Here is a 121,020-nt window from a genome sequence, read left to right on the forward strand (position 1 = left end):
CGGTTTAGGAGAAAACCATAAATAAAATAGATACAATTGTTATTTCATTCAAATTCAAGAGTTTATTTTCTGCAAAAATAAGACAATTTCTACTTCGATCTTAGGCAGCGATGCACTGCTAAGGAATTGGGATAAGAAAACATATTCAAATCTATTTTAAGTTGCAAATAAATTCACAAAAGATAAAACCAGAGGTGCAGAGCTCTTGCTACCTTGTAAAGTACTTACCTGTTCGTGTATCTGTAATTTTAGTGTAACTATTTGTACTTTAGCCACAAAAGAAAAACAGATAAAACAATCAACTGAAATGGTTATTTTATTGAGACGGGAAAAATTCAAGAATTATTTCTATTGCAAATTTATGTTAAATTCATTGATATGAATGTTTGAATTCATTAAAATACATTATTAATTGGTAGAATTTTTTTGGACAGTAGTATCGTTGCAACATCTGTTCTTCCTGCCTCGCCCTGGGTATATTTAGTAAATTCCGTTGTGAGCTTATGGTTTGTCTGAAGAAAAAACAGTAGTCGTTGATCCCTGGCCTAAGAGACCGTCCTTCTCTGCTGCCTCAACAGGGTCTCGCAAGCGGCTCTCCGTTTCGAGATCCCATGTCTTCGCCCATGATTGTCACTTGTATCTTGAGGTTCTTCTCGTTGTCCAGCGGTCAGCGAATCGCCTAAATGTCGAGGGAAATGAAGTCGTCCTTCGAGCAGCCCTCGAAGTCTTCCATGTGGCACTCTTAGTGGATAAGCACCTGTTAGAGCTCCGACTTGTGTTCCTCGAATCCCGTCACCAAGAGACCAGCGGCAAAGGGACGACGATAATAACGATTGTATCTTGTAGCGAAGATTGATCATCAGATATTTCGCCGATTTGCAAATAGCGATAGGAGAAAGTCTGGGTCAGCATATAGCAGCAGTGTTTTCGCATCTGGGGCCAGACCCGCAAGGATCGTATAAATTCCGAGAGGTCTCTGTTAATGTCATGCCCAATGAACCCGACCGATTGCAGATGAACAATTTCTACATCGAAACTATAACTTTGTGAAGCATCGGATGTAACATGTGAGGTATATGTCTTCGCTTGGACAGTGGGTCTTTTCCCACATAGTCCCGTAAGAGCTTCCGCGACAGCCGTTGGATTGCATCATATTGCCATCCGTCACTGTCTCGGCGAGTGACATATACTTATGTATCTTGTAGTTGCTCTAATAATAACCTTGTTGAAACGGTGAACTGTCTCAGAGTAGTGCCTAAATACATGAGGCCAATAAATCTGTTGCTCGTTAATCTTTCCAGTATACATTTGGTTCTAGTTATATTGCATCGCGCTGCAAACACTTTTCTCCATGCACTTTACTTTTGTTAAGATTTTCCCTTTAGATAAATATGTAGCATTGTTAAGGAACGTCCTTTAACCAAAGCATGATCTTCAATATTGTAGCACAGCCATTCCTTGCGCTTTTTCCAATCGATTTTACACTCCCTTATCGATCGTTCATCCTCATGAATCCCCCCATTCAAAAAACCAACTTAATCAGGGCATAATACCCATGTACGAGTATATAAATTGCCACAGCCAAATGGCCGAGTTATTAAAATAAAGCAAAAGAGTTGGCGTTAATGTTGCATGGCCCGAAAAAGTGCACTCTGCGAACGGAAACGGAAACGAGCGCGTGAAATTCCAATATGCTGCTTACACTACTGCATATGCATAGAGTTCTGTCGATCCCCCTGCCCATCTGCATGGAAAAAAACCAATTTCAATTTGTTAACCATTTTTTTATTCCCAATCAAATTTATTACACGGCATAACACAAACAATAAAAGAAAAAAGGGAGATGGTTGCGTACGGAGGAGATGGAAAACAAATTCGCAATCGGCTCTTATTTTCTTACAAAATATATGTATATCCATCCATCCATGTGTGTGTGTGTGTGTGTGTGGGGACTCCTCCACTGGCTCTCTCTCTCTCTTTCTCTCTCTCTATTTCATCATATGTATATGAAGTATATGTTTGCAGGACAATTAAAACGAGGCAAACACAAGGCTACTTCTACACGGGGATGGGAGGAGGGAGAAAGAGAGTGGGAGTGTGAGTGTGAGTGTGAGTGTGAGAGCATATGACGGAAGGTGGTATAGCCTGGAGGCCAGCCTGGCCCTAGTAAATGGTAATCAAGGCAAATCCTCCATAGAGCACGGCACACGGATAGGCAATCAGCATCTGTTGATGGTCCATGGAGAACGCTGTGGCGAACAGTTTCGAGGCCGATATGGCGCACCAGAATATGGAGATGCCGCTCACAATTAGGCCGAGTGTGCCCCTGCAAAGTGATATGGTAGAGAGAGCAGTTGAGATAGATGAATGTATGTACGGTTATGGGCAGAGGAGAGGCAGGAGCCTCTACGGCAGCAAGAGCCAGCCAGAGCCCCCATAGATATAGCGCCAAAATCAATAAACAATGCATATGCATGAAGCAGACGGTAGAAGCGGCGAAACAGCAGCAGCATAGGATAGGATAGAGTATACGAGTGACTGAGTGTTTCATAAAAAAATAGAGGAAGAAAAGTGAGTGTGAGTGCGGGTGCGGGTGCGGGTGCGGGTGTGAGTGTGCGCGTGAGTGTGTTCGAATGAATGGGCAGGGCAAACAAAGACAGCAGGCGGCTGTGCAAAGGATGTGCAAACACAGTCCCACTACAAAGCCCACAACGGCCACGAGAGTGCAGGGAATGAAAAATTGATATATAAGCGATGTGTTCGGCCTACCTACGGGAAACTACTACGAGTACAATGCAGGGCGGCCAGGATGATGAATATGCTTGTAGACATTTGTCGATTGTGACCTAATCAAATCCCAAGATAGTAGCTCAAGTTGCAGCAAAGTTACGTGCAGTGTTGCAATCAGACTAAAAGCAGTAATGGTTTCTTAAGCGACTGATTGTATTTTATAGCATATTCAGAGTTTGAGCTAAGAGAAAACATCTTTCAAGATTATTTTGTGTTCTAGCTACTGGTAAAACCCCCAACGTCTTATTTAGCGCTAGGCACGCTTTTTGAATTGTAGAGCAGTTCAACAAAGCAGTGCACATGTCAGATACGGCACATGTAATTTGTTCTTGCATTCTCGGGCATTCTCCTTTGCATTTTTCGCTTATGCTCGAGTCTCGAGTCGGTTGTATATTTGTGAAATTCCATTAAAGAGTGTTTTCTATTTCCCACACTTCTGATTCCATTCTTGTCAACAGTTATAGAATTTCCTAGTGAAAAGTATTAACAAACATTTACCCCACCCCAAATGTACACTAACTCTCTAAAAAACTACTTCAAATCCCCTCTTAGAAACACACATTATCGAAAAAGGCAAACACTTTCGTCAAGCTACTCCAAATGTGCCAACAAAACACTCAAACACCATAAAATCAAAGAAAGAAAAAAACAGCCTTAATATGTTGACATTTTTTGTCTGCAACAAAAACATTTCAGTAAAGTTCAGAAAAAAATGTTTGGGAAAACTTCCCACAACCTCTTGGAATATTTACTCAACGCTCAATAAACGTAAAAGTGTAAGTGCGTTATCCCTAGATTATCTGTGCCTAGTTTAAGGCGGAAAGGTTCTTTAGAAGACTATATTTAAAATCATAATCTTTGAGTAACCAGAAATCGATTTCTTAAACCAAAAAGCGTATGAATAATCCCCCAATATGTATCAAAGGTTCACATATATTCCGTGCCCCGATTCCACGCTGGCGTTTAATGGATTGCCTCTTTGTGGTCTCAGCGGCTCAGCTGTCACCTGGGCGGCGGCTCACCCTGTCAGCCTCCTCCTGCCGCTGCAATCTTTGTGCAACTTTATTTGCCTGTGACATGGTTCCATGTGGAGCCAAGTGATTTTTCGGCCCCGTCACAGAGCTTGTAGCGCGTAAATGGTACCCTGGCCTAAAAACCAATCAAAACAATACTAACCCATCTGGGGGTATAGCCCATGCAGGACCAGTCCCCCCCTATAAAGGATAACTCGACTGTCTGTGTAATTTTTGCGCACTTTTGCATCACCAAACAAACTCAATTAAAAAAGTCTGTCTAAAGGGAGAAAAAAACGAATGAGAAGGGAATCGCAAAAATATTTACTGTAAACTTGCCTGGAATTCCTATGGAGAGTATATGAACATCAACGCCAACTCCCACCCTCTACCCCTTTGTCCGTCTCTCTCTCTCTCTCTCTAGTGCACAGATACTCGGACATACATACACATGCATGCATACATATGCAGAAAAAGTGCAGGCGCTTAAAACCAACAAATAAAAAATGCAAGCAAACAGGCAACCAAAATGGCAATTGCACGGGGCAGTTGGCAGTTGGACAGTTTTTTGGGGATAGGAGAAAGAGGTGGGGAGCGGGGTTCCTCGGAGGGGTGAGGGCTACAGCGGGGACGGGACGGACAAAATGCTGTTGGTGTCGAGTAAACCCGAGCAATAGTTGCTTTTTTACACGCTTCCCAGCACCACTTCCACTGCGCCCCCCACACCACTCGGTTCTCCCTTTGGAGGACTGAAATTATGACGTGCCAAAGGGGTGGGAGAGCAGGATAGAGTCTGGAACGGGGGGAGTGAGAGCGTTCAGTGGCAGGCAGTGGCAGGCTCCCACGCGTTCCCTCGCCAGAGGAAGCGCTAAAAACTCACGCAGCATTTGCGTGTTGCTCCTCTCGCATCGTCATCATAAAAAGCGAAACGAGTGAGTGGATCGCCACAAAAAGAAAAAAACACTAGAGAGATGTGTATAATCGTGTATTCTGACTAAAGGATACCCACTTACTTTGACCTTAAGTACCTCTTGGACCCATGCGACTCCAAACCGAAGCCTGTTACTCGAAGTTGTGAGGCAGAAACGATCCTTCCGCCCAACCAACCGAGACGCGCTGCCCCATGACGCGCGACGTGTACATGCAGGATAGATAGATATCTACCTGTTACACCTTATCACACACGACTACAGCATACTCTCTTAATGGAGCGTTTACAGGGTAGCAGACAAAACAACGACTAAAAAGGAAGAAGAAGTGCAGGGAAATGGAGAGTGTAGGACAGAGAGAAAACGGATGAGGAAGAGGAAGGGGAAGTGGAAGTGGATGGAGAGTGAGATGCGAGCACGGCGAGCAAGTGCTGGACACATATTTGAAAAGGAAACTACGTGAACGAAACTCAACGGGTGGCAAAACTGGACACGGAACGTTAGACAGATGGACACGGGACAGCCACCCGACCAACGGGCCCCCTCAATCGTTATCCGCCTCATCCTGCTCCTCCGTGTGCCCGCCCCCTCAGGCAGTACCCTGTTCTCAGCGCGAAAATTAAACGGCGCACAGTTGGCGTTATTTTCCCTTTTCCCTTTTTTTTTGTTTTTGTTTTTGCCTGTCTTGCCTTTTGCCTTGGCTTCAATTGGGGTCCGGGGTCCCTGGACCATGGTTTCATGGGTTCGTAGTCTGTAGTTTTGTTAGTTGGTAGCCCCGGAGTCCACTAAAAGCGCAAATTAAGTTGGCCACTCTTTTTTTTATATGTACCATATATCTGTGAGGGGAGAAAATACTACTAGATATGTACTAAGTGTGGGTGGGTGTGCATCTCTGGCCCAAAACTGCAACAAAATTAAAAACCTAAATTGTGCGAAAAGAAGCAACGGAAATCAACCAGAAAAAAAAGGTTGAAAAGAAGAAGTGTTTCGACTCCGGGGAGTTTCGATAAAAAGGAACCCAAAATGTCGGGCAGGAAAACGCAATGAAGGGATAACGTTCTATTCATAATTTAAATGCGCAAATTAAGAGCAATAAAATAAGAGCTGAGGCCAGACATCGCAGAACAATAGAGATAGAGCTCTGAGTCCCCTTTCTGCATACAATAGAACTTGGTTCAATTCAGAAAGCAATTTCCTTTGAATTTCAGAAACTATACAGAAAATAAGCATGAATATCTTATGAAGACTAAACTTTATAGTTGGGTTCTGTTTATTTTGGCTGGCTGGAAGACTATTAACTAGTAATAAATAGCAGCACACGGCAGGTCCTTGCTCCTTTTGCTCCAAGATTTATTCTTCGACAACCGACAATTGACAAAAAATGCCAAAGAGAATGCCTGAGAGCGCAAAAACAAAATACATGTCGAGTGCCTGACGTGTGAACATTGCTACATCCATTGATTTCTTCTACATGTGTGCAAAATTTCCCACTCCATTGTCCCCAGGTCTTTCTTTGCATTTCAAAGCACCCAATCACCCCCATTTCGTTATTGATACATGCCCGCACTCACAATTAATAACCAACAGAAACTTGCAGCTAAAATTAAACTAAACAAAAACCAATAACAACGATAGAACTGAACGACGGAGGCTGCATCCACAGACGAGGCGGCATCAATTGAACAAATTTCAACGGAACGGAACGGATCGGATCGGAAACAGAAACGTGATGCAGTCGCAGCTGGACGGGCTTAGGCAAAAGTTTGTAATTACAGGCCACAAACAATGAGACGACTACGACTACGACGACGACTGCGATGCCGATGCCGATGCATTGGCAACTTTTCAATTAAAAACATAAATATAAACCATCAATGGGAGGTGGAGGTAGAGGGGGAGGAGGATGATGGTTGGACCGCAGCAAAGTTAGCATGCAATGGCAATGAATGAACGAGCTTGGGCTGTGCTGTGCTGTGCTGTGCTGCAATGCTGAATGGGAGAGGATGAAAAGCCAACGACTTGTGTCAACAATTACTTACTGAATGGTGATTAAAATGTTGATTCCCGAGAGCACGACCATGGGCAGCAGACAATAGCCGAGCACGGAGGCCACCGCCCCAAAGGTCACCTGCGACCGGGTGACCATCAGCGAAAGCAGACAATAGAAGAAGATGCAGCCCATCACGCCGATTCCATAGATGTACGAGAAGGTTACCTTGCCGCTCTGTAAAATGGGTAAATGAAGAGAAGTGGAAAGGTAATTGTTAGACAGCCCAATCCGAGAACAACAGAACAACAGAGTCCCCGGCTACAGTCGAAACCAATTGTAATAGTCGGGGGATATAGTGGGGATTTGTAGTCCAACTATTGTTACCAGGGAGAATGCAAGGCATTTCCATTCTATAACCTTATGTTTACTTTACCAATACCAAAAATAGTTGCAAAATTACATAACTCTCTATAAAATTTCGTGTCTAATAAATTAAATATTGAGTGATAATTTCCCCAAGTTAAAACCTTTACCGGGTTAATTACAGTTCAAATAATACAATATTCTGGTTGAACATATTTAATAATAATAATAAATTAACTGTTGCTGATTATAATAAACGACTTGAACAGAGTATACAGTATACGACTCGAAAGAATTGGCGCTGCACTCAATTCGTTTACCATATTCGAGAGCCTCAGACGATGACACTTTTTCATCGATCCCTTAACCTAATCCCTTAGCCTGGTGGACGGGCAATTATAATTGGTTTCGACTGTGATTTGGTGAGGGCGGTTTAAACTGTTTCGACTGAACTGAAAACAAATTGATATAACAAACCAGTAGCAGGAAGCCGCCAAGTGTGAGGCAGAAGACCAGTGGACCGGCCATGTCCGTGTCCTGGAGTATTTGCTGTTCGGTGCCCCGCAATGGATTAAGCACGGCCAGGGTCTGAAACGAGCCAGAGAGAAAGAGTGAGAGAGGAAAAGGGAGAGAGAGAGTAATACGATTAAAATTAGAGCAAGTGAAGGATTACACAGATGAATGGTGGATGGATTGGGGATACGGGAATACGGGAAAGAGCCATGGCAGGCAGCAGGCAGCCCAGTCCGGCCATCATCATTCACACAGCCTGCGGCAGGACACAGGACACAACACGCAATTCATTTGTTGTTCGCACAGCGGTCATAAAACGAAGCCCAAGACCCGTTTTCCAAACATTTGTTCTCTGTATGCGTTTTTGGTTTTCCTCGTTGTTTTCCCCCCTTTTGCCCTTTTGCTGTTTCTGTTGTTCCTTGTATTGTTTTTTGCCTGTGTGTGTGTGTGTGTGTGCAGTCGCAGAGAAATTTGAAAAATGGAAATTGATGATAAATGATATTGCTGACCAGCGAACAGAGCAACGAGAGAATAGAAATTGGGGGGCGTAGGGGGTTGGGGGTTGCCAAGAGCTGTCAACGCGATTTGACGCATGAGAATGTGGAGCCAGGACAGAACAGCCATGAAATTTGATATTACAGGCAGCCAGCCCAATGCCCCAGAAATAGTGGTCGATGAAATTTCTGTCGCTCTCTCGTCTCTCTCTGTCATTAGTTACGTGCGCCGGCGGTTTACCGACTACCGACTTTAATTGAGATTGAAAAGCGTTTAGAGCTAAAGCAATGTCAAAGGCTTTCTTTTCAGGTATTTCCGACTCCGATTTCGATCCATTACTATAAATTCCACTTCGTTGCTGGGACCCCAAAATCTAACCATAATTCCCTCTCATACCCTCAAAGCACCCGCTGATGTACAATTTAATTAGCATTTCATTTCGTTTTTATGATGGCACACGGACTCATTAACATTTTCATTTTTCAATTAACACAAACGTAATAAATTCCGTGCTGAAGCTGAAAGAAATGAGAATCAGGCGTACGCAAATTTTTACAAAATGGACAAAAATGCAGAAAGTTACACAGAAAAAGAAAGAGAGAGAGCGGAAGCGATGGATAGAGAGAGAGAGAGTAGCAGAAAAAAAGTGAGTGAGCAAAAGTTTAATTAAAAACACAAAAGTTGTTTTATTTATTTAAAAACAACTACGCGCGCAGGGCAATGAAAAAATATGTCTTCATTAACGACAAAACAGCAAGTGCAACGACAACAAAGCGCACAATGCGAAAAAATATGTAAAAAAAAAACAATAGAATTATTACCCGAAGCGCAGAGGGAAAAGGGAAAGCAAAGGGGAGCCGCGCTTGCAATAAATACAAAAGCGAAAATGCAAAAACATTTAAATTTCAATTAAAACGGAGCGCGGCGCGCCAATGTGAAGTTGGCTGCGGTAGAAAGCTCCGCTCCTCGGCCTAAAGTGGCCAGGGCTGCCATCCCACTCCACCCCAAGAGGCGCAATCACAGAAGCGGAGCGGAGCTCCCAACTGTGATGCACAAATTAGAAAACGGCAAAACAAAGGAGAGAAAATGCGTAAAGAAAGAAATAGAGAAAGAGGAATTATGCAGTTGGTGGGAAGTAATTGTCCAACAAACAACAAAGTGGGGCAACCTCAAAGCAAGCCGGGGGGAATTGCGCGCATAAAATATGCAATTTGTCTCAGCATTCAAGATTTCTAGTTAAAAATGCGTTCAACTGCACATGGCAGGCAAAGAGATTGGTTGAAAGTGACACGGTCGAACAAGGTGGCCACGAAAATTTTAAAGTGAGCTGTGGTGTGGGCTCTAGAGACTTACATACCTTTTGGAATATGTGATTCGGATTAATGCCCAATTCTGTAAAAAAAAACAAGAACACCTTAAGATGGGCAAAAGTACACTGGAAAATATGGATCTCACCCTCGAGTAATGGTGGTTCATCGTCAAATTCGTTGCCGGTGCCAGCACCGCCGGCTGCTTTGATAGACTGATCCTGTCCATAGCTGTTTTCCGTGTATGCTGTGGGATCGTAGAAGCCTCCCAGACCCTGGGCAGGGGGATTTGCATAGGCGGCATCGTAATTGGGCGGCACAGGGGCCTGTGTGTTGTCGAATGTTTGGAAATCGCTGCAAGCAAACGAAATAGAATCAACAACGCGGATGGTCGTGACGGGGCCGAAGCACACATCAACACTTACAGCTCCTGTCCGAATTCCGGCATATCAAAGTTGTAGCTGGCATCTGGAGCGCCATAGAAGTCATTTGGTCCACCAAACTGAGACATTGCACTTCAATTTAGGCACTACTTGAACTCAATATTTGTGAAATAACAAAAATAATAAAGTGCCACACGTCACGACTAATATTTGCTGTCCAAATAATTCGTCAGTATATTTACGGTATATTTCTGAGAGTCAGACCGTATATTTCACACGTACATCCGCAGTCACACTGGCTATCGTGGATAGTGTCAAAATTTAATTATTTGCAATACAAAATTGATTTAAAAGCTGTCATTGGGATTAGCTGAGCCACTATGTCGGAGAAGAAACGTACGCGTCGTCGCAAAGATGTAAGTGCTGCCCAAGACAAATCTGCGTCTTAGCCAACGTGTGTGTGTGCCACAGTTCAATTGGCGCGCGCAGAATTTTAGTTGAAATTAGAATAAAAATCAAAACCAAACTCGTTTCATATTTGTAACATTCATAATACATTTTTTAATTCATAGCTCCATTTGCAACACACACAAGTTATTGAAATAGTTCATCTTTGGTAGAGTAGAGGTACATGCATTTGGGCTACTTAGTTATTGCGTTCATTAAAGGTCTATAATAATATATGTAGGAATATATAATATTATTATAATTTCGTAATGTATTCAACTCTTTTCTTGTAAATGTTAGTTTTGTTTCGTAGATTTTTCACATAATGGGGACAACGAACACAAAAGTCGATAAAGTAATGAATTTTCTCTAACAATAAATAGCTGCGAACTATAATTATTTATCAACATAGATAGATTAGATTATACATATGTATCATTATATGTATGGCATTTTTAGTAATCGTATATCTGGGGCTGGCTTCCCTTTTTTTATTTTGTCTGTATTTGTTTTCTTTTTGCGCTACCGACTAATTATTGTTCGTCTTGCCTAAACTTGTCGTCGTCTTTGTGTTTGTTTTCTCATGTGATTCGATTCCAGAGGATAAACTGTTTAACTTATAAAATAAACTGGGGTCTCAAATATCTTATTATGCATTATGTATATATGACTAGATTGAATGGGGGGAAGGAATTCGAATAAAAACCTAACTTTTTGGTTACTTATTTCGTCCGGTTTTCTTTTTTGCCTTGCTCTATTGATTGTTAATCCTGTTTAATCCTCCAGGTTTCGGAAGGCCTGCTGTATATCCTCGTACAACTGGTCGTAGTCCGCTTTGATCTTTTGCTCGCCATCCTTCAAGGGATCCTAAAACACGCAGAAATACGTTTTAATGGCTTGCTATTATCAGAAATGTCTTAGCAAAGAGTTTACCTTGAATTTCATTGAAGACAACTGATACATAATGCTGCCCATCGATTCACGAATGGTGTTCCATGTGATTTTGTTGTCCGACTGAGCTGTCGACTCCACAGAATGACGGGCCGTCTCGTAGAAGGAGAGTATGTTTCGCAGCATGCCCACAGTCTTGTAGAAGGGACACACGCGATCGTATGGCGAGTATGAGTTCTGCTGCAGGAAATCGTCCTTCAGCAGCTTGGCCACCTCCAGCGTCACCTTGTCGGTCTCGGCCAGCGATGCCTTGCCCACCAGCTGCACAATCTCCGAAAGATCCTCCTCCTCTTGCAGGATCTCCTTGACCTTGGTACGCAGTGGCACAAACTCGGGGAAGTTCTTGTCGTAATAGTCATCGAGGGCCCGCATGTACTTCGAGTAGGAAATGAGCCAGTTGATGGAGGGGAAATGCTTGCGCTGGGCCAGCTTCTTGTCCAGACCCCAGAACACCTGCACTATGCCCAGAGTGGCAGAGGTCACGGGATCGGAGAAGTCACCACCAGGAGGCGACACAGCACCGACAATGGAGACGGAACCCTCGCGCTCGGGGTTACCCAAGCACTTGACGCGTCCAGCGCGCTCGTAGAAGGTGGCCAGACGGGCACCCAGATACGCTGGGTAGCCGGAATCGGCAGGCATCTCAGCCAGACGACCTGAAATCTCACGCAAGGCCTCGGCCCAACGGGAAGTGGAGTCAGCCATCATTGCCACATTGTAGCCCATGTCACGGAAGTACTCGGAGAGGGTGATACCGGTGTAGATGGAGGCCTCACGGGCAGCCACAGGCATGTTGGAGGTATTGGCCACCAGGGCGGTACGCTTCATGATTGATTCGGTCACGCCATCGACTTCGCAGGTCAGTTCGGGGAAGTCCCGCAGCACCTCGGCCATTTCATTGCCTCGCTCGCCGCAGCCGACGTAGATGATGACATCAGAGTTGGAGTACTTGGAGAGGGCCTATGAAGAATGGGGAAGGATATGGATTCAGACAAAGTCTTTCGAGGAATGAGAATCCTGAAGCTCTCACCTGCGAGATGACAGTCTTGCCGCAACCGAAGGCACCGGGGATAGCGGTTGTGCCACCCTGAACACATGGGAAAAGGGAGTCCAGGACACGTTGGCCTGTAAACAGCGGATGATTGGCTGGCAGCTTCTCGGTGCAGGGACGGGGCTGTCGCACCGGCCACACTTGCAGCATCGTGTGTTTCGTGATCTCCCCATCGAACTCCGTCTCGAGGACAATGTCTTTCAAATTGTAGTTGCCCGCGGGGGCAATATAACGCACTGTTCCCTTGGCCCGCGGATGCACGATCATGCGCTGCTTTACGAGGGTGTTCTCGTGCACCACACCGTACACGTCGCCGCCGGTGATGTGCGATCCGACACGTACGTTCAGTGGATTGAATTCCCACATTGTCGTGCGGGACAATGCCGTGGTGTTTACGCCCTTGGGGATGTATATGGAGTTGGTCATCACACCGATGTCCTTCAGCGGTCGCTGGATGCCATCGAAAATGTTGCCCATTATGCCAGGGCCCAGCTCCACGGACAGAGGCTTTCCTGTGCGCAGGACGGGATCGCCGACAGTCACGCCAGAGGTCTCCTCGTACACCTGAATGGTGGCCATGTCGCCCTCCAGACGGATGATCTCGCCCACCAGCTCGTAGTAACCGACGCGCACCAGCTCGTACATGGCAGAACCGGACATGGCCTCGGCGGTGACGACTGTGAAGAAGGAGACACAGCCGCAGCATCAGTAAGGGGTCAGTGGGTGAAGGACAAAGACAGTGACGTCTTACCAGGTCCCGAAACGGCGTAGACACGACCGTACTCGGACTCGCGGTCCTCGTCTTGGAATTTCCTCAGGTTGGACATTGTCGAGGTCTTTTGTGGCTCTTCAAATGTAACGGTCTAAACGCTCGATCGCTAAACAAAGGCAAATGGAAATTCGATTTTCTTTATAAACAATGCAAACACATTTTCCCGTGGCCGCACGAGAGAAAATCCCAGATGGCGCTGCTGTGCAGAGGCCCCCAGTGAAAATCTTCACACCCCCGCAGTAACCAACCATCGATTTTTCAATACAATTTTCACGCATGTCTCACAGTTGGCATTCATTTGGTCGAATTTAAACAGTTTATTTTGCCTTTACACGCATTGTCATTATTTTCAAACTGTTGCGCTATTATTATTTGTTGTTCCTCTGATAGTTTCACTATTTTTTACTGCTTAATTATTGTATATACTCACAATTTGTTTAAGCAGTTATCAATGAAAAATCTTTTCAGTGTGACCGCGGACTTATCGCTAAAATATACCGTCCGACCCTCAGAAATATACCGTCTCATTTTAAAAATACACCGTAAATATACTGACGAATTCAAGTTCTAGTTTACATTTTCCTCGTTTTTGATATTTCGTGGAATATTACTAGCTACATTGAATAGTTAGCCATGCACACATAATTTTATCCGATTAGTGAATCTATTATCTAATTGAGTGGTTTATTTTAAGCACTTGCTTTTATGGAATTTTGCGTAAAAAGAGGTTTTAGCGAAAATGGTCAAAGCATAAAACGTAAGTGTATATGGAATTATACGTCATTGTTGCTGGCGAACAAGTATCCGCTATGTGTATGGAAACGTTTATACCCCATTTCATTACCCTATAAATTAATATTCAAATTAAGTTTTCGAAGCTGATTTGAAACATTACTAATGACTAGTAACTAATTAGTTTCTGCATTGAATCCTGAGATGACAAACATTTCCTCAATTCTATAATATCCTTTTCCCCCATCCATTCCGGGCCCATGTTGCGGGACAATGTTGCTCATTTTTCGATAAGAGTTGTGTATGTAGTAAGTTCAAAACATGTAATGTAAAAAGTACATAAATTACATTTGCATCCATTTAAGGTATTTTCGGGCTAGCCACGGACGGTCACACTTTACGCGTATTTCTCGGCTGCGGCTGCAATTTGCCATACAAAATATCAATAAATTCCTAATTAGCAAAGTGGGACGACAGTTTTTCGTGTTGCAGTGGACCAATACGTGTGTAAACATGTGAAAGGATCGCAGACAGCTAGTGCAAAAGTCCTTGACGTGCCCCTGGGGGCAAATAAAAATATAACCTCAAAGTCGCGACACTTCGGGAGACAGCAGATGCACCTGCTCTGCTTCTCCTTTTTCCTTCCAAACCAATACCAAAGTGTGTTAGCTACTTAAACAGCACCGTGCCACAATGTCGACCTCTTCGGTGGTGCAGAATTTCGTGAACGGTCTAAAGTCCCGCAACCGCAATGTCCAGAACAAAGCCGCCCAAGACCTCTTCCTGTATGTCAAAACGGAGCTGCGGGAAATGTCCCAGGAGGAGCTGGCGCAGTTCTTCGATGAGTTTGATCATCATATATTCAACATGGTGAATGCGGCGGACATCAATGAGAAGAAAGGCGGGGCATTAGCCATGAGTAAGTGGACGAAAACATAATCTAAAAACCTCTCTTACTCTTACATTCCCCCTCTTCCTAGAGTGCCTTATCACCAGCGATGGTCTGACCACCAGAAAAGGCATCTCCCCGTATCTTAATCGTCTGCGCGATCTGTTGCTTATCAACGACGTGTCCGTCATGGAAATTGCTGCCCGTTCCCTAGTAAAATTGGCCAATATGCCGGGCTCCAAGGGCGCCGACTCTTTCGATTTTGACATCAAAAAGGCCTTTGAGATGCTCAGCGGCGACAGACAAGAGGTGCGTACAATGCTTACCTTTATTGTATATATATATTAAACCCTATGATTCTTTTCTTTCAGTATCGTCGCCATGCTGCGGTCTTTATCCTACGGGAGCTGGCTATAGCATTGCCCACGTATTTCTACCAGCAAATCCTCACCTTCTTCGAGCACATTTTCAATGCAATTTTCGATCCCAAGCCTGCCATACGCGAGTCCGCTGGCGAGGCCTTGAGGGCCGCCCTCATTGTGACCGCACAGCGGGAGAACACCAAGCAATCGAGTGAGCCGCAATGGTATAAGATCTGCTACGATGAGGCCAGTGCCAGTTTCAACCAGGATGTGGCCACGGGCAAGGAGCAGAAGGGCATGACTCGCGACGATCGCATACATGGCGGCCTTATAGTGTTCAATGAGCTCTTTCGCTGCGCCAATGCCAGCTGGGAGCGACGCTATACGGCGCTGAAAACGCTCTTCCCCAAGGCGCATCACAACAAATTTCTGGAGGCCAGCAGCCACTCGAGCATGAGTTCACAGCTGAACACGTTTGTGCCGCGCCTGAAGGTGCCATTCATTGACAAATTGGGCAGCACTCAGATGCACATGGAGGCCGAGCATCATCACAATGGAATGGCAAAGTTTGCCAGCGTAAGCAGTCAGAAAAAATCACAAACAATAAGCTATTTTAAGCCTATATATTTTTTTACAGCATAACGTTTTGGAATCGGCCTATGCTCATGAGATACTGCAGGCGCACTATACCACCATCTGCGAAAATGTGCTGGAGCAACGCTTCTCCAAATCCCCATATGTGCAGCAGGCCCTGCTTCAAATACTGCCCCGTTTGGCGGCCTTTAATCGAGAGGTTTTCGTGGAGAAATACCTGCAGATCTGCGTACCACATTTGATGCAAATACTGCGTGGCAAAGAGAAGGATCGCACTGTGGCCTATATTACCATTGGCTACCTGGCCGTGGCCGTGGAGAGTGCCATTGAAAAGTATCTGGAGACCATCATGGCCAGTGTAAAGATGGCTCTACCCGCCAAGGATTTGGCCAGTAGCAAGCGCAAGGCCCCCGTCGATCCGGCAGTGTTTGCCTGCATCACTTTGCTGGCGCATGCCGTGCGTTCGGAAATTGTTAAGGATGTGCGGGACATACTAGAGCAAATGTTCTCCACGGGCCTGTCGCCTGCGCTGACCGTCTGCCTACGTGAGCTGTCTGAGAATGTGCCGCAGCTAAAGTCGGGCATCACCGATGGTCTGATTGGGGTGCTCTCGCAGGTTTTAATGAACAAGCCGGCGGCCATTCCATACGCCGCCCTGCCACCCATTGCCATTGATGGCTCTCTGATAATGCAGATGGCTGATGGCGCCACCACAGTGCTGGCCCTCAAGACATTGGGAACGTTTAACTTTGAAGAGCAGAATATGTTGGACTTTGTGCAGCGGTAAGTCCTTAACAAATAATCATTAAATTACATGAATTGGACCCCTTCCCTTCCCTACCCAAAGCTGCGCTGACTACTTCATCGTTCACGAACAGCAGGAGATACGCCTGGAGGCAGTGCAGACGTGCACGCGTCTGCTAAAGCTGGCCGTTCAGTCCGCGGAGAGCATGGAGAACTCCAAGACCCTGAGCGACACCGTTTCCCATGTGATTGAGCGCCTGCTGATGGTGGCCATCACGGACATGGACTGTAATGTGAGGATACGGATTCTACGCTCTCTGGACGAGACCTTCGACGCCAAGCTGGCGCAGCCCGAGTCCCTCAACTCGCTGTTTATCACGCTGCACGATGAGATCTTTGAGATCCGAGAACTGGCAATGGTAACCATTGGACGACTGTCCTCTATGAATCCCGCCTATGTGATGCCCAAGCTGAGGACCACCATGATCGAGCTGCTGACGGATCTAAAGTATTCGGGGATGAACCGCAACAAGGAGCAAAGTGCGAGGATGTTGGACCATCTAGTGATTAGTACGCCCCGTTTGATATCCTCGTACATGAATCCGATACTCAAGGCTCTGGTGCCGAAGTTACACGAGCCGGAATCGAATCCTGGCGTCATCCTAAATGTACTTCGCACCATTGGGGATCTGGCGGAGGTGAACGGTGGCTCCAATGAAATGGAACTGTGGGCCGATGACCTGCTCTCCATTCTGCTGGAAATGCTGGGGGATGCCGGCTCTCCTGATAAGCGGGGCGTGGCCCTGTGGACGCTGGGACAGCTGATCAGTGCCACGGGACGAGTGGTCAGTCCCTACCACAAGTATCCGGTGCTCATCGACATCCTTATAAACTTCCTGAAGACGGAGCAGCGGCGCTCCATACGCCGCGAGACGATCCGCGTGCTGGGCCTCCTGGGGGCCATGGATCCGTACAAGCACAAGATGAACAAGGGTCTGATTGACAGCCAAAAGGACAACGTACTGATCGCCTACTCCGATGGGAAGGTGGACGAGAGCCAGGACATATCGACAGCCGAATTACTCGTGAATATGGGCAATGCCCTGGACGAATACTATCCCGCGGTGGCCATAGCCGCCCTGATGCGGATACTGCGTGATCCCACGCTGAGTACCCGCCACACGAGCGTCGTGCAGGCCGTGACGTTTATCTTCCAGAGCCTCGGGATCAAATGTGTCCCGTATTTGGCTCAAGTGCTGCCCAATCTGCTGGACAATGTACGAACGGCGGACAACAATCTGCGAGAGTTTCTGTTCCAGCAGCTGGCCATTTTGGTGGCCTTCGTGAAGCTGCACATCATCAGCTACATGAGCGACATCTTCAAGCTGATCAAAGAGTTCTGGACCATCAATACGCCCCTGCAGTCCACGCTGATCAATCTGATAGAACAGATTGCCGTGGCCTTGGGCTGCGAGTTTCGGGACTATCTGGCAGAGCTCATACCACAGATACTGCGAGTGCTGCAGCACGACAACTCCAAGGATCGAATGGTCACCAGGAGATTGCTGCAGGCTTTGCAGAAGTTTGGCAGCACTTTGGGCTACTATCTGCCGCTGATTATCCCGCCCATAGTGAAGCTCTTCGATTCGCCGTATGTGCCACAGCAAGTGTCGCTGGTGGCCCTTGAGACGATCAATAATCTGGCCTGCCAGCTGGACTTTACGGACTTCTCCTCGAGGATCATACACCCTTTGGTGCGAGTGTTGGACACAGAGCCAGAGCTGCGCGACCAGGCCATGACCACACTCCGTTCTCTGGTCAAGCAGCTGGGCAAAAAGTATCTCGTGTTCGTGCCCATGGTGCAGCGCATCCTCACGAAGCATCGCATTGTGGATAGCGAGTACGAAAAGCTGTTGAGTCGCCTGCAGAACAACAGCACTCTAGCGGATGCCTGCGGCTCAGGGGAGTTCGGTTTGCGGCAGGCCAAGATCAAGTACAACGAGCCCTTTGTCACGGACAGGAACAGCAACAATCGGAATCTGCAGGTCTCGACGAATGTCCTACGCACTGCCTGGCAGGTCACACGTCGTGTTTCGAAGGATGATTGGGTCGAGTGGCTGAAACGGCTGTCCATTGGCCTGCTCAAGGAATCCCCCTCTCATGCGCTGCGTGCCTGCTGCTCTCTGGCCCAGGAGTACGATACGCTGCTGAGGGACTTGTTCAATGCCGCCTTCATCTCCTGCTGGACGGAACTGTCGCCGGAGCACAAGCACGAGCTGACGCAGTCGCTGATCCAGGCCCTGCAGGTCACCGATATGCCAGAGATCACCCAAACAATCCTTAATCTGGCCGAGTTTATGGAGCACTGCGACCGGGATCCCATACCCATTGAGACGAATCTTTTGGGCACCCGAGCCATGGCCTGTCGCGCCTATGCCAAAGCCCTGCGCTACAAGGAGGAGGAGTTCCTGCTAAAAGAAGAGGCGTCGGTCTTTGAGTCGCTGATCCTCATCAACAACAAGCTGCAGCAAAGAGAGGCGGCCGAGGGTCTTCTGACGACATACCGGAATGCGGCCAACGAGCTGAATGTCCAGGGACGCTGGTACGAGAAGCTCCACAACTGGGATCAGGCCTTGGAGCACTACGAACGCAATTTACAGACGGATCCATCGGACCTGGAGGCGCGTCTGGGGCACATGCGCTGCTTGGAGGCCCTCGGCGACTGGTCGGAGCTGAGTCAGGTGACCAAACACGAGTGGGAGGGCTTCGGCACAGAGGCCAGGGCACGGGCCAGCCCTCTGGCTGCAGTGGCCGCATGGGGTCTGCAGGACTGGGAGGCCATGCGGGAGTATGTGCGCTGTATACCCGAGGATACGCAGGATGGGAGCTACTATCGGGCTGTCCTGGCCGTACACCACGATGACTTTGAGACGGCCCAAAGGTTGATTGACGAGACCAGGGATCTGCTGGACACAGAACTGACCTCCATGGCGGGAGAATCCTACGAGCGAGCTTACGGTGCCATGGTCTGCGTGCAAATGCTGGCGGAACTCGAAGAAGTCATCCAGTACAAGCTGATCCCCGAGCGAAGGGAACCCCTGAAGACCATGTGGTGGAAGCGACTTCAGGGAGGACAGCGGCTTGTGGAGGATTGGCGCCGCATCATTCAGGTGCATTCGCTGGTGGTGAAGCCCCACGACGACATCCACACGTGGCTGAAGTACGCCAGTCTCTGCCGGAAGAGCGGTTCCCTGCATCTCTCCCACAAGACGCTGGTGATGCTGCTCGGCACGGATCCCAAGCTAAATCCGGACGAAAAGCTTCCCTGCAACCAGCCGCAGGTCACCTTTGCATATACCAAATACATGGCCGCATCGAATCAACTGCAGGAGGCATACGACCAGCTTCGGTGTTTTGTCGATAAGTACAGCACGGAGCTGAGCTGCCTGCCGCCGGAGGCTGTGAAGCCCCAGGATCAGCGATTGATGGCCAGGTGCTACCTGCGGCTGGCCACCTGGCAGAACAAACTCCAGGAGCGTCTGTGTCCGGGGGCCATTCAGGGTGATCTGGAGTGCTTTGAGAAGGCCACCAGCTACGACCCGAACTGGTACAAGGCCTGGCACCGGTGGGCCTACATGAACTTCAAGGTGGTGCAAGCCCAGAAGACGGCGCTGGACAAGCAGCAGGCATCGCTGCCGCCGGGACTGAACATCGGCATTGGCCTGAGCATGGACAGCGACATGTTGATCATCCAGCAGTATGCAGTGCCCGCGGTGCAGGGCTTCTTCCGTTCGATCAGCCTGATCAAGGGGAACTCCCTACAGGACACGCTGCGACTGCTGACACTCTGGTTTGACTATGGCAACCATGCGGAGGTGTACGACGCCCTGATGTCGGGCATGAAGCTGATCGAGATCAACACCTGGCTGCAGGTGATACCCCAACTGATTGCACGCATCGATACGCATCGGCAGTTGGTAGGCCAATTGATCCACCAGCTGCTCATGGACATTGGCAAGAATCATCCGCAGGCCCTGGTCTATCCGCTGACGGTAGCCTCCAAATCCGCTTCGCTGGCACGCAGGAATGCCGCCTTTAAGATCTTGGACTCAATGCGGAAACACTCGCCCACGCTCGTGGAGCAGGCGGTGATGTGCAGCGAGGAGCTCATCCGCGTGGCCATCCTCTGGCACGAGCAGTGGCACGAGGGTCTGGAAGAGGCCTCCCGCCTGTACTTCGGGGATCGCAATGTAAAGGGGATGTTTGAGATCCTAGAGCCGCTGCACGCCATGCTGGAGCGTGGCCCGCAGACACTTAAGGAGACCTCCTTCTCGCAGGCCTACGGCCGGGAGCTGACGGAAGCGTATGAGTGGTCGCAGCGCTACAAGACCTCGGCGGTGGTGATGGATTTGGACCGTGCCTGGGACATTTACTATCATGTGTTCCAGAAGATCTCACGCCAACTGCCGCAGTTGACGTCGCTGGAGCTTCCGTATGTCTCGCCCAAGCTGATGACCTGCAAGGACCTAGAGCTGGCTGTCCCTGGATCCTACAACCCTGGCCAGGAGTTGATACGTATCAGCCACATCAAGACGAACCTGCAGGTGATCACGTCCAAGCAGCGGCCGCGCAAGCTCTGCATTCGCGGATCCAACGGCAAGGACTACATGTACCTGCTGAAGGGCCACGAGGATCTGCGGCAGGATGAGCGTGTAATGCAGCTATTCTCGCTGGTCAACACCCTCTTGCTGGACGACCCGGACACGTTCCGTAGGAATTTGGCCATTCAGCGATACGCTGTGATCCCGCTGAGCACCAATTCGGGTCTGATCGGCTGGGTGCCGCACTGTGATACGCTCCACACGCTGATACGCGACTATCGGGACAAGAAGAAGGTGCCGCTCAACCAGGAGCACCGCACCATGCTGAACTTTGCCCCGGACTACGACCACCTGACGCTCATGCAGAAGGTGGAGGTGTTTGAGTACGCCTTAGGGCAGACGCAGGGCGACGATCTGGCGAAGCTGCTGTGGCTCAAGTCCCCCTCCTCGGAGCTGTGGTTCGAGCGGCGCAACAACTATACCCGATCCCTGGCCGTCATGTCGATGGTGGGTTATATCCTGGGCCTGGGCGATCGCCATCCCTCCAACCTCATGCTGGATCGCATGAGCGGCAAGATTCTGCACATTGACTTTGGTGATTGCTTCGAGGTGGCCATGACGCGGGAGAAGTTCCCCGAGAAGATACCCTTCCGACTCACGCGGATGTTGATCAAGGCCATGGAGGTGACGGGCATCGAGGGCACGTACCGACGCACCTGCGAGAGCGTGATGCTGGTGCTGCGACGCAACAAGGACTCGCTGATGGCCGTGCTGGAGGCGTTTGTGTACGATCCGCTGCTCAATTGGCGACTCCTCGATGTCGACAAGAAGGGTAACGATGCGGCGGGCGCCAATGGCGGCGGTGCCGCCGGTCGTGGCGGCTCTGGCATGCAGGTGGGCAATAGCGGCGATAGTTTAAGCAACTCTGTGGAGGATTCCCTGCCCATGGCCAAGTCGAAGACGTACGAGGCGCAGCTGCTGCTGCAGCAAGGTGGTGGCCTGCACAACAACGTGGCCGACGAGACGAACAGCAAGGCCAGTCAGGTGATCAAGCGGGTCAAGTGCAAGCTAACGGGCACAGATTTCCAAACGCAGAAGAGCGTCAACGAGCAGCAGCAGGTGGAGCTGCTCATCCAGCAGGCGACCAACAACGAGAACCTCTGCCAGTGCTACATTGGCTGGTGTCCGTTCTGGTAATCCCAATCCCAATCCCAATATCCGACTGAGCGAGATTCTACTACAACTACTACTACTACTTATTAACTAAAAATCTTCTTCAGTTCACCGACGACTTACATCCATTTGGGGATCGCATGGATTTTTGTGGGTGTAGATAGCTTCTAAGTACGTATATAAATATTTGTATAATTTATGTTAGAGATACGCTTCATTATCTTTTTATTTGTGAATTCAATTGCAAATAAATTCCAATTTTGTAAAAATCATCACAAATAACAAAAAAATTGTGTAAACCCGCGAAACGATTTGAAAAAATTACAGTCGATGTTTTCACATCACCAATGTTTTGCGAAATATTGTTCTGAACTTTTCAAAAGCTAATTGTGAATCTGCTGTGAACCACAAATCGTAAATCTCCAGCACAATAATTAATTATATTATGTGTACAATTATAGAAGGTAGGCAATATAGACACTAAAACTGCACATTAATCTAAGTCCTAGGGATAGTGTGTTTGGGGGCGGGGCAGCTTATCTATTGTTCCTCTTGCCCCGCTGCTCCTTGCGCCAGGCCTCGATGCGGTGCTTCAGTTCTAAGTTGGCCACCAGCATATCCTCGGTGAGCGGCTGTCGATTGAACGGATCCGTGCAGCTATTTAATAGATGGCGTGTGATGATGGCCCGGTCCATGACAGTGCCCGACGGCAGCACCACGGGATCCGACATCAAGGTATCCATCAGCGGATCCTTGAACTCGTCGGGGGCATCAGCGCATTCATCTTCAGTCTGTTGGTTGGTTACTGCAAATACAAAAGGTAATTAATTACCTTATTGGTTTCCAATTCAATATATCTTCCAAGCCTACCGTAGATTTCGTGAGCTCGCTGTGTGAGCGCCTTGAAGCGCTCCACCTCAACGGCTGAGCGTAGCGCCAGGCGCTTGATTCGTGACGCCGCCTCATTGCATATGTGCACATCGAAGGAGCGCTCGTCGGCGGCCAGTGCCTCGGCGAATCTATCACAGTCCAGATGGAGATATATGTCGAAGATTTGGGCCAGCAAACTGCGCGGCTCCCAGCCGTACTTTGCCGGATTCTTTACCTTCAGATCGTTGCATTTGGGACCCGCTAACTGTTTCAGATTGAAATTCAACATTGAGCTGAGACGATCCACGAGCTCGGCGCGCATGAAAGGCTCCTTGATGTCGCTCTGAAATGAACAAAGTCATTTATTAGGGGGCGGATCTCCACTCCTTGCACTCCACTCACTGTCAGATAGTGAAACAGATCGACTGTCTCGCGTGCGAGCGTTAAATAGGAGCGACATTGCCGCTCATCGGTGGCCAGCTGGGTGAGGCGACTCTGTTGCTGATCGGCGGTCATTTTGGCGAGGCTCTGCTTGTCCGACAACAGCTGCTGGGTCTGGTGGATGCGCTTCAGATTCTCGAGACACTCGTCCAGCAGGAACGTTGTGTCGTTCATTAGCATATTGACGAATTTAACGAACTGATTGCCCACCCGCGATTCGCAGATGACGGCCTGGCGGTGGATGGGATTCTCCCACATTGATTTGAACAGATGGCTAATATGATATCTGCAAAATAAACACACAATGAAGAGTGGAAACGAAACGGTCTTGAGAGGGCATCTACAGAATGAGAATTCGGCTAATTGAATGCTCAAATTCCTTGCATTTCCGTTTTGGCTTTTCGCCTCTTTTCGATCGGTTCTTGCCGGCGGAGTCTTATCGCTTATCAGACGTACACACACATATATCGCTTAGGCGGACTACAAATCAAAGGAACTTACCTTATGGTAAACTTATCGTAAAACTCAGTGCTTTGACCCGTTGTCTCTACATCCACAAAGAATCTCATTAGAGCGCTGACCAGGGCGTTCTGTGCCAGCTGATGGTTCCACATCTGCAACAAGACATTTAATTGATCAGGATTGTCCATCAGGATTCAAGCAGTCTATCTTACCGCTGTATTCACAGAGTTAGCTGGCTTCAAAGAGAACACAAACATCACCTCGACCAGCTTGGCAGTCACGTACGGATTCTTGATGAGATGCGAGGCACAAACGCAGGTCAGCAGCCATGTGATGATCGAATGATCGATGCTCTGGCGTATGTCCACATTGGCATGCTGCATGGTAAACAAAATGAACTCGGCAATGTCATCGATGTACCACTCGGGCAGTGCGGAAAATGCGTCGGTTGCCTTCAGCGTTTGCACTGGCAGCTTGGATATGAACGGGCCCCCAATGGCGCGACCCTCGAACTGGTAGAGCATAAACTCGCACACCGTCGAATAGAATTCTGTGCAGCGCTGAAGCAGGGCTGGATCTAGTAGCGTAATTTCGCTGCAGTTCTTCGAGCTGCAAAGGATACCAAATTGAATAATGAACGATGGACGGGATGAAGATGGGATGGGATGCCTACCGATTTAGCTTGCGTAGCTGCTTCTCCCATCGCTCCTTGAACTGATTATTGCGCGAGGCATACCGAGAGTTGACCCAATGCTGCTTGGTGCGGTCCAGCTCGTCGATCAGCTTCTGCAGCTCCTTGATGGCTCGCATCTTCTGGCGGTAGCGCTGGATGGCGGGCATATAGCCCAAATGGTGGGCCTGGAGAGTGAGAAACCAGCACTGCGTCTGGAAATTTACCTCCTTGACGGGCTCGCTGAATTCGCGGCCGAGGAAACTCTTGTACTCCTCCTCGTTGTAGCGTATCTTTGTGTCGTGTTCGATGCTAACCTGCGAGTTCCTCATGTAGTGATAGTTGGGCTCAATCCGCTCCAGTTTGATCTTCACAGACAGATGCTGCAGGATGCTCATCAAATTAATGACAAAACCATCTCTAGCGAGGAGCTTCTCATCGCTGGCAAACTGCACACGACGATCGTTACGCCGCAGGATGTTGCCAATGTACTCGAGGGTCTTTGGACGGCTGCTGGCGTTCACGCACAGCGAATGGAAGATGCCATGCAAGTGGGTGCGCATCTCATGAAGGCCCTGAAATATCACGAAACGAATAAGCAAAGAAAAGAGAGTGTTTATGCGAGTGTGGCACATACCCAACGAAGTCGCGAGGCCAGCGCATCCTCCACCTTGTTCTTGGTGGTCTCCGCAAACTTGACATTCTCCTCGGCAAACAGCGAGACGGACAGAAAGGGCCCCAGGAAACTGCATTTGACAATCTCCCGGCCCGAGATCTTTGTGCAAATCGGTGGAATAAAGTTGGGCTGACGGGCCACGAGATCGGCCAGAGGTCGCACTGCCCCCACCTTGATGACCACCAGCTTGGCCAGCCATTCGATTTGCAATAGATTGATTTTGGCTGTGCAAATGTTGCGCTGCATGCCAGTGAAGAGGCCACGCAGCACCTGGCCAAAGATGGTGTCAAACGCGTCCAGATCCTCGTGTGTGTGGGCCACAATGTCGACCAGGAAGGACTCGCTCACCTTCTCCATATACATGAGCTCTAGAAGCGCCGACTGATCCAACCGCCAGTTGAGATTCTGATGGATGCGATCCGTCAGCACCAGCACCGTCATGCGCATAATGTTCTCAAAGGCCAAGTGGAGGGCCGGCTGGCTGGCCGCCGTCTTAATGGCACACTCTGACTGATAGTTCTCATAGCACTTCATCAGATAGAGGATCACACTGTGCTTGGTGGTGGTCGCAATGTTCAGCACCGAAGGGGCCAGACAGGAGCTGGCGTCGCTGCTGGCCGTGGCCTCGCTTTGGCTGGAGGTGGCCGCCTCCTCAATGGTCGATGTCGAGGCCACCGCATTGGCCATGATCTCTTGGACCTCTGTATCGTCCGATTTGATCTTTTTGGGCGTTGAGAATTCCATATCATCCACAAGGCAGGCACTGCCCTCGCCCAGCTCATCGTTGTAGATCTTGAGGGCCGTCTCCATGAGGACATTCGAGACAATGAAATCAAAGTCGAACCGTTTGCTGGGATGCTGCTCCACGAAGCTGGCCGTTTGGGCGCATATAATGGAGCCGCTGCCAAACTCATTCCATGTGCAATTTAGCAAGCGCGACAGCAGCTGCTCGTTCTGCTCATCCACGCTCTTTGGCGAGGAGCCACCGTCTGATGATGATACCGGCTGCTTGTTGGACGATTCCCGTTCGTGAGTCACTGTAGAGTGCTGCTTGGTGCTGCTTGGGGTATCGACTGTGGCCGATTGTGGTCTCACAGTGCGCTTAGTGGCCGCCTCGTTGGGCAGACTGAGAGCTGGCGCCATTTCCACATCCTGTATGGGCACTACGGACGTCATTTCCACATCCATGTCTGTTTTGCTGCTCAGATCCGGCCAGGTGGATGACTCACTGTCGCTGTGCGTGGCCTCGCGCACCAGGCGAGAATCGCCAGAGACGTTTGTCTGCTTCCGTGATGCCTTCTCTGGGCTGGGAGCTGTGGTGGCAGCGGCCAAAGGAGTTTGTATGATACTTCTGGCGGCCAAAGTGCGTAGACGACGTTCGCGCATCTGTTGATGAGATGAGTCATGCTACCTGTTTAGAGTCTGTTTTTGGTAAAGGGTTCAAACGGTACTTGCCTCCTCTGCTGATAGCGTTACAGGTATTGGGGGTGTTTGTGCCTGCTCTTCTGGCGGCTGATCTTCTGGATGCTGCTCTTGTTTGGGCAGCAAGGGCGGCTGTTCCTGCACCAGCGGCAGCGGCTGCGGTTCTTCATCGTCCTCCTCTTCCTCCATGGGCTTCTGGCGCGGTTCTTCTTCCGGCATCTCTCCTTCCTTCCAACACGATGCGCAGTTGTTGCTAGAGGAAATTTGTTTTTCCAATCTGTTTCTGTTTGTTTGTTGCGTAGTTTTTCCTCCGCCCTCCTGCCAAATGAGTTATCATGTGGGTTAATGAACCAAACAGCACAAGAAAGCGGGACGAACAAAAAGAGAACCGCAGCTGGCGGGAGAGTGGGCGATGCGTTGCTTTCCTCCCTCTCTCTCTCTCTCTCTATGACGGGGACAGTCGTTGCCTCGCCACGCGCATTTAACAAATAAATAAAGAGTCCAGAAGCAGCAGCAGCAGCAAGCAGGCAGCGGTCAACGTCAAGTTCAAGACGAGACAATGCCGCCGCCGCATACCGCAGATGGATTGGATTGTATAGATGGATTGCGATTGGGCCCAGGCATTGTTTCTTTGTCAGCTACTACGCACTTTGATGATGTGTGGGAGGATAGAAGGATGGATGCTCATGCGGATGGCAACGTGACATACAGAGGAATGTAGGGATAACCTGACCTGCCACAAACATATAGCCGTGGCAGTGACAGCCACTCAGGTGCGGAGTGCGCACAGATATGCGCTGAGCTGCTGTTGCTGTGGCAGCATCTATTTATAGACTGCAGCCAGGCAGGGGTCGGGGGGAGGTAGGGAGCGGGGAGGGGGCAGTGTGTGTGTGTGTGTGTGGATAGGGGATACAGCAAATTGCAGTAAACAATATCATAGCATATGCGAATCGGATAAATATACACCCTTATATAAGTGATAGTGCAAAGATAAGCATCGACTTCCAATGAACCAGCAAATAGGTCGGGGAGTATCCGAAAAGTTATCTGCGCATTTTACTATAGAATAGGCATGTACATACGCACATCCCATTGGGGATAGATAGGGATAGGGGTGGAGATGGAGATGGTGGTGCCACTTACCTGCTGCTGCCTGGCTGCCTGCCTGCCACGAATTCGAATTCGAAACAAATTGTTTATATCTGAATCTGTTTATATGTGCATTTTATTGCTGCTGTTCGGGTGCCTTGACTCTGCTGGGGCTGTGTCGCGCGCTGCTGCCTCTAATGCAGATTTTCGACAACGACGACAGACGACCAACAACGACAACGGCGACGATGACGGGTGACCACGCAAAAAAAAATTTCTCTTTTGTTCTGATTTGAGGCAAGGTTATCGGAGTGTCTTGCGCTTGCTATCTATAATGCCTTTGCGTTGCAATTATCAGATCCAATACGTATTCGACGAACAAATGTGAAAATTATATTTTCTTGATAAATAACAAGTTGAAAACAAATTGACTTATCGATAAAATATACCGTCGGACCCTCAGAAATATACCAAAATAGACCGTCCCATTTGAAAAATATTCCGTAAATATACTGACGAATTCAAGTTCTATTTTACATATTCCTCGTTTTTGATATTCCGTGGAATATTACTAGCTATATGGAACATTTAGCCATGCCCACATAAATTTATCCGATTAGTGAATATATTTTCTAATTGACGGGTTACATTAAACACTTGCTTTTATTGGATTTCTATAAACCGTTGAAAATGAAATTTAATAATGTGAGTAGACGTCTGCAGGCGTCAATCGCGGACTTATCGTTAAAAGATTAGAGCTGTCAATCGATACTATCGATAGTATCGGGTTCACATTACTAAGATTAGAAAAAAAAAGCCTTTTAAAGGCTATTTTTCAGGAAAAATTGAATACAAAATTTTCAAAATTAAACATTTTATTTATATTCTTCCTTTCCAAAACTCAAAGATGTGATTTTCGTCCCGTGCAGTGTGACCGCTCCCTCCGAAATCTTCCGAAATATACCGTCCCATTTTCAAAATATACCGTAAGTATATTGATAAAAAAACGAACTTAGCCCACTTAAGCCCACTCAATTTAAACAGTTCAACGACCTAAGGTAAATGGCGGAAAATATCAGTGATTGTAAATTCTTCTTGCAGATCCATGCCATTTTTCCTCTAGCCTTAAAATAAATAACGATATCTTTCACCTGAGCTGCGCTACAATAATAATAATTTAATTTTCATTATTTTCGGTGGAATATATTATAATATTGTCGGATCGATACTACATCCACGATCGCGTGCATCGTGCCAGCAGCTGGTACTTTCTTTATTTACCTGCAAATTTTACAACGTACGACGTACGTGCTTCTCAGGAGCGCACATTTCCGCATCGTCTTTCTTCCTTCACCATGTTTTACCTCATCGGCTTTGACCGGGTAAGTTTTCCCTATTCATCTTTTCAATCGACTATTTTTTCTTAGTTCTTCTTCTTTTATTTTTTATTCCCTCCAGCTCTATTGGCAGAGACCCTCTTTGGCCACAATCTTAGCAGTGCCGCAGGGGATCGGAGATCTGATCCCGCCAGGTAAATTTATGAAGTTATTATTTATTCATTTACTTTATTTAATTCTTCCTTTCATTTTAGCGGGTCACTACTTTCGGTAGCCAGGAATAACTCTTGCGTGCCCGCAGATAACGATATGCCCACCATTGATTACCAGGGGTTTAACCTTTCTGGTCTTCCGATTCATATGAGAGAGTGGTCCTTGATGCCATGGGCCCCTCGTGACATGATTCCTGTCGCGCGAGGCTGGGGCCTCTGGCCTGGGTGACCTTTGGGTGCGGCCACTGCCATGGCCTTCTCTCCGCCTTTCCGCCGTAGCTCCTCGTCCTCTCGGGAGTTCTAAGGGATGCGCTCCTGGCTGGATTGTGGCAGCCATGATGCCGCTGCTGTGTCGCTGTGTCGACAATGTGGCGTCCCGTCCGCTGCAGCAGGTACCAGAGATCGACGGGAACCACGGAAAATAATGTCGCCAACACTCCATACATGCGTCGCCGAATCCAGCGCTGGGCTTCAGCTTCGATACGTGTAAGTGAATCAGAATATAATATTTGATATATCTTAAAAATATCTTCATTCACAGAAACCGAGTCGTATCCGATTTCCCACCGCCAGACGGAGCCCTGTCCAGCATTACCGAGGCGTATTAGAGACGGACCGAGTCCCATCCCAGCCAGACAGAATCGTATCCAGCATGATAGAATCGCATAGAAGTCATCGTCATCCTTTTAAATGGCCACCAAGGACTTTGACTATGGCAACTAAGGGAGCGGCTACGCGGGCTACTAGGTTCTAGATAGATCTCATCATTGTTAGATTTAAGGATATACAAGTCTATAGTAGATGTATATGATGTATAGATATATGTATATATAGATATAAATGTTGTCCACTTGTTTATTTATTTATACTAAGTTAAGTTATGGTTAATAAAATTATTGAATAATCATCCTTGCAGTATCCTGTTTTGGAGAAATTATACCGATTACAAAAAGGCGTGAGACGCTCAGATCGGTTCACAAATAGCGGAGAAAACTAAATATTTTTGATTGGGGAAAATGTCCTTGATCCTTGATAAGGACTCTACCAAATCAGGGACATTTTTCCGATCATAGGAAGCCGTCTCATGTTCCGATCGGGTCCCAAATAGCCGAGAAAACTTAATATGTATGGTTGGGGTCGTTGGAGTCCTTACCGAAGGATCAAGGACATTTTTCTGATCTCGGGGGGTCACGGCACGCCCCGATCGGGTCACAAATAAGAGAGAAAACAAGATATATATGTCTGCAGAAAATATCCTTAGTCCTTGGTCCTTGATAAGGACTTCATCAAAACAGGGACATTTTTCCGAACACAGGAAGCCGTCGCACGTCCTGATCGGCCCATAAATAGCGGAGAAAATTAATACCTTTGATCCTTGATATCCTTTGTCCTTGAAAAGGACTCCATCAAAACAGGGACATTTTGTCGATCACAGAAAGCCGTCGCATGTCCCGATCGGGCCTCAAATAACGGAGAAAACATAACGGGTTTGTATTTGTTATTTTTGAAAATGTAGTTCAAGAAATCACCGATAGGGGCGCCACCGTACATAACAAAAAAAACTCGCGTCAAATGGCCAAAATCCGGATGGGATACCAGGCGAACAGAAATCAGCAGCAAGCAACTGTAGCAAATGCAAAAAAAAAATGTGGTGCATACTTTTGGGGGACAATAAATTTTTCAAAAAAATCAGTTACCTTCTGCTGATTTCTGTTTGCCTGGTATCCCATCCAGATTTTGGCCATTTGACGCGAGTTTTTTTGTTATGTACGGTGGCGCCCCTATCGGTGATTTCTTGAACTACATTTTCAAAAATAACAAATACAAACCCGTTATGTTTTCTCCGTTATTTGAGGCCCGATCGGGACATGCGACGGCTTCCTGTGATCGACAAAATGTCCCTGTTTTGATGGAGTCCTTTTCAAGGACAAAGGATATCAAGGATCAAAGGTATTAATTTTCTCCGCTATTTATGGGCCGATCAGGACGTGCGACGGCTTCCTGTGTTCGGAAAAATGTCCCTGTTTTGATGAAGTCCTTATCAAGGACCAAGGACTAAGGATATTTTCTGCAGACATATATATCTTGTTTTCTCTCTTATTTGTGACCCGATCGGGGCGTGCCGTGACCCCCCGAGATCAGAAAAATGTCCTTGATCCTTCGGTAAGGACTCCAACGACCCCAACCATACATATTAAGTTTTCTCGGCTATTTGGGACCCGATCGGAACATGAGACGGCTTCCTATGATCGGAAAAATGTCCCTGATTTGGTAGAGTCCTTATCAAGGATCAAGGACATTTTCCCCAATCAAAAATATTTAGTTTTCTCCGCTATTTGTGAACCGATCTGAGCGTCTCACGCCTTTTTGTAATCGGTATAATTTCTCCAAAACAGGATACTGCAAGGATGATTATTCAATAATTTTATTAACCATAACTTAACTTAGTATAAATAAATAAACAAGTGGACAACATTTATATCTATATATACATATATCTATACATCATATACATCTACTATAGACTTGTATATCCTTAAATCTAACAATGATGAGATCTATCTAGAACCTAGTAGCCCGCGTAGCCGCTCCCTTAGTTGCCATAGTCAAAGTCCTTGGTGGCCATTTAAAAGGATGACGATGACTTCTATGCGATTCTATCATGCTGGATACGATTCTGTCTGGCTGGGATGGGACTCGGTCCGTCTCTAATACGCCTCGGTAATGCTGGACAGGGCTCCGTCTGGCGGTGGGAAATCGGATACGACTCGGTTTCTGTGAATGAAGATATTTTTAAGATATATCAAATATTATATTCTGATTCACTTACACGTATCGAAGCTGAAGCCCAGCGCTGGATTCGGCGACGCATGTATGGAGTGTTGGCGACATTATTTTCCGTGGTTCCCGTCGATCTCTGGTACCTGCTGCAGCGGACGGGACGCCACATTGTCGACACAGCGACACAGCAGCGGCATCATGGCTGCCACAATCCAGCCAGGAGCGCATCCCTTGGAACTCCCGAGAGGACGACGAGCTACGGCGGAAAGGCGGAGAAAAGGCCATGGCAGTGGCCGCACCCAAAGGTCACCCAGGCCAGAGGCCCCAGCCTCGCGCGACAGGAATCATGTCCCGAGGGGCCCATGGCATCAAGGACCACTCTCTCATATGGTAATCAATTTTGGGCATATCGTTATCTGCGGGCACGCAAGAGTTATTCCTGGCTACCGAAAGTAGTGACCCGCTAAAATTAAAGGAAGAGTTAAATAAAGTAAATGAATAAATAATAACTTAATAAATTTAACTGGCGGGATCAGATCTCCGATCGCCTGCGGCACTGCTAAGATTGTGGTCAAAGAGGGTCTCTGCCAATAGAGCTGGGGGGGATCAAAAATAAAAGAAGAAGAACCAAGAAAAAATAGTCGATAGAAAAGATGAATTGGGGGGAAACAAGGAAAACTTACCCGGTCAAAGGCGATGAGGTAAAACATGGGAACACCTAAGAAGCACGTACGTCGTACGTTGTAAAATGTGCAGGTAAATAAATAAAGTACCAGCTGCTGGCGCGATGCACGCGATCGTGGATATAGTATCGATCCGGCACACCCAAAGGTTAAGGCGCCAAATGATTTAAAGTGGGAAAATCAGCAGAGCGGCGCGGGACCCGGAAATGTGAAGGTTAAAGCCTCGGGCCGCTTATCCGGGGAAATATATCATGAAACATGCTCTCAGAAGGAATAAACAATTGGTAATCGATCATCGCTTTTTAATTTACTTTTAACAGGGTTCCCAGTTCTGCGGCTCTGTCGTTCAGCCACCGCGGCTTCATCCATAGCATATAGCATTATATAGATAGATGTATCACTTCCTGGACTGAATCCCAGGGTCCTTGTCTCTGGCGTTCGGTACAGTCGAATTGATCGGTATTCGGTACTGTCGATACTATCGACTGGATAGAAGAACTGCTCGCCTAAGTTTGAAAGTGAATGAGGGACAAAGATATGAGCGCAATCCAGTGGAATAAATGACGCAGGGAAGCACAATTTGATAGAGCGAAAATTCAAAAAACCTGAGTATTGAAGTACAAATTATAGCATATCGTCACACTCGACTAACTGGCTAAAATCTACCCAACAGCCAATTATTTTTCGTTAAAATAATTTTCAAATTTAAAAGTAAAATACAATTTAGCCCTAAATTTGCAAATTTGTGGAGAAAAGACAGTCAGGCCTCACGATGGAAAGCGTTATTACTTTTTGGAAAGTAAGCTGAATGATATATAACTTCCAGCTAATTTCTATGAAATTTTATAGAGTTTAAAATCAGCCAGCCCTAATACCAGCCAGGATTAATAATTTTAAAACCAACAATTGTATAGTCTCCAAGCAGCCAGCATTAATAGTTTTATTTCAGCCAGCTTACAGGGATGGGAATTTTTGGTCTAGTCAAAATAATAAGAGCACTGGTGTTATTTACAAATTTAAAAGGACTTGATCAGGATTTAGTCAAGGGTATGCGGGTTTTGATTGAATCCTTTCTATAGTAGGTAACCTACTACTAGGTCAGAAAACTAAAATTTAATTGGATTTTGTTTATTTTAAGCGCGTACTTGTTATTTTGACCAGTACTGTACATACATACATATATGTATATATTCTACATCAGCATCAATAGTTTGTCTCTTAGTTCTCAGATATAATAAGAGCTAGAGGCCTGTTTCCAGACTTATGTATATGATGTTACACTGAATCACTCACGCGTACCGCAGTAAAAAAAGAAACTACGACCACTAGATGATTTAATATAATGATCTAATTCCTTAGATGCATTATTTGTTTTTGTTCAACAAAGGAAAATCAGTAACTGCATATTACAAAAATTTTACATTTAAGTGGAACTTACTTTAGAACTTAAAACCTAAGCAGCCACTACTAGAAATCCGTATAACGCTGTCGCATGGTCTGTCGCTTGGCAACGTGATGCATCTGCAATACAATATGGTATGCATTAAAATTAATAATAACACTTATTAAAAATGAAGACGAGACCAACCAGTCGCTGTTGACGCCTCTCGCGATTCTTCTCGTATTCCTTGAGGAGCGTGGGGCACATGCGTCGAATGAACTCTTCAGATTCCCAAAAGAGACCGCCCTGATTCTCATAGCGCAACAGATATTCCACCTGCAAATCAAGTGAAGATGTTAACCATATACAATAATGATGTGGAATAATCTTATTGACTTGCCTTTCCCGCCTTCGTTTCGCGTCCTAGCACACGCTCTATGCCGTTTTCTGGCTCAATTTTCCTATAGAAATCTACATCGTTGTCGTACGGCTCCTTCGGCACCACCGGCGGCATATCATCGACTGTATCGAAGCCATCGTTTCAGCGTATCCCCGTTTTGTTCGGCCCGACGAACAAACGTGAGTGGATGCTCCTTTAGGTAGTCCTCCGCCTCGGCAATTGTCTTGGCCATATCAAACTCTTCTTCCGCCTCCTCATCACCATCTTCACACTCGTCGTCTTCATCGAGGTCCATGCCTTCACAGTTTTCACTAGAGTCCGCGTCGGAGGACTGGAGTGAACGCTTTTTCTTTGCCCAAGTGCCACCGTCATTCTCTTTGACATCGGGATGGAAGCGAACTTTTTTTACACGCCGCTCGGACAAATCATCAGCTGAATTGTGAGACTCTGTGTCGGCTCCGGTATCACCCAGGCTGCTACTACTGTCGCCAGCTGCAGCACTGGCGGCGTCGCTTGTTGCCGCATCATTTGTGGGGGCATCGCTTGTGGCTGTGTCGATGGTGGCCGGGTCGCTTGCTGCCACTGGCTCGGCCAGTGTGGTCTCCTTGAGGTTCTGTGAGATTTGTTTGACTTTCGTCTCGAAGGCAGTGCACGATACTATTGAGGAGGGGGACGTGTTGCTGCTGCAGTTGCTGCTGGCCCCCGTCTGTGACGAGCTGTCGCCCTCACCCATACTGGACCCCGCATCAGTCTTTTGTTCAGCCTGCTGCTCTCGCTGCATCACTCCTGTTGGCGACGGCGACGTCGACCTGTCGCCCATATCCCGTGCAGCGGAATCCCGGCTGCAGTTGTCGGACTCCTCGCCAACTGTCGGCCCAGTCGCCATCGCATCGCTTGTCTCGACCATCACGCACTTAATTTGCATAGATTTGTCCAGCGAATCACTGCCAGCTGAATCATCGTTGGACTTGGTATCCATGTGTGTGGCAGGTGGGGATGTCTTCGAGTAGTTTCAATTATACCGGATAACTATTCGTGTGTGATGCTACAGTATAATTAGGTGAAAATGCATCGCAATTCACAATTGTAATCTTTCATCAAAATATTGCTGGATCGTTCCGAACGGACTAAAAGAACTACTATTCACTGAAGTGAACGAACTGAGTAGTTCACCTTAGCCCACTTAAGCCACCTCCTATTTACACAGATGAACAACTTGAGTAAAACTGCGGAAATTCATACTGTTAGTGAATTCCTCCTTATAGATCTTTCCTTCCTCTTTACTAACAAAAATTATGACTGGGATATCTTTCACCTAGAACTGCGCTAAAATGATTCAAATTTCATAATATCCGCTGGTCCAAAATGGGTTAATCGTTCGTTTTTGTTCATGATCGGATATTATATTTTCTCAATTTTGATATTCGGCCTAGTATTACTATCTAGCTAGGGCCTTCAATGCTGAAAAAATAATTTTATCCAATACAATAATATATTTTCTACGCGATTGTAAGCAGTTATATTTAGTTGATTATTTATAAAACATGGTTTAAGCAAAAAATGTTCACAAAAATTTAATTTTTTTTGCTACATGGCAACTACATGGGGATGATTTTTGGTACATCAAAACTACACGGAGATGAAATTTTCGCGGGCGGCACCTGTCTAAACGTAAGTGCACACGGATAGTAACGTAACGTGTTGCGTATGTTGCGTCATTTTACTGGTAATTTGAACACATGTTGCTTGTCAATCGGCTTAAACTTGGCGTACGGATGTTTGTCCTATACCCGGTAAATTTGTTTATATATAAAAAAATCAAATTAATTGTTTTATAAAGCTTTGATTATTTGCTTAGTTTTCAAAACATCTAATAATATTTCCTTGATAATTTTCAAAAATTATAACAACTTTCACAGGATTTAGATATAAAGATTTTAATTCATTTAATTTTTAAAACTAATTAATTTTGATTTACAGTATTGTTATTTGTAGGTTATATGGTTTGGTCCATTTCGAAACTAAACTTTTTAATTATATACATTTAATGCTCTAAAAGAAAAATGGTTTGTTTCTAAAATATTATGATTTTAAATATTTCAATTGCAATTAATTTAAAAGGGAAATCCCTATTCTAATTAATATTATGAGAGATAGAGAGCGATAAATTGTAAATGCAACTTGTGTATTTTTTTAATTTGATATCTTTATTAACAAATTGTTGTTTTTTGTACATTTTTTCTCTTTTTGAATTTGATGCCATAAATCTGTGTAGGTGTACGTGTATGTGTTTGTGTGTGTGTGTGTGTGCGCGTAGTAAACAAAACTAATTTAATTAAACTACCTTTTGTTTAAGTGTACTTTCATGTTAAGGACTATTTTATCATATTATCATATATTTATATATATTGTTGTGTATAGATATAGATATACCCTATATATAGATGTATACATATGTATATGCATATCAAAGGCGGTTGCAGTTTTATATCCAAGTGTAAGTTACTTCTGTATACTCTCTATTTTGTTTTTATTTTCTGTTTGTTTTTGATTTGCTTTTGTTTAAATGTTGTTTCTCGTTAAACTATTTAAATATGGCCCCGCTATTCCACAAGTGTTCTTTTTGTTTGCTTAAAGTTTATGATAACATTTTTTTGTTTGCTTGTTTCTTACATTGTTTCTGGTCAAATAATAGGAGTTCTAATTCAAAATTATTATGATAATAAAAACAAAAAACTATTTTTAAAGTCTAGCGAACTAAATTCCTAAATGTAATCATTTTTTGCTGCTTGCTTGTACAAAATAATATTGCAAATATTGCAACAATTGTTCCTATTTTCTTCAATTTGATTTTTGAATTACATTTGCGTTTTCATTTGCATTTGCATCGTATTGTAGCAGCAGCAGTGTGTAAATATATGAATATATATATGTATAGGTTTTTAGAATTATATAGTATGTATATAGTACCATATTCATTGCATGATATACGCTCTCTCTGCCTTCCTGCATTCTTGCATTCCTGCACTACTCTTTTTGTTTTCGTTTTTTACAATTATCAATAATCACAGTTCCCATTCAATAAAAAATTATATTAAACAAATGATGTTTTAGCAAGACTTAATTTTGAATATTTCTTTTCCAGTAATTCTATACAGATTTTTTGATTTCTTTGAAACGCTTTTGGATCTTGCTCTTTGTTGGGTTAGATATCTTATAAATATATCTCTAATCGTATTTGATTATAAACGTTAATAGGTGACTCCCTCTCTGTTCCTCTGATAATTTATATTACTCTTAAGTTATATTACACATTTTGCACCATTCTAGAACATAATCATAATCATAGTCATAATCATAGAAATAAAGAAAGACAGAAGTTCTTCCAGGCAGATTCATCCCCAAAGAAGTATTCGAAATTGTTGCTGTTGATAAATATGAATTTTTTGGTCTGCCCGAATCATACACGGAGAAGTTCTTATAGTGTACTCATGTTCTATTAACTAGGGTCTTATAGCTTATGATCTAAACCAAGTTTTAAGTGCAGGAACATGTTCCAACTTTTGTATCTGTGTGTGTGTGTGTGTGTGTGTGTGTAGGAGTGTGTGTTAGTGACAAAATATAACCATTAATCGGTGTGTGCCTAAAACAAATCCCAACCTCAACAGAAACCCGAAAAAAATAAACTAAACAAAAGCAACAACAAAACATTAACAATACCAAAATGAAATAATATTTTAAACATAATCAAAAGTGTTTCAAACGTAATCTAAGGGGGGTTGGTGGATTCCTTCCTACTTCCTGGAAATGACTTTGCCCGTCTTCGGGTTGACCAGAATCATTTTATCCGGAGTCGTTGGCCGCTGCTGCGGCTGCTGCTGCTGGTGGGACTCCTCTGGGGCACTGCCCCGTAGAATGCGCCGACGCAGCCGATCGCTGATATTCTCGCTACGCTGCGACTCTGGTGCGGGCTCCTCCGGCGATGGTTTCACACTCAGCGCTCCGTCGCTCTTGTACAGAATGATCTTTGTGCTGGGTTTCTTGGCTGGCGGCGGCTCGTCCAGTTCCCCATCTTGATGCTCTGGATCGTTGTGTTCTTGCTGCTGCTGCTGCATGTTGGCATTGACCACATTGTCCTGGTTGTTATTGTTCTCCGTGTGCTGCTTGGTGGAGGACTGCTCTTGGTCAGCCTCCGGATCCTGTTCCATGCTGATCTCGAGGTTGTCGTAGCACGTGTAGAACTCCACGGACTTGAGCTTCTCGCTGGCATTGAAATGCACCGCCGTGTGCTCCTCGATCTCCTCCTCCGTTTCGGTATGGTAATCGCAATGGGCACACAAATGTGCACCTTCTGGGGCTGCCTGGACGATGGCATGATGCGGCAGGTGCTGCTGCAGTTCCTCGTGCTTCTGCGTCTCGAACGGACAGTGGAGACAGCGCTCGGGGGCCGACGCTGACTGGGGCATGTCCATGGAGCCGGCATCACTGCTGCCATCTGCAGCTAGGTCACTAGTGGCCACCGAGGCACTCGTCGATGGCGTGGAGCTGCTGCGACGCTCTTCATCCTCCTCGCCTTCGGCTTCCGTCTCTTGTGGCTTAGGATGAGGCGTCGACTCGCGTTCGTTGGGCCTCTCCAGGCCACTGCCCGACTCCAGCTGTTTCTTGAGCAGCGAGTTCTGGCCATTGTAGCTGCCGCCAGCGCTGGTCGAAGAACTAACGCCACCCGCTGCCTGCTGCTGCAGCAGCTGGACACTCAGCTCGTTGTCCACCACCCAGATGGTCTCGGGTCCCGTGATCTGCATGAGCTTCGGGGCCGGAAACTCGACATCCTCCTTGCAGTTCTTGTACAGCTGCTGGCACTTCTCCTGGTAGTGCGACATGTGCACCGCGCGATGCAGCTGCAGCAGGGTCTCCTCTCCGGTGCGGTATCCACAGTAGGTGCACACGTAGAGATCCTCCGTCTCCGAGTCGCTGGCGTTGGCATGGGCGGTCAGGTGCTGCTCCAGCTCCTGTTTGCCGTTCCGCTCATCGTTATGCTTCTGGGCGAAGCGGGCGGGACAGCGCGGACAGTAGCTAATCAGCTTGTACTGGTACTCCGGCGGCAGCTGCTGGGGATTCAGTTCCGCATCGGAGGCCGCGTCCAGCTGCAGCTGACTCAAATCGATGGACAGCGGCGTGGAGGCGGGCAGCTGTTGGACCTGCTTGGCCGCCGCCGCCAGCTGGAGGGCCACACTGAAGTCCAGGCCCAGGGAGGAGGCTCCTCCTGCTGATCCTGCAGCGCCTGTTCCAGTTCCTGTGGCTGTCGCGCCCACTCCCAGCTGCTGCTGGTGCACGCTCCTCATGTGGCTGCTCAGATGATGCTTCTTGGCGCACACAAAGGTGCACAGCCGGCACTCGTACTGCGTGGGCTTGTGCAGGGACACGTGATAGTTCATCTGGGACTTGCTCTCCGAGATGTACGGACAGACGGGACACTTTTGCTGCTTGCTCTTGGTGTTGCTCTGGCTGCTCTGGTGCTGCTGCTCCTGGTTGGCGGAGCCGGCGCCTGCAGATGGCAGCCGCGTGATCTCGATCTGATCGTTCTGCTGCAGCTGGAGCAGCTCCTCCCCGTTGGCCACGGCTGCCTTGCAGGCGGCTGCCCAGTAGGCGGCCACCGCCTGGAGATCCTGCTGTGTGTTGGCCGCATTCACCACCGCCGCGGCGCCTGCAGAGAGGGGCGAGTGCAGCAGCTGCTCCAATTGCTTGGAGCTCATCAGCAGCTGTTGGGCACTGGAGCTGTTGCTGTTGACGTTGCCGTTGCCGTGGCCGTTGCCGAGTTTGCTGTTGAGGATGTTGAGGCTGGATGTCGTAGTGCTGTTGGTGGTGCTGTTGATGTGGGACTGGGATTCATTGCTGGCACCGGCGCCCAAGGGCCGATAGCTGGCCGGTGCACTGCCGCCACGCTCAAGGGTCTCGATCCGAATATCCCCGGAATGCTTTAAGCGACAGTGCCGCTGTTGATTATAGAAGAAGGAACAGAACATATCTCTGATTAGTTTTATCTCAATTTAAGATAAGATACTTCTTACAAGTGTATGTATCTCTCTGTCTATGTGTTTGTGGGTGTGAGAGTATGTGTGTGTAGTATGTCTTCTGGAGGGTAGTACTAGTACCATGAGTTTTAGCCCAGTCGAAAACACCCGCACCGTATGGCATCCCTTTTTTTGGGGGGTTAGCTTTTTGTTTGTATGTTTGGATGGATTACACTTAGTTTGAGGAATATTAAGAGATATATAACGATAGCAAGCAAGAGATAACACTGTCACCAATTAGTAGTCTTATAAGTAAAAATATATATCGTATCAACAAGAAGCAAGACCAGACACCACACATTTAACAAATGAATTGAATCCAAAAATAAGATTTCGGTTTGTTGCATATTTACCAGCGCAGCGCAGGGACTACAGACACAGATGGAGAACGAGTTGCTTGGTTGGGTGTGTGTGTGTGTGTGTGTGAGATGTTTCTTTCATTTGGAAGGACTCTGGGTAAAAGCGGGACATCTTCTGTATATACTTTCTGATTGGCTACTAGTGGGGACCTTTATAGATCTTTCGGATGCTGCAAAACACGTAAACCCCCTCTAAAAGGATACTTTTTGTGTTGGTAAACGGACACAAACCCTATCAAGCCCCCCCTCTGAGATGGCTGATTGCAGGGACACGGCTAGGGGTCACGGCTAGGGGTCTTTCGGTTTTTGAATGGGACAAAACACAAAAACCATAAAATGCATTTGAACAAATACCTGGATCACATGCTTCCAATTCGACACCTGGTGGCAGTGGCCACAGCGATATGGCGACGGATCGCGGCGATCGCCATCGGCCATCGTCAGGAGACTGGGACTACCTGGACTATGGCTTTGGAAGCGCGACTGCGACTGTGAGTGCGGTTGCAGGGCGGCACTGGCCGCCGCCTGTGCCTGTGGCATCGACGATGCCAGATACGGCGATGACGACGACGACGATGGCGGCGACGCGTGTGGCGATGCAGCCTGTGATGCTGATGATAGGGACGACGACGACGACGACGATGCCGCCGACGACAACGAGGACGATGACGACGACGACGACGACGACGAAGAGGCGGAAACGGAGGCGGAGACGGATGTTGGGAAGGACTTGGGATTTGTGAGCAGATGGGGGGCCATGTGGAGACGGTAACCATCACCGGCGATGTGGTGGTGTGGATGTTGTTGGTTATGTGGAGGATGAGTGTTACCCGAACCCAGATGATGAGCCAGATGAGACTTTGCACCAGTGGGAAAAGTAGAAGAGGGAGTTGTTGAAGTAGAAATAGGAGTAGGAGTGGTAGTTACTGGCAGAGTAGGCGATGCATTCTTGTGGTTGTTGGCTGTGGCTGTGCCAGTGGCTGTGGGTGTGGTGGATGATGCGACGTAGATGTTGTTGTTGTTGTTGCAGGAGGAGGCGGCGTCCAGCCTGTGGCCCGTACCGGTACCGGTAGCACCCATTACCACAACCGAGGAGGAGTTACTGTTACTGTTAGCATTAGATTGATGATTAGATGTTTGCAGCCCTCCAGTGGCTGTTCCAGCACCATGGTGACCACTAGCATTTCTGGTTCGCGGTGACGTGAGCAGATCCTGCAATGATCTGCCACCACCGCCACCCGCCATGCCGGCTGTTTGCTCTTTTGTGGTGATGTAGTTATTGTTGTTGTTGTTGTTGGTGGTGGTGGTGGTAGGCGACGTCAGACTGTCGGCACTTGCCTCGTTTTGACTCGCTTTCTGCTCACCGTGCTCTAAAATGGAAGCGGCACTGGCTTTCGTCGTATTGGCAGCTGACTTTCCGCTAGCCAGGGCCAAGGCTAGGCCACTCAGAGCGCTGGCGTTCGGTGTCGGTGAGTGCTGGGCCTCCTGGATGGCCCGCTGCAGCAGTCCTGCGGATATGAGGGAATGTTGTTGGCTGCTGGAGCTGCCCCCAGCGCCGGTGTTCGTCGCATTGGACGTCGGCGAGGACTGTCCCAGACACATGGCAGCGAATACTTTGTTCATGTAGTACTGCTGATTCGGGCTGACGGACACCTGGAGCGGCGATGTGCTGGATGTGGCGCCGGCGGCGGACTTCGGGTAGCTAGCATCCTGGTAATGGACCTTCACGTGGGCCAGCACTGCGTCGCGATTGTGATGGCTGTTTGGCGGGATTTTAATACAGGTTAGACCCTTGATGGGTGGACGGATTCGTGTGGGGCAATACTCACCCAAAGTTGCACTTGCGGCACCTGTAGACGGTGCGCTTCTCGTTGCCCTCCTGGTGCACCTCAGTGATGAGATCATCGCTGGGCTTGCTGGGCGGCCCCTGGTTCGTCCGCTTCACCGGCGAAATGGTCACCGAGGGCGTGATGTGCTGCTGCTCCTTCTGGTGGTGCTGCTGCTGGTGTTGCTGGTGCTGCTGCTGGGACATGGCCGCGTTCATAATGGTCGCCAGCAGGGGTATGCGTATGAGGTTGCCCGCCAGATGGGCATCGTCCAGGGCATTCGGTTTGCTAGACATCACCGGCTCCAGGGTTATGTCCTGGCCGGAGCCACTGCCCACCTTCGCGTAGTCCTTGAGGAAGGCCAGCGAGGCCACCTGGTTGGGTGTCATCTCGCCGGATTTCATCAGCTTGGGATCGCCATCCTCCTCGGTGACCTTCATCAGGGTAATGTACTTGTTGTACTTGGTGTAGTTCCGCCGTCCGGTCTCGTCGTTCATCAGCACTTTGGCGGTCTTGTGCGAGGGATCCCGGATGGTCTTCAGGCGGATGTGCTTGGTGATGTCCCAGCGCCAGTTGGAGCGGTACGAGCAGAGGGAGCACTCAAAGGGCTTCTTGTTGAGGTGCCCCACAATGTGCACGTGGAAGCGGGAGGCTGTCGAGGCCCAGAAGCTGCAGTGCGGACACTTGTAAACCTTCTTCAGGGACGAGTTGGCGGCCTCTTCTTCGGGCGTCATCTTTTTGGTTACCTGCAGTGCGTGAAAGAGTCAAATTTCATTTTGACGCATGTGGTCGTGCATGGGAGTTGAACGGAGGTAGGGAGTTTCGAGTGTGTGTGGGGGTGTATCTTAAAACTAGAATACAGAGATATACTCCTGATTCCTGATCAAAATCTAAGAGTTTAAGACTCTCTGTCGGATAGCGTGGTATATAACCTCCTTGCTACCAATTTTCCTTATTCATTCCTCGAAAACCGAAGCCGCACAAGCAAAAAGTGCAAAAGCGAATGCCCGGGAATGAAAAAACAATATACATGTCGTGTGCCTGACGAGGCATATTAATGTTCCACTCGAAACTGGGACTAAGGCTGACTCGGGCCAGCGAATTTAAGAACAAAATACATGTCGTGCGCATGACAAAGCAAACTGATGTTTAACTAGAGACTGGGACTTTGGCATTAATAAAAAAAAATACATGTCGTGTGCATGACAAGGCGCATCGATACAATTTTGAAGATCTAGCAATATATTCTGATATAATAAACATTATCTATCGATTTTCCAATGATTACGGATTACACAAAGTCTTCTTTGTTGTGTGTGTGGATTACGGATTTGATTGTGGAGGGGTGTGCTCAAAGACATACCTCGCCGTAGCCGGGCGCCGTCTCCACGCCGTAATAGCTGTTCTCCTCGTTGTTGGTCCCCTGACTGTTGGCCGGTGACTTGACCAGATTCTTGTTGCTGTTCTCCTGATGGACAGCCGCTGTGGCGGCTGCTATTTCCTTGGCCGCCTTGTTCCAAATGCAGACGCGCTGCTGCTGGACGGCCGCCTGCTGCTGGAGGGAGTGGTGCGACTCGGAGCGACGCTGCTCGCCGCTCTCGCCGGAGTTGGAGTCGTACATCTCGTTGGCGCAGCGGATGGCCTCGACGCACTGCGTCAGGTGGTGCAGCAGATCGTTGGAGGACTTGCAGCGGTGCCGGCAGTGTTGGCAACGTGTCGATCCCGTCACGCTCAGATTCAAGGCCGAGTGCGAGTGATGATCCTCATCGTCCTCGTCGATCTCCAGGCGATCATCGGCATCGTCCTCGTGCAGGGCCGCATCGTCGTCGTCTGCAATGATCACGGCCGAGGCATGGCAGCTCTTGCCGTGGATGATCGACTCGGACAGGCACTTGGCCACGTGGCCGCACTGGCAGATGAGATTCTCGTGCTGGGCGCCGGTCTTCAGTTTGTCCAGGAAGCTGGAGCCGGACTTTTTGGTCAGCTGACTGCGGGACGAGGCCTGCGAGGTGACGGTCGTCGCTGGCGACAATTGGGGCACATCGGATTTGTCCAGCATCTCCGAGATTTGCTTCTCGTTGAAGAACATGGAGGCGATCTCCGTGAGGGCACTGCGCGATGCATTCGTGTCCTTGGAAAGATTCAAGACGCTGTGTAGGGGAGAGAGAGAGAGAGAGATGTCATAGGGTTATTATCCTGCCAAGACGGGGCACCTGGTGTACACTTACTCCTTGGGACTCTTGGTGATGGGTATGAGATTTGGCACGGGTCTCTGGGACCTATTGGGCGTCGTGGTGCCCACACTGGAGGTGTCCGACGAGCAGCCGCCCTTCTGCGACAGGTCCGTGGGCTCCTCCTCGTCGTCGTACTTGCCGCGCTTGCCATAATGATGCAGCTCCTCGCCGCTCAGCACCTCGTCGGGATCCTCCATGCCAGCATCCAGATCATCATCCACATTGTTGTTGTTATACTGATCCTCGAGATCCGCCGAGTCGCTGAGGAAATCATCGCACATCTCGCTGGCGCCAACCTTGTTCTGGCGCCTGGGCCAAATGGAACCGGCATTGCCCACGGGGGGCACATGGTGGTTCATCTCGTGCACCGTCAGCGACTGCTTGATGTCCGCGGTGAAGTCGCAGGCGGCGCACTTGAAGGCGCCCGCTCCGCCATGGTTCTTCATGTGGCGATCGAGGTTCCACTTGTAGGGGGTGCGGAAGTCGCAGGTCACGCACTTGATCATCGGCATCGAGTGGTACTTGACGTGCTTGCTGAAGCGCGCCTTGATGTGCGTCACATAGCTGCACTTGTCGCAGCGGAAGAACTTGGTCTTCCCGTGCTCTTCCAGCTCGTGGGCCCGCAGCTGGGTGCGGTACAGGGTCGTGAACTCGCAGGCGCTGCACTTGAGCAGGCGATTCTGTGGCTCCTCGCAGTTGGAGGGCGGGGTGGCCGATCCGCTCGGCGAGGGGGTCGGTGGCTCTGGCGGCGACTGGCGCTCAAACTCTCGGAGCACCTGCATCTGCATCTGGCGCTCGTAGCTGTTGGCCAGCTCCATCTGCTGCTCGCGCTGCTGCTCTTCGCGCTGCCGCTGGTTAAAGGCCTCGATGTCGCGCTGCAGCTTTTCCTCCTGCAGCTGCAGCTCTCGCTTCACCTCCTCCAAGGTGGGCACATCCGGCACGGTCACCGTCAGGCCCTGTCCCACCACATGGCTGCCCCCCATCACGCCCACGCTCTCCTCCAGGCGACGCTTGCGCGCCTCCCGGCTCATGCCGCGCTTGCCCCGCGCCTGGCCGTGGCCACTGGGTATGCCGTCGGTGCAGCCGTGCACCATCTTCATGTGCCGCACCAGCTTCTGGAAGTGTCGCGAGGCGTACAGGCACAGCTTGCACTTGTTGATCACGATCTTCTCGCCGTGCACGTCCCTCAGATGCGTGAGATGGTAGCGCGGGTTCTGCGTGAAGTAGGCGCAGTGGTTGCAGCTGTAATTCCGCTTGATCTTGCACTGTGGCAGGCCCTCCTCCTTGGCATCCATGGATATGACTGCCTGTTGCTGCTGCTGTTGAAGCTGCTGCTGTTGCTGTTGCTGCTGCTGCTGCTGCTGCTGTTGCACGCTGTTCACGACCGCCGCTGCGGCAGCTGCCGCCTGCTGTTGCTGCTGGAGTAAGTGTTGCAGGCGATATCTCTCCACGTGCCGCTCCAGCAGAGAGGAGGAGCCTGCTGTGGCACTGTTTTGGCTTCCGCTTGGATTGTGGCCGCCCTGCTCGGCGTACAGCTGATTGCCGCTGACGACGCTGCGCACAATCAGAGTGTCACCGGAGCGCTGCACCATCGAAGGCAGGTCCATGCTGCAGCCTTGGTCAGCGTCTTGTTTACTGGAGAGGAGGGGTCTGGTGTGTGGCAACTCCCTCACTTTTGGCTAGTGTTTAACTGTAAGTAGAAGAGCCAGAAGGGTTTCGGTTAGTAGGGGTCTATGAATAGACTCTTAAAAGTGTAAGATAAAGAGAGTTAAAGAGTAAAAGTCGTTGCTCTAGCTCTTCTAGTCTTTGAGCACTAGGCGCTCATAGGGACGGACAGACTGATGTGGCTCAATCCACTCGGCTATTTTGATCAATAATATATATACTTTATGGGTCGAAAACGCTTTCTTCTGGAGTATTGGGATCATTTTGAGTATTTGGTATAATACTAATTATACAATAAAAATCAAAAATAATAATTATTCAATAAAAATCAAGAATAACAATTATAATAATAGTTATTCAATAAAAATCAAGAATAATAGTTATAATAATAATTATTCAATAAAAATCAAGAATAACAATTATAATAATAGTTATTTAATAAAAATCAAGAATAACAATTATAATAATAGTTATTCATTAAAAATCAAGAATAATAGTTATAATAATAGTTATTCAATAAAAATCAAGAATAACAATTATAATAATAATTATTCAATAAAAATCAAGAATAACAATTATAATAATAGTTGTTCGATAAAAATCAAGAATAATAGTTATAAAAATAGTTATTCAATAAAAATCAAGAATAACAATTATAATAATAGTTATTCAATAAAAATCAAGAATAACAATTATAATAATAGTTATTCAATAAAAATCAAGAATAATAGTTATAATAATAGTTATTTAATAAAAATCACGAATAACAATTATAATAATAGTTATTCAATAAAAATCAAGAATAACAATTATAATAATAGTTATTCAATAAAAATCAAGAATAATAGTTATAATAATAGTTATTCAATAAAAATCAAGAATAACAATTATAATAATAGTTATTCAATAAAAATCAAGAATAACAATTATAATAATAGTTATTCAATAAAAATCAAGAATAATAGTTATAATAATAGTTATTTAATAAAAATCACGAATAACAATTATAATAATAGTTATTCAATAAAAATCAAGAATAACAATTATAATAATAGTTATTCAATAAAAATCAAGAATAATAGTTATAATAATAGTTATTCAATAAAAATCAAGAATAACAATTATAATAATAATTATTCAATAAAAATCACGAATAACAATTATAATAATAGTTATTCAATAAAAATCAAGAATAATAGTTATAAAAATAGTTATTCAATAAAAATCAAGAATAACAATTATAATAATAGTTATTCAATAAAAATCAAGAATAACAATTATAATAATAGTTATTCAATAAAAATCAAGAATAATAGTTATAATAATAGTTATTTAATAAAAATCACGAATAACAATTATAATAATAGTTATTCAATAAAAATCAAGAATAACAATTATAATAATAGTTATTCAATAAAAATCAAGAATAATAGTTATAATAATAGTTATTCAATAAAAATCAAGAATAACAATTATAATAATAATTATTCAATAAAAATCAAGAATAACAATTATAATAATAGTTGTTCGATAAAAATCAAGAATAATAGTTATAAAAATAGTTATTCAATAAAAATCAAGAATAACAATTATAATAATAGTTATTCAATAAAAATCAAGAATAACAATTATAATAATAGTTATTCGATAAAAATCAAGAATAACAATTATAATAATAGTTATTCGATAAAAATCATGAATAACAATTATAATAATAGTTATTCAATAAAAATCAAGAATAATAGTTATAATAATAGTTATTTAATAAAAATCACGAATAACAATTATAATAATAGTTATTCAATAAAAATCAAGAATAACAATTATAATAATAGTTATTCAATAAAAATCACGAATAACAATTATAATAATAGTTATTCAATAAAAATCAAGAATAACAATTATAATAATAGTTATTCGATAAAAATCATGAATAACAATTATAATAATAGTTATTCAATAAAAATCAAGAATAATAATTATTAAATAAAAATCAAAAATAAAAATCAAGAATAATAATTATTAAATAAAAATCAAAAATAAAAATCAATGATAATAATTATAATATTAATTATTCAATAAAAATCACAAAATAATAATTATTCAATAATAATTATAATAATAATTATACAATAAAAATCAAGATTTTTATTTTTATTATTATATAATTATTATATTTGATTTTTATTGAAGAATTATTATTTTTGATTTATATTTTTATATAATTTTTATTTTTGATTTTTTATTGAATAATGATTAATTTTGATTTTTAATGAGTAATTATTATTTTGGATTCTTATTGTATAATTATTATTTTTGATTTGTATTGTTTTTGCTTAAAAAAAACCCAAAAACCTAAAAAAAAAAAACGAGGTGAACGTTGTGAGTTGCTGCGGAGACCGCAACTCTACATAAACGACACGACAAAGCGTGCGTGCGAGTGAGTGAAGATCCCAGGTGTAGTTCGGGAACAACCTCACACGCACCTTGTCCCTTACTCTTCCACCTTCTGCGAGAGGCTGGTCACCTGCGGCACCTCCTAAAGCATTTCCTCGACTGTGAAACGGAGTACGAGAAGGACTACAAGCCTACATGGAGCGCACCACATTCTAAGATAAGTCGCATTAAATTATTTTATGTACTTTAATTCCACATGTAACAGCTAATATGTTAAAGAAGTTTCCTTCTTCCTCTTAAAGTTTTCGTGCCCTTCCCGCTAAAGAAGGGACAGCCTGGAAAAGCAGGAAGTGATGCGAACTGAAAGGCCAAAAATGCGATACAACAGCAGCCCTAAATGCAGATTTCAACACTTGGCCGGCACAACACTCATTACAGCACACATTAACACACACATGAGTTGGTAGCCCCTCGATTATACGAGTATAATGCATATGTATAAGTGTGTGTGTGCCTGTTCGGCCTCATAAATATTTCAGTTTCCGACTCCTTTCCTCCTGATTATATCTGAATGAGTGGTGCGGGGGTTCGGGTGGATATTCAAATGAAATGAAATGTTTTCGGTCCATGTCCGCGACAAAAGTTGTGAAAGCAGTGGGGTGGGGGAGCAAATCATTCGAAGGCAGAAGTTTCCAAGCATCTGGGGCGCCACAAATCTCAGAGGTAAATGTATTGTAGTTTTGTGCGTAACACAAATCCATTTTAAGGCTAATTGGAGTTGGCCAAGTCGAAACAGTAAGGCTCACAGGAGTGGAATGTGCCCATGCTCACACACAGACATAAATAAAAGGGGGTTCGACCCAATGAAGGTCAGCCTTTTTTGGGCGGAGGGCCACAGATTTGGATGAGTGCACATGCTGACAGGGGAAGAGGGGAGCGGAGTGTTTCCTATCCTGGCCTGTCCAGGGGCTAATCCTTGGGGTGTCGTTTTTATCAAATGCAGTAATTTTGCTTTTTAAGCGTTTTTTATTGCCCTTAAATGGACCCTCCTCCCCATCCCTCTTCCCCTCACTCCAGTCTCTGCTCCTCCCTCACGATTTATCCTCTTGGAGGGGATTCCATGCGTGTTAGGAGAGGCTTAGCCGCAATTGTGTTTTGGCTTAGAGGGACAGAGCGAGAGCGATGTAGCTTTGATGTAGCCATCCTCCCCCGCTCCTCCTCCTCCTCCATCTCCATATTTAATTATCAAAGTGCGAAAGAGAGAACAAATAACACCCGTGGCGGTGGCGGCTCATGTGATGTACTCTTGACATTCAACACGTTTATTGTCGCCAGCAACAAGCTCATCATCATCGTCCTCCTCCCGTAACTGCTCCTTCTGCTCTCCAACATCCTCATCAGCGTCAAGGCGGAACTCATTAACAGAGGCGTCTCTAAGTGCGTGTGTGTGTGTGTTTGTGTGTGGGCGTGGCATCTCAGGGTTGGATAGAGACCATATGGCCATAATCAGAAATGAAATTACTGGGAAAATTGTCACTCTTTAGGTCACTGTGACCCATTCAGGGCTAAGGGCAGGTAGAGTGCCTTTGAAGTCGTGACTTTTATTTCGGATTTCGATTAGGTTTTAGCAAAAGATATTGCAATAAACTAATTAAAAGCTAATTCCCTGTCTAGCCATTTATTTGTGTGTCCGTTATTCTTGTCTCTTAGAGAAGATCGTGGTCCTAGGTGTTGTTGGAGTCCCTTTCTATTGGAGTTCCCCCTGGAAAGTCCCCATCTAAATAGTAATAATCCTCCGCTTAACAGGATTATTTATTGCCTTCTGCAGTCAGCTGTTTGTTTTCGTCTTCTGTGCAGCCCTGGTCGAAGGGGGAATCACCTTTTGCATTGTTTACACCGCGCTTATTACGAGGCAGGGGCACAGGCACTGGCACAGTCACTGGCAGAGCCTCGTCCTCGACTACTTTGGCGTGGATGAGTGTATGGCTGCCAGGACGACAAGGAGATGCTTCCTGCTTATTTGCCTTTGTTTAAGTTTTGCTGCTGTTGTTGTTTCTGTTGTTTTTTGTGATGTTTTCCTTTTTGTTTTGTTTTGTATTTCGTTTCGTTTTGTTGTTCTTGGCTGAGTAAATACCTTGCCACACACCCACACCCACCCACACACACACGTGGAGCCTGCTTATGCGGCAACACGTTACGCTTTGAAATTTTAATTTCTCACGCGACGCCAAAAAGTATGCTATGCTGCTGCAAAAGGCACAAAACGAAACGAAACGAAACGAACCCCAAGGTGTAGTCTACTGTTCCACGTTTCAGGCCCCCATTGTTTGTTGTAGATGTTGCTGCTGTTGCAACAACAGCCTACGCGGACTTAATTAATCTTGCTGTGGGCTTAGCCCATCGTTGTCCCTGGCAATCCTTCAGACAGTTATCCCTTTTTCTCCTGTCTCTCTCTCTCATTTACTCTTCTTTTCTGTCAGTCTAAGACTTCTTTTTACTCGTCTTCCACTCTGTTCCGTTCGGCTGAGGTCTGTTCTGGTCTTTTCTTGTATTTTCTGGTGATAATGAGGCATCACAGAGCCGCCTTTTTATATCGTATTTTCTTCTTTTTTTTTGGGTATGGGTTGGGATAAAACTGTTGAGCGTTGGCTTGATTGATGGGCCGCCTTTTGCCTGGCTGCCTTTTTGGCTTGTTAACTTTTTCGCATTTTAATTAGAATTCAACAATTAAAATTCATATATTTTTTGCTTTTTGTTGGGGAAGTTCTTTAAAATTTGGAGTATGAGGAACGATTGCTGCAAATTCTGGACTTTAGATTTAAGGGAGTGCAATCCTTGTGCTTCAAATCCTTCAAATTTCTTCAAATATTCCCATTTAAATCACAAAATAAATAGGTTCGAATATTCGCAGCTTAATTGGCATTGCAGCCGTTGAGAGTCCTGTGGCAGGAGCAGCAGCAGCCGCAGCAGCAACCAATTTCCTCTTTGGTCATTTGGTTGCAAGGCAGCAAAAGAGAAAGCGAGAGAGAGAGAGAGAGAGCAGATGGAAATGGAAATGGCAGAAAGGAATGCGATGTTGTAGCTACAAATTAACTGCAAACTGCAGGAAAAGTAAATACGAAATGCTCTTCGGGGGAGATGTGGAGTCCAGCCAAGTCCTGCGAGGAGAGTGGCCTGCAAATATCCTACAAAATGTTTATACATCATCAATTTGTTTTCATTTGATGGCCAACTAAGCGAAACATCCACGCTGCTCTTCATGCCCTGCCCATTTCAGGAGATCGTCCTGTTATCATCTTGTTTATGGCCGTGAAAATTGCCAACGCTGGTGGGGGAGAATGGAATGACATTAAAAGCAGGAAAAGTAAACCAGATAATTACGGAGAGGGCTCTCTCCGCCCTCCCTGGCAAGTGCTGCAAATCGAAAAATCTCCTTTCAGAGTTTATGTCCCCTTTAAAAATTTAAATACATTTCAAGTTTAAGCCCAGTTCCGGCTTTCGCCTAAAAACATAAATAAAGGCGGGGGCGGCGTTAAAAGTTTTTCCTACTAGTCTGCCCCTGGCTGGGGGCTCCGTTTCGGGGTCTGGGATGGGGTCCTTATTACTTAAAGATTCTGTTGCTAAAAACTAAATCGTCGAGGCGGCAGTGAAAACTTTTAGCCACCACACCAGCAGCCCAACAGCCCCCCAGCCCAGCCACTTAGCCCCCTCTTAGTGGCAGCATCCATCCGCCCCCCCACACGATGAGTTTTCCACCGATGATTTGTTTAGAGGGCACATCTCATGAGATGCGAGCAGAATCATCGGTTGAAAACGTTTCGTGCCACGTCCACCCACAAGGATAATATGGTGAGGCGGGGCTTCGGGGGGAAAGAGCATTTTCTATTGCCTTTCACATAAATCTCAACGCACGTCAAAGTTTATTTCGCATTTTTGAAATTAAATAAAGATTTGTCACGTAGAAATCCATTTGGGGAAAGTCACTCACTAATACATAAGTAGTCGCACGCACACACGCACACACACACACACACACACATGTGTACACTGATGAGACAGCGTAAAAAAAAAGGAAAACTGTATTTCCTTCGGTTTTTCGTTTCTTTTTTCCACCTCCCTTTCGGTTTTCTGTTGTCTTTTGCTCTTGGCGTTAGACAAATACCAAGGCCAAAACTTTGTCTACTGTGATTTTGGAGTTTCTTCGCTTTTTACACCACCTAACCGTTGCCACGCCTCTTTGGCGCTTTCCTCGCCTTTTTTATCCTTGGACACTTTGCTGGAAGTGGAATTTCTGGGCGATTTTTGTTTAGCCTCCGCCAAAAGTTGGCCGGAAGTTGGGCGTTTTTCGCTTCCGTTTTTGATTAAAGTTGAATGCTTCTCCCCGAGAGGAGGCGCTTCCCAAAAAAAGAGGATATTAATAAAAGTTGTGTGACTGCAATTTAAAGTACTTTTTTTGGCCCCTCATTTCTTATGGGTTTGGTAATTTTTGCATTACAGATTTGCTTCGTTCTATTTGACACTGCTCTTTTTTTTTAAGTTTAAATTTTCTAGAATATTTTTGTTATATTTTTATACAATTTTTTTTATTCTTTTATATCAACTTTGGGATAACTTTTTGTCTTTCATTAATTCCTATCTTTTTTGTTCTGTTATTTGTCATTTTTTTTATATTTTACATTATTTATATTTACTTTATTTTGTTGTTTTGTATTTTTTACACCAAAAAAAAAAAACACATTTTTTTAAATTTATTTCTTTTTTTTGTTTTTAATTTTTTTCTTTCCCTTTTTGCATATTTTTTCATACATTTAAAGTTGATATTTTTGTAAATTTTGCATCTTTTTCAACTAGTTTAATTGTACTGCTTTTTTGTTGTATTCTTTATGTTTGGCTCTGCATTTTTTTCCATAATCTAAAGTTACGCTTTGAGATGTTAAGGCGAGAGAGCATATGTTGGCATATGTTGACACCTGCTGTGGACGGAAGTCACTGTCACCCCACTTTGCCACCCCACCCCATCGTTGGCCTCCCTTCTTATCAACATACTCATCCATAAAGATGAGGCGTACTCGCAAGTTCCTCTTTGGACTCCCTCTGATTACTCATACGACATGTTGGCCAGCCCACAGTTTGAGTCTCAGTTTCAGTCTCATCTGCCGCACAAAAATGTACTGTACCCTCGAAACAACTCACTCCCCCATCCCTCACATAATTACCCGAACGGAGAGTGGGGAGAGAAGAAAAGTTATTGCGAAATAAAACCAAACATATGTTAGCTTCCTTGGACACCTCGAAAGCTGTTGGAGAGTGCTTTTGGCTTGTCGTTTAGCTACTGAAATGATAATAAAAAGCAAAGCATAAAAAAATGCAGAGTCGAAGAGGTGTTTAAAAGCAGCGACCACAAGGAGTGGGGCGTGAAATCCAATAGATGATGGAGAAGATAGCAGAGGGGGCGGGGGAGTGTGAACAAAAAGAGGGCGCTCTAGTGGTGGTTTGGCCTGAAGGAAAATCTTTAGCGGTTCTGCCTGAAGAGTTAGTAAAACACGTTTCTCCAATAGTGGAGTTTAAAGCTGTGGTTGAACAGGATGGGGCAGGGTCGCGGGACCTGCACCAAAAATAAACAAGGAGTTGGGGGTTGAGGCCCAAAGATGGACAAGGAGCTGGTGCGGTTCTTGTGATGCCTGAAGTAGGACGAAAAGCAGGAAATGTCCGGCAGCAGTTTGGATTGGTGGCTGTACCGCTGCTGATGGAGATATCCATGAACCTGCGCGACCATGCAAATTAACAGACGCCGCTACCAGGCGGCAGGATGGCAGGATGGCAGGATGGCAAGAGGACTGTGGACAGTGGCAGGCAGGAGCAGGACCAGCAGAAGGAGCACGACATCGGCCGCGGTCGGGGACAGGGAACAAAGTTGCTAATGCGCCGCGTTTGCATTGTCTGCATTCACACACACACACACCCACACACGCACACCCACACACACGCACGCACACATTCACATCACACATGGATCGGCTGTCATCGGCTTTAACAGCGACGAAGGCAGAAATAAAGGAGACGAAATAACTTCCTCGGCTCCCCATCTCTCTTACTCACTCGTTGACTCTCTCTCTCTCTCTCTCTCTGACACTCTCTTTCCCTTTGTTATATTGGTATTTCCGTCTCTTTTTTACTGGTTTTTTTAAAAAGAATTTTTTTGTTTTTTAGCCGTCACACAACGGAACGCTCTTGCGGTCCAACAACAACTGAAGAAGAAGTGACCGCCGTGGTTGGATTCGCAGCAGGACCACAAGGATGTTAAAAGGATGCTGCTGCTGCTGCTGTTACTGGATGGCTGGCTGGCTGTTACTGCTGCTTCAACTGCTGGCTAGTTGGTCTCTCTTCGGCTGCAGAGGCCACGATACGATGCGACACGAGCAGCATTCAATAGACCGCTAAGTCTGGCAAAGAGTAGCGCTAACAGGGCTCTGTTAAGGGCCTAAGAAGAGAGTATCGTTAACAGGGCTCTGTTAAGGGCCTAAGCAAAGAGAATCTTTGGTGTTCTTTGAATGAGGAAACTGAAAGAGAGCAATGTTAAAGGGCATAACAAGAGTTACAAAGCGTATTTCGGACTGTTATTACTGGCCATACCTTGAGGCATGTTAAGCTGAGATGTTAGGGGAGGCCTGATGATAAACTTAAGCAGGGTATCGCTTAAAATTCAAGAGTATCAAAATTTAGGAATACAAATTTTTAAATATATTTATAAAAAGATTCATTAGAAAAAAATAGCATATACTGTATATACAGATTATGTATAATAAATACATTGTATGCTAATTAAAAAAATAGCATATACTGTATATACTGATTATGTATAATAAATACATTGTATGCTAATTAAATACTACTATATACTAAATATACTGAATAAATACTGCAGGCTACATCAGCAGAACAGAATCGAATGATAGAAATTTAAGACCTTTGGAGAAATATTTTTATATGAAATGTTATATTTTTTCTTTGAAAAATAATGGAGACTCGTATTATCATTCCTCATCCATATTCGAAAGCTTAGAAAAGAGAAAAAATCAAATGATAAAATCAGAGAACAACTTAGATGAACATCTTAATCGTTACCAAACGCTTTCGGTCTTCAAGGATGGCTAGTTCGTAATTTTTTGATCGGTTTTCCTTAACTACTCCTTAATTCTGTCTACGATTATATTATATTTGATTATAAATTAAATATACCTTAATAAGCTAAAAACCTAACAAATCCTTGGTGAAAATTCCTAAATTCCTTACAACATAGAACTTTTCACCCTCCTGCCATTGCCTTAACCACACGAAAATCCGTGTAATCACACCTATTGAAAGCCACGAGGAACACTTTCAGTTACAGCACTTTTAATTTGTCGCAGCCCAAGACATTTGCCGCACTTAATTTGCTAACCATCCAGAAGACCGAGAGAGAAGAGCGAGGCATCCACTTGAAAAGAAAGGCAGAGACCAGTGGAAAATAATGTGAAAATCAAGCACTCTTCAGGCCCCGCAATTGTCGAGAGGCTAAGCCGAAACCGTAAAGTGGGACGAGCGATGCGATGCGATGCGATGCGGGTTTCGGGTTCGGCATTGGGTTCTCGGAAGGGGAAGGGGACGGGGAGGGGGAGGGCTGGTGACTGGAGCTTGGGTTGAGGGATTTTCTCGTGTCCTTTTTCAAGGCAATCAACACAAATGCTACTTAAAAATTTATTTGTGACACGCACGGGACGCACACACACACACACAGGGAGAGAGAAAGCGAGAGGGAAAGGCTTCCTCCCAGTGAGGAGGCGTCGCAAAGCACAAAACACTTAACACACGAATGGCTTGTGAGTGTGTGTGTGTGTGCGTGTGTGCCACATGAGGCACAGGCACAGACAAAAAAGGACAATCAACATTTTAACACTTTTCGAGGCAAAAGAGTGGAAGAAAGGGTCTCACAACGAGACCGAAAGACCGAAAGATATCTGAGAAATGTGTTGCGGTCATGCATTTTTATACGCCCTTAGGAACAGACGGGTCGACAAGGACACGAGGGCCAGTGCTTGGCCAGGATACGGTGCAAGCAGCAGCCACAGGACCCTTGACATTTGAGCCTGCACTCATCCTCCGTGTTTTCTGGGGGTCTGGGTCTATGATAAATGCCGCAAAATGCCAGTGAGCCTGTGTGCGTTTCCAGTTAATACCTCAGCAATTATGACAGGATGCCGGCCACCCGGGCTGGCCATCCCTTGCTTCACGCCGGCACTCCGGCACGTGTCCGAGCCTTAAATATTGACCAGACCTGTAGTCGAAAATCTTATGAGCAACTTTCCTGTAAACTTTTCTAATCAAACACTTGCCACACAGATGGCGGGGAGCACGTTGCAGGCCGATGGTGTTGCAGTGCCACCGTCTAGCCAGTGCCCCCAAAAACTCTAGTTGTTTGTTTGCTTACAACTGGTCCTGCCGCCGCCCCTCCTGGAGCTAAATGAAGCAGCTCAATTTCGCCCACAGAGGAAAAGTTTCACGAGTGCAACATGTGAGAAGCCAGAGAGCCAGAGAAGCCTGCCCCACATCCTCCAGCAGTGCCCCTCCATGTGGTTGGGGGGAGGGCAAGGACGTAATGGAGCCGCACAAGTGCATACAACATGGATTTTTTTCGTGCAGAGATATTGCTGTAATCAAAAAGCATACTGAAAAAGAAATTTGCTGTGTTGTTTGCTTGCTTGATCCCTCCCTCAGCGCTGACTGATGGAGAAAGTTAAGGGAACATTACGTATACTGCTAGAATTTCAATGAGAGAAACGGAATTATCAACGACTCGAGTGAAAGATACAATTTGGAGCTGCTGAAAGTGGATGTACTTGGCTGCAATCTAAACTGGATTCAATGTTTTCTTTGATTTCTCTTTAATGCAATTCCGAAGAAAAAGTGTTTTTGACTATGTATTTATGGAACTTTCTTCTTCTATTTCTTGGGAAAACAAATATAAATTAAATATAAAAATCTATTGATTTTGGCTGCTATTTCTTTCATATTTAACTAAATGAAATATTAATTAGTGTTTCATTTATATATATCTTTTCTTTTTATGCTCCTGTATTTATTTAAAAATTTATCCAAAGAATTTATGGCCTCTAAATCAAACAGAACATATGTATGTTCACGAACGTATTCCATGCCCCGCCGGCTAACCATTTCCAAGCCAATAAATCTCTCAAATCCAATATAAAAATATATATTCGCATGGAAAATATTTTCCCACTGATGGGAGCCCAATAACTTCTCGGGAATCAACTCCGGCTTCTGCCGGTGCCCCGATGACAACTCAATCAGCCATATTTTCCATAAATCTTTCCATATGCATCTTTCATTGCCTACTTTTCAGCGTTTTGCAATTTGCAAACCCCCGTATTTTCTGCCACAAAAATTTGATTTATATTCGAGGTGCATGTGGCATGTGGGCTGCTGCCTCAGCTCGCTCACTTCAAAGTCGGTTGCAGTTGCATGCGGCGAAGCCCCAAAGGCAGACGGCTGGGAGAGAGGTGGGAAACCACAGCCTGAGCCATGAGCGGTACTTCATCAAACGAACAACTTGCCGCAAGGTAGCCCCCCGCAGACACACATACGCACACACGAATACAGACCCTCACATAGATACACCCACACATATTTGAGAACTCTCTTCGCTTTGGTTGCAGCCAGCATGCAGCGGCGGCAGAAACAAAAACTCCGAGGCACACGACTCTCGGGGAGAACAGGAGCCCCGGCACTTGTAAACACGTGCACAGTTATAAAAGCATATAAAATTTCCTATTTAACTTCCGGCATGTTTCAACACACACACACAGCCAGAAAAACACACACTATGTATGTAACTATGTAACGCATATGAAATACTCACAACAGCAGTGGTCATCGGCATAAGAGCAGCCGTTTGAGTGGAGAATGGTGCCAGATTGGTACGGAAACGGTTGCCAATTTATGGAACACAGTCACACCTATACGGGGCGTGGCCTTGCTTTCCATTGCTCCAATTTTCACGGGATTTATTCATGGACAACCGACGGCAAAACATCCAAAACAAAATACATGTCGTGAGCAGGATAAAGCCCAATAATATTAGACTCAACACACACAACCGAATGATGAAAAGGAGACAGCACAAAAATTGCCAAAAACAAAATACATGTCGTGTGCATGACAAAGAATCTCATCGGTAGACTCTAAGAGCTATGGCACCTACAATTTTGAAGCGATATATGAGGCTTTGTGTCCTTGATAAGGAATTGAGGAGAAATACCTGAGTTCTGATTGTATTTTTGTTAAATCTTCCATTATATGTAGGCCCTAAACTTCAAGTAGTTCTTGAACAGTTCTCGGAGAAGACTTCGCTCCTATCGAGGGTTCACTGCTATCACATTTCCCCAGACTGTTTGCAAGAGTCGCTAGTCAGGGAGAAAGGTGAGAGCCCTGCTACAAGTATATTGCTGAAATGGTAAGTCTAAGTCTAGGGAAAACATATCCGTGACAAAGTAAACCGCCTCCAGGTGTGCAACCAACAATAATAATACTTTTAGTAGTTGATTTTTCTCTCGGCTTTCGCCTCAAAGTTTTCTCGCTTTTTCTTCAACTTGCAACTCAGTTTGCCTCAGGTTTTTCTTTCTTTCCTTTTTTTTTGGCTTTGAAGGCACCTAAGCGGACGACAAGAAATTGAATTGGGCTGCAGGTGGCATGCCACCATCCATCCACCATTTCGTCTCGTCCTCCCACGCTTCAATCCCTCGTTGTGCCTGATGGCAGGATGTGTGACAGGCTTTTGAGTTGAGTTTTCCTTTTTTTTTCTTCCTTTTTTTTTGCGGCACCTTGACAGCCACAGGATTTAGCGGTCCCCAGTCGACGCTTTAATATTTAATAAGCTGACTTCGCTGCGGTCTAGCCGAGTTCTCTCTCTTTTCCTCTCTCTCTCTCGTTGCAAAAGGGGGGCCAAAGGTAGAGCCAGAGCCAGGCCAGGGCCAGGCTAAGCCAAAGCCAAAGCTAAAATATGCCATTGGCTCGAAAAGCAGAAACAGTTGCCGTGGAAGCTCTCTTCAATTATGCAAAAGAGGCGTGGCACAGGCAACTTAACCCACACTATGACATGCCCAATGGATTGACAGTCGGGGGACGTCGACTGACAACCAAGCCAAGGACACCTAGGGGATAATTCTACTTAGAAAGTGTGGTAGATGGTAATGAAGAGTTTTTCAAAGAAAGAAGATCGAAAAAGTTGGCTCTTGTTCACGAGAGCTTGAGATTATTCCCACTAAAGAACCCTTCAAGCCGGTATAAATTATGTCAAGTATTTTTGAGGAAGAAAGGAAAGCTAAATATCAAATGTGGTCCATCTGCAATCTATACACCACATAAGGTGGTTTCCTTTCCTACTTTCCTTGAGACTTGATCCATTTCCCTGGACCTTAACATGAGTCTCCTCCATTTTTGGTATTTAACACATTTCCTCTAATTATTTACTTCTGGCCATATTATCACGTTATGTCAGCCAGAAGTCCCCAGCTACCATCTACCGTCTACCATCTACCGTCTTCCATATTCCATGTGCGTTCCGTTTCGCTCCTCTTGGAGTTCATGCTGGCGCATATTTTAGCACACGACGCGACGCTGCCGCCCCAAGGACTCTTTCTTTATAGAGGGGGGGCGATGTCGGCGATGTTGTGTCTGCGATTTGGTTAGGCACGTTCTTCGTCATGGTCTTTGTACTCGTTGTTGCCTCCGCTTCGTTTGCACGTTTTTGGTGTTCTTTGCCGCGGCCAAGTTTATTGTTTGTTGTCGTCACATTAATCATAATTTAACGATTAGCGCAAGTTTTGTTTATTAAATATTTCCACCCGAGCCACTGGAAGTCGATTCAAGTCGAGACAAGTCGAGTGTCGCAGATATTTATGAAGCGTCTGGCGACGGCGATGCCACGCGTTGATAGGCCACAAAATACACATAAATCGCACATTATTTAAGTCAAAAGTCCACAACAAATAGCAACAACAACTAGTGGTAAAGGTATGGTCAAGAGTTATGACTTGGAGATACCCTTTTCCCTTCAAGCCTACCCCAAAATGGGTTCATTTTTCCCCACTCAAAACCTCAATACCCTCGATTTCCCGCATGCCTTGGAAGAAGAACAAAATTTATGACGCGCGCTTTTTTGCAGGTCTCCGAATTTATGGCTCACACTTTAATTATGCACGAGGCATGCTTCATTCAAAAAATTATTGCACTTTGCCGCACAGAGACGCGACCGGTCGGGGCGACGGTCGGGGGCGAATTTATTCCTAATTTATTAATACAAAATTTAAGGCCAACATGCCGCAAAATGTGGCACAGTTCACATATTGTTCTACTTGTGTGTGTGCGTTGGCTTTTATTGTTGCGGTCGTCGTTGTTGCTGTCGCGTCACGTCCTCGCGCAGAGTCAAAGGAATCCATTCCATGCCATCCTCTTCCCCTGGTCCTTCGTTTAGTTTTATTTTGGTCTGCTCTTTGATCAAGCTTTTTTCTGTGGAGGGTCGAATGGGGCATGGGGCATGCGGCATGGGTTGCACATGCTGTCGCAGTTATTTTGATTTTAGATTTTGTTTTTGCTGAGGAAAGGGTGGCACTGGTTCTTCGTTTGATCCGTGGCATTTATTGGAATTTTTTGATGAAGATTCTTCATTCTAAGCAATGTCTGGGGTATGTGTTTAGCAATAAATTATCCCTGACTCATAAATGAATATGATTATTCATATACGTGGTACATGTCTCTTATCGTTGAACCATTTCAAAGTGCTTCAAAGATGACACATAACAAATGCTCCAAGATTGTAAAAACACCACAGAAATAGGTCTACAAAGCGAGAGGGGTCTGTGCTATAAGCAAATAAAAGATACAGATACAGATACAGATAGTGAGAGAGAGCGAACAAATTGAACTGGCAAACGCCCATGTCTGGCATTGGCTTCATGCGTTGCCTGCCATGCGAATGAGCCATGGATACAGATACGGGACGGGCGGCTATCTACCAGATAGCACATTCGCTAAGGTCAAAACTAATTGATAATCAAACAATTGTCCGCACACAGACGACGCTTGTTGTTTATCTGCTTGTAATCGCTAATTAGTTGCATTGTCCGTTTGCCGAGGTCACCGCTGCGTATGCGCAATGTGCAAATATGGCCAACAGCACACGAAAATGGGTTAAGCAACGACGAAATCGAGTCGAGAATTGAGAATTGAGAACACGCCGCCACGCAAGTTCAAGTTTATTACGCATACGCCCCATGGCCAGAGAACACCTCCCCCTCTCTGTAGAGATGGAGAGCGTGAGAATCCATAGAGAAGCAGACACTGACGGTAGGAGAGAGAGACCATGCAGCCGCCAAGAGAGAGAAAGAGAGAACAATTCTAATTTATTGATGTGCGGTGTGCCACGCCAGTCAATGCCATGGCATGCCTATAAATGTAACTCAAACAATTTTCTATCTATTCTACGAGTACGAGTACGAGTATCTGTATCTATCTATCTCTATGTGGCCATGAAAAGCGGCTGTGGCTATGGCTATGGCTGTGGCTGCTGTTGCGTTTTAGCAATTTGCAATTGGTTCAAGATCAGCAGCAGCCACTGCAGCAACAGCAACGGCAACAACAACAATCGCATTGCGTGAACCAAACTTTGCGAAGACCTTGTGACAATTGATTCTGCCCCAAAGCCGCAAAGACCTGCACCGCTTTGGATATCCACTTTTGTGGTCGCTTGCTGGCAGCTCCATCGCTCATAATTTATTCCCAGCTTTGCGAGACACACAAATTGTTTGCAAAATAACAATAATAATCAAAGCAATTACCGAACGATAAACGACTAGAAGATACCTCCCCCCACCCCCTGCAAGAGATTTGTTTGCATTTTGTGCACTCTTAAAATGGGAAAGATTATAGGCAATTTGAAAGAAGAAAAGTCTAGAAAAAGATGTGGTAATATAAGCGGTTTTGGTGGTGGAATAACAAAGGAATATATTTCATCTTGATTTATAGAGAATAAATATTTTCTTTTATAGTTATATTTTATTACCCATAAATGAAAGAAGACTTTGGAGTGTAAAATTGGAAGGAGATTTCTGGAGTGAAAACTTGGGATGCCATTATTCATATATTTTATAGCACATCAAAGATGGATGAAAATATATAGCTATGGAAATTGGCATATTTCTAGATAATTCTTAGAGGCAAAAAAGTTTAAAAAAAATGAGGAAATTCTGTAATTTATCCACTTACAAAAATATATTGAAGAATATGGTTACGAAATGTGGAATATTTTCTTTAATAATATCCACTTTTATACGTTTATATTTTAAAATATTTAAATATTTTCTCTGATTTACCATGAAACATTTCTATTACTTCAAATAAACTTTATGGCCGCACAAAAGTTTAGTTCCAACAAAAACGGATGTGGACGTGCGTCCGTGGTGTGGCGGACATGACGCACAGCCGCCTGTTACATGCTGCTGCCACACAGACAAAACGGAATATGCCCTTGTACCTTGTACACCCGAGGAAAGACGAGAGGACAGGAGAGCCATGATGATATAATGGAAAACAATCCATGGCAAGGTCCCATTTTTATCAGTGGCAACTTCTTGAGTCATTTGAGTCGCTGCTTGGCATTGCATATGGCAAAACTCAATTGCTGTTGTTGCCGCTGCTGCGGTTGCAACAACAACAGAACCAACAGCAATAACAACAGATGATGAGTGCACAATCGAGGCTGCCAAGTTGCTCAATGCTATCGCACTCTCTGGTCTCCTTGTCTATCTATCTCTATCTCCCTCTCTCTGCATCTCTGCATCTCTGCATCTGTATCTGTATCTGCATCTGTATCTGCATTGCCTTCTCAGTTTGCTGCAGTTTTCAGGGTCTCCTCTGTGCATCTAAATAAACACGGTCTATAGTATAAACGTCTGATGTTTTAGTGTGTTTTGGTCCCTGGCACACACACACACTGCTCGCCCCATGGCAATGGAATCCACTACGATATAGATTATGGAAACTATATCACTAAAGGGCATTCATTCTGCTTCGATCTACGCAGAAAACGGAACGGGTTGCCAAGCACTTGAGGAGCAACTCATTTCAAGGGGGCTATTCACTTTCAAGCGATGTGGTTCTCGCCTTGGCCCAAGGCTACACTGCAGAGAAAGCGGGTTGCCCCAGTTTAGATCTTGGGAACGTCTATCCTGAAATTCCTAGTAATTATTTGCAGTGTACTGCATGACAAAGCGTGAGGGTGTGAGGGTGTGAGAGTGCGGGCATGTCGTACATCAATTTTCATTTACTTATGAAAATTAATAGCATTTTCGCTTAACTTGCGCTCAAGTTTGCTCAGGCTCAGTGCCTCGCAGGCCTCGCAGGGGCAAGGGGGGCATGGTACATATAAACAGGACATGAAAGAGGGTTCTGTGAGTGTGCGGAATGAAATGAATTCGCTGGGTGCCGGGAACCAGTACCCGGACCACTGCCAGCCATTAATCAGTGGAAATGTTGCCGCAAACGAAATTAAATTTCTGCCTGCAGCTGATGGAAAATGTTTTCTCATATTTTTTTCCCCCCCCCACTCCCTCAACAATTTTCCTTATTTTATTTTATTGCTATTATTATTATGACGGAGCGAGGGGGGGGGGGATTTTTTGCCGCGCACTTGACTTGACAATTTCATTAAAAATTTATTAATTATGAAATATACCAATTATTCATATTTTTATACGATTGAATTGCATTTTGTGTGTGTGTATGCATCTTTGATTGGTTTCTGCATACGGCAGCAAATTGAATTGGTAATACGAGAGAGAGGACATGAAAAAGTAGTACGGTCTATTAAAAAACGGAAAAATATTGCCAACAATTTAAATATCGGTAGCCGTTTCTGGCAGTACAAGTTTTTCATATGAATAATAAATTTGCAAATGAGTTGGGAATTCGAATGGAAGAAGCGGATTTCTTTTTTACCCATATTTCTATAGAAATTGCTTGGAATATAATATGTTTTGGTGGAGTTTTGCTTAAGTTTGTTCAAAGGAATAAGTGCCAGGAGTGTTTTGAGCCCTAAATAAATATTCCACTGCTTTTCTATCCATCATAGAACGTGCAGGAGTGCTCTGATCCAACAAAATGGTGACCCATCCAACGGAGTGCCCTTCCAACTCCAACTAAAGTTTCTCTTCAACTGTTCCGCCTCCCTCGAAGCCTCACAAACCTTGTATCTCTTTCTCTCCGTTCATGGAGTAGCCTGCTTCCCTGAAAACTCTCTCCCTCAAAAGGTTCGATCAAACCAGACTGAGGAATACCTCTGCACTCTTCTAATCCCATTTCCATCCATCCTTTGAGGCCTCCTCCAACCTATTGCTGGATCAAACCCATCCACAGCCGAACATCAAACGTGTTGGAAGTCTGCCTCTCTCTTGCACTCAACCATCATCAGCATCGTTGTTGTTGCATTTGCAATTGCAGTTTGTTGTTGTTGTTGTCCAATGACAATCAAACACATTTGTGCGCGAACTTGACTTTCAATGCAAAACCGAACAAGGCGAAAGCTGCGCTGCCAGCGCCGATGCTGGCGGCGATCGTCGAGGCGCTGTAGCAGCAGCAACCTTGACCTGGTTCTTGAAACTGCAATGGCAGCGCTGCAGCAGCAGTCGACGCGTCGACGTCGCGTGGCCGCTGCAGTCGACACTTGTGCAACATTGAGAGAGGCTGACAAACAGGTTTGCTTTTGGCTTTTGCCGGCCGCCTGTCGCGCATGCGCAAAAAATTTCCAATGCGTACGCCGCATTTATAAGCCAAGTGCTTTTGGCCATACCCTTGCAGATGGGGCTACGCCGACTGTGGGAAGGGTTTTGCAACGGAAATGGGGAAAGGAAGAAAAGAAGGACACGATTTTAGGGGACTACCTTTGTTGTTTTTAAAGAAGATCTATGGAAATGTTAGAGCTGGCTCATGTGGGCTTACATATCAAAAGATCACTTTATTCTTTATGCAGATCTCCAAAGTGTATCTTAAGCCTCGTCTTTCGCAGCACCGGCACCGCCTTTCTTTCTCGTTCATAATAAATTGTTTATGTATGGCCTATTACTGATGTCTTAATGTGGCAATTGGCGATGGTCAACTGGAATTGGTATTGCAATTGGAAATATGGCGACATTGAAAACTTGCGAGCGACCGAACAAATGAGCGGTGCCTGACGTCAGCCAGCCCGCTGTCAGCGTCGTCATCGCTGTCATGGTTGTTGTAAGGAGAAGGTCGAGGTTAATTAAGTTGTCTTTTGCCAGTAGCAGCAGCAGCGGCAGCAGCAGCGGCAGAGCCAGAGGCAGAAGCAGCGACAGCGACAGTGCCAGTGGCAGTGGTAGTTGCAACCTTGTTTGTCGCTGCTGCAGTTGTTGCAATCTTGACATTTTGGCTTAAGCAAGCTGTGCGCTCTCCCTCTCCCTCTCCCTCCCACCCTCTCTTTGTTTCACCCTCTTTTCATGCGCTCTGCGGGTTATGCATTATTAATTGTAACTGCCTGCTCCTTGTGGCCCATCTCGCGTCATGTCATCCTTCTTGCTCTCTGGCGTCTCTTGCGGTTAATTGTGACATATCCGCGGGCTCTCTCTTCCCCTCTCCCTCTCTCTGGACACACTCCTTGTCTCTTTGGGTTACTTGTTAAATATTTTACACAGAAAATAAAACTTTAGCTTTGAAATATCTATAGATTGTTGTTTTAGTCCTTAAAATATCAGATTTCGATCTTTTTTATCGATAAAATGCCTTAGAAAAACTAGATCAAGTTAATCTATCCGATAGGTAAAAATAAATTGCACTCTATCGATTTATTATTAATCTATTTTTAATCTTTAAAGTTTTCATAATTAAAAAATAGTCAATCGATTTCTTATCGACTGTTTTTTTAATCGATTAAATTCTTTGAAATATTTACAAAGTCGATCAATGCGATAACTTGACAAATTAATATTGTTCGATTTAATATCGATTTCAGAACATCGATTATTTGTGGTTTTCTGCTTCCGATAACCGATCCTCCCCTATCATTAGTACGAATTGTCACGCCAATCAATCCTCTATCATTTTGAGTCCCCAAGGAATGGATCTGAAAGTAATTCTCCTCCAATCAAATACTCTCAGCTGTCTTTCAGTGTGTGCCAGTCAACTCGCTGTGGCTCTGCCCCTTTCTAATGCTTCCATCTCGATAGCTCCTTCCGCTTTTATGATGTCGCTCAACCGCCATGGCAGCACATCCATTGTTCTCCCACGCTCCGCTCTGTCTGGTGGAAGGTTAAATGTAGCATTTACTTGTGCTCTGCACCTCCCCATCTCCTTTCGGCTCCCCTGCTCCCCTTCTTGTTAATTGCAGCAGCCCCTCTTGTGGTTGTCCCTACGTTTACTTCATCTTCTAACATCTCCTGGCATTCTGGCTCGTCCTTACGCTTGCTTGCTGGATAATTGCTTTTACAATTTTATTAAAATTAAAGTAAACTTTTGCGGTTCGTGGCCTGTGCGTTGTGGCATGACATTTAGTTAAACGGAAATTCCATTCCATTCCATCCAGCTCTGGCTTCCTGCTCCCCTCTCCTGCTCCCTGCTCCCTGCTCCCTTCTCCTGCTCTCACTTTCATCCTTATCCTTATCATTCCACTTCTGTCACGTCACTTCAAACATATTTTCTTATTAAATTCCTGCTGGAAAACGAGGGGGAGCTGCTGCTGGTACTGATGCTCCACCGCATGCTCCTTTCGACCGCCTCTCGCTCTCTGCGACTGGCAGACCCACTGACTGTCTGACAGACAGACAGCCGTGGAAATTTAGTTGCAAATTGGTAAAGTGACTGCAGTTGAAAGGCGACAAGTTGTTGCCGAAGGTAAGGTCACACACACACACGTGCACACTGCCCTGCCGAAAGAAATCAATGGGGAAAAGCTGGTAGGAAAAAATATATTTATAAGAGAGGGAGAGGGTGAGAGGGAGAGGGGGAGAGGAAGCCATTGAAGGCTAAAGACCGTCATGGTTGGTTGAAAGGGAACAACAGCAGCAGCAGCAATTCGCAGCTGAAAATAGTCAAGGGAGTAGAAAAGTAGCAGCAGCAGCAGCAGCAGAGGCAGAGGCTTAAGCAGCAGCAGCTGTGACTGCAACAGAATGGGGCACGGCCAGGGGCAGGGGCAGCGCTACGAATTCTAAAGAATTGAAAAAGTACAAAAGCCGATTGGGGCTGCCAGCTCCAGGGAAATTCTAGTAACTTTATACCGGAATTCATGGGGATAAATTATTTATTCGCTTTTTTTTTTGTGCTTCGATAAAATCTGTCAATTGGGGAGGCAATTCAAATGCAAGGGGGGGGGGGGGGGGGGGGGGGTGCAAGCGATAATTCGTGCACACAAGCAAACATTTAATCATGGGAAAATATTCAAATAATAAGCTGGATATTCCCGGAATTCCCGAACGAAAGATGTCCCACAAACATTCGCATTCTTTTATCGCAGTATCGATTACTTTTCGATTTTAAGCTATCGGTTCCTCTTTTTTGATTGTCAATTAACCCGCAATTAATTTGATAAAATATTAATTACAAATAAAATTATTTCTTGTTAAATAAACATAAAATATTCATATATTTATGCACGTCTCTGTCTCTCACTTTATATTTTTGTTTCCATCCCAATTTCCAAGGAAATAATCTCCTGCCTACTCCTCATTGCCCTACTTTTTCTGTACACGCATAATCCATCTGTTTCCTTTGGATAGTCCTAAAATGATTTGATCAAAGTGGCCGCCACCAAAATGCAGACGAAAGTGAAACCGAAGCCCAGAAAAAATAGCCCACAAAATGGGCAACAAGTGAACCAAACTCCAACCCCCGAATCGCGAAAGGAAAACCCCAAAAAAAGAAAACAAACTTTTCCTGCTATTTGCTTAATTAAATGCGCAATGAGGGGGGGCGTGGCGTGGCTCAGCATAACGGAAAAACGGAAGCATATGGAGGGCAGAAGGCAGAGCGCTACTATTTGAGCGCTACAAAGCATTAGTACGAAGAAGCGGCAGCAAAAGGTCAAAGATAGGGCTAAGAATAATAGAGAGAACAAAACAAACAAAAGCCGCAAGAGCCGCAAAAGCAAAATGGTGTAAGAGCTTGCCGCACAAAGGTCTATGAAATCAGGAAATTATCAAGCGGGAAAAGCAGCAATTTCAACAACAAAAACAAACACCAAGGAAAATGGCATCAACGAGGGGAAGGGGAACCCCACAAAGGATTCACCAACCAAGAATAACACAGACAACATTACACCAACATATTGATTGGAAATTGATTAAAAACTAGATAAATAAATAATACACCAACCACCAAAAGAACAGCAACACCAATGAAAGCCAACCAAAGAAAAGGAGAACACCAAGAAAAGCAAAAACAGAGTTTCACCAACAAAAACAATCAACAACAATACACCACAAGCAGAACATGAGCAAGAAATACACCAACAACAAGTTAAACATCATCAGCAATACACCAACAAACCAACACCAACAGCAATACACCAACAAAAAAAAGTACACCAATAAAAATTCACCAAGAAGAGGGTTAACACCAACAGGTACTCCACAAAAAATAAAACCACACACCAACAAGCAGTACAACAACACACCAACCACACACTTCCCACCCTCCCCATACACAGGACTGCTATTTCTAGGTAAATCATTAGGGGTGGGGCAGTGCTCGGCTCCACCATCTGCGGGTCTGCGGACTACGACTAAGCTGTAATTAATGAGCAAGTGGAACATCGTTGAGCCGGGCGCCGAGCAAATTAACCTGCACTGCTGCTGGGGGAATGGGGTCTCCAGCGATGCGGGCTGGTGCTGGGGTTGGGGTTGCGCTCTGGGGTCAGGGGTTCAAGTGCAATTAAAGCAATGCCGCATTTTGTCTTGTAATCATCTAACTTTTTCCATTCCCCCAGTTTTTATTATTGCTGACGTGCCAGCGAAAGAAGGAAAATGCTAAAAACCACAAGGAACCGAGGGGCTCTCTGGGATATGGTCCGCGGGGCGGGGGCAGGGTGGGGGGCCACTTGGCCGAGTGCCTGTGCAGAAAACTTGTTAAATGTCAAGGTATTTTCCCAAGGATCGGATGATGCGGGGCCTGATTGGTTGAGCCAAGGCAAAGATTTGATTGGGGTTAAGCCAAGTAATTGGCGATAAGTCAATTCGAATCATAGCAAAACTTGTCCAATTGAATGCCGAGACAACTAATTGTGGGCATCTGCGAGGAATAGGAATCAATCGTATTGAATTAATGATATGCCATGGAAATTGTTGCCAATATTATGGGTTAATCAGAGGCTAATCATCGAGCAGGCAACTCGATGTCTAGGCTATCGCTTTGTTATCTAAGCTTAAGCGATTACACTGATATTTTACCAAAAACGTAGGCTCTTTGGGTTATTTAAATTGGTCATCATTTCGCTTCAATAAATCTCTTTGGCCTAAAACAGATTACAAGCCTCTTAAAGCCTTAACCACCCACACACGCACACACTCACACACACACATAGGTATCTGTGTAATTTCCACTTTTGATTTTGGATTTATGCACACTCCCTTCTGTGGCCTTCTGCTCGTGTCGTGACCTTCAGCTGCCACATCGTTATTCGCAAGTCTTTTGTTCAAGAACTTTACAGCCCAGGCCCCTCCCTGCCTCTCTGCCTCTCTAGCCCCTCTTCCCATCAGACAGCCAGTTAATTATTAAGTAGGATACACAAATTTATGGCAAAGGTATGCCCCCAGGCTATGCCCAACATTCTCCAGCGGGGGGGCTAGGAGTGGAGGAGTCGAGGAGGAGCCGTGTTTGCCGTGTGCGTTGAGGTGTAAACGTGCGGATTAAGTGTCTCAGTGTCTGCTTTGGGCCTAGAAGATGTATATCAATGTGCCTTCTGCTTGGCCCGGGGATGGCTCGTTCCGTGGAAAACTTGGCTAATTTGTTGTTGTTGTTGTTGTTGTTCTGTTTTTTGGTTTTGTTTACGCTTTTTCCTGGGGATCTTCACCTGCCGCATCTTTCCTTTTGTTTGCGAGCATTGAAAAATTGATGAGATTTTGTTTGCTTTCGGTTTTCTGAAGTTAAAGTTTTGTCGACACTTGAACTTTTCCTCCATCCCTTCTCCCTGCTGGAGAGAGGAATTTCCACAGCTGCCAAAAGGGAAGAAAGAAGAGTTGGCCAGAAAATAAAAAAGAAATGCAAAGAATTTCACTTCTTTTGAGATAGTTTAACTGCCGTTGGAAAAACTTGCAGTCGAAAAGGGGAAACGGCAAAAAAGTGTCATAAGAAATGTACAAGGGGTGGGAGGGGGCGGGCGGCACATTCATTCAGACACTCGGACATTCAGACTCGCATTCATTCATTCATATTCATGCTGTTCGAAAAGGAACAACAACAACAACAACAACAGCAGGGGACGAAGGCAAGGCCGGAACTGAATTTATAACGAGGTCTGCCTGCCTAAGCCATATTGATTGGAGGAAGCAAAAGGGAGAGACAGAGAGAGAGAGAGAGAGAGAGAAGGAGATACAGAGCATGTGATGGCAGAAGGTCCTGCCAATTGGTTGCATTCCATCTCGAGCAGCGCCATGCAGGACATCGAAAGACTTCACTTTTGATTGAGTTTCGCATCGGTTGTGGGGCTTATGTCTCCCCAAAGCTCTACCGATTTGCGGTCTCATTTCTTTTGTGTGTTTTTTAATTGAATTTTGTTCCAAAACGAAAATAAAAGCAACCAAATTTTAAACGATGTCAGCAAAAAGGGGTTTAAAAGGCACGAGGCAGAGGTTTGCAATGTGGACGGACATCCCACACATCCCCCCACATGCCAGCAAAGGGATATTCGAATAAAAGATATATCATCCAGGGCACACACACACACACACACCCACACCCACACAGTGGAATGAATATCAATGAACTGTCATAAAAGCTTCCCGAGAGGAGGACTGCGAGTGGAAGCAACTGCCGATGACAAGAGTGACACGTACGCAAACATTTAAGCACCCACACAACAACAACAGATGCCAGCCCACACACACACACACACACACACACACACACTAAAGATACTCGTACTAAAACCTACACTAATACGTAATTCACACTTTGGAACAGGGACCATAACAGGGAGCATAAACGTAGCCCATAAAATGTGCGGCTTTAACAGGGGGTTTGCTAGTATTTGAAACTCAATCTTAAGAGATATGTTTAAGGGGAGAGATGGATAGATGGGAAGCTACATATCAAGCATGTATAAATATAGAAAGATAAAAATATTTCCCAGCAAATCAAAATCTCAAAAAGCAGTCAATAATTCCCAAAAATTTCCCTCTAAAAAAATATACCCTGTTCGTGCTCTCCGCTTACCCTTTCCGTAGGTCAAACCTTTTTGAGTTCTATGCCATAAGATCCCAAAGAAGTCTGCCTTAAACATTCCCTAGCGTAAAAAAAGGGCCTATGCCTATGCCTATTCCCCCCCCTTACTGCCTGCCACGTCCCTGTCTGAGCTTTGGGTCACTTTTCGCCCTGCCAATGACATGTGATTTCAACTAATGACAGCTTTTCGGGGGCGTTTGTCATCACAGAAAAACACCACAGATGCAGACACAGGCACAGAAACTGACACTGACCGGACCGTAGTGCCCCCCGCCCCCCGCCCCCCGACAGACAAATAACAAGCTTAAAAATTAATGAAATATCCATGTGCAGGCTAGAGTTTTCTTTTCCGGGCCATAATAATCCAAACACACCCACACACAGAGGGAGAGGGGTGTGACTGTAACACATGGCGTATGATTAATGGGGCTGCACTAAAAAGGGATCTAGGATAGGGGATAGGGGATGTGGGATCTGTGGGTTATGGTTTTTGGCCTGTCAATTAGGTTCAACTTTTGTCAAATATTCAAAATACAAAGCAGAACCTCAAAAACTGACACTCTTTAGTGGCTTACACACACACACACGCACACAAGGGTTTTTCCTGGCCTGCATTTTGCCCCTTTTCTTCTGAATATTTTACCTTCCCCTCTACCCCCTCCGTTTGCCGATGCCAATATGTATTTTTGATTAGCTTCAACTTTTACCTACAGTTCTGCTTTTCCGTTTTATTCATTTTCATTTTCATTTCTCCACATTTTCCATTTGTTGGATTGCTTGTAATTCATGTTTTCTGGGTCGCGCGGAATGCTTTTTGCCCTGCCCTGCCCCTACCCTGCCCTGCCTTTTGGCTGCCACGATGGGAGAGAAATCCCAAATAAAAAGTTTTTCATTTGCATATGTACGATATGTGGCATTCAATTTTTAATGAGCTTTTAAGTTGGGCCCCTCCCCAAGTCCCACCGCCCCTTATTCGGAATATGTTCGAGTAATTGCCATGAAAGAGAGCCACTTACCGATATGTAGAGTGAAGCGTTCCCCGTCGGCTCTGAACATGTCAACTGCAATGAAGGGAGGGAACACAGTATTAATGAAAGATTTTTGATGAAATATATTTAAAAGAAGCCTTACTTGTCGTCTCGAAATTACCCAAATACCGACAAAGGGCCCATCAATGAAAATTCCTTGATCCTCAGATCCCGCTCGAACATGTTCGATCCCGATATCGAACTCAATGCACTACGTTCTCTGGAGTTCGCTGTGCAAATTGCCCATAAACGAAAGATACATTTGTATAAAAGCCCATTCATTTGATAGGGATGAAATCCCTGTAAAGCTGTCGTTAATCCGAATCCGAATTCCGGAAAATAGAAACACTTTTCACAGCAGTTTCTTTTTCCCCCACACAGTCATTGTTTCATCTTTTCTTCGACACCCATCCGTGACCCCAAAAAGTATGCTAAATGCACATAAAATATACATCGTGTGTCACTGGGTGACCTTTGTGACCCACTTGACAACTCAATCCAAATTCAAATTGATGCAACATCCAATCATCCATTGCCCTACCTCCCCCCGCCCCCTTAACCCACCGTTTCACTCAGCCATCGAGTCGTCAGTCAATCAATCAATCAAGCGATCAATTGCGCCTGCGTTTAGGGTTCCAAAGTATGGCTTGTCAGCGCTGAAAAGCGCTTCGTGTGTGAGTATCTGTGCTGTGCCGGGCTGTACTCTGCTGTGCTTTGTGTGTGCCTGTCTGTGGGTGCGATGTGGCGTGGTGTGAAGTGCATCCCCCTTAATGCATCAATGAGCAAAACGATACGAGGAGGAGGCATCGCTCATGTCACTTTTTGTGTATTTTTTTTTGCCTTAACCTTTGCTCTCTTTGACATTAATATGTGGGCGCCTTTGATGGGTGGATGTATGGAGGAGGAGGGGGTCCATAAAATACCACCAATAAAGGATTCCTCTTCCTCTGTCTAAAGGCACCTTTCTCGCACAAGATTTGTTTGTCTTTCATGCTCTCTCCTCTCCCCTCTCCCCTCTCCCCTCTCGGACCTGCCCCGGCCATCGAGTCAAGGCAACAAATGCGGCCTTAAGTGTGACCTTTTGTTTCGCTGCTCATTTGGGTGCTTTCACGGCTGCCCAGCCCAGCCCAGCCCCCGGCCCCCTCCTGCCTGTTCTGCTAAGGATAATGGCTTGTCTTGGAATACAATTGCTTGGCCCTGGCCGCAGAGCCTGGCCTAATTAGCAGCCCTGGGAGGCTCAGGGAGGCTCAGGGAGGGGCGAAGCAGAAGCCACATTTGCCACACTCTCGAAACACATGGACATTAAGGATAAGCCAGAAGTTGGCTTGCATTTATCACGCATACGCCTCCCTCCCCCCCCTCCCCCCCAAAAAGAAAAACCACTTTGTGTGGGAGATAAAAGCGAGGGAGAAAGCCAAAGCGAAAGCCAAAGCCAAATGGCCAACACCGAAACCGACTAAAAATGTAATTTTGGCATTAAGCGAGCTTGGCAAACATAAAATTACCTTGATTAGAAACTCAAATGTGGCCCGGGCCCAAATAAAAGATGCAGAGAGGCAGAGAAACAGAGAGGGGGAGGGGCCGCGTGGCCGTATATATCAGACCCGACCTAAGCCTAAAACGACGTTGCCCTCTGCCCTGCCCTCCTCTGCCTTTCCATCCCCCAGCCTCATATATCAATGTGTGCTGTGTGCTGTGCACCTGTGCCCCGGGGAGGCGGGAATAAACCAAAGACCCAAATGAAGCTGGCTGCTGGGCGATGGGCGATGGGCGGTGGCAGGCGCCCGTTTACCTTGAGGCGAGAGCCAAGCCGCAATAAAAACCAAGCGTCACACATAAAAAAAAGAAGAGAAAGCAAAGGTAACAAAGGGGTGGCACAGCCCGTACAGATCGAAGTGGGGAATACCCTTAGGGAAAAGATTTAAATATCTTTACAGGAAGATTACTTGAACAGATGTCTTCTATTTTTTTGCTGGAATCCCCCCAAAATATGGGGAATATAAATATAAATAGGAGGCCACAAACTGTGCCACTTTCTGGGGTATTCCCATTGCACCTCGACTCTACACACTCTTTCTCTCTCTCTCTCTCTATCTCTGCCTCCTTCTCTTAGTATCAATTACATGTCACTTCTCTCTCTGTCTCTCTCCCTCTCTCTGTGTGTGTGCGTTAGCGTTTAGTTTTTATGTTTGGCCATAACAAACAGCTAGGCAAAGTGGTGGGGACTCCCGCCGCCGCCCAGACACAGGCCTAATCAACGAAATTGCTGCAGCCTTTTAGGGGCCTGACCATAGAGAACGACAGACAGAAACAGACACAGAAACAGGAGGGGGGAGGGGGCACAGAGCCAGGAAGAGCGACAGAGGGGGGCGGAAACAGAGTGTGCAACATATGGCAGTGGATCTGAACACTATGTTCCGTGTCCGACTGTGCTGCCGACACTTCATGTTTTGATTAGACTTGGGGGCGTGGCATGATTGATGAACTATTGAATGACCCAGCAGGACCGGCTATAAATTTCGCCTGCGGTAGAGCCACCGCCCCCCGCCCCACCCTCTTCGAAAAAAAGGCTGTCACGATTTGGCCACCATTCGGAAACAAAAAACTTTTGAATGAAACGAGTGCTGGAAAAGTTTATTCCTGGGAAGCGCAGAGAGCGAAGGTGGATTGTGTTCACGGAAGGGTAAGACACAGGAAGGGAAACGGAATTCATTCGGGAATCGATCTTGGAGATTTTTAGAGGTAGAAAGGTTGTACTTCTCTGTTGTAGCCTCCTTGGTCTCTGAATATTCTATCTGCTTTCCATCTTTTAGCCCAAAAATCATCTAAATCTGTTAAATATTCATTCTCTTGCAGCATTTCCAGCTTTTCTCTTTAATATTCTTTACATTTCAAGTTTTAAAAGGTATCCCTTGGTCGGAAAAACCATCGCCTCTCCTTTTGGTGTGGAAACAGTCGCGGAATTTGTAAAATTTGCCATGCAGCCCCCCCCTCCCCGCGCCACAGACGGTAAAGTTTTTGCCTCATTTCCTCTTTTGTTGTTGCACAGCTGCAGAATGAAAATGAAGCCGAGCAACAGGAAGTGCATCTGTCTTGGGCGTTGAGCAAGTTTCAGGTTCACTTCGAGATGGGAAAACTTGTTCAACATTCTCTCCCTTCGGGATTCTCTTCGGGTGGATTCCATCAGCAGTGGGGTGGGGTCTATTCTCTTATATTCGGATCAGACGTAGAGACATATGTTTCCCTGCTCAAGGACCTCCTCAATGGCCACAATCAACATCCGAACAACATCATCGGGCGGCGGGGCAACAAACAAAGCACTTGAAGAGCCTCGAAATTTAGCTTTAGCTTCGTCAAAGGACACTCCCTATACTTATGTGTGGGTGGGTCGGCTGTGTGGGCGGGTCGGCTGTGTGGGTGTGCGTGTGCAGAGGACATATTCAAAACACGCAACACTTGTCATCAGCAGGCGTCGGCAATCATTCAACATGAGCACACATCAGCACACACACACACACACAGACATGCACTGAAGAGAGAGAAACAATAAACTGGCTACACTGAAAGAAAATGTCATAAATGTAGATCATGGATGGATGGAAATATATAGATTTGGCAAAGGAAAACCATTAAAATGGAGAGGGAATGTATCTGCCAAGAAAAGCAGAGGATATTTCTAGAAGCTTCTAGACAGATTAAAGTATCTCATGAATAGTCCTCTGTCGCCCAATGCTCTGAGATATGGGATAAATCCTTTGAGTAGCAGTGAGACATTGAAATTCTGTTTCAATTTAAAGAGAGTCCTTGCAGATAAGATCAAAGACAACTAGAACTGTTTCAAACTACAGGAAATTACTTTTTGGAAGGGGATTTTGAATACCAGAAGTGTTGATAGCCAAGTAAAAACCTTTTTTGGTATACAGTTTTCATTTCTTTCGAATTTTCGTGGGATCTTCATTTTGTTTGACTCCAAAAAACCTCCTTTTATCCATCTTTAACTACCATCCATAATCATTTGTCTCTTTATTTCTTTCAGTGCCCCAACAAGTGGCCAAGGAAATACTTTTGGTCCTTGGCTTTGAGTTAAGTTCTTCGTCTGCTGCCTCTCCCTCCCTCTCTCTCATCCTTTTGGCACTGTCATCATTAAAGCAGCTTCAACGCAGCATCGTCTCATTGCCACTGCTTGAAGGCACTTTGGGCACATTTCAGTGTCGCCATTTTGATGCCTTGCAAGCAGTTAACAGCACTGCTTGACGCATGCCTCAATCTCCTTTGATTCCTCCCCTCGCCCGTGCTGTGCATGTTTACGCCCCAACACCTGCAATGTGACTTTGTTGACGGCAAAACGTGGCAAGGGGCAGGTTTGGAGGGGTGGGCCAGGCTTACTGGGGAGCAGGGTGGCGTGAGGCAAGGTCTGATTGTTATTTATGACATTTATATGTTATATCCGAGTGATTTTTGTCTGGCAAAAGAAACGTTGAGTGGGCTTGAGTTGTGCTCGAAGCTAAACAGAATTGTTTACTGTTTGTTTTATCGGGGAAAAAAGATTAATGACCGTATAGGGGAAGTGCATTCAACTAAGGTTTATGCTAAATCTATACTGGATGTATCTCTTTATTTAGCCTTGATTCAGAACCTAAAATAAGCTTTTATTGAGGGGAAAAAGATTTCAAAAAGAATTCTTATACGGAATTGTATTTCTGTATTATTTTAATAAATATTATACCTTTTGTTAGACGATTCGAAGTTTTTACAGAGTGTTAGTGTGTTAGTGGTTACGATATTTGGAGACTTGTTGGACCCATGTTAACACTGGAAGCAAAAACAGAGCCTAACTGATTTGTATATCTATAAAATAGTACTGAATACATCACAACACGTTCTAAAAGCTATATTATAATTATATATTATATATAATTACTTCTCTACGGAAAGAATACTATATATCGTAAGGTTTTCCCTTTGACACCATATACTTACAGATTTTCCATAAAGTAGTTTTACTCTAAAGTCTATGCCAGTCGAACATCTGCTATCTACCTATTTAAATATCTTTTTTTTTGTCTGTTTCCCCATCCATCCATGACGATGTATTTATATCTATCCGTATATATTTCCTACTTTACGATCGGTTCTGTCGAAAAATCAAAGATCTCTTCGACAGTGCTGCCATTTTGGTTACAGTACCTCACAACAGTGCTGCCCATAACAGGGTTATCCTAAAAATGCAACCACTAACAGTGATGCCCATAAACATACACACAATTCCACACTTATGAGTGCTGTCCATTCAATGATGCTCACTAGAGTGATACCCATAACAGTGCTGCCCATAACAGGGCTACCCTAACAGTGATATCCAAACACATACACACAATTCCGCACGTATGAGTGCTGTCCACAACAGTGCTGCCCATACTCTGGATAATCTTTCCTTCCTAGAAGCCCTCCCACTCTCTCTCTCTCTCTCTCTCTCGCTCATTCTGCTTTAATGAGTGTGTCATTTATTTATGACATTTATCAGGTTAAATGTATTTGAGTGAGCAAAAGGCTTCCCCCAATATCTACCACTTGATGTCTTGGATACCCGACTATATGTATATTCCATCAATATTCCATCGATAGCAGACCCATTCACAGCCATTGAACCGTCGATTTCCATCTTAAGCTCCGAGTGTTTGTCATTTCCATTGCCTACTACTTGGGGCCTGCCTGCCTGCCTGCCTGCCTGCCTGGTGGGTGCAAAGACAAACAATTGTTTTGAGGTTGATTTCTCAATTGAGAGGCTCCACAGAGATTTTGTTTGCATTGGTATTGCCAACACAAGTATCTTTGTGTGTATCTGTGTGTGTGTTGCACTTGACTTAATTGAATCTGTGTGATTGACATGTGCCCTGCTGCATATACGAATGCGAATACGAGTGGAATGAGTGCAGGATTGGCTATAAATCGAAATGAATGAGAGATGATCGATCTCCCCATGTCAGGCAATCCAAGTCCAGCTCGTGCCACAGATTTGTCTGTGTGTGTGCCTGTGTGTGTCCTTTGAATGTTCATCAATTATCAACTAAAAAGAAGTCCAAGTCCAAGCCACACAGTGGATGTCCAAAGGCAAACAGAAAAAGCAATAAATCTAAACAAAAGGCCCAACGGGGTCATGTGGGTCATGGGTGTCCAACGACAGGCGAAAGATATAGCAGAAAGGATAACAAGGACATGCCCCCTGCCACAGTCCTGGCTGTGCGTATGCGAGTATTCAGAGCAGAGCTGCAAAGTCTTGTTTATAGGGAGATTTCGTATACCTTTAGACAGCCTTGAGCCCCTATAAGGCGATTCCAGCCTGCTCTTAGCCTCATTCGGTGTCCTTTTAGGCTGTCTCTATTCTGTTTCCGTATCCCTGAGCCTGCCTTTAGACGTCACTCATGGATCCCAGTCGTTTTTTCTTGTGTGGCTATACATATCCATACATATTCCAGTGTGCCCGATTCTAGTCTACAGTAAAACCACATGGGGGGGATTCTCAGAGGAAAGAGTACATATATTAGGGACTATTTGGACATCAACTTTGAAGTCTTTTGATGGCGAAGAGCCTGAATAACCTCATTCGATATTTTTAGGGTGAAAAATCATTATTTTTTTTCGGATTTAGTCGAAGTTTCTTTGTTTCGACTTAGAAATAAATATATATATTTTTATTATTATTTTTTTATATTATATTTAAATCCTATCCGATTCCTTATTGCTTTTCCTCTCCTGATTTTCAATTGGCTAAACATTTTCTAGAATTTTTCCTGCCTATTTTTTGCCCAGTTTTTCTATATGCTGATGCTGTTAATATTGTTTTTGTTGTTGTTGTTGTTGTTGTTGTTGCTGTTTGCTATTCGAGATGACGTCTGCTACAGAATTTTCCATTGCATCGAAAGACAATTGGCCCAGTGGCTGGAGGCAGTGTGGCAGTCGCAAGTCCAAGTCAATTCAAATGAATGCAATTGGCACGGAGAGCAGTCTGCCCCGTGCCCCGTGCCCCACTTACACAGCCACCCACTGGGTGGAATACACTATCTCTCTGATTCGATCAACCTTCCTTTTCTTGGCCAGACTCTGGCCTCTGGCTTCTGCTGCTGCTTCTGGATTTTGCTTCTGGGGTTCGCTTTTTGCAAACAATGCCAAGTGCTGTCAGTGCTATTGATTTGAGTGTGTGTTTGCCATGTGAACGCCTTTTCCGATCCAACACCCACTCACACCCTTCCCGCCCTGCTCCCTCTCTCTCTCCCCTTTCTGCTGCGTGTTGCAATCAATGGCAAAGCGCATTGCCTTTGCCTTTGCCTTTGCATTGCCACCTCTGCTCTGCCACAAGGCTGTAGCTGGAGCCTTTTGTCCTGTCCCTCCTTGCCTCCTCCTCCTCCTCCTCCTGCTCACCCACATGTGACGCTGAGCAAAAAAAAAACAAAAAACTAAAACTCTGCGAAGAAGAAAAGCTAGAATTTTACAGCAGCAGCAGAACTTTGTTGCCAGAAGCTTGTTTTACTTAAATTGTATTTGTACAAGGCTTCTGCTGCACTCGCACCCCCCACCCTTGGGCTCCCCCTCCCCCTCTCCATCATCAATCTCTTTCACTTGCCACACCCTCCTCCCCCACAATAAAAAGTGCTAACTTGTTGTTTTTTTTGCCTTTCTACTTTTTGAGTCGAACAGAGGCGATGAAAAGTGGAAGAAAGGTTCGAAAGGGCGTGGGGATATATGGCTGATGAGGAAAAGTGAGTGAATGAGAGAGCCAATGAGAGGGAAAAAGGGATAATAGAAGGGGAAATTTAAGATTGGTCTTCAGCAGAAAAGAGCGGCAGAGCTCCCTAATTATTGTCTCCTTTTTCTCTCTAACATTTTGGTTTTTATTGTGTTTTTTATACCGGAAGATCATTGAACAGATGCTCTATTCCTTCATTCCGAACCACAAAAGATAAATAAATGCTCTAGGGTCTGCCTACAAATCAGGAGCTATGAAACACTCAAGATTCGAGTACTTTTGTTTGCCCCAAGAAGATGTTACCCAAAACCATTCACAGTTCCCACAATTTGTAAAACTTTTCATGAGAATAGGCCCCTCTCTGACGTTTATTCACTGCACACAAATTCCCCCTAAGCGAAAGGAAACCTGTTAGTGCAAAAGACATTTGGAGTGAGCTCTTTTTATAGAGTATTACTAATATACTAGTAAATTATGTATTTTTTATTTATTTTCATGCTCTATCCTCTATCCTATCCTTTGATTGATAGAATAAACATAATTTTTAATTAATTTTTTTTACTTTTGAAAGACTTTTTTTTTAAAACTTGTAGCTAAAAATTTAATTAAATCTTTCTCTTATATATAATATTTTTATCTTATAATATTTCTATCAAATTATTTGGAAAATTACTTTTTAGTTTTTAGAAAATTACAACCAAAATACAGAATTTTTTTGGCTCCAAAAAGAGTCCACAAATTACAGAAAAAAACCAAACAAAATTTAAGAAAAATAAAATAATTAAAATAAAGCAAATGAGTAATGCAAATAGAATGAGAGAAAGAGAGAGAGAAAGAGAGACCAACATAGCAATAAAAGAAAAGAAAAAGAAAACAGAAACAATAATTGTTCAAGGATTGCAATGACAAAAGCAACAACAACAAAAAACTACTGCCAGACAGGCAGACATACAATAACAAAAACAACAACAATAAAAGCCATAACAAAAAAAAACAAGAGCTGCTAATTGCAACAACAAATGAAATGGCAAAAAGTAAAAAGGAAAAAAAAGAAAAGATAAAGATAAAAACAGTACCTTGGCCCAGTATTGAAAAAGCGCCTATAAAGCACCCCACCACCCCCTCTCTCACCCTCTTTCTCTCTATCTCTGCACTTGCTCATTCTCCGTCTGTCTGGCTGCCTGTGTGGGTGTGTCTCTTGGCTGTAGATACATTGGCTATAGATACAGATACACCAGCAGCAAGTATTTCGAGCGCATTGAGGGAAGACCCCCACTGGGGGCTGCAACACCGAATAATAAGGCAACAATAAATGTCACTACACACACACTCGCCTCCCCCCTCCAATGATCCCCCACCCCCGCTGATTACCTCCTCTCCTGCCTTCGTGCTGCCAAGTGCATTCGAAGACGTGACCAAGACGTCAAAAAAGTAAAACAGAAAAAGGAAAAGAAAAAGATACTTTGACTTTCGTTACATTTCATTTCGGTTCTTGTTTTTCGTGTGGGCTGCAACGTGTCGTATGCTTAATATGGCACAGGCATACAATTCAAGAGGCAGTGCCAGAGCGCGGGGGATGGGAAGGGTGTCTTGGAAGGAGGCCCCACTGTACGGGTGGACTTATCAGTGACAAAGTTTGCCCAAGTCAAGCACTCGACATATTTGTCCACCAAAGATTGGAGGAGGCGGCAAACACACACGGCCACACGGCCGCAGAAACACTGCAAAAATAATGACACAAAAAAAGCTATCTTTGAGGACCGAAACTTAAGATACTCTGGGGGAAACAAAGATGCATATAGAAGTATATTCAAAAGATTTTTTTTAAATATTTATAAATTCTTTTCCCTTTTCTGCAAGCAGTAGAGGTCCATCTCTGGGGGAATGCAGTGGCTGTATCTGTACCTATAGCTTATGCTCAAGCTTTCCCATAAACGAAAGGACACAATGACGCAAACCGAGAGCCTTTCGACTCAAAGGTTTTGCCCTTTTCTGCCTGGCAAAATCATCATACCCTGTCGCCTTTGGAGTACCCTGTTTTAAAAGCAAAAACTTGGCCAACCTCAATGATGTTGCTGTTGTTGTTGTTGTTGCTGTTGCATGGTCTCTGATAAGACCACACACACTCACACACACACAGACGGACAGACACATGGCTATGGCCGTAAGAGTCATAAAAGGCAAACTCAATTTGCTGTTGATCACGTTTTTCTTTTAACAATTTGCACCGCACTCCCTCATCCCCTCCCTGGAACTATTTGCAACAAAGAAAATCTTTTTATTACCAAAGAAGTAGAACACACAAGAACATACATATATGTACAGTGTACAGGCATATAAAAGGAATACAATTAAAATTATTTATTAGCAAGTGCCAGGAGATATGGTAGATACTGTACTATGTACAGATACTTTATTATGCTCAGTGGCAGCGCTGTAACTGCCCAAGGGGATACCCTGTAGCCCCCATAATGAAAGCACAAGAAATCAGGGGAAAGATTTGCAGGTGGAGCCGGCCACAGCCCGATTGGCCAATTGATTCCGACTGCTATAGATAGATTGGAGAATGTAGATGATAGGATTAAGGCATAGATATATGTACTCTAACAGAGAGCCCTATTTGGTGACTCCTTCTGCTGTCTAATTAGCAAAGGGAAACGGATATTGGCACGACAAGACACCCAGATTTAGGAAAGCAAAAGCAAAGGATTTCTTTGGCAAAAACAAAACCCTCTACAGGGTACACAAATTGGCCTAAACATTGGCCAACCAAGAAGCAAAAACCCGGCAAGGCACAGCCCCCAGAATCAGCAGAATCGGAGGCTGGCTCTTTCTGTTGGATGTCTGTACATTTGGCCATGTCTTTTTGGCCACTTGCCAACCATAACAGAAGAAGCGGCAGAGGCATAACAGTGGTGGTTGGGTGGCTGCCGGCGGCCGGCGGCTGGCGACTGGCTACAACAATGCGGCTGGCGACCAACAATTTTTTGGTTGCCTTTTTGGCCCAAAAGCTTATTTATGTGCGTTGCCTGCACAAAAATATGGCGCAGCAAATATTGTATTTCTTGGATACGTTTCCTCCCGCTACCCCTCCACCCCGCCACCCCCTCTAAGCTAATTGGGCGACAACTTGGGCCGGGGAATCAAACGTATATAATGCATTCCCTGCTCTGTGTTCTGTTGCATATTTAAAAAATGTTTCTTGTTTGGAAAAACTACATTTATATTTTGAGTGGCACATGGGGGATTCCCCCTTTCTAGTTTCCGCAATTTATTTGTCAATATTTCAATATTTTCTTCAAGTTTGCCTTTCCCCCGCCCCCAAACCGATTCGTTTTCCATAATTTATTGGCCATAATTATTGGCCAGACATTTTCTGCGGCCAAGCCCAAAGGGGGAGGGGTGTGGCATGCTTCTTCTATATTGATGAGAAAATTCGTTTTTATTGTCATTATTTATGAAGAAAAATTAGGAAAAAACTCCACTCAGAGCCTGCATTTGTTGAATAATTAAAAGATCTTTTGGGTTACTAAAAGTTCTAGGGAATCCTCAGATGGAAGTCTTCCGGAATTTCATGGCTTCTACATTCTTAAGAGGTTATTTTTTAGAGAGAGAGATGGAGCTTTAATCGAAGAGAACCTATTTCCAATAATAATAAATTCATAATAATAAATCATATTTTGGGAAAAAAGCCCCTCAAATTTCTTCCTAAATCTTTTGGATTCTTCTTCTGTTTTTCATCTGGTACTTTCCTTTTTGAAAGCTGTACAGCTTCCACACAGAATTTCTTATCAAAAAGAAACCCAAGAAGAACCCAAAGCAGAAACAGAATGAATGTGAGGTTAAGGGACACTCCGTAATATTTCGGCAAACACCGAGAGGAGAATGCAGTGATAAAGACACAGTGTCACTGAACTCTCTCTCTTTCTCTTTCTCCATTCTCTACGCTCTCTTATCAACGTTGTTCTTTTTGCCAAAAAAGAAGAATGTGTATCTGTATCTGGATCTGTGTCTGTGTCTGGGCTTTAGTTGAGCAACAAATGATTGACAAATCGTGGGAAACAACAGGCAAGACTGATTGATGTACGGGAGTGCATCTGTATCTATATCTATATCCATATCTATATCTAAGGAGGAAGGGCACAAGTTCGTTTACCTATGGCACGAGTAAGTATCTCTATCTATATTTTCGGGGAGGGTAAACGATCTGATGTGAATAAACCCATTTCTCGCTGCTGCACTCTCAAGGGGTTCTACCGTTCCACCCATCATTTACGTTGATGTATTACCCAGAGAGAGAGAGACGTCTCCGAAAACAGATTTGCTAATTAAATATCATACGTATATGTGTGCATCTTCAGAAATTAATTAAGGAATTGTCACATCAATCAGGCTACAAATTATGGCTTTCTCCGTCTCTTTCTTTTCTCTGTGTGCTACAAAGGAATTTTTAAATAAACAAATAAAATGCAGAAAATAGATTTATGTCCCCGAGCCCGAGTGCAGGGAAATTTATGACAGATGTAAAAAAATGTCAGCATTTTCTGAAGCTCTTTTTTATGGCTCTTTTTTTTATGAATGAGCGACAGCGACAGCGACTGACCATATCCATGGCCCTGGCTGACAGACAGTTCTACAAGTACTCATACACGTACTCAAGAAGGAAAAACCCCTCAAAGAAATATCAGAAAATAGGAAAAACAGAAATGAGAAAAGTTGCAGGCTTTTTTTGTTCTGGTTGATGATCCTTGGATCTTCCGGTAATGAGATATCCACTCGGCGTACACCATAAACACACATAGATATATGTATTTATATCTGATATAAATTATGCTTCTGATTTCGTGTGCTCCAGGTGTTTCGTGTGGTTTCCATCTGGAGTGCAATTCTTTTGAAATTTCCTGGAAATTCTACCCAAAAGTATGGCCCTCTCGAGTACTCGAGGGCCTATCAATAGCCAATGCCAGTTGTGGGAGTATAGATTCCCATTAAATCGGTATTTGCAGGAAAGGAATTTCCAGGCAGATTGATAATTCCCGGACATGTACACGTATGTTTTTGGTTTTGTACTCACCTTTTATAAAATGTATATCCCGTTTTCTTAGGCATCTGGTGCTTCAATATATTCAATATGTATAAATTTCATTCGCTGGAGTATCCGGAGGGGGGACTCGGGGCTGTGTTGAAGTATTCCAAAATGCAAAAACTTTTCGCGGATAATCCAAGAGTTGTTTCGTATTAAAATAGTTGTTCCTTTTAACACTTTAATGCGGAACCAAATAAAATTCACGCTCTTCTTTTCTTCTTCTTTGTTTATTTCTGGCTTACGAAAATTGTTATAAAAATGCACGCAAATTTCTGCAAAACTCAGAAAATCAAAAAAAAACTTCACTTTTATTTTTGAAAATTCTTAAATATAGAATCTTCTTGCCAGAAATTTGTTTGTCCCTTAAATCAGGAATCTGTTTAGCCCGATTTTTTGTTTGGGAGAAATACAAAATTGTTGTTGTTGTTACAATATTTATATGTTGTTTTTGTTGTTTTCCACTACACTTTTGGCACTTTTTGTTGGCCTTTTCTTTCTCTAAGAATATTTATATATTCCATTATTTAAGTTGCAGTTTTGTTGTTGTTGTTGTTGCAGTGTGTAAAAATGTATTAGCAAATTTTTTTGATTTAGTTGCTGTTTTAGTAACTATTTTAAGAACTCCTTTTCACTTTTTGTTGGAAAATGCCGCCACACCACACGCGTTTTTTCTTAAGGTTTTTCCTCTTTCTTTGACACTTTTTTGTTGTTTTGTTTTGTTTTGTTTTTTGGCACTTTTCGAAGTTTTTACCCTTTTGGTTTTTATTTCGGAAAACTCGTCGGCATTTTCTCTGTATATTTTGTAGTTGTTGTGTTTGCTCGATTTATCTCTTATTTCTGTTATTTTTGTGTGTCTATTTTTAGCGGTAAAAATATTCTGCGGTCAGCATTTTAAAAATAAACAAAAGAGTAGGAAAGAGAAGAGATGCCGTTGCACTTATGCCGCTGCTGCTCGTGGGATGTTAGATGTTGTATGTTGGATGCTGCTGGTGTCCGCGTAGAACCGCATGCGCTGCCTGCTGATAATGAAGACAGCAATAGCAACAGAGCGACAAAGAGCGAGGGAGAGGCGGAGGCGGTGGCAGAGGCAGAGGCAGAGCAAGAGCGAGCGACAGCGATAGCGATTTGTGTGTTTCTTTTTCGACTGAATTTGATTACGTTTCACACTTAACTTGTGTCTCGATTCGAATTGTGTTTCAATTACAAGTGTTCTTCGGCAGCTTCTTCGGCCGCTGTTGCAGTTGTCCAATTACCCGCTCCGGCGTTCTAGTCACTTCGATGAACATCTTGTAACTATTTTCGAAAAGCGCACGAACGCAACTGCAGAGCAGAGTCCGACCAGCAGCAGCAGCAGCAGCAACAGCAGCAGAGGCCCACAAACGAAACCGAAACCGAAAGCAGAGACCAAGAACAAACACCACAAAAGAGAGCCAACGAGTTGGGGGAGCACAAGCGAGTGACTGTGTCTCACTGTATGAGTGTGTCCAAGAGAGAGTTTCACTGTTGTATGCGATTCCGAACAAACCTCTTAAGAGAGCCGCGCGATGGCGAACATTTCTGCCTGTGCGTTAAAGAAAAAACGAAGCGTAGCATCCGCGGTGCTGCGTTCGTGTTGGCTCTTGAAGAACTGAACGCAGCCACAACCAGCCGACCAGCCGACCAGCAGACAGCAGCCAGCAACTGGCCCGAAGCCCACACTCTGTAACACGAGCGAAGCTTCGTGCGCGCGGACGAAGAGCAGCAGCCAGCAGCACAAAAAGACGATTACTTAAGCAGTGACTAACTAGCAGAGCGCGAGGGAAGGGTGGGGAGGGGACAAAGAGAGCAGCAGAGTGAGAGAGCGGCAAGCCAAGCCCCGCATTTCTGGCTGCTGGCTGCAGTTACTACTGTCTCTGCTGTTAGACCCAACAGAGCAATGTTAACACTTGTTTTTTTGTACGCTTGCGGTGGGGGGAGGGGGCCGGCAGATATTCTGACCAGATGTTTGTAAAGCAGATGCTTTGTCGACCCCAAAAATGGGTGTTTATGGCTGATCAGCAGCAGCAGAACCCAAATTATGAGAGATCGTATTAGTATATTGTGTGGTTCCCATGGAAACTAGTCCCCAAGAGTATCCAGCTGTCGGCACACTTTTCCTTCAATGAAGCCATATGCTAACAGATTTCATGGCTAAATGACCAATCTAATTGTCCAAAAGAAGCCACACAACTAATAATAATAATAATCACGGGAAGCCCATGGGCCAGCCCAAACACAGGACTGCAAAAGCAATCCATTATCAAAAAGTTTTCCGTTCGGATCTGCTCATTTAAGTCCAGGAACTTATTGGTACAACAATGGACCGTAAGTACAATAAGCGCTTATTAAATGCCTCGAATGCGAATCAACTTTCAGCTAAATGGAAACTGGCGGGGGACGGGGATGCCAACGCGGAAAAACAATGAAAATGCCATGGCCGGAAATTCACGCAACGGAAGCGGAGTGGGAAACGAAAGGAAAGGAAAAGAAAAGGAGTCTTTGGAGGAAAGGAGCAGCAGCAAGACGACGCTGCCAATGCCACTTGGGAACGTCAGTCACCCACAAGATTTGCTCAAGTCACCACCGCCCACCGCCCAGCCCCCCTACCCCCATACCAAATCCTATTCCCAGTTCCAGTTTCAGTTTCCCATCATGCTATACAATCTTTAGCAGCTGCTACTCCATGAGGTCGCTGTTCGCTCTGCATCCTTCTTTTCCACTACTCTTTCTAGCTCCTTGGGGTTGGATACCCTGTAAGGGTAGGGTGTTATAATTATAGGCACACGATTGTCATGCCAGAGGGTTAGGTATTCCGATAGCCGTCACTCGAATCGAGACTTTCGCATTCATCTTTTTGGCTAGCCAAAAATTTTGCATGCCATGGCAGAAACAAAGCCAGCGCAAAATGTTTGGCCGCCTGGGAACAGAAAAGACTTGAAGAAGTACAGGCCAGGGAGCCAGGGAGCCTGGGAGCCAGGGAGCCAGTGAGAACACTGCGAAGGAATGAGCAATAGAGCACAGAGAGGGGGTGGGGCGAACAGGAGCGAAAAGAAAGAGGAAGCCTGATTGGGTTTCCATTGAAAACTTTATGTTTCGGCCGCAGGAATTACCCAAAAACTTGAAGCCTGTCATTCCAAAGAATGTGCTCTTAAGAATTTTTTTGGTTGGTTAAGAATTTGGAATACCTTCAAATGCGAGAGAGCTCAAAACTGATATTCCTGGGCATAAATCAAAGGCAACCAATCTACGGGGTCTGGATCTCGGGGATTGATTAATGAGATGCGCAGCACTTAGCACGTGCTCTCGGTCCGTCCGGGGACATTGGGGAGTCACTCCGTCAGTCAGGTACAAGGACACGGATACGGATGGAGACACGAGCGCACAGGCGATTCCTTGGACACAGTTCCCAAAAAGTTATTTATGACCGACGGGCGAATGCAATTTGTTGTGGTCAACAAATCGCTACACAAATTTCTGTTCTGTTCGTTTTGGCTTGTTTTTTTGCACAAAAATGAGCAAGATCATTAGAGATGTGATGTGTGGGTGGGGGGGATTGGGGAAATGGAGAATTGAGGATTGGGATTGAGGTTGGGTGGAATGAGACACAAGTTTATTAGTCACGTTCGAGGAATGCGAGTGGCCATCGCCACCAAAAGGTGAGGCTCCCAAAAATATTCATACTCGTATTCGTATCAAAAGCATCCAAAGACTCTCTGCTAAAAGCGGCCAAAGAAACGAGCTTAAGCCAAATGGCGTTAATCCATGAATTATTGCCTAAAAGCATGCCAAAGCGCATTAAAGTCGAGAGGTGACAGCGCGAAGAAGGCGACACTGGAGTGGAGCTGGACGGCGGAGGGGAGGAGCAGGAGGAGGCCGGATCGGGCAGGTAGCCAAGGGACAAGGCAGCGGACAAGATATCAATTGTATTAGACAAAAACAAGAGGTGCGGAATACCCTCTCCAAGGGCTGAGATTTTCAACGCAACTCATCGAATATGGAATAAAGATGTGCTGGTTATGGGGGAGGTGGGCTGTCCAAGGATGTTTGGGGAATAAATAGTTTGAGAAGCTAGGAAAGAGTGGACTAGTTTGGATGGGATGAGTGGAATGGTATTATCCTTGTAGAAGTTTTAGAGCAAAAACTCTGCTTGGAATAGATTGTTCTCGTAGGAGGGTAGATATTGTAGATAGTCGTGTATAAGGAAAAATATCTAAAGAATATGAAAACGTATCGAAAGATAACACTGTGCTACAAAATCGCTCTTTTCTTACACTATATAAATGGACCTATTTTCTCTGATAAAATTGGGGCTCCAAAAATATAGTATTATGGTTGTTTTTAAGGTTCAAGTTTTTTAAAGTTTGAGTTAAAAATTTTGTAAAAATATATATGTTTATTTTTTTAATTTTATAAGGAACTTTTTTTTTTTTTTTAGGAATATTAAATCTATGATCTATTAAATATATTTTTCAGGAATTTTTCAAGCTTGAAAATCTAATAAAATCAAATGTTTTCAAATCAAAAATTTACAAATTGTTGTTGAATGTTTTTTTTTCTTGAATTGTTTCTTGTAAATACTTGGCTTAAAAAAGGGAAGATCTGCAAACTGAAATTTACACCAGGTGACAAATCCCCAGACAAAACGACAATACCCTCGCCCATCGCCAAATGTCTCCACGGAGCATTAGTAATGCCCATGAAAGTGCCAATGGAGAACATGAAACATACATTTTGATTTTTTAGCTCAACAAAAAAACACCAAAAAACACCAAAACACCAAAAAGAAAACGATAAAAATATTGACCGCAAAATATAAATAAAAGCACATTAAAATAAAAAATAAAAAAAGGGGTAAAGTGAAGCCCAGTTTTGGACCGCACCCATGGGGAGAGTGCTCCAATCAGTCCATGTGTGGCCCCCAAACCGAATGCCCCTCTATCCTGCTTTTTTAGAGGTATACCTGCCCCTCCATTCCCCCCTATCCCCCTCTATGTAGGGGTATATATACATATCTATATCTCGCTTTCTGCATTTGTCACAACTTTAAAGTTGTATATTTATTTATTTTTGGGTGCCTGCTTTTGTTGTTGTATTTCTGTTGTTTCTGTGGGTATTGACATTATAATCAACGCCGTTTTCAATTTCAACAAAACCCTCTCCTGCCACAAAATGTTGCATCCGTCCCGCCCGCCCCAAACTCCTAAACCCTGAGGGGGGGGAAAAAAAACTTCTCTTTGCTTTTGAGCTGTTCATTTTTTTCTGATATCTTCCACAGTGCTGCCAGAGGGTATGTCATCGGAGGAGGTATACGTGGTTTGATCAGATGTTGGCAGAGGAGAAAAGAAAAGATATTCATATAATGATGAGGATCCATGAAATTTGCGAGTGGGCTTTTTACATACCTTTCTTGATCTGCAGATAGAAAATAGATCGGATTACTATATCATAATCATAATCTATAATTAGGAAATAGATTGTAATCTATGGAAAAAGTATCTGCTATATTTTCGTGCTATTCCTATAACTATAGGATACACCCGCAGGCCATCAGAATATTCTCCATCACAAATCCATCCGCACGTTCATTTTTTCTTATTTTTCATCTTTTTGGCTCCTTCTTATTTCCACTTTTCGTTTGGCAAAAAAATATGTAAATTATTGCTCTGTATCTGTGTATCTGTGTCCCTCCATATCTATCTGTGTGCGTGTGCCTCTGTGTGTTTGTGTGTGTGTGTGGCATGCGTCAGTCACCTGTGGTATTTTTTCTGTTTTTTTTTTAGCTGGATAGTCTCGTTTTTATTGGCTGCCCCGCATGACCCGTTCCGGCTCTGTTGCCACATAACTGAAAGATAGTTTTGGACCTTTGGAGCTCTGCTGGCCACCAAATCCCCAAGGAATTTCGATTTGAGACGTATTCCATTTCAGGTACTCAAGGGCCGCCCAGTGGGGTGTGGACGGATGGCTGGGTGTGGGGTGGAGTGGGGCTTTGGATACCTTTAACGGTTCCGATAGCAATAAAAACCGTAAACTGAAAAGTATGAAAGCGCCTGAAGACTTTTGAAGCGACCGAAAGTTTCTTTGAAGTTGAATTTACAGTTAGGTATGTTTTTGGGTAAAAATGGGGTCGCGAATGGGATCAGAAATTAATGAAAAAATTTCTTTAATAAAGTTTAAAAAGTTTCCACCAAGTAAAGCGGTTTCGTATACTTGATAGGATTTTGATGAAAAAATGTGCATAATAAACTCAGCAAAAACTCGCGTAGTAAAAGGAAATACAGCCATTTAAATCTCCTTGAAATTTGTAGTTTTCCTTAAACTTAAAAGTCCCTAAAATTACTTCCTTCCTGAACAACTTCCTTCCTCCCATGCCACATCTTGCCATCTGCCTCATCGATCTCTGGAGGAAGCTGACGATTAGCTTTAAACTGTTTCCCCTACGACCTAAACCAATATTGAACCACTGTCCATATCTGACAATCATTTTGATTTATGGTGCACCCTGCGACTGGCCACTGGCCGCAGTCCCCCCTCCCCTGCCCCTGCCCCTGCCACTGCCCCACCCTGGCCACAGTGCAGAGAACTGCACTTGAGTAAATAATTTTCTGTGGCCCCATATTCAATTTCAAATACCTCAAGCCCAGGGCCAGCTCCCTCTGCTATTATCGACAATCATTTGTTGAGGGCGTTGTGGCGGGGAGGGGGGCGAGCAGTAAGTAAGTTGACCTTTTGGGGCAAACGCAAACAATGACAATGAACCATGTGAAAGACAAACCAAAAACCGAAGCCACCAAAGCCAGAAATCCACAACCAAATCAAAATTTAAACAAGAAAGAAAGGTTTGATTGGGGGGAACGACGCTTTAGATACCCTTTTAGAGATATGCAGATATATATTATAGAGTTATAGATGACTCGATTGTTTCAATGATAACTAGATGATATAGTAGTACGATCTAAAGAAGTGCAAGCACAGAGTCTGAGCCAAATATGTTTAATAAATATTAAGGAATATAAGTTTATACCTTATAGGGTTCCAAATACATTTCTTCTCTGTATTCAAACATCACAATCTCTACTTCTGAGAGTGTATAATGAACTCACTTATGATTATTGACACACATCTGACTCTAACAAGAACTTGGACTCTGCTCTGTTGGGTTTCTGTGTTCTGGACTCCTGTTGACAGATGGTGGAATGGACTGGGGCCCAGCTAAGTATTAAATATGAACCCAACGACAGACAAAACGACACCTTCTTCTATCTGTGTCTGTGTCTGCATCTGTATCTGTGTGTTTGTTTGCCTGTGAAATTCAATGCTGGCACAAACATTTTTTCGCTGCATTCAACACCCTGATGGCGATGGGCGGCAGATTGCAGTCCCCCCCGCCCACAGCTCCTGCGAAAGACAGAACTTGACACCCGAGACTCTCTGGTAACTCTATATTTCCAACTGAAAAATGTGTGGAGAGAAGTGTAGGATTTGTTTGAACTAAAGAAAAACAAAATAGCAAGTGTTAATGGTAGTTTTTGGAAGTAATTTAAGCAGCAGATGAAGGTAGGGGTGGGATGTGTATCTGCTGGGTTCGAATAAAAACCCATTCTGGTACTCTGGGGGTTTCCTTTGAGGTTTTTCTCCAGTATTTATCTAATTAAACTATTTATATTACCCATCTTTCCCCCCTTGGCTTGCCCCCACCAAGTATTCCCAGGCATGCCACAAATCATTTGAGCAATCATTACAAAACTTTTCCATTGTCTTGGATTTCAAGTGCAATGTCTGTGTGCTTCCCCTTCCAGACCCACCCACAACCACCACCCCCCCTCTAAGTACTACAGAAATATTTCCCACTCTAAGACTTGTTGTTGTCACATTCAGAGCTCTACGCGTATTACGTTTTATTGGCCGCCTTCAGGGCCCCCGTGTCCGGCGTTCGTGTCCGGCAATTAGTCTGCGCGCATGCGTCGCCAGCTTCATTGTCAACCCCGGGTTTTGGCTTGTCCGCCAATTGTCGTCAGTCCGCCTCTTCTTCTGCCTCTGTTTTCTGTTTTGCTTCTCGTTTTTTGTTTGTTTCGCTGTCGCTGTCGCTTTTCCCATATTCAAAGTATCGGGCGTAGTAAAATGTTAATTAAATTCAATTAAAATGCGCCGCGAGTCTTCGACAAAAATGCTATTCACATTTCAAGGTTAATTTGACAGTCCGCCTTAAAGCGCTTTGAAGAAGTGCCAAACTTTACAGGGGGTGGTGGCACGGGGGGGAATGTGTGTGACCAACTGCTAAGTTCAAGTGCTCTTTGGTTCCGCAACATTTGATTTATTTTATTGTCCATTATCGGTATCTATCATATCCCTGGCTTAGGGTTCGTTCAAGGCCGATCGCGGTAAAGTACAGTAGTACTTGTGTCGTACAACACGAAGTGGAAAAGTTTTATATGTGAGACACATGTAGTACAACGCAGACTTCCCCTTAATGAAGTGTCAGCTGTGGGCTGCTCGTAAAATAAAGAATTTGGGGATAAACAAAATAAATGTGGTACTCCAGAGTCAATGCTTGCTTTAGATACCCTTTCAAGGCAGATTTTACATTTACATATTTTATTGTACTTCCATTTCTATGAAATTTATAACGAAGAAATATGATCTTTCTACGTTGATATTGTTTTACAAGAAATTTCTGGGCAGACATTCCCTGTAATTATGACAAATAAATATTTGTGCTACTTAATAGCCATCTCCATAAATAATCTTTATTTAGAGGCCTAATTGCACTTGGCATCGACCGACCAGTCGTATTATGTGTTCCTTTATGTATCATATGCTTAGAACTTTAATGAAACTAAACACTTTTGTGGGTCTTATTGCCCAAAGCCCTTAAGTGGGCCCCGAAATGTTGAGAGAATGCAGGGCATTCATATAGGATGAGATCCGATGTTTCCTATTCATTTAACAGAATCCACAAGAGTCTAGTTCCACAAGTTTCAATTCCTTGAGGTCCTACCTCTTTAAATCTAACATATTCGCTGGCATACCACTGATTATGTTGGTATCTGTCGAAAAAACGCTAAAAAACTTCAAATACCCCGATTACAATGATGTGTATTTGTAGATATTGGTACTGTAAAGGATCGTTAAGTTTTGTTTTATGATGTTTAAAAACAAAATATATACGCATTCACAGGCATTTTGTTCATATTTTAGCTATACAATATAGTCAAGCGATTTGGACTTATACTTATAGCATCTGCAGCAAGAACTGGTAAAGATCTTTAAGCTGAGAGACCTTTTCGCATAGAAACTGTCCTTAGGTCTATCAAATAGATGGCCGTGTCGGTAGATATATATATATTTATAGCTAAAGATTGATGCAGGAGAAATCTACCATAGAAATAGAAATGCTCTGAAATAGCCCTTAGCCGAACACCCATGAGAAGGTGGAAAGGGCAAACATGATATCAAATAACCAGCAGACTCTGTGTTCACCTCCCAGCTGTCTCTACCTATCCCACCATAGGATATAGTGAATGCTTGAAATTCCTACATCTACTCTAAAATCCTAATACCCTGTCCTGCAGGAAGTGTGTCATGAAATTAGCTTGCCTGCCGTCGCGACTCAAAAGAGAGCACAACAACAGAATTAATAATAAATATACTAAAAACGGCATTAAGCCGAAACCGAATTGTAATAAAAATTATTTAGCTCGCCACAAATTGTGGGTCCAGAGCCCTCTCTAGCCCCTCTCCGCTCCGCTCCGCCACCCGCAGGCCAGTGGCCACCACCCCCTGCTGCTGCGGCGTCAGCTGCCACTTAATGACTGAATGAATGGCCAACACGTTGCCACAAGGGGGCAGGCAGTGGGTGGGCATGGCCAACAAAGCATTTAATGTTTTTATTTGCGGGCGGCAGAACCTGAAAGTGGCAGGCAGCAGCCTGTGCCTGCTCCTCTTTAGCGGGGCTTTGCGGCAGGGCTCGTGACAAAATGGTATGGCCAGCGGGGAGGGGAGCGAGGCGGAGCGGAAGCCCAGCGGGGACAGTCCATGCAACATGTTGTTGTGTGGCAAATGCTTTAAGCTGGATTTTCTCCTCGAATTTAATGAGCAAAATGTGTTTTGCACGGCTCAGGGGGATTAATTAGCTCAGGATTTTCCATGATTTCCAGGCTCAGAGATGGGGATTTTAGGCATTCACAATCGAAAATAGGCTTTAAATATTAATGATGAATATTCTTTGAGTGTTATTTGATTGATTTGACGGTAGATAAGCCAAAAACGCGCTTCTGGGAGTCAATCGGTATGTCACACAAATCGGTTTGACTTCCAAGAAGTCCTTGTGCCTATAGCCCTGTCTTTTGGGGACTTCAAACATTATTTTCTGTAATCTTTTTCAGGTGGTTTGAGGCCTATTTGAACTCTCTATGATAACCCTTCCTATCCAGACTTTGTATGTTCCGATTCAATCAACGACCTTCCTTTAAGATCGCTGCCAACCGATTTATGCACATGGAATATTCTAAAGAACACTTTCAGCTCCAGCTGATTACCTTCATTAATCATATCTAGAGGACTTTAACCCCAATTCATTGAGAGCATTGATAGCTGGCTGGTGTCTTCTCCCAAGGAATACTCTTTCATTCTACCTCTTCTCCTCTCTTTCATCGCCCCATGCAAGTGAGCTTTTCTCCCAGATTTCCCACACGGTTTCCAGCCTTGAACCCCCGCCTTCGGATCTTCCGATCGTACATAGTTCTCTTGCCCGTATTCTCGTTCTCTTTCAATTCCCCTTCATCATTGTATTTCCATTTCATCTTTATTAGTTTGGCCTCCTTTTTGCCGTGGCCCGACAGTATCTCTATCTGTGTGAGTGGCGGGGTCTTTAAACAAGAACTTTGGCACAAATTGCAAACAGAGAAAAGAACAGACAAGAACAGAACAGAACAGTGCAGAACCGAGAGCTGAGCATTCCGATTTGCTGCGAGAATTACAGAAATTTATGCAGCTCCTCCGCGGATGGCGATGCTGGTGATGATGGTGATGGTGACGTTGACGGATAGCGAGGAGATGATGACGATGACGACAGCCACAGACTCACAGCCACCGGCACTGGCCACAGAAATAGAAGGAAACAGACAGGAGCGGAGCGGGTGGTGGTGGTCTAGGGGTAGCTCGAAGGTAATGGCTAGTACTGCGGGGATTTGGATTTTTGGGGCCACTTCAAGGCGCTGACTGCTGTCGGCCCAATGTTTGTTTAATTTGTCCGCCTTGGGATTTTCCCCCACGCTTTTTTCGGTTTGGTTTTTGGGTCATTTTGGCAAACAAAAGAAAATATAGAATTTATTCATCAGTTCAGAAGAATGGAAAAGAACAAAAAATATGTAGACGACTCACAAACACGCGTGGCAACTGGCTGATTATTTATTTCGCTTAGCTCGTGTTCCGCGTATCTGTGCACGGCTGGCGATAAGGAAATTAGCTGCAAATCCCTTGCCATCTCCTAAAGATAGGCCGTTGGACCGAGCCCGAAGACGTGGACACGACCCAAAGAAAGGGCCTCTGGCCATAAATCTGTGTCTGTGTCCATCACGAGTGCCGGGAGTGAAATGATAAGCGAGAGCCAACCCAATCACCCCGAGCAAATAAAGAAGATCACTCGAGTACTGTGAAGATCCGCGAATATAATGCCAAGAGTTCTTAGAACTCTATCTCTAATTTCATTCAGAGATCACCAGCTTTGGCAGTGTCTTTGTCAAGGGTAAAGGGTTTCCCTTCAAACAAATAATCTCTGTTCTATGACTTTACTTTCTTGGTAGCTATTTTAGCCAGGAGTTAAGTTAAGAACACTTGAAATTGTATCTACATTCGGTTGGGGCCTGGCCAGGACCAATCAAGCTGAAACCACGTTATTTATGGCCTAACCTCAGCCTAACCCAAAGTCACTTCGTCAATGGTAAGGAACCCATTTACAGGCTGGATACAGACTCCACATGAATTGCTTGGGGGGGAGCTGTACGGTCGGCTCTGCGTTGACTGCTACAAATCGCTGGCCATTTGGTCTGCAGCCGCACAAGATACGAGAGTACATACATATGTATCTGCATCTGTAAAAGTCAACTAAATAAATAGTTACGGGGATGCTACGGCTGTGAGTGGGCTGGGAGGATGTGTGGGGGGCAGGGCACTCTCCACATGTCGCGCACAATTGCCACTAATTTAACGTTGGTTTTTCTTTCATTTGCTCTCTTTTGGCTTGGTGCTCAGAGCTTTCTTATGCTTAAATCTGCCTCCAAAGCTGACACTTTGTGCTGCTACTTACACACACATTACACACACACAGAGCACACAGAATGGGACCACACTCGAGAGCATTACTAATCTGTGTCTTTTTATAAAGCCAAGCCACAGCGAGGTCAGGCCACAGCAGACGACAGAAGACGACAACGACAACGACAGCATCAGCAACAGCGACTACGACTGCTACGATGATTCGCTGGTAAAGTATCTCTAATGAGACATAAGCACAGAGCACTTCAATGCTCAACTAAGTTGGACATCTCTCTCTCGGCGAACCTCCTGCTCCCCTACTGCTCTTTTTTTGATACCCTTGCAGAGAGAGAGTGTTATAATTTTCACCAGAATTCGCAGAAAGCAAACTTAACGACCCTACCCAAATCTCTCAGCATCTCTCTGACTTCCCTCTGCGGAGGACGTGTTATAATGCCACTCGGATTTGGCAAATGGCAGCAATTCTGGTCCCTTCGTGGGTCTCTTTTCTTGGAAAAGATTCTCAAATTTTCAGCGAATATTTAGTACTAAATAAACAGAGATGTGGCTCTGGAGGGGTAACCGATGCCTCTCTCATTCCATTCCTTTACTCTGTTTGAAAAAGGAATATATTCAACGAAAACTTGAACTGGGACTCGAAACCATAGGATATTTACCTTCAAAGGAGTTTAAGTAAAAAATTCGAATTCTTTTCTTAAAAAAAAAGAGTTTTTTCTAATAATCTTTTGTATAATATTCCCTAGTATTTTATACCTGGAAAAATATCCTATTTCTATGAAAAATATTACCCAAAACTTGTGCTTATAAGATACTCTTTGTGACTTATCTCTTCGAATAATGGAATAATAATCGAATAATGGAAAGACACTCTTCAATCGCTCTCATTGAAAGAAATCAATGGACTGACCTCAAGGGTATTTGCATCTTCGATTCTCGATTCCATTCCTTCTATTATGTTCTTTTTTAGTAATTTTCAGTCTTTGGGTTATGGAAAAATGGCAGTTTATGGGAAATTTATGTAATAGTAGGGCTGTGCAACTACCAAGAACTAAAGAAACAGAAATATGACTAGCCAACTAGCAAATCTAACTAATATTTGTACTGATAGATAGATAGATAGATGGTAAGACTGAGTGAAAGAAAGGGTGAGGTAGAGAGCGAGATAGCAGATAGTGGAATGTGCATTGTAAAGATCTGAAAATCAACGATGAGCCGTGGAGAGAGAGAACCTAACCGAACCGAACCCCACAACCCAACCAAACAGGCGATAAGAATCTCAAGTGCAAAGCAGCCAACGAAGCGTTCGACAAAACCAAGCAAACACCAACAAACAGATACAGATACAGCCACAGCCACATATACAGATGCAGATACAGAAAGTATCTGCTGGCTCTGCTGCTACTGTTAGCATTTACAGCCTCAATAGTTGGCTGCTATTTGAATAAATATTTTTCATTGAATTTCGTTTCGTTGTGGAAATTTTCAGCATAGCATAGTGCAGGGGGAGGGGGAGTGAGGTGGGGAGGAAAAGTTCAGTAATTAAGATGCACGAGGCAAACAGCGGAAGCGAAAAGATGGCGAACCTCTGCTCAAAATGTGGGCGTGGGGCGGGGTTGGTTCGAATCGAATCGGATGGGATGGGATGGGGTATGCCTATGGAAAGACTAGCCCTCCCTCCCCCCGCGTTTCACATGAACAATTCGTGGCGATAATTTATAGAATAAATGGAATGCACTTCATGGCAAAAAACCATCGTCGCTGTCGCTGTCGGTGTCGTCGTCGTCGTCAAAGTCCGTTCCGTAATTAATCTATCTGCGGTTTTGACGTGCTTTGAATAGTCCCAGTCACAGTCTCCAAGCCAGTGCCAAGTCCCAGCGATTATGGCTAGCTGATCATCATCATCATCATCATTAACATCTGCGGTGGGGGCTCTTGGCAGATACAGTGGAAACTCTCAACAGTTGGGGCTTGGAAGTTGTAACTTCAGTACAGAGTGTGTGGCCCAGGACCCTGAGTGTCTTTTTACTGTACTTACCACAAGGGAAGCATACATCACTGTTCCTCCCCATCAGCTTATTAGAAGCCACCTTTTTGTTTGGGATTTTGGTGGAACAAAAATTCACAAATATTCAAACACAAGTAAAGCGAACAACAAAAGCCGTCGACGAGACGATATCCCAACAACAAGAGAATGCAACTTAATTTGTATGCCAAAAAAAAAATTATAATAAAAGAAACCAAAAATGAAGCAAAACAAAACGAAGCGAAACGACACGAAACGAAACGAAAGAAGCGACAAGTCAAGCAAACAAAAAGCTGAAGAACGAACGCAACAAAGGAACAGCGGACAGCAGAATGTCTTCGGCGACCGACGACCGACGACGGACGAGCGACTCTCCCCGAGACGGACTTCAAATGAAATCAAAAGTGCAAATGACAACAAAAGACCACGGAATCGGACTCTGGTTTTATAAGGAGGGGAGGGAGAGGGCGGTAGTCCAGAGAGTGGGAGACTTAAGGTAGAACTCTGTGGAGTATTCTCCAAGAAGGGGGGGGAGATGTACAGTCGGCAGTACTGTTAATGAGTGCCAACCACAGCAAAGAGACAAAGAGGAAGAAGAACTTCAAAAGCTTCAGGCTTTGATTACAGATCGGACTCAATGATACCCATCAGTGGTGAGGGATATTATGGGGGACATGTTGTCTTAGATGTTAGTTTGTTTTTTGCATATTTTTGGTAGAGTTAAAAAACGACGTTCAAAGAATTTTCTGAGGCTTTTAGAACAAAGGTAAAAAGTTTAATTAATTCCAAGGGATTCCTATTTTGGTTATTGAAATTTTTCTCATAGTTAATAGACTGAGAAAGGAGAGAAAGAGGGAATCAAATATCATCTGAGACTCAAATTAAGAGACTTGAATCCTTGACTATAAGAATCTGTTACTACATACATACATATGTACATATTCTATGTATATAAATTCCCTGTTATTTTTTCCATTAGGCCTCTATCCTCTATGAGGCTAAGGGCTTGCTGAATATCTATTGATAAGTGATATATTCCTAATTACTGGAAAAACTCCCTTTTAGAGGCTTCAGATATTAAAAGTCAAGTTAAAGAAACTTCAATCCCTCTAATTACAATTATTCCTAATTCTAATGATACGTATTCTAAGAAACCCTGCTTTATCCTCCCCAATCACTAATTACAGGGTATGAAAGCAAAATGTAAATCATTGTGTGCAAAAAAAATAAGAGCCAGCGCCAATAATCAATTGAAGTGTCTGTCTTGGGTTGGTTTTTTTGGGTCGTCGAGGCGCGGGGGTTGTGGAGGGGTTCTGGGGGTACGCGTAGAGTGTTTCGTGGAGCAGTGGCACCTCTCCTGGTGTGCTCTGCTGTGGTGTGCTGTGGTTCGGTTAGTTACCGCCAGCGGCGACCGACCACATAAAGTGGAAGACAAGTGGCGGCATGGCATGGACAAGTGCCATAGAAATTGTGATTGTGTGTATCTGTGTGGTGGTGTCTGTGTGTCTGTGTGTGAGGATTGCACAAGAACCAAATGAAAAGAACGCAATGCAAACGCAAGAAACAAAAAAAAAGCAAGCAATAGAAAAGAGAAGAAGAACCAGCAAAAACGGCAAAGGCAACACCAAGAACTAGAAGGCGGCGGCAAAGGCAGAACTCAAGCACGCACTTCAGACGCAAAAGAGACGGACAGAGAAAGAGAGAGAGAGGCAGACAGAATGGACAGATATAAGAGCATGTGGGGCCGAAGCTTTGGATACCCTCGAAGATCGGATTGGATTGATTTTCGTCTGATCTGAAACAAGTACGAAACGATTAGCCATTGGGCTTATATTAAAGATCTATTAAATAACACTTGCAAGGTTTTTTTTTGGATTGTCATTGGAAACAAAAAAAAACGATGGGATCGTTAACGATCTGTTCCGAACTGACAGACGAATTGCCATTAAAGCTAATCAAAGAACAATTTACGAAGAATATTTGCAAAACTCAAACATATAAATGAATACCCTATTTCAAGGGTATACTGAAGATATAGACAAGACAGAGGCTATTTCATAGCTGGCCCGTTGATGAATGACTGGGCTGCAGAGGAAATGTCATTTGGAGTCGATGATGTGGTTTATGATGATGATGTTGATGACGAACTACGGTCCAAGCCTGTTGTGCACGTTCCTTGCCCCAACCCAAGCTCCAAGCAGTTGATGAGGCGCACCGCACAGACACGTTCTTATGGTGTGGTTCCAATAGTTGAAGGCGGCACAGACAAAAGACGACCGGGAGGAAGGAGAACAGTCACCAGTTAGCAGTTCAAGTGTTTACCAAAAGCGGAACAATGGGACTGTGAAAGAGGAAGACGTGGCCGAAGAGGCGGAGTATAATGCAAACAAAATTTGTGTGCTACGAGTATGAAGAGTTAATTCAATGACATTACGTAATTGACAATTGGAGGGAACAGAAATTGTAGTGGCAAAAAGAGAAGAATGAAAGTGGTCTAAGAATTCTTTTTTTGATGAAGATACCATACCGTCCACACTCGCTTCGCACGTGCGCCGATATGAGATGATATGGAGTCACAGATTCTCTAACAAAAGAACTTTTGCCACTTGATAGAGACCATTGAGAACTTTCTACAGAAGGCGTCTGATTCCTGTCCGCCTGAGAGAAGGTTCCCATCTCCATAAGGAAATGGTTTACACTTACTATCGTAGAGGGGTCTGCTCCTGAAGGACATATTCGGATACATCCAAGTGCAAGCGATTTCTATCCGCTCAAGAACATCTGTACTCAAATTGCCAACATTTCAAAGATTATGGTGCAATCCAAAATATGTACATATATCCACATCCCACACATTCGAGGCTTATCTGTAACCCCAAGAACAGCATTAAAATAATTCACTTCCCCGCGACGGAGATTAACACGATCGTGGCATAGCAATGTCAGATCGAGTCTTGGCTGCAATCCATCAAATCGAGAGATTCAATGTGAATCAGAAGAAATAGGAAATAGTGGGTATGCCGGAGATGCCAAGGGGAAGGCACAGCAGTTAAGTATAAAATTCCCATAATAGCGCTAATTGTATGATATTTAAAGTTGATTATTAAGCTGCCACTCAGAGAGCAAATAAAGCGCATTTAACAATAAAACAATTAGCTTTAGTTGTTTTTGTTTATCAATAAAACATAACAGCAATTAAAATGTCACTGGCGAAAAATCACTAGCTGCAGTCCGCGACTCGTCACACACATCGAGATATACAGATAGGTACGTACGTACATAGATACATATATATAGAGATACTCGTATTTGTCTATCTGTCAGATGCTCGTACTCGTTTGAGGGGAAGCGCTTGGCATTGTAAAGAGTTTTTATATGTATTTGTATCTGTATATTTGTTTGGCTGGACTTGCTTCTGTTTCTGTTTCTAGTTTTGTTTTACCTCTATTTGTATGATTCGACGGTTGTGTATATTCTAATTTAATTGCCAATGATACGCGTCACTCAAACCACGACAACGATGTTATCCATGTATGTATCTATGCATATACATATGTAGGTAGGAGTATTATGTATGACGATGGAAAGTGTTGAGCGTGCAATGCGGGGGATTTTTATGCTCTACATATGATAGGGGTACTTCCCACTCTATGAAATGCGAGACTGATTCGGTAATCGACGAAGCCTAAAGAGGTTGAACTTGAAATGAAAAGAAATATGACTTTAAAAACTGGAATGCCCAATGATGGATACAAATGGATGGATACTAATATTCCTGGGAGCATTCAAACTGCCTCTAGTTCCCCATATGTGTTCTCTGTACTTCTTGCTTTTTATTTCTTGTTGATTTTAAAGTGTTTAGCGCAAAACGATACGAAACGGTCCGATACGAGACGACACTCCGGGGACCACTTTTGATGGACTTTCCTTGGCACAGGAAAGGAGGACGGGAGGAGCTGATGGATGACTTCGAGCTGCAATTTATTATACTCGAATGTGGCCACATTATGGCGATTGAAATAGTGTAAGCTTTCAATTTAAGGTTGGCCAAAAGGCGGTTCAACTAATGCGGATTCGAGAGCTTGATAAATTGGTTAACCAACCATTGAGGCGTGTAATTTTTTGCATTGTTTCCACTTGCCATTAGAAATGGGTTTGGGTTTGGGTTTCGAACAGAACGCAACTATCGATGCCGGGGGATCTCTGTTTGTGGATGGGTGTTAAATTTAATTTATGGCGCAACAGAAAACGCTCCATGCTCTACATATTCCGGCTACCAGTTGGTTAAAGGTGTGCCCGGGGTTCTCCCTCCCCCTCCACCACCCCTTCCGAAAACAAATGCTTGGGTCAGAGATGGGTCCCATACCCCTCGATGCCATGCCACTCGGTTCCCATTCCAAAGCCATCCAATCGCTAATTGTCATCGACACGGGTCTTTGTTGTTCTGCAGCTGACTCGAATGAATGGCTGGCTGGAAATTGGGGATGGGCTGTGCGGCATAGCTCTATAGAGCTTTGGCTTCTGCTTCTGCTGCTGATGATCTCTATTCCCTGCCTATCTTTCGAAAATTATCTGTGGTGTGGGGGAGGGGGGGTGACTGCTGGAGTGACCTCGCCTCTTCTTCGGTTCTCTTCTGCTTTGGGGCAGGCAGCCTTCGCTTTATTCAATTTATTTCTATTGCCAGAGTCGTCGCTGCCGCTGTCCCGCTCTCGTATCGTGTCGCATCGCGTCGCGTCGTGTCGCGTCGCGTTGAGTTGTCTTCTTTAACATCATCTCTTTGTGTCTTTGGCCACAATTGCCATTGTACTAATTCCATTAAATGATGGCGACTCTTGCGTGCTTTTGTAATTGAAATGCTCATCATACGGCAGGAGCACCAGGGGCAGTGGACAGGGCAGGCGAAGCAGTAGCAGAGCTCTAGACAGAGATAGCAGTAATGGCAGAGATGGCATTAAGTACTGCCAAAACATGTCAGTGGATGCTAAGCAGAGAGTGCAGTTCATTGATATTAAAGGGGATTAGACGTCCAATCTTTATAAGAAAGAAAGAGAGGTATTAGGGTAATAAGTAAGCTTCACAAACTTCTCAAAGAGAGATCGCGACGTGATCCGAGGCAAATGCTGCCTGGTTTCATCAGTACTTAACAGCAGAGGAAGAGGCGGAGAAACAACCACAGAGCAGCATTAAAAGCGGAAACAGCAGTACAAGAAGTGTGGGCAGAGATAGTCAAAGCAGCAGCATAGACAGAACAAGCAAAAGCAGAGCAGCAGCATCAAAGCATAAGAGCAGCGGACGCAGCAGCAGAACTATGGGCAGAGACTTCTCTCTCAAAGCATACAGCGGCAGAGCCAGAAGCGGTGGGGGGAATCAGCTCAATGCTTGAGCCACGCCTCATTGAATGTACAGATGCGTGCTCGAGTGTTGAGCTCAGCTCTTCTCATCGCATTGAGACATTTGACGCCGTCGTCGACGCCGCTGGCGACGTCTTGCTCGCTGCCGGCTCTTATCAGTTTTTCGTAATTCTTTTATGCAAGACGATGGGAACTGGACGACAACGAAATTTGAGCTCCCTTCTGGCAAACGCAAGATGTAAAGAGAATATGGATAAGAGCGAATATGCGGTCAAATTATTCTAAGATTAATGTATGCAACACCCAAATATAAATCGAAATGAAAATATTCTTCATAAGTGTACTTACTCATCTCTCTCGCGGAGTAGGGTATTCCCATTGTGACTTCTGTTCAATGCCCAGCGCCAGAGCGACACAAGGCGAATTGCATTGCCCTGCCTCTGCCCTGCTCAGCACTGCTCTCCTCTCCGCTGCACTTCTCTCTTCTGATTTTGCTCCACTGCTGTTCTTCTGCTGCGCTCTCTCCTAAACGAATGCTTATCGTGAGGGCAAAGCAAAGCCAAAACGAGGCCGCCGCGACGCGTCGCTGTTGTTGTAGAATGCAATTTTCTAATAATTTATTTTTTTTCTTATTTTTTTCGCCTCGTGACTGTGTGTGTGCGACTGTGTGTGCACTTGTAATCACCATTAAAAGCGCTTAAAAGTTTCTGCTCGGTTCCTTCGAGCTTCAGCTTCAGCTATGCTATGCTGTGCTCTGCTCTCCCTTCTCACTCACTCACTTTCTCTCACATGCTTATATAATTCCCCACAGCATCTTCCCTCTCCCTCCTGCTTAGGTTCTAATGAATATGTTAAATCTGACCTAATTTTCTAGCGAAATAAAAGAACAAAAAGGAATGTAAGCTGCGAATGCCGAAGCTTTTGATACCCTAACAATGGATATACGAAACCAATTTTGATCACTATTGAATTGATTTGGGATTAGGATTATTAAAGACAATAATACATACATTTCAATGGTACACGATTTGTTTATGGTGGAGTTTGAGCTGCCTTCAGGTTCTCTTAAATTTTTGTTGAAAAAAGGTCGGCCGCACTCTGGTATGATACCGATCCGTCTATTGATAGGGATAAAGCATATGTAAAATTAATATATCGAAGAACTTTTGACATTACAAACATGATATAAAATCTTATAAGCCCTCAGCAAGGGTAGAGAAATCATACAAAATTCTGCGCTTAAATGAATTCGCATAATTAGATGCAGCAGACGCACCATGCAAGGGGCACGAGCACTGCTGAGAGCAGACTGCAGTAATGAGTGTGTTCGGGAGGCAGCTACAATGTGTGTGTGTTTGTTTGTGTGAGATTGGAGTGGGTGGTGTGGGTGCTAAAGTTGGGGTTAAGGGCTACTAGTATGAAATTAAATGGGTTATTTTTCGCACATTTCCATGCGAAAAAGTTTGGGGGGCAATTGCAAAAGAATTCCTCTATTTTCTGGATAAATTGTTCGGAAAAATTATGGAACATGCAAAAATACGGCTTCATAAGAAAGTAAAGTTTAACAATAAAGATAAAACTTTGCTTGTTTTAAATTGTACGAACATCTAAACTTTTTTAATATAGAAAAATCGCAGAACATGTTCGGAACAAGTCGAACTAACTTGAGGGTTTTCAATTGATTTCAAATAGTAAAGATTTGATGAAAACGCTTTTTTTCATTATCTGTTATATTTATAATTTGATTATTATTTAAACTTTTTATATTGCTGTGTTTTTAACATTAAACCTACCATAAAAACAGCCCTACTTTCTTTGACCTTTCCTTTTTCTTTGGTCCCTGCATCTTTTTCCTGCCAACCCCCTAATAATCCCTCAGCGGCAATTGGAAAACAATTCACTCGAAGAAAAAGTATAATAAAAACAATCAAAGAACAAACCAAATTAAAAAGCAATTCCCAGTAAGAACAATGTTCCAATGCAGTGACCACCAAGTGGGCAGCACTCCTCCCCCATCAACCGCCGGCATTCCATAAAAAGATACCCCCAAATCCAAGACCCCTAAAAATGTGTCAATTTTGCGCTCGGCAAAGCACCAAAAGGAGACCAAATAATAAACACATAAAAGTAAATAAAAATCCCCAATAAAAAACAACAGGAATAAAAAATAATACAAAATGTATAACGAAGTGGAAATGAACAACAAAAAGTAGGAGAATCGGATAGATGGGGCGAAAGCTTGGGGAAGATGATGAAAATATTGGTCATTGCCAAAAAATAAAACGGCATTTTGTGCCAAAACAGCAATAAAGTCGAAAAGCAGTTTATCAAATCTCCACGCATCCCAGGAGGGGGGGATGAGGAGTTCTAGAGTCCGGGGTTCTCTAGTAGATGTCCGCAAAACCAACAACAAAGCCTCTGACGATTACGCATCGTGTGTCGTCCGACATTCGTCGGCCACTCCCCCAGACCAAACAATAGAAATGGTGGGAGGCTGGTAAGTGGGAAAGTCGAAGCGGAAAATACTCTGGATGAATCACAGAGAACTATTGTTATATGATTTATTATAAGGATAGGACAGCACTAAGCTACATCATATGAAAGAAAATTTCAATCGGAATACGATTAAAAGGGTCTTCACACAGTGAACATGGATCGATAACAATGTTACCGAATGATACATAAATATATAAATGATTTACCTTCTAGAAGTATACCTTTTCTCAGTTACAAAACTTTGTCCCATACTCACACGACCCCTTTAAAATCCCTGACCAAATACCAATCTCCAAAACGAATCCCTTATCCATGCCCCTAAAGGAAACGCTAACCACAAAATTAGGGGAGAACAGCAGCCCCCTCTGGACCCAGAACGAGAGAGGAAGTGAGCTGTAATGAAAAAAGCGTTAAATGTCTTAATTTTTCTTGGTTTTTTCTTGAGGTCGTGGGGGGAGTTCCCTCTTTCTTTGGCTGGTGTCAGCTCTGTGCTTAGTGAAAGTAAAACGCATGACAGGCAATTTTCACAAAAGTTTCAAAAGAATTTCCCCACAAAATTCTGACCAATGCGGGTGGAGTGCGGGGCGGGGAGGGGCAGAGGGCCAATAAAGCCAAAGTCCAATGAGGCGCTCAAATGATCAGGAACCATGGGTGGGAGACCCAACTTGTGTGGTCAGTTTTCGGTTTGAATTATTGACATTTGTGTCAAGTCTCGGTCTCGATGTCTGTTTGTCTGTCTATCTGTCTGTTCCCCAAAAAGTATTTGCCACTCGAATTTCTGTGGCGGCGGTTCCGATTTCTGTGGTGACAGCTGTTCAAGGGGGAGTCGAGTACATGGTACGGCTGGGATTATATAGAGTGCCACGAACACTGGCTATTTGTGGAATTTATGCAATGTGAAGTGACTTCTGTTTGATGGTGTCCTTCTGTCTCTGTCTCTGTCTGTGGTGCGGACTGGCGGTGGGGGGCAAACAAATGAAATGCAAATTCTAATGAATAGCCATACAATCAGATATAGATACATATAGCGGATGCACGGCCGGCCACAAAGTTTGAATATTTTGGGTAAATAATGATTAAGGGAATATACATTTCAAATCCTTTGTTGAGCAGCAGAATTGGGGTATAGAAAATCATCCCATTTGTGCGTTAATTAAATGTTTGCTGCTTTCATTGCTTTTTATTGGCTGCCTAATAGAGATAATTAAATCATAAATGATATCATTAAATTATGTTTGTTTATTTATTAAAACCAAGTGTGGATGAGCCCCCAAAAGGGAAGCGCCTAGAGAGCGCCAGAACGTATCAAAATTTATATAAAAATATATCACTATTTCTCTATAATGGCGCGAGCGAGCTCAGCGAGTGAGCCGGGGGTTGGTGTAGGGGTTTGTCCCTTTCTAAACTAATATTATCCTTATTTGATAAAAGAATATATTTTGTAGGCTTGTGTGTCTAGAGTCCATGGCGAATGGATCTTTCATGTTGAAAAAAAACCTTTTTATTACTTACTTTTAAATTATTGAAATTTGTAACAAAGTTCGTAATAATTTCGTAATTTATGACTTATTGTTGTTGCTGCCACCTCTGTGACATCATCGCATGGCTAAGCAGCAGGAAGGGTCTTGTAGGGACCCTTGGCTCTATTCCATTGCCTATTCCTTTCATCTGTCCCCCAAATCTAGGATTATTTTGGATAATTTTGATTACTCATCTTGTTGGTGCAAAACCTTGCCAAACTTTCTGTTTCGTCTGCTGCTCCCTCCACTGACGCGCCCAATTGTTAACAATTATTACAATATACATATGTGTATGTACAATATATGTGTTATGGCTTTTTGTTATGGCAACAGCTGCTATGGCCTCTCCGGGTGCTCCGTGTGCTCCCAGTGCTCCGGGTGCTGCAGTCCACCAATAAATAAACAGCAGGCCACTTGAAATTGGATCGCCGAAAAAGAAAAATCAACAACGGACGACCAGAGACCACATGAGGCCGAGTCAGTCAAGTCACGCACACAGCCGCCAACAGGCAGCACACACACACACACACACACACACACAGAGAGAGTTTTCACTTTTCTGACACTTGACTTGACTTGGCCAGGGCCAGACGGTGTACAAGACCCAGCACCAGACTCAGACTCAGTCTCTGGGCCAGTCTCTGGGCCAGTAGCCAGACCTGGTCAGGGTCCGAAGTCAGTCCGTAGTTCCCGCTCGGTCCCTTCCCTACAAGACCCTTCCTGCTGCTTAGCCATGCGATGATGTCACAGAGGTGGCAGCAACAACAATAAGTCATAAATGAAAAGTGAAAATCATGAGGAGGCCCCTGCCTTGGATGCCGTAGAAAGTTGCGCAAATTCTTTGGCCCTGAGGCTGAGGAGGGCCCACCCCGGCACGGCCCGGCCCTGCCCGACCCTGCCCGACCCGGCCCGGCCCGGACGAAGATGGAGAGTTGCCAGAGCTACAGTTAAATATTTGTTGAATTGTCACGCTTCTTTACATCATCAGCATCGTCATGAAGTTGCTGATTATCATCATCGTTATCGCCATCGAGTCGTATCATCACTGCTGTACGACTGCGGGGTACTCAGTCGTACAGACACTCGTCTTCACCTTCATTTATGCCGCATCCTGTGTACGTTTTTGAGGACAGCTCTCGATTTGTTTTGTTGGGTGAAAATCGAGTCAATTGTCAGTGGAATTTCGGTACTCTATGAGGGAAGAGTATGGCCAAAATAGAAGGTGCGATCTGCTGGGGAGTTGATAAGGTAAATATCAGATATCGAAGTAGTTGCATTATTGAACGGCATCGAGGGTTGCAGATATATTTCGACTTACAACCGACGACATTTAGATGCGCAAGCGAAAGATTTCAAGCACAAAATACATGTCGTGTGCGCGATCGAGACTGTGATCGTGTCTAGCGAAGAACTTGAGCATTAGCACAGTTTTCTGCAGTTTAATTGATAAACTTTCTTCAGGATTGTCTTACTTTTAGAGCGTAGCTTTATAACATTATTCTTGAAATTTTCTAAGCGACTCCTAAATTCCGTATGAAAAGAGTACTAGTACATATTTATACCTAAAAGAGCAACTAAACTTCGTTTCCTTGAATAAACACACATTTCTTCTTCTCCATAATTCGTTTTTGTATCTATCGAATGCATATCTGGGTATTTACGTGCAGTTAACGCCCCAATCTTGAGTTTAATTTCAGAGTTGTGACCGACTTGGAGCTGAAGCTGAAGCTGGAGCTGCTGTTGGCTTGCGGCAATTATGAAACGGAGGACAGACGACGGTGACTGCCGTTGACATTGATAAAATCGTTGGACGCGTGCTGCGCCCAGACGACAGATCTCAGACAGATACTCGTACTCGTACTCGTACCCGTACCCCCCACCAGAAGGTAGAAGGGAACACAAAACGAAGTGGAACAGACAACAGGGTAAAGATTACCTCGGGCAGGGCAGCGAGTAAAACTTTTTCAAGCGACTTTTGCTTTCATCGAGACCCCATTCCAACTTCTTGGAAAATGTATCTATTGACCGAATGCCATCCGCACAGAGGGAGGGAGGGGGAGAACTGTGGGCTGCATTTGCTTAGCATAAATTTTCAAGCTGTTCTTTTGCCTGACATTCACTTTCCCATTGCTTTTGTGGTAATTTATGCTGCAAGAGTTCTCTGCGGGGTCAAAACCGATGGAAACCGAACCACACAGACGGAAAGCGAAAGTCTGCGCTTGGGTTAAGTAATCTGCTTACGTGAGGCACATTCTAGTGGGGCACCAGGGGGAAAGGAAACCATAGATCAACAGAGAGACGATTGAAACCGTATAATGAAATCTTGACAGCCAAGTCTGGCGACTATCGTGGCGACTTGGCTTGAACTTGAGGTATTTTCTAGTACAAAAAGAATAATTAGGAGCCCATACTTAGCGTCTAGGCGGGGGGTATCTTTTAATCAGATTTTTCCACAATCTACCCAGTTATAGGATGTGAAACGATCCTTCAAATAAGTATCTTTTTGAGTTTTAACTTTTTGTTGTAGCAACAATAGGAACAGCAGATTTTCAAGTCTATTTAAAGCTTCCACAAAATACTCTTGCCATCTGCCCTTTCATGTGGGTTGTGGGTCTTTTTTTTTGGGTGGTTTCTCCCAGCCATCGCCAGGGACCCGGAGGCAGCACCGTCATTTAAATAAACAATGTGCACTGGTTCAAATTTATGCGCATATCAAGCTGACAAGGTTATGAAAATGCTAACACGGCCTCCTGCGACTGCCAGACAGGATGGATCCAGGCTCCCAGCTCCCTGCTCCCGGCTCCCTGCTTCCTTTACCTTTCGGCATCCTTAGGCTTGGCTGAGCTTAAGTCCTGTATCTGTCTCTAGGAGTACCTTTCCCTGTACAAGTAGTAGGTGTTTCAGTCCCTCCCCGCCCCTCCTGGAAAACAGATCCAGCCCCATCTCACCTATGATTCATGGCTGCTCACTGTCTTGGGCTGGTTTCCCTTTCTCATTGTTGTTGTTGTTTGTATAAATTTTGTTGGCGGCGTCGCTGGCATAATTGAAATGTAAATTTCGCAGCAGAGTTTTCGCATGCAGACAGACTCCTGGCAGCCGAGTTGAAATTAATATTTTGTTTGCCACCCAACAAAATAAACCAGAAACGGCATAAGAAATTAAGTGATAGTGCCAGGTGTGGGCGAAACTGTTGGCCACGTCTAAGTTTGATGTAAGGTTAGGTGTTGTCTGAGGTAAGTGCCTCAAAGATGGGAAGGCAGAAAAGTTGAAGCAAGTTTTAGGAGACACTGATTGGGATATGGCGGGAAATGAACTTTTGGGGGTATTTACGAGACAGAAAGCAGGATTAAGTGGAAGGATTAGAGGCCATGAACATTGCTATGTCTTTGATTTTAGGGATTATTTAAATGGGATTATTTTTAGTCTAGTTAGGGACCTACATTCTCTATAAAAACATGTATAAAGATTTGTACTTTTTCACATTTACAATCCTCGTTGCCAGAGACTACAAAAGAGAGCTCCTTCGACTATCCTTGGACTGTCTTTCGTCTACTGAAGCAGCTGAGTCTGTCCCAGAATCCACCAACAACATACACAGTCCTTGCCGAAGTGCAGTAAGGCCTTACCTGTCGCTCCTTTGATTTCCAGTAAAAGAAATGATCCATTGTCAAATTTCAAATGAATTTCCACTCACAAAACTCCGCTTCCATTGTTTGTGGGACACAAATAGCCCCACCCCAAAACAGCCCACAATGCAGCAACTCATTTCCCTTTAAGCATATGCAAAATGCATATTTAACATATTTTTTTAGTTAACATTTGTATTTGGTTGTTTTTTAGTGGCATATTCGTACATCTTTATAGCTACCATTTGGTTACACATTTGGTAACTGGCGTAGCTCTCCCAAAACGTGACTTTGGCTGCATTTTTTCTCGCCACTCCACACTCCCCGCTTTACCCCCTAGACCCCTGCCAGTAGACACTTGTGTAAGACCCACTTTGGTAGTTTCATAATCAACACACCACCCACACACACATACACTCGCACTCGCACTCGTCCAAGTGCCGGCCATTTTGTGGCTAGCATCTGGAAATGCCCAAAAGAGCCGCCACCCACAAAAGCGGCAACAGTAGCAGCAGCAGCAGCAGCAGAAGTGGTGGAAAACTCTTAGGAAGCGCTACCTCTCCCTCTCTCTCTCCCACTCTCTCTCTTATTACACCTCTCTCACTCGGCCTGCATAAAACGTTGCTTATTAAATTTCGCTCAATTTTAATAAGGAACTTTTTTGTGTGCACATTCCTAAGAAACAAAGTGAAAAATGCTGCAATTATGAGTTTTTCTCCGCCACAAAAAAGCACAGGAATCAAAAGTAAGGGATAACCAAACAAAACTTGAATACTCTATTAAAAATTGTGGGGCCTACTAATATTCTCAATGCAATGTCCTGTAAGTAAAGAACTGACCCACCTCAAAAACGATTGCTTTTGGATAAGACTTCGAACTAATTTGCTTGATCAGAAAAAGAAAGAGGCCAAAGAGCTGAAAAGTCCTGTCTTAAACCTTCAACACTCCCCAAAGCTGTCTCCATCCATACCCTCCATGACACCCTGCCCATTCCTAATCCATCCGTACAGTGCGCACTCCCGTTTCTAGTTCGGAAAGTATAGGGTATCCCCTACAGTCCCAAACGGGGGCCACTGGCAGCTGGCGCGCCTCGGACTGTGATGACTTTTAATGAATTTTTCACGCGCGCTTTTGCAAACGAAACTCATTTTGCATAGGCACGTTCCCCAGTCCGAGCCCCGGTGCCGCGGTGCCACGGTGCCCCGTCTCCACTTGCCTGCCCCAAAACGTTGCTGCCTGCCCCTAACATCTGCCGCTGTTGTTGTGGAATGAACATTTTAAGCAGATTTGCTCGCATGAAAGCGAAAACTAGCGAAACTAAAATGCTATTACGCATACGCTCCGTTGGCCGGACGGATGGCCCTAAAATTTGGGTCAATTTTAGTTGCTTTTTTGAAGCTTCTTTCGACTTCTTTCTTCTGTGTTTTATAGTAGCTGAACGTACATGAAATTTCCAGCCAGCGCAAGTGTTTCGTATTACTTCACTTCACTCACACTCTTTTTTAAAGGAGAGTCTCTCTCCGAGTCTCTCTGTTTTCGGCGACAGTTCAACGACTGCAAAATTTTTAAACAAAAGCAGAAGAAGCCACCAGCTTTTCTCTAGTTTTTTCGCAAGAGAAGAAATGAGTTCACTTGCCTGTTTGTTTATTTTAATTGTAAGATATTGTTGTACTTATTGTTGTATTCCCTGTATCTTGTTTTTTGCTGTTTTTTTTTTTTTTTGCTTTGTTGGCTAACAAATAATACAGAAATGAGCTGGGTTTTGTGGCCTAATTAGTTTCACCTGTGTCAATGTGCAAACAAAGCCGCCAAAGCATATGGGAATGTATGCCAGGAGCCGGAGCCGCAGCCGTAGCCGTAGCCACAGCCGGAGCCTGGCCTTTTGTTGCTGCTGCTGATGAAGAAGACAACAACAAACAGATACACCATACAAGAGCAGTACATACACAGATACACAGATACAGCATTGTAAGGGCACAGGAGCCAGACAACATTTAATGAGAAACCATTCTCATTTTCATTTTCATTTCGGTCGCTGGCTGAATTTATCACGGGCATCGCATATGTGGATTTGCAATTCATATGATTTGAGGATTTATGATTCATACGATTCAGCCACAACCATGACTAAGTAGCTCTCTGCTCTGCACGAGTGATAAGAACAGGGCTCTCGTATAAGAACTATGACTGATCTAAGGGAACAAAGCACATTTTTGGTGGATGATGTAAGTGCTCTGAATATGCAAAACAATATTTCAACTCTAAGTAAGGCAAAGCAGGGGAAAGAACTAATGATTTTGGCATCAACTGCGGATTCCAGACTCCAGAATTGGATAAAATACTTATGCTCTATCAAATATAATGCTCTTTCCTACAGAAAATACAAAAATCTTCAATTTAGTAATCCAAAATGATGAAAAGACATACAAAACCTCAAGTAAAGGAGCCTCTGCGAGGTCGAAGGCCCTGTCTTTCGTTGGCTTTCATTCGGTTCATCGCCAAGAATTATTAGCGGACTATCAGCGGACTTGAGTTCCTCTAAACTCTTCTGTTAAACTTCGAATACCTATTAGACCTCTAAGCTCCTCCAAGTCACAGAATCGACAGGTTTCATCTACAAATATTAGATACAAAAATCATTACATAGAAAAGTGCATAGCGTTACCTCTGACTACCTTCTCAGCGGGAAGTTTCAACATCAAATGACTCACAGAATATTTAAATTAATACATTGCTTTTCTTCTGTATCGTGTACATCGCGTGCATCAGTGATGGCAGACAGCCCACACAGTAAATCCCAATCTGAATCATGCGGCGAAACTGTAGCCCCATGGGCCCTTAAGCCAAAACCAATATCTTGCGAATGCGAGACACATACTCGTAAACGGGAACTACACAGGCACAAACAGTACCGTCCCAGGCATAGATCGGTTTCATTGGCACTTCCGAGAAGTGTTTACCACCGGGTCTCAGTCTCAGTCTCAGTCTCAGTCTGAGGCACTGGCACTGGCACTGGCACTGGCACCGTCGCTGGATAGAATAGACCAATGGGCACTGTTCTTGGTCACCTTCTCGAGAGCCGTAACTGGCAGCGATTTCTGGGAAACAAGTATGCGATAAAAAACAAATTAAATAAAGTTAAAGTCGCACACGTAAGGCCAAATAAACAAGAACCTGCGACTCGGCTGCTCCACTCATAAATAAATAAATAAATAACTGAAGAAAATAGGAAAAACAACAAGAATCCAAGAAAAAATCCCCAATGGCCAAGAGCGCGCGAAGGCAGCAAATATGTAAATTATTGAACGAATTAATTCAAAGTTCAAGTCACACGTTTTACGTGCGAAAAAGACGAACGTAAATGACAACAACAACAAGAACAGAAAAATCGAAAACAAAAATAACAAGAAAATATACAAAAACAAGGAAGGGAGGAAGTCTAGTGTCGGGGTTGGAATTTTTGATACCTCCAGAATATCGATGGAGACTCTTGAATGCGATACAAAAAACATCTGCGGATTGTATTTACAAAGACTATTTGTTCGACTAATGCTTTGGATCCACACGAGCCTATAGCTACGCGATATGGTGGTTCGATCTTGTGAGTTTCGAATTATATTCTGCCCAAAATACTTTCAAAATCATCATTCCCCCACGAAAAAAAAAACTTGTAAGGCAGAGCAGAAGCATAGATGGGCATAGAATTTAATTTTTAATTTCAATTTCAGTGAAGACATCGAAACGGCGACCAATGTAGTCGCGTCCCCCATTCACTTTCTATGAATCGACTAGACCTCAATCTGGTTCTGGTTCTGGTTTTGCTTCTGGTTCTGATTCTGATTCTGATTTGGATTCTTGTTGTTGAACATGCCTCCAGAGCAGCCTGGTAATTGCGTAGCCGCTGACCATAGAGAATGGGGAAGGGTGGGGGGTGGAGGTAGACCTGTAGGTAGGAGTATGTCTGGTCTCTCGATGACTTGTAGGTGAAGGTCGTGCCGCAGGCCTGTTGCTGTTCTATTTGCGTATTGTTATGTTAATTCTTTTTCGGTGTGATTTGTTTTTTTTTCTACAGCACAGTGGAGACTCGAAAAAGTGGAGGTTGGAAGAACCTACAAGAGCCATCGGGGCTCCCTCTTTAAAGAGACTTTAAGACTTCACCAAAATTAATACTTTATTCGGCTTCTTACTCTCATCTTTTGAATAAAAGAAAGAAATTTGACAATATTTATGGCCTAAGACACATTAAATGTTAGAGCAGTGTTTTCCCTTTCTATACATAAATTTATATTAATTTTATTAGTGCACAAAAAGCCATTAATCATGCATTATTTGCTTATCGGTGGCTTATGGTTTATGGTTTTTCTCACATTGATTGGATTATCGTCCTATGCCTCAGCCTCTTGGTGATCTTTGATTGTCGTTGGAGTGGTCTTCGGAGAATATCTTGGTTTTTGGCTGCTGAAACTCCGTGAAACAATTTAGAAATATTCTTTTGTGTGGCTGGGGGAGTAGCTATTATTTATAAAAGTATTTCTAAAGTGATTTCCTTTCACCTGCCACACATTCGGCAGGCCCACGCTTCACTGTATTTTGTAATCTTTCGTACATTACGTATACGTCGCGTGGTGCGTGTCTCATGAAGATCCACAGCCCTGACCAGACCAGACCAGACCACACCACAGACCCCCAAAAAGATGTAGCGTCGTGCAGATTGGTATGTATAAGAAAACCCCGACTGCAAATTGTATGGCATTAAGAGACATTGTTGCCATAGCTAAGTGCTTTTAATGTTTATTAATTATGCAATTAAATTTTGCTGGTCATTTAATTGTCTTAATACATATATATACTACACACAGCGATATAAAAACATAGAGACTTCAAACGGGGGGGATAGCAAAATACTTTGAAACATTTTGTTGGCCGGAGGGGGGGGCTGTGCTTCTGTGGTTTTTTTGTTTGCGTCGCTATGTCTTTTGTAATGACGCGACTAATGCGCATTTAATTTGACACTTTTGACATGACTTTTCGACTTGCCGCTCGTGCCTAATGGGCCAGTCTTTTACAGCTCTTAGCCGGGCTAACACCAGCTCCACTCCACTCCACTCCACTCCACTCCAACTTCAACTCTAAACGGAATTATGTCAGCTAATTATTTAGTTAACATCATTATGGGAAGCGGAGAGGGTGAGGGTGAGGGGGAGGGACAGTGCCACAAAACAATTGTGAGCAATTTTTCTATTCATTGAGTGGAAATTGTTTTTGTACAGAGTGTTTTTTCCAGCATTTTGTTGGGTCTGGCATATAATTTTCAAGACCCTGAGCCCCGCACAGCGCCAGTTCTCCAGCCAAGGTCAAAGTATTTAGCATTAGTTAGATGATGGAGCTCATCTCCAGCCCCAGTCTCTGATACCCCCATACCGCAGGTCTTTTGTGCACTTTTTGGAGTCACGAAGCGGCACGGAAGACGTCACCGGCCGCCACAAAACAGAACTCTTCTCCTTTGGGTTTTTGCTTTCATTCCAAGATCTTCAGATACACATTCATACATTTCAGTGTGTGGTATGTGGAGACACATAAAACTCGGCTCGCCTCAAGGCCATATAAATTATGATAATCATAAGAATTACTTGGCACTGTCGCCGCCTTCCTCCCCTGCTTCCATGCTTCCATTCTGAAAATTCTTTTGCCTCTTAGCCTCTTTTGCGTATTTGCAAGTTATGTAATAAAAATGACAAAAAGAACAGCCGAAAAGGGAATAAATGCACAGCTGGGGTGGAACATTTAGAAACTGGTGTGCTGGCATGCCACATAAATCTTAAATTATAACCCACTTTGGACAAGTTTTCTTTAATTAAATTGTAGCCCGAAAATGGCCGTTTCACAGTGCTGTATCCTTAAGCCCATTATCGAAATATTTTTAAATGAAGAACGCAAAAAAAGTTCACACATATTTAAATTAAATATTCCTTTTTTAATCACAAACATTTAAAAATTAAATATAAATGAATTCAGGAGTCTTTTAAATGCGGCAAATATTTAGCCTAATTAAAAATTAATAAATTCATAATTTATAAAATTTATAAAATGTTAGAAAATATACATATATAGTCTAACGATAAAAATATATATGATTAAATATGAAATATATTTATTTTAAATGTGAAATATATTTATTTATTTTATTATACCCGATACTCAAAATGAGTACGAGATCCTGTATGGAATGTTCCTTTGTTCACATCCACATCACATCTCTTCTTGCAGTAGTGGAAATGCCGAATCCTGTGATGACAGCTTGGAGAAGCTTATAGCTGGCAAAACGTCGGAGGACATTGTGTCGGCCGTGTTTGAGGCAGTCAGCAATGATCCGGGCATGGATCGTCTGTTGGCCGTGCTGGAGCGCAATCGCAAGGGCTCCCTCAAGAAGCCCAAAAACTTCTATCAGATCCGGAATGACAAAAACGATCAGTCCGTCATCAGACGGAGACCATGGTGCGGGAGACCATGGCGGCCATTAGCGACATCATCGACAAGCAGGTGCGGGTTCGGTCCTGCATTCCCTTGCGCCCAGACCTGAGTGAGTTCTTCGACCTCATCCTGAAGACTATGGATGAGCAGAAGAAGTGCCGCGAGAAGCGAGAGAGCGCGCCGAGTGGTCTGGCCGACGACTTCAACCAGGATGTGGGTTTACTCGATAGCGACAAGATTGATTCCCGGTCTCGCATCGTCAAGAAACTGCTGCGTCAGTACGAGGAGCTTCCACTGGCTGATCAGCGTTCGGCGGCCAATGTCCGAGATGAACTTCTCATGGACCTCATGTACCTCCGCAAAATGGCAGACTGCGTGGAGCGCAGGCAGCGAAATGCCAAGCTGCAGGAGGTACTGCGGCAGACCAGCATGAACAACGAGTACTCGCCTCGCTTCATCAAGCTGGTGAAGACCGCAGAGCTCTTCAAGGAGGCGGGCGAGCAGCAGGCTAGGGCCTTTGTGGGGCTCTAAGGTGGTTATTTTTTTATTTGTTTATTTTTTCGTTGAGTTTATTTTACTATTAAATAACATTCTAAATGTCAAACTAAAATTCGTTCTTTAGTCTATTAGAACTTTAGTCAGAGATTAGAGAAATCGTCCAACTGGCGCTTAAAAGCGCTACCGCGAGAGTAGAGAAGAATAGAGAAAATTTAATGATTTAATGTTGAACCAATCGGTTAAACAGATTACCTTTGAGTTATTCTTTTGGGATATCAATAGTTTATTATACTCGATACTCAAAATGAGTATTGG

The 121,020-nt window shown here is 44.4% G+C and overlaps 7 protein-coding genes and 1 long non-coding RNA gene across 14 annotated transcripts; 2 read left to right on the top strand and 6 right to left on the bottom strand.

Moving 5' to 3' along the window:
- Positions 1-1,763: 1,763 nt before the first annotated feature.
- On the bottom strand, positions 1,764-10,015 carry LOC108163260 (protein YIPF5). The gene is made up of 6 exons (XM_017298430.2): positions 9,826-10,015; positions 9,549-9,754; positions 9,451-9,485; positions 7,563-7,673; positions 6,772-6,956; positions 1,764-2,326 (listed from the first exon to the last, which is right to left on the bottom strand). The coding sequence occupies exons 1-6, from the start codon at positions 9,909-9,911 to the stop codon at positions 2,164-2,166; spliced, it is 786 nt and encodes a 261-aa protein (XP_017153919.1). The 5' UTR covers positions 9,912-10,015; the 3' UTR covers positions 1,764-2,163.
- A 463-nt stretch (positions 10,016-10,478) lies between these two features.
- LOC108163259 (V-type proton ATPase catalytic subunit A) lies at positions 10,479-13,517 on the bottom strand. Its single transcript, XM_033393061.1, has 5 exons — positions 13,435-13,517; positions 12,984-13,110; positions 12,212-12,909; positions 11,164-12,141; positions 10,479-11,097 (listed from the first exon to the last, which is right to left on the bottom strand). Exons 2-5 carry the CDS (start codon positions 13,057-13,059, stop codon positions 11,005-11,007), a joined length of 1,845 nt encoding a protein of 614 aa, XP_033248952.1. The 5' UTR covers positions 13,060-13,110; positions 13,435-13,517; the 3' UTR covers positions 10,479-11,004.
- Positions 13,518-14,112: 595 nt separating this feature from the next.
- On the top strand, positions 14,113-22,371 carry LOC108162417 (serine/threonine-protein kinase Tor). Its single transcript, XM_017297143.2, has 5 exons — positions 14,113-14,655; positions 14,717-14,934; positions 14,997-15,563; positions 15,625-16,364; positions 16,429-22,371. Exons 1-5 carry the CDS (start codon positions 14,430-14,432, stop codon positions 22,121-22,123), a joined length of 7,446 nt encoding a protein of 2,481 aa, XP_017152632.2. The 5' UTR covers positions 14,113-14,429; the 3' UTR covers positions 22,124-22,371.
- LOC108162418 (ubiquitin conjugation factor E4 B) lies at positions 22,308-28,159 on the bottom strand. Its single transcript, XM_017297144.2, has 9 exons — positions 27,784-28,159; positions 26,674-26,958; positions 25,180-26,604; positions 24,546-25,117; positions 24,085-24,481; positions 23,912-24,024; positions 23,372-23,696; positions 22,970-23,312; positions 22,308-22,904 (listed from the first exon to the last, which is right to left on the bottom strand). The coding sequence occupies exons 2-9, from the start codon at positions 26,857-26,859 to the stop codon at positions 22,636-22,638; spliced, it is 3,630 nt and encodes a 1,209-aa protein (XP_017152633.2). The 5' UTR covers positions 26,860-26,958; positions 27,784-28,159; the 3' UTR covers positions 22,308-22,635.
- A 457-nt stretch (positions 28,160-28,616) lies between these two features.
- Positions 28,617-30,111, top strand: LOC117188860. Of its 3 annotated transcripts, none has more exons than XR_004472922.1 (5): positions 28,617-28,715; positions 28,991-29,111; positions 29,188-29,260; positions 29,321-29,764; positions 29,820-30,111. It is a non-coding gene; the product is annotated as an uncharacterized LOC117188860 (long non-coding RNA). The 3 variants fall into 3 exon arrangements; XR_004472921.1 differs by lacking the exon at positions 28,617-28,715 and adding an exon at positions 28,746-28,787; XR_004472920.1 differs by lacking the exon at positions 28,617-28,715 and having other exon boundaries at positions 28,820-29,111; positions 29,820-30,110.
- A 1,653-nt stretch (positions 30,112-31,764) lies between these two features.
- On the bottom strand, positions 31,765-33,407 carry LOC117188890. The gene is made up of 2 exons (XM_033393426.1): positions 32,109-33,407; positions 31,765-32,053 (listed from the first exon to the last, which is right to left on the bottom strand). The coding sequence occupies exons 1-2, from the start codon at positions 32,342-32,344 to the stop codon at positions 31,987-31,989; spliced, it is 303 nt and encodes a 100-aa protein (XP_033249317.1). The 5' UTR covers positions 32,345-33,407; the 3' UTR covers positions 31,765-31,986.
- Positions 33,408-34,068: 661 nt separating this feature from the next.
- LOC108163918 lies at positions 34,069-35,667 on the bottom strand. The gene is given in 4 exon segments (XM_017299446.2): positions 34,069-34,263; positions 34,331-34,459; positions 34,524-34,661; positions 34,663-35,667. Coding segments are annotated over 4 exon segments (1,161 nt in total). The 5' UTR covers positions 35,503-35,667; the 3' UTR covers positions 34,069-34,209.
- A 1,213-nt stretch (positions 35,668-36,880) lies between these two features.
- LOC108162656 lies at positions 36,881-88,051 on the bottom strand. Of its 5 annotated transcripts, XM_033392532.1 has the most exons (8): positions 87,955-88,041; positions 86,418-86,701; positions 73,588-73,632; positions 45,008-46,703; positions 44,143-44,929; positions 42,783-43,525; positions 41,308-42,712; positions 36,881-40,516 (listed from the first exon to the last, which is right to left on the bottom strand). In XM_033392532.1, the coding sequence occupies exons 4-8, from the start codon at positions 46,618-46,620 to the stop codon at positions 38,318-38,320; spliced, it is 6,747 nt and encodes a 2,248-aa protein (XP_033248423.1). In that variant the 5' UTR covers positions 46,621-46,703; positions 73,588-73,632; positions 86,418-86,701; positions 87,955-88,041; the 3' UTR covers positions 36,881-38,317. The 5 variants fall into 5 exon arrangements, with proteins under 5 accessions (XP_033248423.1, XP_033248424.1, XP_033248426.1 ...); XM_033392533.1 differs by having other exon boundaries at positions 42,783-43,513; positions 86,418-88,050; XM_033392535.1 differs by having other exon boundaries at positions 42,292-42,712; positions 86,418-88,048.
- Between the last annotated feature and the right edge of the window lie 32,969 nt (positions 88,052-121,020).

This window comes from Drosophila miranda, chromosome 4 (genome assembly GCF_003369915.1).
Source record: "Drosophila miranda strain MSH22 chromosome 4, D.miranda_PacBio2.1, whole genome shotgun sequence".
Taxonomy (NCBI): Eukaryota; Metazoa; Arthropoda; class Insecta; order Diptera; family Drosophilidae; genus Drosophila; species Drosophila miranda.

Coding starts and splice junctions, on each gene's coding strand:
- LOC108163260 (XM_017298430.2), bottom strand. CDS start 9,911: ATGTCTCAGTTTGGTGGACCAAATGACTTCTATGGCGCTCCAGATGCC. Junction 9,755..9,825: donor CCGGAATTCGGACAGGAGCT/GTAAGTGTTGAT, acceptor GTTTGCTTGCAG/CGATTTCCAAACATTCGACA. Junction 7,674..9,450: donor CGAATCACATATTCCAAAAG/GTATGTAAGTCT, acceptor GGCTCGTTTCAG/ACCCTGGCCGTGCTTAATCC.
- LOC108163259 (XM_033393061.1), bottom strand. CDS start 13,059: ATGTCCAACCTGAGGAAATTCCAAGACGAGGACCGCGAGTCCGAGTAC. Junction 12,142..12,211: donor GCAAGACTGTCATCTCGCAG/GTGAGAGCTTCA, acceptor CATTCTTCATAG/GCCCTCTCCAAGTACTCCAA. Junction 11,098..11,163: donor TGTCTTCAATGAAATTCAAG/GTAAACTCTTTG, acceptor TGCGTGTTTTAG/GATCCCTTGAAGGATGGCGA.
- LOC108162417 (XM_017297143.2), top strand. CDS start 14,430: ATGTCGACCTCTTCGGTGGTGCAGAATTTCGTGAACGGTCTAAAGTCC. Junction 15,564..15,624: donor GAATGGCAAAGTTTGCCAGC/GTAAGCAGTCAG, acceptor ATTTTTTTACAG/CATAACGTTTTGGAATCGGC. Junction 16,365..16,428: donor ATGTTGGACTTTGTGCAGCG/GTAAGTCCTTAA, acceptor CCCTACCCAAAG/CTGCGCTGACTACTTCATCG.
- LOC108162418 (XM_017297144.2), bottom strand. CDS start 26,859: ATGCCGGAAGAAGAACCGCGCCAGAAGCCCATGGAGGAAGAGGAGGAC. Junction 24,482..24,545: donor CAGCTACGCAAGCTAAATCG/GTAGGCATCCCA, acceptor TATCCTTTGCAG/CTCGAAGAACTGCAGCGAAA. Junction 22,905..22,969: donor GCGAGCTCACGAAATCTACG/GTAGGCTTGGAA, acceptor TTGTATTTGCAG/TAACCAACCAACAGACTGAA.
- LOC117188890 (XM_033393426.1), bottom strand. CDS start 32,344: ATGGCCTTTTCTCCGCCTTTCCGCCGTAGCTCGTCGTCCTCTCGGGAG. Junction 32,054..32,108: donor GGGCTTCAGCTTCGATACGT/GTAAGTGAATCA, acceptor CTTCATTCACAG/AAACCGAGTCGTATCCGATT.
- LOC108162656 (XM_033392532.1), bottom strand. CDS start 46,620: ATGGACCTGCCTTCGATGGTGCAGCGCTCCGGTGACACTCTGATTGTG. Junction 42,713..42,782: donor TGCCGCAAGTGCAACTTTGG/GTGAGTATTGCC, acceptor CCCGCCAAACAG/CCATCACAATCGCGACGCAG. Junction 40,517..41,307: donor ATTGGAAGCATGTGATCCAG/GTATTTGTTCAA, acceptor TATAATCAACAG/CGGCACTGTCGCTTAAAGCA.